General features: G+C 43.9%; 1 non-coding gene across 1 annotated transcript; it reads right to left on the bottom strand.

Annotated features, from left to right (window-relative positions):
* Positions 1-93,930: 93,930 nt before the first annotated feature.
* Positions 93,931-94,023, bottom strand: TRNAY-GUA (transfer RNA tyrosine (anticodon GUA)). Its single transcript has 2 exons — positions 93,987-94,023; positions 93,931-93,966 (listed from the first exon to the last, which is right to left on the bottom strand). It is a non-coding gene; the product is annotated as a tRNA-Tyr (tRNA).
* Between the last annotated feature and the right edge of the window lie 50,156 nt (positions 94,024-144,179).

Raw genomic sequence — 144,179 nt, 5'->3', positions numbered from 1 at the left:
ACTGGCTGGAATATGTCCCTGAACTCTGTTAATGCCCTTTGCTTGCTTGGATGGGGGATATAGAGGGGTTTGTTGATGCGTATAGAAATTAGCCTTTAGAAGTACCATTTTAATTTGTTGCTTGGCCCATTTTTGCCTCTGGCCTCACAAACCACTGGGGTGTGGCTCCCAGAAGGTTGCCCAGCAGATATATAGTATGTCGATAGGTTGGTCCTCTATGAAAGGGAACCTCTCTGGAGGAGGAGTGAGGACCAGGAGCTGCCTGTGACCTCCTTGAACTAGACCTGTAATTAAAAAGGAAGCATGAACCCACTTTTGTGCAAAATACTACATCCTGTAATACTGTAGGACACACTGCTATAAGCATGGTACCATTGCTGTGGGCCATGAAGAAGGCAAGTTGCATGAATTAACAGTGACTTTAAGCCCCTCTCATTTCCCACTCCCTACTTTGGTAATTCTAATTTGAGTCCAATTTATTAAATCCAAAAATGTACCTAGAGAGTAAATCCACACTTTTGGAAAACCTGCCGAGATTTTAAGATCTAATGAACTGGTTCCTTGGTAATTTGTGCCAGTGTTTCTATACTGGAAGGCTGTTTAATCAAACGGTGTTGCCTTGTGTGGTATAATAGGAATATATAATGAAAACATATGAAGTATGTGTTTCATAATTACCTCAGACAGCTCATTTCGATGTGCTTCCTGCTTAAATCCCCAAATTCCTATCTTCTTGCATTGTAAACATTTTCCTTCCTATCTCATCAATCTGGGTTATGTAAATTAGGTTGGTCAAGGGGCACAATTCCCCCACAAAACACCAACACACACACACAAAACTCTTTTCCGCCTTCCTGCATGTAAAATCAAGGCTCTCTTCTCAGATGCACACAAACAAACACAGAGTGGATATATACTTGGCTGAAAAGTCATAATTTAATATAACATTGCCTAGAGCCCAGGTAGGACTGCTGGGGCATTTATATTGCACTAATAAGTGTTTAGTTATTTTGGAAACATAGGCTCTGTGCAAAACCCTCTCTGGTGCTTCACATCAGCAGGTGAATAGGAGAGATGCTCATGCACCTTGCAGCTTGTTTTGGAAGCGTATCTGCAAGCATTTGGAAGTAACTCCTTTCCAATAGCGTTTAACTAGCATACTTCAGATTGCAGAAACATGCATGTTTGTTGGTGTGTGCATGTTAACACATGTGCATTCATTGCTTGTGCCTGGTTCACATGTGTATGTCATAATTTCTCAACACTTCATTACCATTTCCTTGATGACATATGGATGAATGGATGAACTAGATGTGCTGCAAAAAATCCCACCCCAGGCACACTCTTCTATTGTCTCTCAAGACAGATGGATGCCAACTAATCAGATTCACCAGCCTGTTCACTGGTGGCAAAAATGATGGGGCTACCTGTGCGGTTTTTCAAGGTGGCATTTTTAAAAACACTTTTGGGGTGATGCTTGCCATTGGCAGGAACAAGGGAAGCAGTTTCTCACCCCCTTTTTGCCCCCTCCCCAATTCAGGATGCCATTTACCCTGAAACACTGCATCAGAACAACGTGAGGTATTTCTTGACATAGTGCCATTGTGGGGGGGTGGGGGGGAGGTTGCGGGTGGCACTGTGGTCTGAACCACTGAGCCTCTTGGGCTTGCCGATCAGAAAGTCAGTGGTTCGAATCCCCGTGACAAGGTGAGCTCCCGTTGCTCTGTCCCAGTTCCTGCCAGCCTAGCAGTTCAAAAGCCCACCAGTGCAAGTAGATAAATAGGTACCGCTCCCTTGAGAAGATATACAGCATTTCCGTGCGCTCTGGTTTCTGTCACGGTGCCCCGTTGCACCAGAAGCGGTTTAGTCATGCTGGCCACATGGCCCAGAAAGCTATCTGTGGACAAACACCAGCTCCCTCAGCCTGAAAGTGTGATGGGAGCTGTGCACCATAGTTGCCATTGACTGGACTTAACTGTCCAGGGGTCCTTTACCTTTTACCATTGCAGGGGCACAGCTGCTATTGCCACAAGCAGGAAAAAGCCTTATTTTTAAAAATGAGCATATTACCCAGCTACTCACTAATGGTAAAGTGTGCTGTCACTGACAGGGTTCATTTAAAAACACACACACACCCCAAAAAACCCCACCCCCTGCCTTGCCTTGTTTCAGCCTCTCCATTGGAGCAAAACATTCCTAAACCTCAGACTTTCAGTTGACACCTAGTATGAATTTAATTGAAAAACCATTGGACTGGACACAGATTATGCAAGATGCCCCCACCCAACTCCCACCAGTTGCCCCTGCCATACAGCCCCCTCCCAGGTTGGTTCACAACAGGAAGATAAAAAATAAGAATGCAAAATACATAATAAAACAAAATGGGAAAAGACACCAATAATTTCCCCCCTGAGTTGCTGCTGAAGTCGCACTCCAAATGTACAGGGAGAAAGAGATGAGAGAAACTCTTTCACTTCCTCCCTCCCACAGTTACTGCCAGATCAGTAGTCAGAAAAGCACGAGAGTGGGGAGGGATTTGGAAGCTCACAAGGGATTGGAGGAGGGATTTATCCCCATCCATGCATAAAAAGACTATGGGACACACTTAACCATTTCCTTGTTTATCTTGGAAAATAGCACCATTTGCCAAACCTAGTTAGGAATCAAACCAGCAAGGATAGGGGTTCACCCATGGCTAATGTTAGTGGAAAATGTGATAGCGCTGGCAAGCATGCTTTTGAAGAGAGAAGCGGGGAAAGAGAAAGCCCACAAGTCATGCAGAGCATGTAATTCAAGTGAAGTTGCCTCATTAAAGTAACAATATTGACTTGATTATCACTGCCTGGCTGCAAGAAGGAAGCTATTTTTAAGTCTAAGGTTATTCTGGTAAATGGTACTCTGACAGGCAGATTGAACTGAAACAGGTATGCGAAGTATCTCTTGGTAATTTAGAAAGTGCAGGTTATGATATACAGCAAGAGCTATTCCCATAAATCAGCCACAGATGAGGTCATTGTGTTTCTCAAGGGTCGACTGAAACCCACCAGCCCAGCTTTGTAGATCTGATAATTCCCTGAAAGGGATAGCCAGTAATTATCTCATTGGGCTTCCCAGATGCATGGCTCAATCACTGGGGTTAGGAACAGCCCACCAGCGAGCTCCTGACAGCTCAGAGGGTCTGGGTTATGTTGGCCATACAACACAGTACCTATCAGACATGCATTTTCAAGTGATTTATAAGATGGTCTTAAGACCTTTATCATTACTGAAGCATAAATAGAGCAGCGTAGCTCTCTTTGAGCTGAATAATAGTTAGCGAGGCTAAGACCAAAAATATTTCTAATTATATCATATTTAATCTGTGAATGTGGAAGAAGATACACAGTGCTAGAGGAGATGGTAAAATATTTGAGGACATTCTTATTGAATATGTGCATCTGTGTGCACACCAGTGATATCTAAAATCTCAAATTAGAGAACTGCACATTCTCCTCTCATGCATATTCACACCAATACCAGTGTGACATTTTTATGTTGAACTGAATGTCTCAAATATTAACATTCACATGTAAATACTGACCATTGCAGAAGAATTTTGTAGATGCCCCCTCAAAAAAAGTGTGTGTGTGTGTCCCTGTGTGTGTTATGTGTATATGTGTTGCATATATACCATATATCTATATATAAACTTCAGGCCAGCGGATTTTGGACATTTCCTGTAACACAATATTGCATTGGTCACTTGTCTAAATGTGCAGTTCATTTACTTTGAGAATGTTTAGCTGCAGGAATAAAAGCCAGACCCAGAAATAACTTCTGTATTCAATGTCATTTTTAAAATGTATGGCACTCACAGAAAAATGTTATCCTCAGATACAATGGATTTGGAGAATGTGTGCATGTATGGCGAGGAAAATCAAGAGAGAATGTTGCAGGGAGAAACAGGAGTCCTGAAAACAACAGATAGGAATGAGTTGTCTAAAGATGCCTTCATGTTTCATGACAATCATATCTAATTAGGTTAAGTGTTCTATTTAATAATTCACTGTGTAATGAGCTAGAGTAATGGGATTTGTCAAAGATGAAGCTACTGTAGTATATAATACATGGTAGCTGTTTTAAGCACATTTACGAATTACAAGATCAATAGATTTAAAAGCCGCGGATAGTGTTGCATTGCTGTTTATTGCCCTATCCTTTGGGCTTTTTCGAGAGAAGGTTATTTCAGTGACCTTTCTGAACTTGGGCAGCAGGTTGGTATGTGTTTGCAATCATCTTCACCTATATGCCATGTCAGGGGGGAGAACCTTGTATGCTTCCATTTTGCCTAGCCAGAAAGAAATAGCCAGCACATAATCTCAGAAGTTCATTATAGCCTTGAGCATACTGTTTTGCATCCCAGATTAAAGGATTTTCAAAACTAACTGTGATTGTCTTGTCACGGTTGAACTACGTATTAGTTGGCTGAGCTGAGTATCAAATATGGGAAATTAGTTGCCATTAAAAGCTCGCTTCAGGCAGTTCATTTCTCATCAGCCAAGCTGTGAGAGCCTCCTGCTGCGGACAGTGAACATTAGCTTACTAAATACTTTTGCTAATCAGATGCTGCTTTGCTAACGGATGTTCCCGAATTTAAGGAGGAAGGGAGAAAAAGGCAACAAAGTCTGCAGGGGGTGAGATTAATATGCTTCCGGTTATCCAAAAGGTTAATGCAATCTCTTCTCTTGATACCTATTGAAAAAGAAGCATTTATCTTTCAGCTGCTAAAGGTGCTTCCCTCCTCCATTGACTTAAAAAAAAAAGGAAGACTAAAAAAGGAAAAGCATCCCATACTTATTTAATTGGAAATAAATGTTCTTGGGAGTGGGCTATGCACAGGGAGCAAATAAAATTACTTATTTCTGCATTTGCCACTGTGCATAGGAACCACCTTCTGGGGGGCATGGGGCCTTCTCCCCCCCTAAAATATTTGAGGGGGAGCTCCTCCTCCCCAAGTTGATGGACACTGCCATTCAAATGGTGGGTGTGCACTGCATCATGTGATCAGTTATGTGGGGTGGGTTCAAGCCCCCACAGTTGATTTTTGAGTGTCATGAAATGGCTATTGAAATATTTTTTTATTGTATTCTTGCTGCCAAGGGTGGGAGAGAGCCATTTGTGATGTTCTGCCTACGGTACCAAAATAACATGGCAGCCTTGGATATTATGGACCATTTGCTGTTCCACATCAGGCACAGAACATCTTGGGCCAACCCTGTCTTTCAGGAATCCCCATTTCCTGGCTTGTCTCTGCTGCTGCCTGAGTCCCCAGCAAGGGCACTCCTTGACCTGGACTAAATGATCAGAATGCTGCCCACACTGTAGCCTGCCCTCTGGTGCCATAAGGGCAGAGTGGCATTGAGAAGAATAGAATAGAATTTATTATTTATACCCTGACCATATGGCTGGGTTTCCCCAGCCACTCTGCGCGGCTTCCAACAAAGTATTAAAATACAGTAGTCTGTTAAACATTAAAAGCTTCCCTAAAAAGGGATGTCTTCTAAAAATCTGGTAGTTGTTCTTCTCTTTGACATCTGGTGGGAGGGATTTCCACAGGGCGGGTGCCACTACCGAGAAGGCCCTCTGCCTAGTTCCCTGTAACTTGGCTTCTCGCAGTTTGCCTAGCACATTTGTGTTCCTGAAGGGCTTATTCCCTTATTATGGAGGCATAGCCTGGAGATGCAGTAAGAGATATATGTCCCAAACAACTTTGTTAACACTATGGAGCAGAGTTAGACAAGGCAATGAAGGGTCAGTTCCCCCTCCCTCACAAACACACTCATTATTTTCTGTGAAAACAATTCACCTACCCAACATTGCTATATATGTGATTGAAGCAAACCCATGTTTACACACAGTAAATCTTGAGTTTTGCTCCTAAACTATGCCATATACCAGGTCAGATTTATCAAGAGAGAGTGGAATGGCACAACTAGAAATTCCAGCATGCACTAAGAGCAGGATACTAGCTCAGTATTGTCTACACAAACTCACAGTGCCTCTCCAGGGTTCCAGACAAGAGAAATTCAATTCAGTTAACATTTAAAGGTGAATCTATCTAATTAGCACTTTCAAAAACAATACGCAAACCTAAACACAGCCATCCTTCAAAATTCATACTTCTCTGAATTTCGCAGTGCTGGTCTTCATCCAAGTGTACAAATGTGCACATACTAGGGTAAAGTGTGCATAAAAGTGCATATATTGGTGGAAGTACAAAAACTGCATTATATTAGGGAACATTGCTAGTAGGCATAATTGCATGCAAGCTTGTATATATTAGGAGAAATTTGCACTAACATGCAAATTTTCACAAGCACCTTTTTTTAATAAAAAAAATCACACTGGTATGAAAAGGTAGAGAACTGAACTTAAGTTTGGAAACACGAGGAACTGAGAGGAACTGAAATACACTGTTTTGACCACCCATAACTCTCCCCTACCCAGAGATGCCAGGTAGGGACTGAACCTCCATGCAGATCCTTTGTTACTGGGCTGTGGCTCTTTGCTCTAAGCAGGGATTGTGAAGACCATGCACCACGTGACATCCACAATACAAGGTCTCATTCCACTTAGCAAGGGGCTGACAAGGGTACTCTTCCACTGGTACATATGGCGACTTCCATTTTTATCAAAAAAAAACCTTGCATTAACTTCAAGCTAGACAAACAGTGTCATATGTAGCCTGGAAAGGGAATCTTTTGGCTGTTTGTCTTCTGATCACATTTCTGTTTTCAGGAGCCTCAAAGACAATTGCTTCCTTGCAAACACAAGACAGATTAAATAAACCACATTTCGGTCCTCTTTGCCATCTGCCCTCTGCTTACTTTATTTTAAGCCGCATGACTAAGCTTGACTATCTGACATGATGTGAAGGTGGGTTCGGCTGATTTTCCGCTCGGCTCCGTGAGGCTTGTAATGAACCTCAAGACGGAGAAACGAACAGCAAAATGGAAGGAAACCAGAGTCAGAAAATCAGTAACTGTATAATAAATTGCTTGCCGTGCCAAAGAGCAGGATTTAGACACCGAGAGAACAAAACGTCCTCAAAGAAAGTTTCATGAATTAAGGAAAAGGCATCCACATTACGTCGTTTTCGATGCCTGCTGAAAACTACCCAGACATATATTTTAGTTCTGTATTTTAGTTTTAACATTTTTGCTGATTTTACTTGTGTTTCATTGATGGTTATTTTATGTATATTTGGAGGGGGGTGTTTCGTTTCATTTTAAAATGCTTTGCTGATGTTATCTTGTTTTATTGATAAATTATTTTATGATGTGCACCACTGATTAAGCCGCCTATGTTATTTTCTAAATTAAGTAAGTTAAATAAGGAAAAGTATGGTGGGGATGGCATGGTAGATGATTTGTAACAACCACCCGCAATAGGAGTATAACTAAGATTGAGCCGAAATGGCCCTCAAAATGGTTTCAGGCAAGGGACACTCCTAGCCCTTCTTGAAGTTGCTCCGGATTGAATCTGTGGTGCTTTATCACTGAGCTATGGCCTTTCCTCATTTAGTAGACATGTATAAGAAGATATATATATGGAATTGAACTGTTAGGCTACAACACACTAGGAAGTAAGAATGTGTATGTCCCAGTCCACTTTGGGGCCTGATCCAGTGCTTTGAAGCAGCCCCAATGTCATCATGATCCAGGTACAATCCAATTCAGGGGCCTTGCAGAGTATTTATTCGGGAATTAAAATTCCAATTAAACATGTGGTCACGGATGGGGTTAAGCCCTAGTTAACCATTCATTCAGGAAAGGGAAAGAAGAAGATGTATGCAGACTGCCTCTACACGTCTCTCTCCCTGCCTCTTGACAGCCCTGAGTAACTCCAGGTGGACCCAATCCAAGCTGGAACTGCCTCAACCCATTCTGGCTAAACCCCAGGCTGACCTGAATCTGACCCAGCCTGACCACAGCCCTACTTGGGAGTAAGCCCGACTGAACACAGCGAGAATTTGTCCTGAATCAGCATGCACAGGATTCCACAGTCAGCGCCCCTCACAGCATTCATTCACATCTGAGGTAGTTACGGGTTGACTCATGCTGTCCATAGGGGAAAGTGGTATTTAGAATAAATGCTAGAAGGACAAACTAGAGATAGTAGGTATTATGGATTAATCGATTCCCAAGTGGAAAGGTACATTCCTCTCTATACATAATATAAGGGATTCAGATGGGCTTTCTGAGTCACCTGAGTCATTGTGAGTATAGAATGAGTGGGCCAGATAAGCGATTATTCTGTAAGTAAATAATTATTTATTTCAAAGTTGGGAAAGTAAAATAAAACAGTCTGAAAAGGGAAGGGGTGTGCAGGACAGGTTGTGCATGATCTGTCTCCAGTACCTTGCCGTCCATACCTGACACCTTTCACGTTGTTGAGTAGCCAGGTGAAACCAGCATGGTAATTCATTCTTGTCCTGTATGTCTGGCAATCAGAGGTATGCAGCTTCTGACCATGAATGTTGGATTCAAAAAAGAGCTAACAACTACTGATAGATCCCCCTCCCATGACTGGTTTTGCCTAATCCTTAAAAAAAAAAAAGCAAACCTAAACTAGCTAGTGACTGTTACCATACCCTGTGGCAATCATGTCTGTAAGTAATTATGTGCTGCTTGAAGAAATACTTCAATTTGTCCCAAACCTACTACCAGCCAATTTAATTTCCTTTATATGACAGGGACATTTTACTGCCTGGAGCTATGATAGAGGACATGCCAAATGGGTAAACCAGTTTCAGAAAGTTAGTGGCATTCCTCCGGCAAATAATTTCTGCAAAATATTCTTTAAAACATACCTTCTCCTAAAATCCAGGCAGTACATTCTACTATGGCACATCACATCACTTTAGAATTTGTTTTAGGACTTTAGTTTTAGAACGTTTTAGAATTTGAGGGCTGAGGTGGCGTAAACCATGGCTTCCCCTAAATAAACACACACTTGAGACACAACAATTACCAGGATTCACAGGGAGAAGCCGTGACTCATCAAAGCAGTATGATACTACTTTAAATGTATCATGCAGAGAGAACCTAAGTTTTGAGGTGTTTAACCTCATGTTTTTAATTACTTGTGTATTATTTTAAATTGTGCTTATTTTATGTGACCATTCACAGGGGTAGGCTATTTGCATAAGCACTATATTCACACGGAATTTGTAAGTACGGTATATACTTAAGCAGATCTTAGGTGTGTCCCTAAGAAAGAAGAATGCGTAAAAGAACATTCCATATTCAGGCTGAATACATACAAACATACATACATAATATGCATGCATTTCAAGCATAGTTAAAGCTCATTTCTCCCTCCAAGAATCCTTGGAACTTCACTTTGTTAATGGTGCCAAGAGTTGTAGCTTTGTAAGGAGTAAACTACAGTTCTTAGGATTGTCGGGGAGGCTTTAAATGTGCTTGCAATGTATACTGTGCCTGCAGCCACAGTAGAGATGTGTGTACCTTAACTAAATGGTCCCCAATGAGCTCAATAAATATCCCTTTCTTTTCTGTGCCTTCTGTTGCTCTCTTTCGCCTGGCGAGCAGATTGTGGCTCCACGTCAAATGTGAACTCTGCAAGCAATCACTTTGGTCCTTCATGTCTTCTTTATTTTTATTAGCTTTTAACCCCATCAGATTTGTTTATATCTCGTGAGGTATGCCGGGGCGAAGAGAGCTGCTGCTCCCCACTTGCGTTGACTCTGTGAGGTCTGACGTTTAACACCCCCCTGAACTAAGGTAGATAAGAGCAATCTTGAGCCTGTCTCAGTGTCATACATGCAACCTAAAATAACAAATTCCAGGCGGAGAAAACACAGAGTTTCTGCTTTTTGTTTGAAGTGGTGAAGAAGTGCAGGTCAGAGCCATAAACAAAGAAGGGAGGAAGCAGGAGACCGTGGCTGTCAGGCCTTCAAAAGTTTACACAGTTCAGATAAGCTTGACTCATTTGAAATGTTTGAGCTGGGGTTCAGCACCACCTCGGAACCAGATGGACTTGGGCTGTGTACAAATTACCAGCTTAAAACACCACTAGGTCATTCTTTTTCTCAGTTCAGATTGAAGCCAGCTTGGGGAGTGGGATACAGTGGTACCTCAGGTTAAGTACTTAATTCGTTCTGGAGGTCCGTACTTAACCTGAAACTGTTCTTAACCTGAAGCACCACTTTAGCTAATGGGGCCTCCTGCTGCTGCCACACCGCCGGAGCATGATTTCTCTTCTCATCCTGAAGCAAAGTTCTTAACCTGAAGCACTATTTCTGGGTTAGCAGAGTCTGTAACCTGAAGCGTATGTAACCAAAGGTACCACTGTACAGTATTTGCTTTTTTAAAAAAAAGGCAGGATATATATGGATTGTGACAACCATTGTGTGTACCCCATTTTCCAAGCCAGCAGTGGGAAGAGCACACTGGATGTGGAGGGAATGGGAGTGTGTACATAGCCTCATAACACCCAAGTCCATCTTTATTCTGAAGCATTCCACTCTTTTCTTGAGGGAAAAAATGGACAGAAATGAAACAGAGCTCCTGAGATGAACAGCTAAGGTGGCCTTGGACTCTCTTGGGTTGCAACTGCTAATGTATTCTGAAGCAAAAGAAATGATTTTGAAATCTGAAATAATGGCTTTTATGTTTCACTTCTTTCTTTTTCTTTCTTTTCATAGAACAAGCATAGCCATAATGGAGGTTTAACAACCGATTACATGCTAAGGCCCAATCTGCACTATACATTTAAAGCAGTATCATAACACCTTAAACAGTCCTGGCTTCCCCTAAAGAATCCTGAGGACGTTAGAAATTATCACGCTCAATGTGGCAAGTGAATGGGCAAAGCTGTCCTCATTCATCCAGTTCTACATCCTTGACAGGTGTATTCAGCAGCTTTACCTGTCTGTTGCTTCTTCATTCCATCCTTGTGGGAGCCTTCCTAAGTAAGCACAGTATGTCCACATCTGTACCATACGTTTAAAACACTCTTACACCACTTTAAGAGCCATGACTTCCGCCAAAGAATCCCGGGAACTGTAGTTTGTTAAGGGTTCTGAGAGTTGTTAGGAGACCCCTTATTCCACGGAAACGCTTCTCAGAGTGGTTTAACAATCAATCCCTCTTACCAGAGAACTCTGAGAATTGTAGCTCTATGAAGAGAGCCGAGGTCTCTTAACAACCCTTAACAAGCTGCACTTCCCAGAATTTTTTTGAGAAAACATGAACCAGTCAGTGTAGAATGCTGCAGCTAGACAGCTGATGGGAGCCGATGATTGACAGCATGTGACACCTCTGCTCAAACCTCTGTGCTGGCTATCTATATGCTACCAAGCCAACAATCTTTTTTAATAGACAAAGCTTTGAACAACTCGAGTCTAGAATACCTTAAGGGCCACCTGAGCTCTTATTTCCCAGCTCTGCCCCTGAAATCATCTGAACGAGTGCTATTAATTGTTCCCCATGTTTCAGAAGCCCAACTAATTTCATCCAGAGGTTGGGCATTTAATGTCACTGGTCCCGTGCTGCACAATACTGTGAGATTGAGAAACTCTGAAATTGAGAAACAAAGGAACAATACAGATAGTGTGTGCCTCAAACTCAGCCTTGAGACACAGACACATACCCGAGATAACACAGTCAAGCCCACAAAGATAATGCAGCCACATGCGCGAAGTGAGACAAGCCTAGGGCGATGCCCACACTTGGTAATCAGTACTATGGACAGAGTAGATTGGACAATGTATTAGAAATATGTAAGAATTCCTATAGGTAGATTGTAAGCCAAGCCTCTAACGAGGGGCGGCAGCTATAGGGATATATACTCCTGCTAACACGTAGTTCGGGGCTCTTCGTGCCATCACGGACCGAGGGGCCCGCCTTTGCAAACGCGTTACAATAAACAGGGAAACTCGAACTCCTAACTTGGTGTCTCTTTGTCTCATTGGACTTCCACGTAAATAACTTACCACAATTCTTGGCGCCCGAACGTGGGGCTCTCGACGATCTGCATCGAAGGGGGTCTTGGAAGGGGATCGGCCGGCACTCCGGTTTTCCGGAGAGATCCGCCGTCCAAGCCCTGCGGTGACAGATTCCGAGAGCTAAAAGACGGAGCACCGACTTGGGACTGTTAGGACAACGGCTCGGTCAGGGACCGCTGCGGTCAGGGACCGCCTCACCCTGTAGGGACGCCTGCCAGTTCACCAGCTACCGGGAAGGAGGCACTGGACTGAAGGGGGTGAGTATTTGGAAATACAGGAAAATACCGCGGGTGGGGTTGTGATCGGTCTCTGTACGAAAGAGAGGTTCCAAAAATGGACGCGTGAGTGTGGACTGGGGACCAGGACCCAGCGGGAGGATTAGCTTGCGGTTCCGTTCTCCCGCGAGGGAAACGGCCAGGCGATTCTGTGCGACTGTGTGAGTGAGAGAAGAAAGAGACATTGTGACATTGGGAATGGGAAAGGGTCAGAGCAAGTGTAGAAGGGGTGCCGCCGTCAATGAATTAAAGGACCCCATAGATCCCAATAGTCCTTTGGGACAGGTATTATTGGAATGGGATGAGAAAGACATCAGACCATATAGTCAGGGTCTGTCCAAAAGGACAATGATAAAATTGTGTAGAGTAATATGGCCAGAATACCCCATAGGACCTGACGGGGCACACCGTTGGGATCCTGATGGAGAAGTGAGTTCGTATTGGATTAAACAACTAAGATTCTATTTAATAAAAACCAAGAAAGAGGAAGAGAAACTATATATAGAACTCTGGTCTCACATAACATTCTTTGGACCAGACCCCCCGCCTTTAAAGCAATTCCCAATGAAAACAAAAAGGGTAGAATCAGATGAAGATGAGGTCCCCCCACCCCCTACAGCGCCGCCAAGGGCCCCTAGCCCGGCTAACCCATCGGGCGACGGGTCCTTGTCTGGTTGAGACAAGGAACCCCAGGATCAGCCCCCGGACTATAGTCTCGTGACAACTTCAACCATGGGTTCGAGTGTTACAGCTACGGCGCCTCCTTACGAGGCACCCTCGTCCCCCATGGCAACAAACGGAACAGGACCGGTGGCCGATAGCTCACAGGAAAAATCTGATAAACAATATTCTAGACTACGTAAAGAATTAGACCAGTGTCAGAAGGATTTGAAAAGCTTCCCTTTTATAGAATACCCTTTACCGGACAATAGCAGTCCTTATTTATTTAGAAAGAATCCGCGTATAGTACAGAACTACCCCTTGCGGGAAGCACCTGGCGGAATTAATGCAGACGGTGAGGCCGTAATGGTATACATAGAAAGTCCCATTAAGCCATCTGAATTGAGAGAACTAAAACAAACCTTGCCGAAATTACATGAGAATAGTCAAGAGGTAGCAAATCTGTTACAAATGTGGATGGGACCACATATTTATACACACACGGAACTAATGTATATCTTGGGGCACTTATTCACGCCAGAGGAAAGAACCCTGATTAGAACAGCTGCTATGAATTATTGGGAAACCAAACACCAAAATGACGCCAATCCGGTTGCAGGGGATATTAAATATCCTCTCCGCGACCCGGGTTGGAATCCCAACGTATTAGACCACAGGGATCAAATGAAGGATTTAAAGGAAATCATAATAGAAGGAATCAAGAGGGCTGTACCTCAGAGTACGAATTTGACAAAAGCCTTCGAGGTTAACCAAACCAAAGAAGAATCCCCTGGGGATTTTGTCCAGAGGATCAGGGAACATTTAACAAAATACTCAGGAGTGGGTCCAGATACACCGGCGTTCGACCAATTGTTAAAGATGCAATTTGTGACAAAAGCCTGGCCTGACATACAAAAGAAATTACAAAAAATGAATTGGCAAGAGGCAACCACCAGCGATTTAGTTAGGATTGCTCAACAAGTATTTGTAAACCGAGATGCAGTTAAGCAAAAGCAGAAATGCCAGATGATGGCAGCAGCAATTCAAAAGGCAAAGGAGGAGGAAAAGAAATCGGAACCACAGGTTGAGATTAAAAACAATAGAGGTGTGGGAGGATATCGCGGAAGAGGAGGATATCGGGGTCGAGGTTTCTACAATGGTGACAGAACCCTAGGACCCAGGTCCAGAACAATAACATGCTACCGATGCCAGCAACAGGGCCACTATGCCCGGGAATGTAAAACCCCCCGGGAACAAATTCCTGAAGTAGTACCGAGGCAGAGGCAGAAGGAGAATCGGAACCATGGGGAAGGGACAGAATTATATAGTCTCTATGAGGAATAGGGATCCTCCGGCTCATCCACAGGGACCCGGAATGAGCCTTTGGTGAACCTATTGGTGGGTCCCTCCCGGAGGCCGGTCGTGTTCCTGGTGGATTCTGGGGCAGCCCGATCCTCTATAGGGATTAATGTGCCGGGGTTAAAGAAAACGGGAAGAACAATTAAAATTATAGGGGTAAGTGGGAAACCTACGGAGGTACCAGAATTAGAGACAACAAAAATTGTACGGGGAAATTGGGAAGTTGAAGGGTCCCTTTTGTTCATACCAGAGTCCGGAGTAAACCTATTGGGAAGGGACCTCATGGTTCCTTTGGGATTTAAATTATTAGACGAGGAACGGGGATCACCAATGTATGCACTCAAAACGGAGGAAGAAGAACAGATAAACCCAAAGGTGTGGGTGGATGGGAAAACAATGGGAAGGATCGAAATGGAGCCAATAAAAATTACTGTCAAACCAGGGATAACTCATTTATGGACCCCCCAATATCCTATGAAAAGGGCAGGAAGGGTAGGACTACAACCAGTAGTAAATACCCTGTTACAACAGGGACTTTTGGAGCCCACAATGTCACCCTTTAATTCACCAATATTGGCAGTACAAAAGAAGGACGGCAACTATAGAATGGTGGAAGATTTGAGGAATATCAATGGTATAGTTATACCTCGGTTCCCCACGGTGCCAGATCCTTATACCTTACTGAGCCGAATACCTCCCTCCACCCGATGGTACACTGTCATAGACTTAAAAGATGCTTTTTGGGCATGTCCTCTGGACAAAGATAGCCGAGACTTGTTTGCTTTCGAGTGGGAGGATGTAGAAACCGGCCAGAAAAGGCAGTATAGATGGACAGTGTTGCCCCAGGGGTATACGGAGAGTCCATTATTATTTGGGCAAGCATTGGGAGAAAGATTAAAAGAATTCAAGCCCATGGGGCCGAATAAGATCTTGCAATATGTAGATGATTTGTTACTGATTGGGGAAAAGGAAAAAGAAGTCAAAAAGGACTCCATCCGACTTCTAAACTGGCTAGGGGACCTGGGGGTTAAGGTATCACGAGAAAAATTGCAATTTGCCGAGAGGAGGGTAAAGTATCTGGGACACATACTAGATGGGGGAACCAGACAGTTAGACCCCGACAGGGTTAAAGGTATCATGGAACTACATCCACCTAGAGACAAAACTGATGTAAGAAGGATGCTGGGTTTGCTGGGGTACTGTAGATTGTGGATAGACCAATATTCAAAGTTGACTCAATTCCTGAATAAGAAATTAACAGGGAAGGAAGAAAGGGTGGAATGGAGTGAGGAGGATAAGACAAAGTGGGAAGAGATCAAAAGGACTCTGATCGCCAGCCCGGCATTGGCTCTACCGAATTTACAGCAACCTTTCCATTTGTACGTGACCGTGGCCGCCCAAACGGCAGTGGGAGTCTTAACCCAGAAGAGAGGGGGGCGATACCAGCCAGTGGCATATTTAAGTACATCTTTAGAGCCAGTGGTCAGGGGTTGGCCAGCATGCATTCAGGCTGTGGCGGCGGCCGCAGAGCTAGTATTAGAAAGTCGAAAATTAACGTTTGGGGGCGCGTTAATAGTACATAGTCCTCACCAGATAGGTGCAGTGATGACAGGGGTCGCGTCCACCTGGATGACAGACAGACGCCTAGTACAATATGAAGGCATACTCAGAACCGGGAATGACATAACCATAGGAACAGACAGAAACTTGAATCCGGCGGAATTCTTAAGGGGTGAGAGACAGGAATGGGAATCTGAGGAACATGACTGTTTGAAGGATATAGAATTGATGGCTAAAGTCAGGGAGGATTTGAGTGAAACACCACTAACGGAAGGGGAGAGATGGTTTGTGGATGGGTCAAGTCATGTCAAAGAAGGTAAAAGGCGATCAGGATACGCCGTGGTAAAAGAGGATGGGGAGACTATAGAGAGTGGGGCCCTCCCCTGCACTTGGTCAGCCCAGAAATGCGAAATAATGGCTCTGACCCGGGCACTGGAGCTGGCCGCCGGACTAGAAGTAACTATTTGGACAGACTCAAGATATGCCTGGGGAGTGGTGCACACCTTTGGAAGGACATGGAGGGAGAGAGGATTTATAAAAGCGGATGGGAAACAGATTGAACACATGAAGTTGCTAGAACGGTTGTTAGAATCTCTAATGGGGCCCCGCAAGATAGGCATTGTACATATCTTGGCACATACCAAGGGACACAGCCCGGAGGAGCAGGGAAACGCCTGGGCTGACCTCCGAGCACGAGAAGCAGCAGAGGGCGAATTAAAACAGGAAATAATTAGGCAATGTGCTCTACAAATACCCGTGGTGGACCAACAGAATCTCAAATGCTTGGTGTTTAGTCAAAAGGAAAAGGAATATATAGAGAAAGAGGGTTGGGAAAGAAAAGAGAATGGATGGGAAACTCCGGAGGGACAGATGGTCCTCCCCAAATCAGTTATGTTGAATCTATTGGAAAAAGTGCATGAAGGGAGTCATTTGGGTACAGAGGGAATGATAAACTTAGTAAAACCTTTGTATTGGAGTAAGGACATGTGGCCAATGGCGCATGCCATTTCATGGAAATGCTTGATATGCCAAAAAGTGAATAAAGCCCGAGCAAAGAAAACAGAAAGAGGAGGGCGACCTCTAGCGGTGTGGCCCTTCCAAAGAGTACAGGTGGATTTTACAGAATTACCAGAAAGAGGGGGATTGAAATATTTGCTGTTATTTAAGGACCATTTTTCTGGGTGGGTGGAGGCTTTTCCTAGCCGTAGAGCCACCGCCCAGGTGGTCAGTAGAACAATCTTGGAGCACCTTCTTCCTCGCTATGGGATAATAGAAGCAATAGATTCCGATAGAGGAACCCATTTTACCCAGAAAGTTATGCAAGAGGTAATGAGAGCAGTGGGGATTAAATGGGACTTCCATACACCCTGGCACCCCGCAAGCAGTGGAAAAGTAGAACGAGCAAATGGGGAAATAAAGAAACATTTAACTAAATTGCATCTAGAAAATGGATTACCTTGGACAAAGAACCTCCCCCTAGCCTTATTAAGAATAAGGATAGCCCCACGAAAAGACACCGGCCTATCCCCTTTTGAAATGATAATGGGTCACCCTTACCTTGCAGTTTTAGGGAACCCCCAGGTCGAGTTTAGGGACCAGTTTATTAGGAAATATCTACAATCACTGTCCCAGTCTCTGTTATCTTTCCACAGACAAGGCGTGCTAGCACAGCGACCCCCACTCTTGGAGCAACAGCATACCTTCCAACCTGGAGATCTGGTCTTGATAAAGGCTTGGCGGACGGAGAAACTCAGCCCGAGTTGGGAGGGCCCATACCAGGTCCTGCTCACAACTGAATCAGCAGTGAGAACCAGAGAATATGGATGGACCCATTACCACCGGGTGAAGAGAGCTCCACCAGAGAATTGGACGGCGAACACCAGTCCTGACAACCCGCTGAAAGTCACATTGACCAGATCACGACCCAGGCTTCAGTAGGACACCTGAGTGATGTGCCTGTTCTGCACCTGTCGGTGTCTTTTTGAGTGCTGTTGCTGCCAGCATTGTGAGGGGTGTGTGTTGTGTGTGCATTGTACCAGGGAGTGCAATATAATTTTTATAGAAGATAAAATATTAGAATACTGTGAGGTAAAACTATTACAAGGAGAGATAAAGTGTCAACTAAAGGAAACCCCCACTGTAAAACAAGCACTAGAGTATTTGAGGCCAAAACATGGGGAGTAATTGGAAATTATTCAGCATACTAGTATTAGGGGGAGGCGGCGTTCTATGGGCATCCCAGGTGGAGCCCCGGTGCGCAGAGTGCATTCAGACTACCCGCACCGGGACGAAAGTAACCCAAACGTTAATGTATTACAACATTGCCCCAGAATGCAAGGAGATATTAGAACCCTGTGTCCATAACCAGACCCAGTATTATAGATGTAGAACCGGGGAAAATAAAACAGAATGTTATGAACCCTTAGCCATAGGACCCACTACCTCCACCATTTACGCGTACGGATACAAAGGGGGAGCGGTAGGAAGGCAACAAAGATCGGCCACGTTCGCATTGGCTCAGCAGAGACAGGGGTACATAGCTCACAATGTGACCAGAGGGAATGCAACACTCCACGTATGTTTTGATGCTTGTACAGCTATAGCCAAAGGACAGGGACCAAACAACCAGGACGGGGTGACCTGTGGATCCCATGGTTGGGAACAATCCTATCTAACAGAGAGTAAATATCTATTTCAGCGAATAAGGGGAGGCAACATAGGGGCAGGAGGAGGAATCGTGAACTATTGGCACACAGAAGGAGTAAGTTCCAACCCCACACATAGAGGTCCAGAAGGAATAAACATAACAAGGGAGGGAGCGTCCACTGACTGCAGCACAGGAAAATGCAACCCCATATGTTTATGGGCTAGGGAGCTGCCTTCTACCACCCCCAAGTATTTTTATTTTGGATTAGGGATAGATGGGACTGGAAGAGACCCCTATGGATATTTGATTATCAAAATACATACCACTAAAGTCACTAAGCAGCCAATCTCAGTGTATGAGAGCTTTGAGGAAGAAATACAACATTTAAATAGTTTGATCCTTCCCCCAAAAGCTCATAACATGTTCTTGAGTCTGGCCGAGACCATCGCCAAAGAACTTACTGTGAAGAATTGTTTTGTGTGTGGAGGGACGAATATGGGAGATCAATGGCCCTGGGTTGCTCACGAAGTAAACTACACTGAGGTTTGGAAAAATGAAAAGAATTACACGTACCACCACCCAGGTAACGAAATTTGGCAAATCTCAAATAGTCTTGTGGGGGTGGAATGTTTTGTTAGAAATAAATCAGACGCAGGAAGCGGTACGGAAGTAGGGGACACCCCCTGTCTAGGGCAGTGGAACAATAAGCAGTGGTGGAGTTCGAGTAATATAACCAAGACCTGGCCATCGGCATTGGCCAACATGACTAATATGACTTTCCTTCAGGACCCACAGAACATAATAAGGGAATGGACGACCCCGGATGGATTTTATTGGGCATGTGGGGGATATGCATATAACCGACTACCCCCAAATTGGGTGGGATCTTGTGTATTGGCTACTCTCCGACCTAGCTTCTTTTTACTTCCTCTAGAGACAAAGGCTATGTTGGGAGTGCCAGTATACGAAGAAATTGGGCCTAGAAAAAGGAGGGCGATTCGCATAGGGACATGGCAGGATAATGAGTGGCCCCCCGAGAGAATAATTCAATATTATGGTCCAGCGACTTGGGCAAATGATGGGACAGCAGGATCTTTTGGAAGGGATCCAAGCTATCTATTAAACCGTATCATTCGGTTACAAGCTGTAATAGAGATAATAACTAATGAAACTGCTGCAGCACTAACAAAATTAGCTAGAGAAAGTGCAAAAAGCCGTACTTATATTATGCAAAACAGACTTGCTTTAGATTATTTATTAGCAAAGGAGGGCGGGGTTTGTGGGAAATTTAACCTGACCAATTGTTGTATTGAGATCGATGAGAGTGGTAAAGTAGTTAAAGACATAGCTGATAGAATGATAAAATTGGCGCATGTACCTGTGCAAACGTGGGATGGACTAAATTTTAAAGATCTGTTTGGATCTTGGTTTCCAAAACTACCAGGGCTACAAGCTATTATGGCTCTAATTGGACTAATAGCTGCAGGATGTATATTAATTCCATGTGTATTACCTATCTTTGTCCGGACCATCAATAACTCTCTCTCTCTGTTGGCCCAGCGACATGTAACCACCCAGTTAATGGCCATGAGATATACACCAGTGCCTACGGATGAGGAAGGGAGAGACTATTGGGAGCTATTGTGTGAGTTTGAGGCAAAGTATAAAAAGAAAAGGGGGGATTGTGAGATTGAGAAACTCTGAAATTGAGAAACAAAGGAACAATACAGATAGTGTGTGCCTCAAACTCAGCCTTGAGACACAGACACATACCCGAGATAACACAGTCAAGCCCACAAAGATAATGCAGCCACATGCGCGAAGTGAGACAAGCCTAGGGCGATGCCCACACTTGGTAATCAGTACTATGGACAGAGTAGATTGGACAATGTATTAGAAATATGTAAGAATTCCTATAGGTAGATTGTAAGCCAAGCCTCTAACGAGGGGCGGCAGCTATAGGGATATATACTCCTGCTAACACGTAGTTCGGGGCTCTTCGTGCCATCACGGACCGAGGGGCCCGCCTTTGCAAACGCGTTACAATAAACAGGGAAACTCGAACTCCTAACTTGGTGTCTCTTTGTCTCATTGGACTTCCACGTAAATAACTTACCACAATACTCTTCCACCAGAAATTCTGCCAGCCAAAACCCTCACTACTAACTTTCAGGCATCAACAGGCCTATTCAGTTGTTTACATTTTCTTAAGATGGGCCTGTCATTTTTATGATTGTATAGTTTTTTAGCGTATTTTGTGATTTATTGCATTTGTGTACATTGCTGTATACCACCTTGGTATTTTATATGCATGGGTGATTTGTACATAGATTTTTTAAAAAGTAAAATAAAACATATCTGTCAAATGTATCTCTATAAGATTAGTGAATTTCTAGGAGTAGGGTGGAGTGGGGAACATGAATTAGACTCAGATTTGTCCATTTCAGAAGAGATAATATGGGAATGGGTGAAAGCACTTTAATACGGCTGTTGTGGCCAATGCTGGTCGAAGCATTATGCAGTCCACAGTGAAGGGCAAGATGTCATCCCTTTCCCCATTCCATATACACAAGCTGACAGGAATAGCCATGGCTGAATCTAACTTCAACACTGTTGATGGGCCAGCATCCGTCAACACATATCAGGGCAGCAGGGTAGGAAAAAATACACAGGACAGCTTGTGTGACATGCCCAGCTCTCTCCTGAAAAACCATTGCCATTACTCCCTCTTCAAAACCGGCTCTGGGGAGCCAGAGTGGTGTAGTGGTTAGAGCACTGAACTACGACCTGGGAGAGCTAGATTTGAATCCCCACTCAGCCCCTCGCTGCGTCTCAGCCTAAGATGAGCCTAAACAACCTCACAGAGTTGTTGTGTGGATAAAATGGGGTGGGGAAATCCATCTTGAGCTCCTTGGAAAATGAGAAAAAGGCGGTATATATAAATGAAATAAACAAACATTTCCCACAAAATGAGACAGGGAAAACTGAAGGGATATGGAATGGTGCAGCCATTGAACCAGGGGAAGATCACTGCGACCATTACAGAAGGTAATAATTAAGGGATTTGGCTTAGAGAAGCCCGGAGTGGATTCAGCTGCAGAAAGTGGAGTGGCTCACATCCATTACCTATGGAAGTAGCTTGAGGAGGCTGAAGTGGCTTGGAGCACCAGGGTTATGCAGTGAAGGAGGTCACCAAAGAGGCATTTCAATTAATAGGTTAAAAGGGATCAAAGAGGAACAGGAAGGCAACAATTTTTTTTCTTCAGACTTGTCTTATGTTCTTATTCTCTAGCTTGCGGCCTCTTTGCAAACCTGCACTGTATATACAAAGTAGAACAACCCGAAATTTCTCCTAAGACATTTTTTTTTTCCTGAGAAAAGTTCTGAGTGTTTTCTTTTTCTCCCCCAGCCCCACTTCAAAAGAGGCTGCTTCACAGAACCAATGATCAATATTTTCTACCATTATTATGTTTTAGGTGGGCACTCTCTTATCCCCATGATGCTCTGGAATGACACTACTTCTGAAGCACTGAGGAGAATACAAAATGGCAGCTAATGAGCCAATGCAGTTGCTGCTATTTTTTGTAGAAGTAGCAAAGCAAAGAAAAAAACAACCCACTTAAGATAGGGGTAGCCAACAAGGTGGCCTCCAGATATTATGAGCTACATTTCCCATAATAGAAGAGGGGAGGAAAGGCCCATTGAACTAGCAGGAGGCCTTCTGCTAATTTAATGGGGCAGTTGAATTCAGTCCATTGACTTCAGTGTTACTTACTCCCAGGTATGTGCATATAGGACTGCAGTCTAAGTTAGTTGCATATTGTTGTTGTTGTTTAGTCATTTAGTCGTGTCCGACTCTTCGTGACCCCATGGACCAGAGCACGCCAGGCACTCCTGTCTTCCACTGCCTCCCACAGTTTGGTCAAACTCATGCTGGTAGCTTCGAGAACACTGTCCTCTCGTCCTCTGCCGTCCCCTTCTCCTTGTGCCCTCCATCTTTCCCAACATCAGGGTCTTTTCCAGGGAGTCTTCTCTTTTCATGAGGTGGCCAAAGTATTGGAGCCTCAGCTTCAGGATCTGTCTTTCCAGTGAGGACACAGGGCTGATTTCCTTAAGAATGGATAGGTTTGATCTTCTTGCAGTTCATGGGACTCTCAAGAGTCTCCTCCAGCACCATAATTCAAAAGCATCAATTCTTCGGCGATCAGCCTTTTTTATGGTCCAGCTCTCACTTCCATACATCACTACTGGGAAAACTAGCCATTACTTGGGGCGCAATCCTGTGCAATCCGTTTTCACATTGATTCAATGAGACCTGCATGCGATTAAATTTCGTTTAGACCCAACCCAGTGCCTCTAGTTGGGGAGAGTATTGAAAAAGATTTTTGGCACTTTTCATACATTCATACTGCAAGCATACAAAGGCTCCATACTGTGGCTGAGGGAACTTTAGACAGCAGATAGCTTCAGATAACTAATGCACACCTTACATTACAAGGAAAATTAAGCACACCCCAATTAAGCACACCCCTATTCCTAAGAATTCACATTTGTGCAAGGAAGGCTCTACAGCTAATATCTCTTCCCTTACGATACAGGAGTGGTTGACCTGCTGCACCAGAGCGTACAACTCTAATAGCACTTGTTGCAGCACAAAGAAAAAATAAGAAATAATGGCTAGTCGTAATGGCCTTTTATTTTTATTTTTTTATATATAATTCGTGCATTAGCAGCATGGAATGGACATGTGCTCTGCATGGAAGTTATTATTTGCTAATTTGCAGCTTAAAAAAAGAATATACACACACAGCACACACTATCTATTATGTATCACGCATTACAATTACAACAACAGTTTGATTAATCACTAGCAGTCGGTTTTGTTGCTGCTCTGCTGTGGAATTCTGGGTAATGGCGTTGTTTACCATTTAGTAAGTAGCAACATTTCACTCTGTTTCACTACATTAAACTGCTCAAATAAAGCAAATGGATATTGAAAAGAGTTGGCCATCTGCCTTTATTTTCTCTTACTTTTGTTAAGAAGGGGGGGCAGGCGGGTGGGTGTGGAAATCCCAACCTCCTCTGAAAGGGCCAAGACCACAGCCATGAAACAGATAGTGACAAAAAACACCCTTTTTATTTTTTTTAATCAGGTCAAAATCTCATCTAGATGCAGTTCTGATGAATGGTAAAAAGCTTGCTTTGTGGATTTGGAGTGGGTCTCAAGACCAGCAATGAAGTCTAATGATTATTTAATGGTGCCGCGCTTGACGCCGGATTATGTGAGACTTCTCATACCCCCGTTAAGAGTTTGATGAATAGGTTTTGTGACAGCCATTTAGGAATAAACAAGAATTCATCAGTCTGTATAAGAAGGAGCCAGTTTATAGATGAAGTTTCGGGAGGCAATTCATGAGGTCAGTCCCATTTAGATGTAGACTATTAGGGCACTGCTTTTGAGACCAGCCATACAAGGGACTTACTCCAAACGGACCCCTGAAACACAAAGCCTTCTTTCAGAAGAAAGCCTGAAATTTTTATGACCCTGCTGCTAGGAAGCACATCAACTTGTCACTGTGAAGATCTGCTAGGCCAGGACCTCATCACTCTATTAAAGAGCTCTGTGACCCTATTGATTTGAAGTATTTAAAGCAGGGGTGAAGTTCAAAGCAATTTCTTTTCTCTACTATTACTCAGCCTCTCTGTGTCCTGGCTCTAAAACATCTGCTGTCAGTTCCCCTCTGGTGTTTGACTCTGGAATCTGTCACCAAAGAACAGAGTAGTTTTATTTGGAATAAATTGGATTCTTTTTCTTCTTTTTTTCTCTTCTTCGGTTTTCAGCATTTTGTACTGAGATCAATGGTTTACACTTCTTCATGTGCCAAAAGACATAACTGCAAGTGTTTTCCTTTGTGTCTTTTTAGGGCGGGAGGACGGAGACGGCTGAAGCAGACTTAGCTCCCCAAGATCTCTGATTGGATCCATCCTCTTCGCAAGTTAAGAGGCACCACCAGTGACTCTAATTGGTGGATCAACACAAACTAAACCATAACCTTTCTTTTCTTTTTTTTTCCAGGAGGAGATCAATGGGGAAAGGCCAAAGCTTTTAATCCTGACGCATTTGCATTTTTAAGAGCAAAGAAATCAGCCTCTCATTTGCACCCACATTCTTGCAGTTTGGCATCATTAGAAATCAGTCGAGCTCCATGCACAAGCAGGGTGGAGGGTCCGTGGCTAACCATCAGAGCCCTCTGGCCCTCCTAACTCTTTTTCTGGCTGTTGATACTTGTTTGCCTGCTTTCTGAGCAGGCGGGCGAGCAAGCGGTGGCAGGATCAAGGAGAAGAAATAACAACCTGCTTTGCTTATCTTGCCTTCTCCCTCTGGTCTGCTGGGAAGATTGGGCCCAGAGGAAAAGAGCAAGCAAATTGGCAGCAGAAACATCCCTGTGGGGGACTTTTGGTCACATGGGAAAGGCCCACTCAGAGCTGGCATTGACCTCCCCGACTCCCTATATTGTCATAATGTGTTGCTCAACCATCATCCTCCCTCCTCTCTCTTCCCTCCCACCCCATCTTTTCTCAGGCTTTGGATTCAACAAAGATGTTCTTTACATTGGGTAGCTTCACATTTTAAACTCTGGATCAGTTTTGGGTGAGCTGGCTTGAACCGCACAATGGCTCCTGAGTTGTTCTGACAACAGTGGACACTCTAGAGACAGGCCAGAGAGTCTTCATCATCAGGGAAATTATGAATAGCTATAACGTAACTGTCATACACTCATGACAGCATGATCCTAACCATCCTTACTCAGATAAACATCCGACGGAGCTTAAAAGAACCTACTATTTATTATTTACTAAATAATTTAGTAATAATACTAGATTAGTAGTAGTAGTAGTAGTAGTAGTAGTAGTAGTAGTATAGTGTATTTGAAACTGCAGCCTCCATTTCTTAATTAATGTCATATTTGCATTTATATCCTGTCTTTCCTCCAAAGAGGTTAAGGTGTCCTGCATGGTTCCACCATCTCATGCTCACATGAACCCTGAAATGTAGGTTAGACTGAGTGATAGCGACCTCTTCTCTATCTGTTTTACCACACTGACTTTTAATTTGAAAGAAAAGCTCTTGAATGTAGTCTCTTTAACATAATTTAGTATCTGTTTGATATTTGTTCTCATCACTTGGATATGAACCATTTTAACCACAGAATTGTTCGTTTTGGTTTAGACTACTTATTGAGCAAAGTCCCTTTACTCATTTAGCATCATTACACCCAGTAATATTTTTCTAGAAAAGGAGGTGCCAGAGCTCACTATGAACATCCTTGTTCTCTTATAATGGCAATGGTGCCCACCTGAGAGGTGTTGGAACTGAGATCCAGCGAGTCCTACCTCACGGGGAAAACCCTGATTACACCACTCTTTTCTGAATTTAATGCAAGATTTAATTGTGATCCACAGGACAGTTATTTTGTCATAAAATCAGTTTCTGGAGGCTGTAACTGTTGCTTCTGCAGCCAGCCTTCTCTCTTTTCATTTCACTCAGATGTGCAACCTGTATGCTTTGAAATATTGGCAAAGCCTCTCCTCCTCCACGAGGGGAGGTGTTGTGGGCGGGACGCGATTTCTGCATCACGCAGGGGGCGTTACGCCCCCTGCCCCACTCACCTGGCTGGCGCACCATGCCCACAGGTAAGTGCCCAACCGGGCGGCTTGGAGGGAGCGTGGTTTGCAGTTTAACTTACTGCTGCGCCAGCCATTCCACCTCATTTTCCGCCTTCTCGTCGCGAGTCGGCTTGGAGTCAGCTAGGAGTCATCGTCGCGGTTAGCAGAAGCCAGGGAAGAGCTCGGCCACAAGCATTTTATATGGGTCTGATTTGTCACTCGGAGCATGCTGAGATAGCAGCTAGGCTCCAAAGTGGGAACATATGTGACAGCCTAAAATGGGAAAGATCATGGGTTGTCTTCTCCCATATAGGCCTACTCATTGATTCAGGGCATCTGTAGAGGCTCTCCTGTACCAAGGGGCTCCATCACTGGAAGAGTAGGTGGTGGTGCAGGAAAGGATCTTTTTCATTCCATCAAGCTACAAAACTCCTTTCCCAGCAACAAAACAGTTAATAATAATGTAACATTAAGCAACAGTGGGAAAACAGCATCCCAGAACATGGCTCTGCAACTAAATCACAAATGGAGTCTTTTAGTTACTTGCATGGATTGCATGTCAAAGGTAAAAGAAAAAAATCTTGGGTAAACAACTCAGTTGTTTTTAAATGTCAGCAAGCAAACCTTGCAGCTAGTTTGGAAAGAATTTTATTTCTTTTTTCCCAAACAATTTGAGATCCCATATTTTCTTGCAAAAACTGCAGGCAGTCAAGCACCTTCTGAGCAGTTAATAATAGATTAAGCATTGCATGCGCATTATAGATTTTTTTCTGTGACACTGGGCAAGTTGTGGTAATAAGCTTGCGGAGTAAGGAGATTAGCATGCCATTTGGATGATATCAGGCATTTCAAAATTAACAAACAAAAAGTGTCAGGCTGGATATGCAAATGAAATTCCTTTAAAATAATTTAGAACAGCCATGCATTGACAGAAATAAAATAAACAACAAACATAAACATATGTATATGTATATGTTTCCAGAGGGGAACCACATTAGTTTGTTGATGCAAAAAAGCACAGAGTCTTATGGTGCCTTAAAGACTAACAAATTTTGGATGGCATATAAGCTTTCATGACCTGCTGTCCACTTCGTCCGATGTGTCTATATGTTGTTGGCATCCATCTGTCTTGAGAGACAATGGAGTGTGCCACCAGGGGTGAAGTTAAACCACTGTGTTAGCAGCACCAAAGTGACTTCCTTGGGACACAATCCTGGGTGGTGTGTATGGAGGTTCTGGGCTGCCCAGATGACAAGACCCTCTTGGCCTCACTGATGTGGTCCAAAGGAAAGCAGAGCAGGACATTTGGCAACAGCTTGGCTACAGGAGTTGCTGGAAAGAGGCGTACAAAGCACCATCGAACCGTCTTAGGGATTCCACTCCAGATTTGTGTAGAGTTTACTCCATAGCCTTGTGTTTACCCAAAGACATCAGCATTTCTCCTAGCTGGGATATCTTCCCAGGTTGATGAGGGAAGTCACTTAAGGGAGGAGCACTCAGTGTCCGGGCCAGGAGGAAAGGAGGACCAAATAGGGCACATATACGTACATGTGGTCTATATGTGGTCTATACCACACCAACTACTGACCTGTGGCCCTCAGAGGGATGGAGCTCAACTCCATTATTTTTCTTAGGTTAGAAATCCCAGCTGGTGGCCACTAACAGGAGCTTCACTGTATTCAGCTTAAGTTCATCCCCAAAATTTCAGGGCAGACAAAAAAAAAGTGCTCCCTCACACAGCGCATATTGAGGTAACTTTTGTACAGTAGACTACACTCCAAGCACACACAATCCCCAACACACGCAGCCATCTCTTCACCGCTCAGTCAGACAAATAAGAGGCATTGTCGCCATTCAATGACACATTCCAGCCAGACTTGGGGGAGAGCGTGGAGGGCCAGTGGGAAGGAGGTGCCCTGGGGAGAGGAAATGAGGCCTGAGTCTGGGTCAAACGGGCCATAGAGAGATGCTGGGGAGGGTGGCACATCTGGTCCCTGGGACCAAGACTGCCTGCCTCTAGTTTAAACATTATAATATTTAAACCGTTTGATTTTACTGACTGCATTGGAAACCCCTTTGCGGCCTCTTCATGATGAAAAGTGCTATACAACTGTTGAACATAAATACATGAGCGCTATGGAATTCTAGCTGCACAACATGTGTTCCTCTCAATGGGACATAAAGAGGAATTCAACCAAAGGTCCATTGGTGAATGTGGAAAAATCAGATCCAGTGGGCAGAATTGGATAAACTAACTGGAAGAATTCGAAACCTGCGGGACCAGAGATTCACAGAAAGGTACCCCTGCCCGTACGGGCCAGTCTTGACAGACTCTAGGGTTGTGCGCCCATCTCACTTAAGAGGCCGGGGGCCAGCGCTGTCCGGAGACACTTCCGGGTCACGTGGCCAGCGTGACAAAGCTGCATCTGGCAAGCCAGCGCAGCACACGGAAACGCCGTTTACCTTCCCGCCAGTAAGCAGTCCCTATTTATCTACTTGCACCCGGGGGTGCTTTCGAACTGCTAGGTTGGCAGGCGCTGGGACCGAGCAACGGGAGCGCACCCCGCCGCGGGGATTTGAACCGCCGACCTTTCGATCGGCAAGCCCTAGGTGCTGAGGCTTTTACCCACAGCGCCACCCGCGTCCCCAGAGATTCACAGAAGACTGGTGTAAATTTACGGACTATTTGAAAAGTAATTGTGATGACCAGACTACGTTTGTAGGTTTGCAAGAAGTTTTGTGAGGTAAACTATTTGAATTATTGCAAAAATGGTTAAAGAGGTGGCTTGTGAGTTAAGATAAAGGCAATAGGAATTTAAGAAATGCAGAAGAAATTATAAAAATGGTGGATCATCAGAGGTGCTGATGGAAGTCCAAAAAGATTGTATAAGATGTGAAGTTCTGTGGAATGTATAATAATTGGTATGTTGAAATTATATATTTATATATATATATATATATATATATATATATATATATATATATATATATCAGATCCTGGGGGCTAGGAACCCTCTGGAGCAGATTTTGAGGGTTCATAAAAGGGACCAGACCAGAGAAGAGAAACCAGAATTGCTGTTGCGCAAGTAGATTTCCGTTGCACAAGCTGGTGGACATCAGTGGGTGTTGCACCATTTCTCTGGAGGTTGCATGGCCAAATCAATTTATCAGGTTGACTTTACCTGTGTTAGTCAAACAAATCCACTGTTGTTGTTTTATAAATTGCGGAGCTTTTAACTGATTGCCACATATAGTGAAAGATTATCTGGTTCCCCTTTGATGCATATCAATCAACATATCCCTATTGATGCTGACTTGCGCTGGTGAAGTAAATTGTCTCGCAGAGCGTTTAGTTGTCACGTACAATGCTTCCCTCCCCTTTTTCTTTTACACATAACTGCTTATCAGGCTAAATGTGCACTCAATAATGAATTGTGTTTATAGAGAGATAACCGTCACACTGTTTGTTCAAGGGGTATCATCAAGGATCTGGCTAGGTTTTGCCGACAGATGCACCTCTCGCTTGTCAGTCATAACAAGTATCCTTTGCAGCTTTGCATTTTTATCTAGTCAGCAAAAGAAATCATGTTGCTGCAGCTCCGGATCAATATTAAATACACCAACAGAATCTCTAGCTGAGTATCTCTTGGTGGGGAAAGTCTGGAAGATTAGAGTAGGAGATAACAATTTTGCATTGAGCTCTCAGCAGAAAGACGGGATTAAAAAAAGAATTTAACAAAAAAAAATTGATACTATTTCTCCTCTCTCTCTCTCTCACTCACTTTTTTTTTTTTAAAGTGGCAACAATAACAGTACAAATGAAACACCATTAGAAGCCACAACAGTTTTGAATTCATGTTGCTGAATATATTGACTTTTACAGCCTATTCTCCTGGGATACGCTGCAAAATGAAACTGAAACTTGATGGGCCAACTGTACTCCATTAAAAGATGTTTTTTTAAAAAAATATATATTTTAGAGGATCACATTCCCCTCCCCCAATGGATCTGGTACAAACGAATAGTTCCAAAAACCACAGTTCTACCCCCCCCAACCATCCCACCATGCACACATTAAACCTTAATGCTTAAGGTCAATCCAAAGTCATCATTTTAAAAAAAAAAATTCCTTGCCCAAGATTATGAATGATGCAAAAATTTATGGAGCATACAATTTATTACCATGCTAATGGAGGCCTTTGTTTATATCCTGCAACATATGCTCAGAATCGCTAGGAAATGGCTATGTTTTTAAAGAATAGAGTGAGAAGCAATTAGAGGCATTAGGTTTAATTATTGTGGAAAACCTTTGCAATGCATGCACACACGTGTGTGATAGAGAGAGAAAGAGAGAGAGAGAGAGAGAGAAAGAGAGGATGCTGCTTGTGTGTTCACGCATGTGTGTCTTGTTTAAGATGCTCAGTTTAGCCTTAAGACGTCAGGATTTCTCATGAGGAAAAGAAAAATCACACTACTTCTGTAGCTGCAGCTATTAGCAATGCTTTATATTTATTACATGGCATAGCACCCAAAATTAATCTCCAGCCTGCCATGCTTCTTGTTACATTTGCTTTCTCCCTAACCGGAACTTGTGTGTTTTACTTAAGGCATAAGACAGATCTATGTCAGTAACAGTCAAGCTTTATGTTTTCAGAAATAGCAGTCAGACACTGCATCTTCATCCCAGAATCCTGGGGCAAAAACATGATACTTACAAGTATCTAGTAGAGACGACTCTAGCCAGCATTTAGACTGTCTAAATACTGATCTCAAGGCTTCGGCATCCGGCCTATAAGTCCTGATTCACGCCCCCTCCAAGCCATCAGACTCTGAAGTTAGTGGCACAGGTTAATCTCACAGAGGGGGGAAAAGGTAAAGGACCCCGGATGGTTAAGTCCCGTCAAAGGCAACTGTGGGGTGTGCACTCATCTTGCTTTTCAGGCCAAGGGAGCTGGTGTTTGTCCACAGACAGCTTTCCAGGTCATGTGGCCAGCATGACTAAGCTGCTTCTGGCACAATGGGACACCCAGAGCACATGGAAATGTCGTTTACCTTCCTGCCGCAGTGGTATCTATTTATCTACTTGCACTGGTGTGCTTTTGAACTGCAAGGTTGGCAGAAGATGGGGCAGAGCAATGGGAGCTCACCCCGTTGCGCAGATTTGAACCACCAACCTGCCGATCAGGAAGCCCAAGAGGCTCAGTGGTTAAGACAAACAATACGAACAAATTCTTGTCATAGCTTTATTTTTCTAAACATTGTTAAGTTGGCTTCCCCATCTGATTTTCATTTTACTTCATCTTTATCAGTTTACATATATCATAATTTCTAACCATCTTTTTTTAAATCATACATAAAATAACTTCACATTTTATTACTTACAAATAATACTATTTTAAAATACCCTATCTTCTACTTCTAATCCTACAGCCTATATCCACTTCCAAAGCTATTCTAAGGTTTAAATATTAACATATTTTTTCAAATATTCCTTAAACTTCTTCCAGTCTTCTTCCACCGTCTCTTCTCTCTGGTCTCTCTGCCTGTGTTTTCTATTTGTGTTATAAAATGAATAAAAAAATTGGGGGGGGGGAGGCTCAGTGTTTATACCACAGCACCCCCCACGTCCCTAACTTCAGTAGTGATCCATACCCTTCTTATGAGTTACAGAACCCTGTGCACAAGTCTCTGGAATCACTAATCATTTGAAAAGCATCTCAGAGTACCCACCCTTTTCTGTCCCCTTCTCTCCTTTCTCAAACATGCACCTGCCACAGGAGGACAGTCTTATTGCCCACCTATTGTAGGAGTGAATTGCAGTTTCACTGCACTGTGAGAAGAATTCTGTACTTCCTTTTGTCTGTTCTGAATCTGCCAGCACTTGGCATCATTGAAGGGCCCTGGGCCCTAGTACTGTATTAGGAGAGAGGGAGAAAACCTCCATACACTTTCTGTGCACCATGCATAATGCTATTAAGCTCCATCATGTCTCCCTTACTCACCTTTTCTCTGAAGTAAGAGGGCCCCTATGTTGTAACCTTTGCCCAGAGGAGAGTTGCAGCCTCTTCTTATGTGGGAAGGCAGGCCAGTTGCCTGTTCAGATACGTGCATCGCCTTTTCCTCCATAGGCAAAACCTAAACCATTCAGGGTTTGGCCTGGAAACAAATGTTTTGAAAAACTGCAACAACCTGCAGAATGCGCCATTTGCTTTGGGAGTACACCAAGCTGTAGAAAGCTATATATGAGCCTGAGAGCCCTACGGGGTACTGAAAGGCCCTCCCAGCATGTGGAGCGTGCAAGCAGATGGGTATGCCATGAAATTATGAAGGAGCTGATGACCAGTCTGGACATTCCTGCAAAGGTATGATCAAACCATCTGTTCTGTATTCATGAGCTTGTTTATTGCTCGTAATTTCGAGAACTATTTTGAAAACTGGATAGATGAAAACAAGCAAAGGAGTGAATCAGCTAACATATTGCTGTAGACATCACAGGGCCAATTCTATTGTCTTTGGTTTGGGTGTGTGTGTGTGTGTGTGTGAGAGAGAGAGAGAGAGAGAGAGAGAGAGAGAGAGAGAGAGAGACTTTGAAAGGATCACAGGGCTACTTGCGTCTGTCGTTGCCATGTAGTGATTGTTTTATTATGAATACTGTACAGTACAGTGGTACCTCAGGTTACAGACGCTTCAGGTTACAGACTCCGCTAACCCAGAAATAGTACCTCGGGCTAAGAACTTTGCTTCAGGATGAGAACAGGAATCACACAGTGGTGGTGCGGCAGCGGCAGCGGCAGCAGGAGGCCCCATTAGCTGAAGTGGTACCTCAGGTTAAGAACAGTTTCAGGTTAAGAACGGACCTGCAGACGCAGTTGATGGACTACATGGAATTAGCTGAAATGACCGGCAGAATCCGAGACTTGGATGAAGAATCAGTTGAGGGTGATTGGAAAAAATTTAAAGACTATTTGCAAAAATATTATAAGTTGTATGAATCTTAAGATAGTGCATGTTATTGGAAATGTTACGCTTTAGCAAATTTGATTAAGCAAATGGTAAAATAAGTCACAAATGAGAAAAGATGACAAGTGAACCAAACATATTATGTTTATTTTAAAGGTATTATAATTGAGATACAACATATTGAATACGGAGACATAATAACTGAAAGTTGCAACAAGGTTTGAAACAAGGTAACAAATTGCTGATATTGTTATTACAAAGAACGCAGATTTGGAAGGTGCGGGGAAGTCCAATGGGGATTTTTTTTTTTTCTTTTGTTAAAAAAATCAAAAAAAATGTTTCTTGTATTTGGTTTCTTTTGTACTATTTGGAATGTATAAAACTATGAAAAGAAACACAATAAAAAATATTTAAAAAAAAAAAAGAACGGACCTCCAGAACGAATTAAGTTCTTCACCCAAGGTACCATTGTACTACCATTTGGTTAAACCTGGTGCTATTTACTTAGGAAAGGGATAGGGAACCTAACTCAGCTCAAGGGCCACATTGTCTCAGGATGGAGCATTCGGGGGCCACTTGATGGGCCAGATACAAAAGCTGCTGTGGCCGTGCATTTGAGAGCTGACTACATTTCAACAGTGCAAAATCTCTATTCCTACATACACAAACACACACCTCCATCCAGGAAAGCAAGAGCAATTATTAAAGTTGAAGCAGACATCCTAAGCACTTGAGCAGGGCCAGGGCCAGAGCAGACTTTGGTAATATTTTGTTATATAGCTTCCTGCGCAAGGGCAAAATTTGGTCCCCCAAATGAATCTTCTGTTATGGATCTTCTCAGTTTTGATCTCCCTCGGCTCAGCACCCTGTGCAGAGGAACAGCCCTGAAACCTAAACCCGGTGGTGGCCTGAGGAGAACTTTGAGGGCTATATAAATATGCCTGGAGGGCTACATTTAGCCCCTGGGCTTGTGGCTTCTCACCCCTGACCAGCTCCAGAAGAAGACAGGCCTCCTGCCCATTTTAATGGCTGTGTAGAAGGAAGAATCCAATCAGGTGTAACTTGCCATGCAGATTCCCTCTTTTGCCCAACAATTAAAACATGCAGGAGCCCCGTTTTCTCTTTTGCAGCTGGCCACCCTATAAAATTTACCACATGTCACTGGAAGGACGATTGAAAACTAAAGCTCTCTGAGGGGTGATTCGTATATTGTTCTGGAAGCACAGCATGAATTATTCAAAAGCTCCAACCTGACAGTGTGAGCTTTTCTCCTTTTTTTATGACTGGGTACCAGCTACGTGGCTGTAACATTCCTGAGGAGTAGTACAGTGAGGTACTCAAAGCCCCTCCAGTGGATAAGAAAGGGGTGCATAGACTTCACATACACTTTAGGTATCCCTATTTCGGTTGTAAATCAGCCCTGAGTGCTCACTGGAAGGACAGATCGTGAAGCTGAGGCTCCAATACTTTGGCCACCTCATGAGAAGAGAAGACTCCCTGGAGAAGACACTGATGCTGGGAAAGATGGAGGGCACAAGGAGAAGGCGACAGAGGACGAGATGGTTGGATAGTGTTTTCGAGGTTACCAGCATGAGTTTGACCAAACTGCAGGAAGTAGTGGAGGACAGAGGTGCCTGGCGTGCTCTGGTCCATGGGGTCACGAAGAGTCAGACACGACTAAACGACTAAACAACAACAACAAATTTCGGTTGTTAAACAGGCATCTTTAGGACCAGTTTGGATGTAAATATGTGGTAGGGTGGAGGCAGTTCCTGAGGGTTTTAAGCACTCCATTGAAACTTGAGTAGATCAGGGTTTGCCCAATTTCCCCCCTGACCATTTCTCATCAATCAACAAGAAAAGAAATGTCATGTGAAAATTATCAAAGGGGAGAACAAATTCTGAAAACATTCAGCTGAGTTGGGTGCAGGGTTGTGTTGTTTTTTTCATGATCACCTCACATTTTCAAATTGGCTCACCCATGCTCTGCACTCCACAGCTTCCCAGGTGCCCATCACGAAGGCATTGTGAAATAACTCTTTTTTTTTCAGACCAAGAAGTGTGGGCAGCCAGGGAGGCTGCAGAGAGCTGGAGAAATGGTTACTGGAAAGAAACACAAGCAACACTCTTGGATACTTAGCGACAATAAAGTAAACTCAGAACCCTGCAGCCAAACAAAATTCTAAAGAAATGACAGGTAAAGGTAAAGGGACCCCTGACCATTAGGTCCAGTTGTGGCCAACTCTGGGGTTGCGGCGCTCATCTAGCTTTATTGGCCGATGAAGCTGGCGTACAGCTGCCGGGTCATGTGGCCAGCATGACTAAGCCACTTCTGGCGAACCAAAGCAGCACACAGAAACGCCGTTTACCTTCCCGCCGGAGCAGTACCTATTTATCTACTTGCACTTTGACGTGCTTTCGAACTGCTAGGTTGGCAGGAGCTGGGACCAAGCAGCGGGAGCTCACATGGTTGCGGGGATTCGAACCGCCAACCTTCTGATCGGCAAGTCCTAGGCTCTGTGGTTTATCCCAAAGAAATGATAGGGTGCCCTAAAAATGGGAGCCTCTTTCACTGACTCTTCTGCACATACTTTTTTTAAAAAAAGAATGATACATGTGGAAGGGCAGCGCCATGCAGCCTAGCCCCACACATTGCCATCAATTCCAGTCTCTCCTGACATTGGCATGTTCAATGAATGGTGGAATTAGTTATCTGCATGTGCAGATGTATGCAGGTAGAGACTACCCAATCCTGTTTGTGGATAGAGAATCTACCCAATCAGGTCCTGGTGCGGGCTACCCATGCAGTGGTGGTAGGCAGGACTAGACTGAATGGCTCTGCAATCCCTCCACTCTACATGTTTTCAGCATGGGGAGGTATTCATGAGAATTCTCTAGTGCACTGCACGAACTCTGCTCCTAGTCCAGGACTTTGACCTGTACAACTGTGCTAGCTCTTAATGCCCACAAACAGCTGCTCCCTCCCACTGTAGTTAATGGGAAAGCCCACTGAGCTCTGTGCAGCCAAGGTGATGAAACAGAGCCATGGTCTGGTAGAAAATCACATATTGCTAATTCATGCACAACACACGGGGGGGGGGTGCGGAGACCCAGTCTGAGTCCCTTTCTGAGGGCAAATCTTTCTCTTGCCTGAACATTTCTCAGGTATGCACACCCATGTTTCTCACTGGTTGTTTTCTGCACTCAGCATTCTGTCCTAGAGACTCTGAGTTTATTAGACATCCATTACAATTGACACATTGTTGCAGCGAGGGGTGAATAGATGCATTAGACAGATGATCTTAATTGGCTTTCATCCAAGAGAAATTAAAAAAGAAGAGAGAGAAAGGGAGACAGCTGAATTTGATTCACATTTTCAATTAGTAAAACTTTCTTTCATTATTATAATGCCTGCTCAAATAGCAGCCACATCATGGTGACAAATCCCGTTATCATGCTTTCTTTAATTGTCTTCCAAAAAGGCTTCTATTGAGAGCTTTGTCTGGACTTGTGTATAATGCTGACAATCAAGTTCCGTTCAAAGAGATGGGGAGGGGGAGTGTAGCGGCTCTGACTGAGGCACGTTATAATAACACATTTTTCCCCTTGCTGGTGGTTCTTCAGTGTGTGATTCTTGTTTTAGGTCACCATGCTATGATGACAGACGATGTGTGCTAACAAGATCAGTCACCAAGCATTAGTGGGATTCTGATGCTTCCCACTTATTTCAAGCTTTTGGAGTTTTTTATTTTTTTAAAAAATTGATCCTCTGCAGGTGTTGTTTGCTTGCAACATTATTACACAGCAAACGTGGCTCCTTTTTTTTCCCTTTAAGCAGCTAAAATTCATGCAGCAGGCAACCAGTTCATCTAAAGATGAATTATAAAAGGAATATAACTAGATAGAAAGACAGACACAGAGATTTCCCTTTCCGGGCTTAAATGGACAAGTAAATTGTTTTCTTGTACTAGGAAAAGGAAACACAGGACAGAGACTCTACATCATGACCAGGGAGTGATGTTTCACTGATGGCTTCAGCCCCATCATTGGGCACATCACTGTCTTCTCCCCCCGGATTGTCCATGTATTGATGGGGATGTCCATATGAGCAGTTGGTCATACACAGATGTCCTTCCTGTAGACTTTCACACCAGTTCACAGGCATCCAGGGGCTAGAGCCCAATGGGCTAGAGTTTGATGCTGAAAGTGGTCCAGCAGCACATCTCCACTCCCCAGTCATCTCATGGGAAGACCCCTTCGTGCACATAACACATGAAGGGGATCATGTCAGATGTCACTGTTCATTGGTTCTTTTCCACCTACCTCTTGGCAAGGCATAAGTGCAGGATCTTGCAGCCTAATCATATGACTTCCACAGAGGAGAACATGTGTCAGACTTCGAGGAAGCGGCTTCCTCCCTCCCTTTGGTTTCCCCCCCCCAAAAAAAAATTATTCATTTTATAACACAAATAAAAAACACAAACAGAAAAGACAAACAATACAAATTCTTGTCATATCCTTATTTTTATAAACATTGTAAAGTGGGCTTCCCCAAGTCCCACCTATCTGATTTTCATTTTACTTCATCTTTAGCAGTTTACATATATCATAATTTCTAACCATCTTTTTTTTTAATCGCACTTAAAATAACTTCACATTTTATCACTTACAAATAACTATTTTAAAATACCCAGCAAGTTCCATATAGTCCATCATCTTCATCTGCCATTCTTTGATAGTTGGTAAATCTTGTTTCTTCCAATTCTTCGCCCCTCCGTCCCTTTGGTTGTGGCTAAGCAGAACAAAGCAAAAAATAGTCTCTTACCATTTAAAGAGATTTTAATGATCACAGAGAAAGAACAAAGAATCCATTCTCGGAGTAAAGGTGCTCCCAATTAAGGTTCCACCCACTTCTCTCCTGAGTCACCCAAGTCACTTCCTCGTCTTGCAACCTGGTCTTGCAACCACTGTGCCTTCTGTGCAGCTACCTTATCTAATCTCCCTGACCTTATCTAATCTCTGTGACCTTGGACTGATCGCCTGGACACTTTCCAGCAAACCAGAGTCTGTTAACTCTCTCCTGGTTCTTCTTCTCCTAGCTGTTCACCACCCAGTTCTTCCCAACTTTTGTCTTCTGAACTATGTCCCTCTGCGAACCACTGTTCCAAATCTATACTGTTCCACTGCTCCTGGGAAGATTCAGGATCCTGATCAGGAGCAAAGGGAGGGGGAGCCTCCCACCATTCCTCATCTATGCAGCCCTCCTCAGCATGGTCCCTGACATCATGCTACTGTGGTGCAACTCCACAAAACAGGGTGTCATGCTGGCCTGCATGGAAAGCAGGTATAGTGGTGTTGGATGTGTGGGATTGTTTCCCTAGCATTACTTTGCTTGCAGTAGTTGGGTTGGTTGCTGTAGAGGGGTGGAGCTATCATGATGCAAAACGAGTCATCTTAGGAAGCTGAACAAGAGATGGAACAAAACAGTAGTGCTGGGATGGTGCCGATCACTGTACCTCCTTTTTTTGGGGGGGGGGAGACTATCTACAAAGAATTTGAAAATAGAAATTCTCACTTCAGAAATGATGCCCATGTTCATTCCTATTTTCTGTTTCTTCATAGGCTTCACATTTCATTTTAATTTCTCTTCTTCCTCTCACATGCATTTCCAAATGTCAGACACACCACTGTCCTCTGGGCAAGCTGAGTGCTAGCTCCCCATGCCCCCAAACACCACCTGTTTACTTCTGCACCTTTCTGCCCATCTGTCTCATAAGGATTAATTAAAACATTTTTTTACAAAAGCTGATGATGTCTTGGCTCCAGAAAAGCTAGACAACATGACTTTTGGTCATGTTGGAAAGATGTTTTTTCCCCCTATTTGGAAAACAATATAGAACATGAAAGAAAGAGGAAGAGTCATCTTTACAGTGCTACACATAAAGCACACAATCGTGCAGAAGTCAGCCATAAATTAAGATCCATTGAAAATAGTGGAGCAGAAATGAGCAGCCTGATCCTTTGCATGCTCACTCAGAAGTGAGTGCCTTGGGACATACTCCCAAGTAAGTGTACATAACAGAAGCCTGAAATCTCAGGCATACTTACTAGGAAGTAGCAATGCAATAATATACACGTCTACTCAAAAGTAAGTCCCATTGAGTTTAACAGGTCTTGCTCCCAGGTAAGGGGGAAACCCCACTTTCCTGGGAGTAAGCCCCATTGAATTCAATATGACTTACATCTGAGTAGATATGGTTAGGACTGCAGGCACAGCCATGTGTGACGTGAAGTCCCATATATTCCAAAGGGACTTAGTTGTGACTAACTTTTTGTGTTATTGTTCCTGTTTTCTTTAACAGACCCAGAGTGCTGCTATAATCAAAAGAACCAATGGCTTCAAGTTACAAGAAAGGAGAGTCCAACTAAACATCAGCAATACCTTTAAGTTTTTCAACAGTGGAACAGACGCCCTCGGAAGCTGGTGTATTCTCCTTCCTTGGAGGTTTTTAAGCAGAGGTTGGTTGGTCATCTGTCATGGATGCTTCAGTTGAGATTCCTGCATTGCAGGAGGTTGAACTAGATAACCCTCAGGGTCCCTTCTAACTCTACAGTTCTATGATTCTATGGAGGTGAGACACACACAGGAGCCCTGAGAGATCAAAATGTTGGCAACTCGAGAAGATAGAGTGAACCTAGCTTCTGTGTCTCCAATTGGTGCTGCCTGCCCCAACTTCCCCTGAAGTCCCTCCTTCAGCTGCTCCCTCCCTCCCTCTCCCCCCCCCCACCAATAACTGCCTCATTCCCCTCAGCCACCATGTCTGTTTATGACATCACAAGGAGTCCATAGCCAGGGGCAACAGCTGGGGAATCATCTGCACAGCTTCCATTATCTATCCTGGGATGGGTGGAAGGTGCAGCCAAACACTGCTTAGCTTTATTTAGAAAGGCATTTATTTAGAAATAAAAAGAAGCTTGCTTAAGCCCTGCAATTATCTTCATGACCTTCAGAAGTGGTCTTGGGAAAGATCTCGCTGGCTTCAGACATCCCTGAAAGGCAAATCCAGGAATGCTAAAGGAGATGGCTACCATCCGACATCATCACACAGGCACCTCCACTGGCTTCTGTCTGGCAACTTGATCCCTGACATCAGCTTCAACCCATGAATATCCATTCACGAGTTCATCCATTCCCCCTGTGACTGGAGGGCGACTTCCACCACAACCTTAAAGCATAATTCCCAGGCACACTGTCTCTGGAGGGTGATCTGTGCATCCAGACACAACATTTGCATCAACCGCATTTGAAACCTCCTGTGGCGATCACACAGGGTCCCCGGACGTTTAACGGTCTATTGATCCCTGTGTCACCACTGTGCTCGCTTCCCCGCTGCCACCAACCTGTTACTCTCTGGTAAAACGCTGAGTCCAGACAATTATTAAAAGTGAACCAAAAAAAAAAAGTTTATTTTACAAACATTAACAATTTATGGTTTCTCGGATAATATTCCTGTCAGTATCTTAACTTTAGTTTCTTTACTGGCCTATACCTTCCTAATAAGGGACGCGGGTGGTGCAAGGGACGCGGTTGGCATAAGGGACACGGGTGGAGCTGTGGGTTAAACCACTGAGCCAAGGGCTTGCCGATAAGAAGGTCGGCAGTTCGAATTTCCGTGACGGGGTGAGCTCCCGTTGCTTGGTCCCTGCTCCTGCCAACCTAGCAGTTCGAAAGCACATTAAAGTGCAAGGAGATAAATAGGTACCGCTCCGGCGGGAAGGTAAACGGCGTTTCCATGCGCTGTTCTGGTTCACCAGAAGCGGCTTAGTCATGCTGGCCACATGACCCGGAAGCTGTACGCCGGTTCCCTCAGCCAATAAAGCGAGATGAGCGCCGCAACCCCAGAGTCAGCCATGACTGGACCTAATGGTCAGGGGTCCCTTTACCTTTACCTTCCTAATACCTTCTGACTGATTATCTCAACTGTTTGACTGACTCCTCTTAACAAATTCTCTCACACACACCAGACTAGCCCAACCCACAGACTTATCTTCTCTGTCTCTTCTAACTCCAGACTGTCTTCTCAACCACCCTAACTCTAATTCTAACTCCAACTCCTCCAAAAAACCCTCTGTGCTTAAACCTTATACACAGTTAACTCTGCCCCTTGGGTTCCCATTGGTTAGTCATTTTATAATTTGTTAACCCTTTCCTTATGAACCCAGTATGATGTCACACACCTAGGAGGGCAAACGTCACACCTCCCATTCAGACACACCCACTTATCAGCCAATCTCCACTCACGCAAATGCAACACACAAGCTTCAATCCACAAATATGCATGCAGCTTCTGTAGAGTGGGCTTACCTGTATATAAAGGTGAATTTCAACCAGCTTACCTCCATCACGACCCTGAGATTAAAAGAGTCCCATGCTGTACCGACTTGGAATGCTTTCAGCCTTTCAGCATCCAAATGCAAACTCCACTGGCTTCCACTTGCCAACATCAGCCAGCTTCCACCAGGTCCATCACCTAACACCAGCCAGGTTCCAACTGTGGATAACATCTGCCTTCAAGCTGTGATCCTAGTCAGCAAGCAAACTTGCCTTCTCATTACTCCACAGCATCTCGCAGCCAAATGATCACCTCATTCCATATGCCAACTCACCCTCCATGTGGAAGAAGACCACCCAGTACTGAATGCCACAGCTGTTGACCTCTGGGAAGGAAAAGGTCTTTTGCCCTGACTTCCCCCTTTGCCCGCCTTTATATCCACTCAGCAGCCAAGTGCTTTTGTGACATCACAGACAGTCTACAGCCAATGGCAGCAGCTTGGGGGAGGGTGTGTATCATCATAATCTCCTTAGACCTCACAATGCTGAGTTCAGCTCAGAAGTGATTTGCTCCTTTGCTTCTTTCTTATTAAAAGCATGTATAGCCCAACCCTAATAAACACTGGTACCAGGCAATGGCCCTTCATTAACCCAGGGGATGGGAGGACATTTTTCAGCCTAATGGCTGCATTCCCTTACAGGCAATACTCTGAAGACCATGTGTCAGTGGTCAGAGGATGGCAGAGGTAAAACAGGAGCAGTGCAGTAAATATGACTCATGTCTTTGTACTGGAGGCCCATTCCAGAGGTTTCTACACCACCACCTGGTCTCTCCGTCCAGCTAAAAAAAAAAAATCCCAGTTGAAGGTAACATCCCAACCAGGCAAAAGTGCTTGAAGATGGCGGAGAACATGGCTGGAGATGGGCTTAGCCTGGGGAAAGTCCTCAAAGCCAGACAGAGTGGCTTGGGGAGCTGCTTTTGGCCCACAGGCCAGAGATTCCCCACTCCAGTCATAAATGATTAAAAAGAGTGTTTCCAACATTAGTCATACTCAGAGTAGAGCCATGGATTGAGACAGAGGGGAAGATAGCTAACAGGCCGTGCCAACCCCCTGGACCAGTTGGAAGAAGAAGAAGAAGAAGAAGAAGAAGAAGAAGAAGAAGAAGAAGAAGAAGAAGAAGAAGAAGAGGAGGAGGAGGAGTAGTTTGGATTTGATATCCCGCCTTTCACTCCCTTTAAGGAGTCTCAAAGCGGCTCACATTCTCCTTTCCCTTCCTCCCCCACAACAAACACTCTGTGAGGTGAGTGGGGCTGAGAGACTTCAGAGAAGTGTGACTGGCCCAAGGTCACCCAGCAGCTGCATGTGGAGGAGCGGGGAATCAAACCCGGTTCCCCAGATTGCAAGACTACTGCTCTTAACCACTACACCACCACAAGGCAAACAGATGAGGGACTGGCTAAGTAAAAACTGAGTTTGGTGGAGTAGAGCCCCCATTTACTCTACTACACCAGCCTCCACTGAATTGGATAAATGGCTTTTCACAAGTGAATAATAGCAGGTGTAAGAGCCTGGTGGATCAGGACCTTGGCAGTGGCGTAGCATGGGGGTGCAGGGGGGGCGGCCGCACCGGGCGCAACATCTGGGGGGGCACTCACACTCGCAGCTCTCTGCCCCCTGCTAAAATCCACGGGTTAGGGGGCGCAAATTACTTGCCTTGCCCCAGGTGCTAACAACCCACACTATGCCACTGGACCTTGGTGAGGAATAGGGAGCCTTGGATTGGAGCCCTTGTATACCAGCTATTCCATTGAGAGAGAAAAACTTCCATTGGTGCAACTGGGAGCTTTTCTTCTAATACAAATGACAGGCACGAGAGTCCACAATCTGGGTCAACACCCTAGCAAGGAGTAGGGAACCACACACCCTCCCCTGCTATATGCAGCAGAAGAAAAGCTTCCATTGGCAAAACTTTGAGCTTTTCAGGGAGGTTTGTCTGGCACCTTCATTACTGTATATATTTTTAGGTGCCAAGCGAAAAATGTTCCTCTTCAACCAGGACTTGGGCTGATTAACATTCTACAGCCTTTTAGATGTGTTTGTGGGAGGGCAGGTGTTTGTTTTGTTGTTTCTATTTATTTGAGCTTTTTTTGTTGTATTTTCGTCTTGTGAACCACTCTAAGATAAGGTCACCAGATATTTTTCAGTGAATCCTGGGACACTTTTCAACTTCCTACTAAATAGATGGATTTTGACAGGGGACTAATCTGTAAATCCAGGGACTGTCCCCGGGAAATGGGGACGTCTAGTAACCTTTTGATGAAGAGTGGTATATAAATCTAATAAATAAGTAATAGAATAACTTCCTTCAAATACAGAAAACAGGCACCGGACCTCCGATCCAGATCAGGACTGGATCGTGTGTGTGTGTGTGTGTGCTCACACACACACACACCAGGGGACCAGTTGAGATAAAGATCCCCACATTTACTCATTACTTTTTACAGGTCATTTGTCTAATTTCAAGTGGTATGTTATCTAATTTGACCTTTGGCCCATCAGTCCTTGGTCCATTGGTTTCTCCAACCTGCTTTTTTGTAGCTGAAAAAGATGCTATGTAGCTTTTCAAACTTAGATCACATTTCCATTACTAACAGTACAATCTGTTTATGACATGGTTCGGGTTTTTCCATATGCCCCGTGGGGATAAATCCCTCTGCAGTATTCCCAACCCAGTTCTAGAGAAATTAATCTTTCCAGCAATATTTCTCATTTGAAATATTCTCATTTTAAATATAGAGGCATTTCCTCGGGCCCGTTAATCATGCTTGCGGAATATAATGCACTAGGGGTCTCCGTTTTACTGCCATGTTTGAGTAAAGAGACAATAACCATGAACATAATTTTGGTTATTAGTTCCAATAAACCAATAATCTTCACTGTTCATTAAAAGTAAGAGAGATGTGAGCCAAGATGAAGTGAAATTGCTCAGTATCTGCTAGCAGGAATTGTTTTGCATTCAGGGCGCTTTCTCATATGCATTTCACAGAGGAGCTGATTTGAGTTGATGTGCTTTAAATACGTTACCAGAAATAGGAGCTTCCAATGTGCGTTTGGGTCCATTTTGAGAAACAACATGTACCCCAAGAAATTGTAAAGTTTGGTGTGGCAAGAGAATGGACAATGCTGCCCTTTTTCATTCAGTTCTACATTCTTGACAGGTGGGAATTGGAGCACTTGGAATGCAATTTATTCAGTGGCCTCACCTGTCTGTTTGCTCTTCATTCCATCCCTGTAGGAGTCTTCATAAGTACAGATATCTCCCCGCATACACTGGGGTCACATTCCCGGGTACCGTGTGTATATGTGAAATTGCATACAGTGGGGAGCGCCATCTAAGAATCCTGTAAGCACCCTCTAAACTTTTGGAAACCCTTGAAAAACCCTTTTAAAAACCAGCAGCACTTACAAGACTCCACCACAATCACTCCCTCCAAACCTCCTTTCTCAAACTCCAACTCTCCACAGGCCTCAAGGGTCGGTGCAAAGGCTCCTAGAATTGCAGTTGCAAAGGCTTCTGGGATTGCTAGCCATTTCCCCACTCTTTTCATGCCATTTTTGCTGTTTTCCTGCTCTTTGGGGGCCATTGTTTGCCCTTTTTACTCCTTTTTGCAGATTAAATCGATTTATTTAATCCTTTTCCGCTGCCGCAAATAGACTCGGTCACACACAAGTGAAATGCACTTAACTGGGGAGGCACCGGTAGTTGCAGGATGTCCAAACATGCACCATACATTTTAAAACATTCTTACACTACTTTAATGGTCATGGCTTCCTTCAAAGAATCTGGGGAAACAGAGTTTGTTAATGGTGCTGAGCGTTGTTAGGAGACCCCATTCCTCTCAGAGAGCTACAATTCCCAATGTGGTTTAACAATCACTCCTTCTTTGCAAGGAACTCTGGGAATGGTAGCTCTGTGAGGGGGATCAGTACTTTTTACCCTTTTCTCATACTCCGAGGACTCCGCTACATTAGTCAAAAAACAGTGTTTTGAATGCGTTATAAACATGCAAAACCAGACGGCGCTGGAGGGGAAAAAATTCTATGCAATTTTCCATAGCGTTTTCCCCCCTCCTTTCGCAATAACGATTTAATTTTTGACTTATTTATAGCATTTTTCCACCTGTGTGTAGATCTACCCTAAGCCAGCCTCCCACTTCCTGGTGCCCTCCAGATCTTTTGGACTACAAATTTCACCATCCCTGAATATTAGATATGGCTGCTAGAGTTGATGGAATTTGTAGGCCAAAACCTCTGAAGGGCACCAGGTTGTGGGAAGGCTGTTATTGTTCATTATTCATCTTTATCCTCTTAGCAAGCTAAAAGGGACCCTGTGAGATTGACGAAAGAGGGGATCTACAGGTACCGTAGTCATTTTATTGAAGCAGAGATGAAAAGATGATGGTCTACAGATTTTTGTATTAGTCTGGCTATGGGGGTGATAGAGCTTTAAATCAAAGGATTAGGGCCGATAATATTGTTGGGACTGTCTGGCCTTCCAGCCTTGTAGCTCTATGGTTAGTCAGCTTCCACCACTGCAGCCAGACACATCTATCCACAACATGATTGCTTTCTTGACACTTTGTACAGAATGCACATTGCATGAAATTCCTCCTGGATAGTGCTGGCTTAGGACTCTCTTCAGAGATGTAAAAGTAACCAAAGAGATAATTCTGTAGTCTTGCCTTAAAGGCACAGAGAAAAATCGTCAGAAGAACCATCATAGCATTTCAGCTTCCTGGGCTCTCTGGCCATTATGCCCAAGGCAATAAATTTCTCTTCTACCTTATAAAATAGGAAAGGTGGCTTTTAGAAAGTAATGTGTCATGCTGTATATTATGTGAAATAAAATATCCTTGCCCAGCGCACAGGGAGCATTCAGCAGATGCGATAAAATACATCTGCAAGCCTGTTGGGATAAACATATAAGCAACATTGCTTTATTTATGTCTCAGCTCAAAAAGTCAGTTTTCTGCTTCATTTGTGGGAGGTGCTAGAAATCAAAATGAAAAATAAAAGCTTTAGACCTCTCTTCTACACATATGTATGTCACAGGGACTTGCTTCTGAGTAGAGAGGTACAGGGTTGCAGTTAAGAAGTCACTTCAAAGCACATGTAGAAGACAACATAGCATTTTTCTTTTTCTCATCTTCAAAGGAATCTCCTTTTCAGTTTAAACTTGCTGGCATAGAATCATATTATGGTAGAGTTGAAAGGGACCCAGAGGGTCATCTAGTCCAACTCCCTGCGATTCAGGAATCTCAGTTAAAGCACCCATGGCAGGTGGCCATCCAATCTCTGCTGAAAAACCTCCAAGGAAGGAGGGTCCACAATCTCCCAAGGGATTCCATTCCACCATCGAATAGCTCTTATCATCAGAAACTTCTTCCTTATGCTTTGCAAACTGCTTAGATCTCTATCCTGGTATTCGATGATAAACCTATAAATAAAACAGCAGCTACTGATGAATAATACGAGCCACTTTTCAGAAGGCTAGTTAAAGTGGGGCAGCCGTTCCTTATTCTCAGTTCATAAACCTTATTGAATGGCACTTTCAGCCTTTGTTAAGGGCAGCTTTGACAAAAGCAAAGAGGTGAAGGAAAGATCTTCGTTCAGGCCCCGAGGCACCCTGGCTGTCCCATCCCTCTGCCTCTTTCCCCACAATGCTCCTTCCCGTCTCCGCAAATGGCTCTCCTTTTGGCTTCAGGGAGGATTCTGATGTCTACATAGTGGAGTAGGGAGCTGAAAATAATGCCAATATATTTCATATCTGGCAACCAATGATCCCCTTTGGTTTCAGATAGTACATGGGTTGTTGTTGTTTAGTCGTCTGAGTCATGTTCAACTCTCCGTGACCCCGGGAACCAGAGCATGCCTTGGAAACTCTCACTTTCTTCTCAAAGCTTCTCCTTTTTTTTATGTCCATGGAGTTTTCTTGGCAAAATACTGGAGTGGTTTGCCAGTTCCTTCTCCAGGTTGATCACATTTAGTCTAAACTCTTGGGTATGACTTGTCCGTCTTGGGTGGCCCTGCACGGCATAGCTCATAGATTCTTGGAGTTATCCAAGCCCCTTCGCCATGACAAGCCAGTGATCCCTGAAGGGGAGTACATGGGTAGACAATTCCAAAAAGCCTGGGACACAAATTTTTAGTGGACATATTGACTCATTTACCAGAAGTAATGTATGGAAGTATATACTCGAATCTGTCCAAACTAAGCCTCCTATAATCTTTCCGCCAATATCAATATAAGTAGTTTATAGTCACTATGCAGCAAGGAGATAGGTTCATATTTGTTTACTAGAGTCACATCTGGTGCAATCCTAACCATGTCTACTCAGAAGCAAGTCCTATTTAATTTCTCAGGTAGATGTAAATAGGATTACAGCCTCAGTTCTTCCTTGATTTTTCATCACTAGACATCTCGCTTGGCTTCTAGATAATTCTATTAAGTTTTCCACCAGTCAAGATGCAGTTTTGCTGCATTTCAAGCCAAGGAAAACAGTTGGGCTTATAAATATTAACTAGGACTGCCTTACTGAAGCAAACGTTGTTCTCAAAATAGAGGACATAATTTTGGCCACAGGGTCTCCCTCTCTTACTGTGTCCAAGAGCAAAGTGTGTTCAGTTGCTTGTGATGCTGTATATTTGAAATCTCTAAGGAGATCACTGACTGACAGATGTTTTTATTTCTTATTGATTTTTTTCTATTCTGTTAACTGCTGGTAAAATTCCCATGAAGAGCCTGATACAAAACCTGCTGCTATCAGCATAAATTCTTTAATTTTCTTGGATCAGCTCATAAGCTGATGGCTGAGACTTGCACCTCAATGAATGTTTTCAGCAAGAATGGTGTATTTCATAGCCCTCACTTATTGACCCACCAAGCTCAGAAGGAAACAGTGTCTGTGTACACTCTCTATATCTAAAACACATTTCACCCCAAAGAATCATGGGAACTGTAGTTTGTTAAGGGTGCTGGGTATTGTAACTGTGAGGAGTAAATGACAATTCCCAGGATTCTTGGAGGTGGGGACGGTGCTTTAGACAGTGTACAGTGTACCCAGAAATTAGAACAATACATTTGTAAAGATGGAGGTAGTTGCTGAGGGAGGGGAATTAGGAAGAGAATCTAATCTATAGCTACTTCCACACTGGGCATTTAGTGTGGAATAGCCACATTTCGTTCACTTATTTTTTACAGGGCAACCGTGAATAAAACTTCTATATTTCCCCCATTCAGCTTTCTCCCCGCTCACTCAAAAAATCCATCTTTTTAAAACAGAAAGGAGCAGCTGTGCAACATCCCCAGACCTCCTTCCATAACAGCCTTGTACATAACCCCATCCTTGTTGTAGAACTAAATCAAGCAGTCACTCTCGGGGCCAACCAATGAAGCAGATTGCAAACGGAGATTTCCAGCAGCTTCACAAGAAAGTGTAAGAAAATGCTCTCAGACCCTCCAAGTGTCTCTGTTTTTAAGGGACAGTCCCGGATTTACAGAAGTCATTCCAGTTTCTGATTTGATCCCAGAACATCCCACTTTTCATTAGGACGTACCAATTTCATCAGAGAAATGTTGGAGGGTATGGAGTTGTGCAACCCTTGAGCCAAGGAGTTAAGTAACTATACAACCTTTAGAAGACATCTGAAGGTAGCCCTGTATAGGGAAGGTTTTTTTTAATGTTTAATATTTTATTATGTTTTTATATATGTTGGAAGCTGCCCAGAATGGCTGGGGCAACCCAGTTAGATGGGTGGGATATTATTATTATTATTATTATTATTATTATTATTATTATTATCATCATCATCATCATTAAATAGGATGTCCCTATTTTCATTGGAGAAATGTTGGGGGGTATGTACTCTGGGACAATATTGCTGGTGAAAGGTGAGGTGGGAGATTCAAAATGGGGAAACTGAGGCAGCCTTCTAGATGTCTGCGAAAATTGCCTCGTGATCATCCTATTTAACACTTCTCCAGATACCCTTTGTGCAGTTTCATTGAGATTCTCGAGGTGGATAGTTTTGATCCCATCTTGAACTTTCCAGAAGAACATATTCCTAGTTTTATGGGGGAATGCCTGTGAGGCACAGTTAAACCTCTGCCTTCACAATCTGCATTCTCAAGAGATGCATTTAGTGTAACTCCGATACCTTCAAAAGCACCAGAGAATGTGGGAAATAAAAGGGGGGAAAGCTGCATCGTAGTCGCAATAAAGAGAACAGCATATGTGGTTTTAACTGAATTTGTCTGGAGTCCAATTAAGCGATAAGACACTATAGGGTGTGTCGTATTACTAAGCCATTAATGCAAGCCTCTGGAGAACTGTGAGCATAAGGCCAAAAAGAGGAGCCTTAATGGCCCAGAAATGCATGCCTTGTCATGTCCCATTGTTATTACAACAGGAACTACTCACCCTTTAAAAAAAGTCAATAGGAAAGTCTGTAAACTAACTTACGAGGACTTCAAACACATCGCTATGTGGGTGATTAACTTGTTCCTTCTCCCGTCCCCCCAAGTAGGGTCCCTAACCAGCTGGACAAGGGAAGGAAATCATCATTGCTGGAGTAATCCCTTAAATAAGAATAAACTAGGTGCCGAAAGCCACCGCTGCAGCTGATTGAGAGCGCTGCCACTGGCTCACTGAGAACCCAGAAGCCTCTGAGCTTCGGGAAACAATGTCAACAGCAGGCAAATGGACCTTGTACTGCTATCTGCAGGGAGATGTGCGCGCAATGAAAATCACCGTCGCTGCCAGCTGCCTGGGACCCTGGAGCCCAGAGGGCATGTAGCAGGCAGGGCCGTCAGCAGCTGCTAGCGGAGCGGCTCAGGATGGGGAGGAGGGGGCAATTCATGTAACACATTGCTGCATCTTCCCAGCCTGTGCACGTTTAACATCTTGCCAACACTAGGCAAATTCTATCTATCATCTATCATCTATCTATCTATCTATCTATCTATCTATCTATCTATCTATCTCTATCTATCTATATCTATCTATATCTATCTATCTATCTACAGTATCTATCTATCTATCTACAGTATCTATCTATCATCTATATCTATCTACCTATCTATCATCTATCTATCTAATCTTCTCCAAGGACTCTTAAGATAATTCAATAGTTTAACTATTGTGTGAAGAAGAGCTTTCCTTTCTCTCTCTTGACTCCAGCATTAAGCTTCAATGGATGTTCATGTGTTCTAGTCTTACGAGAGAGGAAGGAAAAATTTTCACTATCCGCTTTCTCAATGCCATGCATCATTTTATGAACTTTTATCGTGTCCCCTCTTACTTGCATTTTCTCTGAACTAACAAGTGCCTGGAAAATCTATATTATGACATCTATGAGTTGGACTAATAAATGTCAATACGTAATCAGTTTCAGGCAACAGAACGTCTTGGGTCAGCCCAGCAATTAGATTGAAAACTATTTAAGGCATCCTGAAAAGATGAAGGCAGTGACAAATATCATCAGTGATATCACTAGGGACAGGTACCAGAGAACACCAGGGAAGGGATGCAGCTCAGTGGTACAGCATCTGCTTTGCATGCAGAAGGTCCCCAGTCAGGTCCCTGGCATCTTCAGAAGGGGCTACAAGAGAACCCTGCTTGAAAAACTGGAGCCACTCAGTGCGGACAGTGTGGAGCTATATGGCCCAATGGTCTGATTCATGACTCATGCAGCTTCTTCATGTTGCCTCTTTGTTTGTATTTGCAAGTCTGTCTGTCTGTCTGTCTGTCTGTCTGTCTATGATTTCTGTATGAGAGCAGGGTGAATGCAGAGGCTAGCCTCTTTGGAAACCACTATAGTTGAAAAGGAACATACAAATATTGTGAACAAAACAACCCCGACCCCAAAATAAATACTGCCGAAGGGATGATTCTCTCTCCCTCTCTTGGTCTCTCCCTCTCTCCCTCTCTTTTTTTTCTTTCTTTCTTTCTTTCTTTCTTTCTTTCTTTCTTTCTTTCTTTCTTTCTTTCCAGGCCATGGTTTTCTTCAGTTCGTCACCGCCTACTGTATTGGGCATGTGTGATAGATTTCAGTTGCACACCTGAAGAAACTTGATGTAAAATATTAAAATTCAAAACTGTTTTCCTGGGAATATTAAGACCTGTACATCACCAAGAAGAAACATCTGCCTCGATCTGGGATCTCGCCACTGTTCCTTTGCTTTCCTTGTTTAAATCTGGTTGGGATTTTACAGTCAAAAGCCTTCAGGCAAATTAAACTCGTCATGTTCACCCTAAGGGAAAGGAGACTTGAGTTACAGAGGTCTCATATCAGTTGGTGCCTACCAGACGAACTCTAGGAGATTAATGAGTCTCCATAATTAAAGAGCAGCTAATTGAAATGTAGCAACTGGGCTATTGGAAATCTCACAGTTAATCTTCTGAATCTGGCTTCCTAATGCACCATCGTTTACTTAAGAACTTATAGCGCAGTCCTGTACATCAATACTCAGAATTAAGTCTTGTTGAGTTTAATAGGGCTTATTGCCAGGTAACTGGATATATGATTAGTGTACGTCTATAGGAGTGTGCCACCAGTTCATTATCAACTATGACTTACAAGTTCAAAAACTTGTAATTGTGCCAAAAACACTAGTCAGTTTGTAGCAGTAGCTTCATCAGATCACTTATTCATGCAATACATGTTGAAATGCAGGCAGAGTGGGCACACGTTCTGATGTGGGGTGAAAGATTTTCCATTAAATATTTGCCATAGCTATATTTTTCTGCAGGAAAAAATGCCTACTTATAGATATGCATTGCATCACAAAAAATATTAATTAACATAAGGAATGAACACAATACAAGTCAATCTGGTCAACTGGGGTAGATACAATACCAGTCGAATCTAAAATCAAAGTTGTAATTAACTTTTTTCAGGAGGTTATCCCTAGAAATCAAATACTGTACATTTTATGTACACAGCCCTTCAGCCATGCTAAAATGAGTACATTAGTCGTTTTCAATGCCATTTCTCCCCTTAAAATCTGTGGGTGACATCTATGACACCATCAGAAGGGGAAAGCCCTTCCATTCCTTTCCTCCATCTTGAAAACCTTCCCCTCCCCAGCCTGGCCCAGAGGGTCCTCCATAGCAGATTTTGGGGCATTTGGAAAGGATGCAGGGAAGAAGAGAAGGAGTCCCATTTGAGCCAGTGTAAGTTTGTTGTGCATGTGGGACACCAGAATTGGATATCCACCTAGATCAGCCTTCCTCCAGATGTTTTGAACTACAACTTCCACCAGCCCCAGTCAGCACTGATCCAGAGCATCTGGAAGTCACCAGCTGGCAAAGCTTGTCCTAAATAGTGCAAGGGAAATGCAAGCTATTGGGTTCTCATATATTTAAAAGTATTCCAGTAGAATTCCACATTAAATTATTTGAAAATATATTACATTTAAATCACATTAATTAAATGGAGTGTTAGGGGAAGGGGTAGTACCTCTGGCGGGAGACACATTATGTTCCTTCTGGGATAGTTTGTCCACCTTTGGTCCCCATCCTGTTCAGGGAAACATATCAAGTACAGTGGTACCTTGGGTTACATATGCTTCAGGTTACATACGCTTCAGGTTACAGACTCCGCTAACCCAGAAATAGTGCTTCAGGTTAATAACTTTGCTTCAGGATGAGAACAGAAATCGTGCTCCGGCGGTGCAGCAGCAGCAGGAGGCTCCATTAGCTAAAGTGGTGCTTCAGGTTAAGAACACTTTCAGGTTAAGTACGGACATCCGGAAATAATTAAGTACTTAACCTGAGGTACCATTGTAACAGGTATCGGGTGAAAATGTCCTACCTCTTCAGTGGTGTGTACAGCAATGTAAAAAGGCAACTGGAAACAACCACACTGTGTTTTAAGCTGCCTATGGATGTGTAATTTTACTCACACGAGAACAGCCTTTTGCCTAACATAACTATGGAAAGCAGCTAGAGAACATATGAGTGTTTGGATCAAGTACATCCATTTGCTACAGCTGCATTATACAATGATAGCGTTGTAGATGCCAAAGTGTTTTGAAGGTCATCACTTCCAGCCTTCTGAGTGAGACAAGTCCTCTTATAATTGGCAGATTAGCCCACTGTAAGGTTTCCCACACTCTTTAGGCGAATTTCAGTTCTGAGAAAATATGTGCACGAAAATTCAGGTGTGGGATTTCAGAGCTTAACACAATTGCCTTTGCTAGACTGAAGCATGAATTGTACTCACTCATGCTCTCTCTTCACATGGTGATAGATCAGTGCATTAGCTTACCTGGATAGCTCAGTCGGTTAACGGTATGGTGCTGATAACGCTAAGGTTGCAGGTTCGATTCCTGTAAGGGACAGCTGCAGATTCATGCATTGCAAGGGGCTGGACTAGATGATCCTCAGGGACCCTTCCAACTCACAATTCTGAGTCTAAGATTCTAGGATTGAGTGGCTATGGATTTCCTGGCAGAGGCGTACATGTGTACAAAGGGTGGCAACATGTCCAATGACATCCGCTATCACACCACGCCCACTGATATGAACGAAATTTAGCATGACGTGGCAGTGGTGCTGATGAAAAAGCCACAGTTCCATAACACAGTGGGCAATGCATTGTAATAGGAACATTAGAAACCGGGACAGAGGTGCCAGCATTATAACCAGGAAAACTAACACAATAATCCCCACTTCTGAATGCATTCTCTCTCTCTTTTTTCTCTAAGATACCAATTTCTTTTCCGACTTGCGCAGATGCGGTAGTAATGTTTCTAGCAGATAAATATGCAGAAGTATATCTCAGTAGTCCTGCAACATGCAGAGCCAGCTGCCTGCTTCGTACATCCTCTCCAGTGAAACTGAACCAACAGGACTGTGACAGAGTAGGAGGACCCAGAAATTGTAGTCACATGAGGAATGGGCACTGAAATAGGATTTGCATCCTATTTAGGTTCTAGAGAAGCCTGGACCAATTCAAGTCCTATTTGACAGACTCAGAATAGACCCACCTTTTCAGTGTGCGCATCTGCACCACATGATTATTATCTCTTACTTTAGCCTACTGATTTGATTTAAAAGCATGCATTACACATGACCATCCAGTCAATAGTACCTTCCACAATCTTACAATCAGACATTAACTGATATATTTCTAGATGCCATGGATTTCCTTTCTAGATCTAGATATTTATTAATCTGTCACATCACAAGAAAGCATCAACCCGCTTGTATAAGCACACACACACCCAGTCCCTAGTATCGCATACATAACTGAGGTTGCACGATTATCTCACTTTTTCTAAGGCCTCTGGTTGTTAGGTCAGGAACATCTCACCCTGTATCAGCATACATTCCCCTTTCCAAAGCCTCTGGTTAATGGGTTAGTTACTCTCTTACTGGATAGCTCAGTTGGACAGAGCATGGTGCTGATAATGCTAAGGTTGCAGGTTTGATCCCCGTATGAGACAGCTGCATATTCCTGTGTTGCAGTGATCCTCAGGGAACCTTCCAACTCTATGATTCTATGCCCATAGCACAACTGGCTTTCTTGATGGCTAGCATTTTTTATTTCTCTTTCCCTTCACAACTACATCTCCAGTGCATATGCCAATCCAGTTTTAGTCTGGCATCGCAGTGTAATGGTCTCTGCGCAAGCTCTCTATAAAAGGCAGTTCCTTAGATCCTTCCATAAAATGAAATCAGCCATTTTGAGCACGTTAACATTGTGCTTTCAGTCTGTTGTCATTTTCTTTTAGGCCTAGTAGGACCAAATCATCCAGTCGCTTTTACGTGTATCGCATCCGCTCTGGGGCATGTTTAATTATGTGGTGTGTGTCTGTGTATCAGATTCACCTAGGTTACTTGAGAATTGCTTTGCAGAAGTGTTAAAATTACAGCTTTTACAGAATCATTAGAGAAGGGCAAAGGAGATCTTGCCTACCTGCTGTTTCACACCCCAAATCACTTGTTCCATGTGCCAATCAAATTGAAGACTGTTGTATGTTTCTCATTCCAGGCATTTTTTGCCAAAACTAGATTTGAAACTAGTGTTTTCAGCAAAAGGCGATGGGTCTCCAGGAAAGGTAGCTGAACCAAATATTCCAGAACTGATTTATTTATATTAAAGTTAGCACTCATTGGTATTTATAAACTATCTATAAAAACATATCCCCTCATAGCGATTTGTTACTCGAGTCTCAGATAAATGCACTCCATGGTCCTGAATCAAATACACATATATGCATGTTTTCACACCACCTGCTCTTATGATTCCCAACCCAATGTTAGGAACAGCTATCCAGTCCTAAATGTGAGATGTGGAAATTCATCTCCGGAAGCCTAGTCTGTTTCAATCTTTTATGCATGGCTTCCTATACAGCAGAAAATATGTGTGTGGAGCCCTGTCCCCCTTGGTGCTGGGGACATTAAGAGGACAAAAACACAAAAATATGAGTTGAAATCATTTTGATTCCTGCTGACTTTTCCACCACCTTCAGTTCATCTCGGCCAGGTATGAGGAACCTGTGAGCCTCTTGTTGCTGCAGGACCAACATCTGCCATGGTAAAGGTAAAGGTAAAGGACCCCTTTGACTGGTTAAAACCAGTCAAAGGTGACTATGGGATTGCAGCGCTCATCTCACTTTCAGGCTGAAGGAGCTGATGTTTGTCCACAGACAGCTTTCCGGGTCATGTGGCCAGCATGACTAAACTGCTTCTGGCACAATGGAACACCGTGATGGAAGCCAGAGCACACGGAAATGCCGTTTACCTTCCTGCCACAGCGGTACCTATTTATCTACTTGCACTGGTGTGCTAGATTGGCAGGAGCTGGGACAGAGCAACGGGAGCTCAACTCATTGCAGGGAATCGAACCACTGAGCTTCCGATCAGCAAGCCCAAGAGGCTCAGTGGTTTAGACCACAGCACCACCCACGTCCTATCTGCCGTGGATGGCCATCTGTCATGGATGCTTTAGTTGAGATTCTTGCGTTGCAGAGGTTTGAACTAAGTGAACCTTGGAGACTCTTCCAGCTCTACAATTCTAACTACATTCACTGTCAGAAGCAGTCCCCAAAGACTCCTAGGAACTGAGGTTTGTTAAGGGTGCTAGGAACTGTAGCTTTGTGAGGGCGAAGTTACCTTTCCCATGATTCTTTGGGGGAAGCCATTACTTTTAAAGTGGTATGAATATGCTTAAAAGTATGGTGTGAGTGTGACCTACGGGAGTCATTCCAGAGCAGTTTGGAAGATGATAAAAGGCAGCTAGTGGAAACAAAGGGCCACCACCAATGTCTTCTCCTGCCACTGCTTCCCACCCTTCTTCTGACGGGAAGCCAGAGGAATGTATTGTTGTATTCGTGACCCCATGGACCAGAGCACGCCAGGCACTCCTGTCTTCAGAGGAATGTATACATGGACCTAACTTAACTGTATCCACGAAGCCCAGGATCACAAGAGGAAGAGCAAGCTAAGCTGCAGCAATGAGAGAAAAAGGCATGAGCCTTAGTAAACCACCCAGAGTAAAAGTAAACGTATCGCCTAATAATTAAAAAAATTCTCTAAGTGGCCTACATAAAATAATACAAAACATTTTTGGGGAAATATCATTAAAATCAACAGACACAATAAAATCATTAAAATATACATAAAATCTACAGTTTTTAAAATAAAGAATAATCCTAATGGAATTACATATTTGGGTAGGATTGCCTACACAAAAAGTTTTTTTTTAGCAGACATTGAAAGCGGTAAAAAAAGGACACCTGCCTAATACGAATAGAAAAGGTGTCCCTGCTAAAAAGAACACCGAATGAACATGATATGCCATTTGTAAAATAAAGACACGACAGCTTTTATTTTAGTCGCACCAGTGAGGGTGGGCAAAATCAACTCCATTGTTTTATGAGTCTGGAGCAAAGATGAAATGACAAGGGTGGGGTTCCTGTTCTCTTCACACTTGCACAGAATCAGGAATGTTGGCTCCTTGCCACATCACGGTGTACCAAGGTTGAACAAAGCTGCCTCTGCCCCCGGTCTCTCTTGTGTGCAGCTATTGAAGGTACACGAGGCTCCTTGTTTCCCTGCATATGGTCACCCTCCCTTCAGGCGGACGTGGGCCCTGGCGTATCTGCGGGGACTCGAGGCAGCGAGGCGAGGCCATGCAGAGGCGCTCGCCGCCGAGCTGCCACGAGGCGCCTTCCTTGTTATCCCCTGCACTTAGTATGCAAAATTCCTCCCAACCATCATTTTGCATTTCCATCTTTTGACAGAGCGCTCGGCAAATAGAAAAAAATTAAAAAGTAATGAGGAGAGTTCCCAACTGCTTTTTTGAGAAGATTCCACATATGTGCTAATTAGCGATTCTGTCTGAAAATATTCCCTGGAAGCTGTATGGGTAGCGCAGCCTGGGATAAATAATGCAAATGCCCCATGGCACTGTCACAAACACCACAATCAGTGCTTCTGCGATTTTGGTGAGACTCTCCGAGTGCTGCACCTGAGACTAAAATATTAATGAAGTAAAACTGTAGTAAACAAACCTTCATTCCTCCCTCCCCTCCTTCAAACCATCACACAGAGACACATTTACACCTCTTTCTCCCTCATTCCTTCTCTGCCTTCCCATTTCTTAGAGCAGGTTGAATACCAGGCTATTAAGATGGAAACAGATCTGAAACTATTTCCTTTCTACATCCAGCTATTGCTCCTTGCCCACAAGGGGTGCGGGAGAAACACGGTTCCATTGGCATTCTTATAAGAAACTACCTAATTTGCACGCCTCAAATTGAAACAGAGTTAGCCTTCAAAATTCAAATGCCTCCAAAATTTGGCAATAATAATAATAATAATAATAATAATAAATAATAATAATAATAATAATAATAATAATAATAATAATAATAATTCATATGCCACCCATCTTTCAAGAAGTGAAAATCAGGACAATAAAGTGTTATCTTTTTTGCGAAGTTGTTGAGCTTTCTTTAGATTCGCCAAAAATGACACTGCCGACATAGGTTGCTATACATCCAGATTTTCCCGGATATTTTCACAATTCTGCCTATGTCTGGGAAGTTCCAGACATATGGCAGCCCTGCCCCAGAGTAGTTCTCCAACAAGTTTGCATTTAAAAATGCATTATGCTAGTGCTTTGCAAAAATGTGTATGCTGTTTAAAACTGAATTCAGTAATGCATATATACAGGGTAATTCTCAAATAAATGCTGGTGGGTTTTCATAAGATTTAAAAATAAATGAAATTCCAATTGCTGCAACAACTGAATTTGACTGGGGGGGTGAACCTGCAAAAAAAGGGCTATATGGTGGCATTCTGTAAGATCACATTGTCTTCCTGTGGATCAGCTGCCTCGTGTCCAGATTTTTTAAACACACACACACACACACACACACACGAGCAGTTGCACATGTATCACAAATGGTTCCCAAATTGTTGTTGTTATTACTGTTATTTCATCTATATACAAAGCACTTCATAACAATATAAATATGATATAAATATACCATTTATATACCACTTCATGCCATGACAATTAAAAAGAAGAAGAAGCAAACAGCATGGGCAGTATCTAAGTAACTCATTCCATCAGCACAAGGATTTCCACTTGAGGAATGGGATTTTCCCTTCTCTCCATATGTGCTTTGCACTATTATTGTTAACATTTATTTATATAGCAGCATGAATGTGCATGGTGCTGTCGTTGGCATTTGTCTGTCTCGAGAGAGAATGGAGTGCGCCTCTGGTAGTGAAGCCAAATTGTTGCATTAGCAGCACTTCCAGGGGTTGCAAGTCTGGGCAGTGTGTATGGAGGTCCTGGGCTACCCAGAGGACAAAATTTCCCTCTTGACCTAACTGATGTGGTCCAATGGAAAGCTGGGGGCATTGTTATGCAGTGGTTCCGCTCCTTCCTCCTGGGCCGTGTTCAGAAAGTAGTGTTGGGGGATGAGTGTTCAGACCCCTGGGCTCTCACTTGTGGGGTGCCTCAGGGTTCTGTCCTCTCCCCCATGCTTTTTAACATCTACATGCAGCTGCTGGGAGAGATCATCAGGGGGTTTGGGCTGGGTGTTCATCAGTATGCGGATGATACCCAGCTCTACCTCTCTTTCAAATCAGAACCAGTGAAGGTGGTGAAGGTCCTGTGTGAGTGGCTGGAGGAGGTTGGAGGATGGATGGCAGCTAACAGACTGAGGTTGAATTCTGACAAGACAGAAGTACTGTTTTGGGGGGACAGGAGGTGGGCAGGTGTGGAGGACTCCCTGGTCCTAAATGGGGTAACTGTGCCCCTGAAGGACTAGGTACACAGCCTTGGAGTCATTTTGTACTTGCAGCTGTCCATGGAGGGGCAGGTCAATTCTGTGTCCAGGGCAGCTGTCTACCAGCTCCATCTGGTATGCAGGCTGAGACCCTATTTGCCCATAGACTGTCTCGCCAGAGTGGTGCATGCTCTAGTTATCTCCCGCTTGGACTACTGCAATGCTCTCTATGTGGGGCTACCTTTGAAGGTGACCCGGAAACTACAACTAATCCAGAATGCGGCAGCTAGACTGGTGACTGGGAGCGGCCACCGAGACCATATAACTTTAAAGACCTACATTGGCTCCCAGTACGTTTCCGGGCACAATTCAAAGTGTTGGTGCTGACCTTTAAAGCCCTAAATGGCCTCGGTCCGGTATACCTGAAGGAGCGCCTTCACCCCCATCGTTCTGCCCAGACACTGAGGTCCAGCACTGAGGGCTTTCTGGCGATTCCCTCACTGTGAGAAGCCAAGTTATAGGGAACCAGGCAGAGGGCCTTCTTGGTAGTGGAACGCCCTCCCACCAGATGTCAACAAGAAAAACAACCACCAGACTTTAGAAGACATCTGAAGGCAGCCCTGTTTAGGGAAGCTTTTAATGTTTGATGGACTATTGTATTTTAATATTTTGTTGGAGTGGCTGGGGCAACCCAGCCAGATGGGCAGGGTATAAATAATAATAAATTATTATTATTATTATTATTATTATTATTATTATTGCAAAACAATATGTCTGGCACCAGCTTAGCTGTGGGAGTTGCTCAATTGGAACAAGTGTCAATCAAGGTTCCTGCAAATTGATGTTTCAGCACTAAACAGAGGGTTTTCCCAGGGAGAGCAGAGGGGCAAAAGTATAGGAACCAACTCCTAGGGACCTGGGACCATTGCCCCTCCCCAATAAAATATTTGTGTCCCCCCCCCAATGTTGACAACCCGGGCGTTAGCTTGACAACCTCTGAGCAGCTTCTGGCTGGGTCAGGCAGAGGGGGGAGGCAGCAGGGAGCTGGTGGGTGGGGCTGCTCTGCTTAGCCCCAGCCCAGCTTGTGATTCAAGGCATTTGTTGTTGGAGTCCAACAACACTAGAGAACCACAAGTTCCCTGTGTCTGCTGAACACCAATATAGGAAATGGTAATATCCATGATCGCGGCATAGGTTTGTTTTCTCCCCCCACCAGCTGCTACGATAGCAGGGATTTCAGCATATGTATCTGTGTACAACACAGTTCACACTCACATCTCCACATCTGAACTGTGTAGTTCAGGACTAATGTTCTGGGAGAAGTGACTGTATAATGAATCAGCTCTTAAACCTGGGGACTGGGAATATGACTTTGATATGGAAAATGACAGTGAGCCTCTGAAGAGACTTACAGAGTAGGGTGATATATAATCCATAGTGATAGAAGTGGAAATTGTTTCCAGAGGAGGCATTTAGCACTAACTTAATGGGAGGAATAGGGCTAGACAGGAAGAGTGGAGGCTGTTAGACAAAAGATGAACTGAATTTTGTGTGAGATGTGCTGAATGAAAAGGTGCTGGAAATGCTGGAAATGAAGAAACAAGGGGGAGCCATGAAGACTTTTGAAATTAAGATTTCAAGGGTACTTCTTCGAAATAAAGCAATTTATTTCTGGGCTGGGCCCAAAGGTCTCAGAAAATAATTTTCTGACAAATTTTGGGAAATGTTCTGTTGGAGAAGGTCCTTCATGGGAAACGTTCAGCAAAATGCCTCTTCCTCCTCTGCCTGCCTGGAAATTCACCATTCATAAATTTTGGGTTCCACGATGGCCCCAGTTTTAATCCTGCTGAATGTTGTTTTAATATTGTTGAAGGGAATAATAGGTTTGCCTCCTCCTTCTTACAAACAACCCTCCTCTCTTGGACTAACGACAGAAATACATTCAATGTCATCTAAGCCAAAATGTCCCAGAAGAGAATTTTCCAAGAAAAACTGTCAGAGCATTTCACTTCTCTCTGCCCTGCTCCCCACTCACCTCAAGAATATTCAGCAAAACCTCTTCCCAATGTTACCATGTGCAAATAGCATGGTGAAATTTCAGAAGCCATATTCACTTAGACCTGGGTTAAACTTATATGAGGCTCCATTTTTCACTATACTTCTAAAGGGGTATCATACCACTTTAAACAGTCATGGCTTCCCCCAAAAGAATTATGGGAATTGTAGTTTGTTGAGGGTACTGAGAGTGCTTAGGAGATTCCTGCTCCCCTCGCCACTAGCAAATATGGCAGGGTTTGGAAGTGTTTTGAGTATCTCAAAAAGGGATAGGCGAATGTGTCCATTTTGGTTTCTCCACATTTCCACATCAGTTTGTCCATTAAAAAACAACAACATTATCATGAAAATCCCCCTACTATTTCTCATATCATACACATTTTTATATGCAATTTTGCCTAATATATACATTTTCTGCAGTTCCTCTACCTTATGGAATGCTCTCCCCAGGAAGGCTCTCCTGCCACCTTCATTGCATATATTTAGACACCAGGTAAAAACATTCCTCATCTCACAGGTCATTGGCTAATTAAACAATCTATGACCTTTTAAACTGTGGGGGTGTTATAGGTGTTGTTTGTTATTATGGTACATATTTTTGTGCTTTTAGATTGCAAACTGCCCTGTGATCCTCAGATGAAAGGCAATACAGAAATTTTAATAATAATAATAATAACAATAATAATAATTAAAGCAATTCCCCAAACAATGCTTTTTAGTGTCATTTTCACTAACATATCAATATTTATGCACAAATTTTTATATGCAATTTTGTACACCTTATTTGGCTGAAGAACTGCATTCAAAAATCCAGATAAGTGTGAATTTCTGTGTTTCACAGAAATGCAAACAGAATCCAATTTCTCCCTCGCTCTTACCAGTCAGTGGTTGCTCTCCAGCAGCTGCCTGATAAAACTGACCTGTAATGCCAGCCGTATATACAATGCCTGTGCAATACCACTTAACTCTGCCACGTCTCCCCACACCCTTTTGCAGAATTTTGACATTTTGGGCCAGCTCTCAAACTTTGCAAGTGTCCCTACATTTTTTAAAAAAAGGCTTTTGCTGCTCCCCACCCAAAGGCAACAAATATATCACAGTTGAACTCAAACTCTTACGCTTATGCTGCCTGACATTTACTGCCTCCTAGCTATTGCATTGCGGCTGCTCCACCCCATTCCTGATTTAACTGAGAGCAGAATCCGTCTAATGACTATTCACAAACCATTGCCCAAGTTACGGATAAGCATTAACCTGTGCACTTGTATGTTAGCCTACAGCTTCAAACTGCAAATCATTTACTCCTAGATTACAGGGAGTGCAGGCTCTGGAAGCTCTCTTTTTATGAAATAACAGCCCTGCTGTTTTAGCCCTCTGTTACAATACATGTCCACATTCCCTAACACAATTCAGCACTGCAAAGTGGACTATAAATGTCAGCAGTTGAATAGCATCCAGTAAAGCCAGTGGGGAAAAAATAGTGCAAGCTAGTTTGATAAATGAGGGGTAAATAACACCATTAAGATAATTTCTAGCTTTAAAGCTCTTTGCTCAGAATGTTAAAATTTGAAGAAGGCTTTAGGTTACAAGTGTGTATCTAGCAACTCCAGCATGGCTTAGAAGTTTTAAATGATGGCTGTAAGAGGGGAAAGTAGGGGGAATCTAAAGGCAAGGGTGAGTATATTTCTTTCTCTGCTTTGATCAAGGCTTCCAAGAAATTTCATCTGGCTATTATATTATTATTATAATTTCCCACCTTTTCCCCAAACTGGGACTGCTACCTGAAGTGTGTTTAGATATGAAATCCAGTGAAATGTATTAAAACACATACACAATCATGCATAAGCTATCTGACTAAACATTTGCAACTAGTGCCATGTTTTGTACAGTGGTGCCTCGCAAGATGAAATTAATTCGTTCCGCGAGTTTTGTCGTCTTGCGATTTTTTTCGTCTTGCGAAGCACGGTGTCGGACAAGTTTTGGAAAAGCTTCAAAAATCACCAAAGTCTTCAAAAACCTCAAAAAAGGCTACCACACCGCGTTCTATGAGTTTCTCCTCGAAGTCAAGTCGCAACTGTATTAACGGTGTTAAGAAAAAGGAAACAAACTTGCAGGACGTTTCCGTCTTGCGAAGCAAGCCCATAGGGAAAATCGTCTTGCGAAGCAGCTCAAAAAACAAAAAACCCTTTCGTCTAGCGAGTTTTTTGTCTTGCGAGGCATTCGTCTTGCGAGGTACCACTGTATCTATTTCCCTGATAGACTTTTGAGGGGATTTTTTAAGGGTGAGAAAGCAAACTATTTCTGGCCCCAAATAGGTTTTATTCAGAACATAGAACTAGATACGGTGTGAGTCATCTGATTCATCCTTATAAATAATAATTAAAAATTCCCCTAACCCAAATACAACTGATATTATTGGGGTGTGTCTTCTTTTCTACCTACCGTATTGACCTAAATATAAGCCACCCACAAATAAGCCACACCTTTAAAATGGGGGGGGGGGAGAGACAATACCTGGGCTGCTCTCGGGGGGGGGGGGCAGAGCCACACCGCTTTGACAGCGGCATAAGGTTCTGAATATAAGCCAAACTTTAACTTTTCACAGTCAGAATTTGGGGGGGCAGGGAGTGTGGCTTATATTCAGGCCAATATGGTATAGATTTTGACATTGTAGTTTTCAAGTACAATCAAATGAAAATAAAGCTTTCTATGAAGCACTAGGTCAGGTGTGGGGGACTTGCAATTTCTGTCAGCCTCAGCCAGCGGCCAGGGATGATGGGAGATGTTGTCCTGCAGCCTCTGGAGAGTCACAGGTTCTCCACCTTTGCGCAAGGTCTTCCCTGTCCTTTCCCTTCCTACAATGTTCCAACAATACTGTCTGCACTTCAGATCCCTGCCTGGCTCCTACAAACACCCCTGTGCCACTTTTAATATCCCTCCCTCCATCCCCTGTTTGTTCGAACCACAGCAGTTGGGAAATTGCAATACTGCTCATCCCTTTCTCCAGCCATGTGAAATCTTTGAGCCTTATGAGCCTTATTGGCATTATGATTGATGGGAAATTTGGCCACCCCTTTATTCGGAGTTCTGTTGGGAACTACCACGAAACGGAAATCTCATTGTATATCTCCAGTTTCAAAAACAGCTTGTCCTGGGCCCTGTCTTGTTTATATTCATTTGTTATTGAGAACAGACACACACCCACACCCGAATTTCACCTCTATATAAGTAAGAAACATGGCTAGAGAGACTGGAAACGTCCTTGGTGCAAATTTATAATTCATTGTGATTCTGTTTTCCAAGCTGCCCACACAGAAATGAATTCATCCTGGCTGGGAAACAGGTGATTTATACATAGCAATTCAGCATTCATACAAAGAATTTTATATTATATTTTTTTGAAAAACCTACGTGATTCTGTCCTACACATGTCAAGAACAGCTCTATCATATCCCCTGAGCATATTGTATTTTGAATTGGGAGGGAGGTGTCTACTCCTTGGATAATTTAATTCTAGTTATTATCAGACAGGCACTAAAGTTTTCATCCCTCAAGACTCTCACTTCTTGGTATAACAAAGGTCAGTTCATCCAGCAAGCAGAATTGATCTGTGCTGTCAGCACTTTGCATCAGTGCTTTAACTTTCAAATACTCAAGGGTCCAGCCATAAAGACAATTCTAAACAGGACTCAACTAGTGGCATTTCCCTCCTCTGACGGCAATACAAAACAATACAAAAAAAATTACTATCACATGTTCAAAATCAAATGTTTGAAAACAAAAGTGAGTCTTTAAAGAAGCACATTTTTAATGGTGCTCCAACACACTGCAGTATACTTCACAGGTGGAGAGGGCGGCTCTTTAATAAAAATTAACCTTGTTAATCTGGAGTCTTGTTGTGGGTCTTGTTCACTTGAGGGATATGAGATGATCCATTGGAGAGGGCTGAGGAACTCCTGTGCTTATTGATTGTGGTCCTTTGCTTTTCTAGAACACTCTTGAGAAAGCAAAGCCATAAGATTGATATGGCCTACACATAGCGTCGGGATGCGGGTGGCGCTGTGGGTAAAACCTCAGCGCCTAGGACTTGCCGATCGCATGGTCGGCGGTTCGAATCCCCGTGGTGGGGTGCGCTCCCGTTGCTCGGTCCCAGCGCCTGCCAACCTAGCAGTTCGAAAGCACCCCCGGGTGCAAGTAGATAAATAGGGACCGCTTACTAGCGGGAAGGTAAACGGCGTTTCCATGTGTGCTGCGCTGGCTCACCAGAGCAGCTTTGTCACGCTGGCCACGTGACCTGGAAGTGTCTGCGGACAGCGCTGGCTCCCGGCCTCTAGAGTGAGATGAGCGCACAACCCTAGAGTCTGTCAAGACTGGCCCGTACGGGCAGGGGTACCTTTACCTTTACCTTTTACACATAGCGTCTCATCTCTTCTCTGGGTAGGAATAGCTCAAGGCACATTACATAGAAAAAAGAACGAGAGAGGTAACATTAAAGTACATAATCTCCCCCACACATCCACTTAATATTTCCCCTACAGGTGAAAGTATGGCAAGGTTTTTGCCCAACTATGAGTTTAAAATTAGTATAGTTAAGGTCAAACTAAAATATAGACTTGATAGGACCAAAGATTCTCATTCTCTCTCTCTCTCTCTCTCTCTCTCTCTCTCTCTCACACACACACACACACACACACACACACACACACTTTCTCTCTCACATAAATCATTGGTTTTAATTCTGGTGTTCTAAGCATTCTGACAGACACAATCAAAAAGTTCAAAAACCAACTTCTGGAATGTTTTGGGGTTTTTTTTAATTATTATTAGTACTGTTAGGAGAAGATGCTATATCCTGAACTCTTAGCAGAAGTGACATCTGTCAGGCAGGTAATTATTCATCCTTCTTAATGCTTCTTTCTAAAATTACTCAAAAAATGTCAGCTACTTCCCCCTGCCCCAGTCAGAACCTTGATGAAATCAATAACCATTGTGCCTCTCAGGTCACACACAAGTAGATAATTCTCCGCCTTTCTAACAAGACAATGGCTATTAAATTCCCAGTTTGTAAACTAGACTAATTAGAGGTCATGAGGTCTCGTCGCATTATGTAATTAATCAATGTCTTTTCTTCAGAATCTATGATAGGGATGGAACCTGACTGGAATATTTGCAAGTCCCCATGTATAAAAAATATAGCAGCCTTCTCCACAACGTATTAGCATTGAAGGGGACACTTTCCAACATACAGTGTGTCTGTGTTCATCTGAAGTCACACTGACTCATCACAGAGTTGAACCATGCACCTTTGGATCAGCTGTAAGACAATACACAGGGCAATGGGGGTTTTCACACATGTTTAAATTGCCTTTGAACCTCTCTCTTCTGCTGTTTATAGTAGTTCATGCAAAAGAGAATTTGCATTTAAAACCCTGAATGTCTTAGGCCTCAAATTTTTGAAATACTGCCTCCTTCCCTACAGACCCTCTGAGGTACTAAGATTAGCAGAGGGGGCTCTTTTTGTAGTTCCACCTCAGTTTCATGCTGACTTCTCCCTTTGAAGTTCATTTGTTTGTAATTGGATAGTTTGGTCGGTAGAGCATGTGACGCTTAATCTCAGGGTGGTGTGTTTGAGCCCAACATTGGACAAAAAGATTCCTGCATTGCAGGGGGTTGGACTAGATGACCCACACGGTCCCTTCCAACTCTACTATTCTATGAGTCTATGACCACTTTAAGATCAATTCCGGAGTGCCCTGGGAGTTGGAAGCACTTTCTGTGAATTCTGAATATCAGTAATGGACTAGGGGAAAGAATACATACACTTTCCCATACAGTGGTACCTCGGGTTAAGTACTTAATTCGTTCCGGAGGTCCGTTCTTAACCTGAAACTGTTCTTAACCTGAAGCACCACTTTAGCTAATGGGGCCTCCTGCTGCTGCCGCGCCACCGGAACACGATTTCTGTTCTCATCCTGAAGCAAAGTTCTTAACCTGAGGTACTATTTCTGGGTTAGCGGTGTCTGTAACCTGAAGTATATGTAACCTGAAGCGTATGTAGCCCGAGGTACCACTGCATTTCATTGGGATTCTGTAGGAAGAGAAGGATCTGCCAGTTTTGATCCCCTCTCTTTCTTGTTTTTCTTAAATTTGCTTCTCCAAATTTTTGGAGCAATTTGCAAATTTTATTTGTAAAAATCACCACAGAAATTTCCCCGTCATAATAAGCACATTTTATATTTTGACCAGCGTACACATTTTTGCAAGCAATTTCTCCCAATACAATGCATTTTTGTAATTTTCACTAACATATTCATTTGTGCACACTTGTACCTAACATATGCCTTTTGTAATGCATGTATTGGTTGTTGTATGCATACATCCATTGGCTGGAGAACTGTGTTGCAAAGTTCAGGTAAGTGCAAATTTCAAAGAGTGGCTACGTTTCGGTACTCATATTGTTTCGGAAAGCGTGAATGTGAATAACTTGGCTTCAAATATGAACTGAATCAAATTCCTCCCTCATCCCAACTCCATTTTCAACCAAGATATCCAGCAGTAGTAGTGGAAAGGATCTTTGGTCTTCTGCTGGAAGTATCTATGCCTCTTTTGAATAGCTTGTCTGTCACTTTGAATGTTGTTGTTTAGTCGTTTAGTCATGTCCGACTCTTCGTGACCCCATGGACCAGAGCATGCCAGGCACTCCTGTCCTCCACTGCCTCCTGCAGCTTGGTCAAACTTTGAATACCACTGCTCTATTCTAATTCATTCACATTCAGACTGTTGATGTTCCAGCAAGGACAAAGTATTATTCCTGTGGCGTCATCCTTTAGCACTATATTTCTGCCCTTTTTGTAAAAAAAAAAAAAAAAAAAACCATTTACTCATAGTTCTGCTCAAGTAAATGAATGAATAAATAAAAAGCCCAGGACATCCACATAGTAACACCACATTCCCTGAGGGAGTGCTGAGAGTTTGCCGAGAGATCTTCATGGAAAGATGACGGGAGAGGAGAGGAGAGGGCAATAGGGAAAAGATCTCATTGTGACAGATACTTAGAAGGGGGACTGCTGAAAGGCAGTGGATGTATCTAGTGTAAATTTGGATCTGTTCCAGAAAGAAATTTCACTGGGTGAATTAAGAGAAGGAAAGTCAATTTTCCAAAAGAGAATCTGCTTCTCACTTGTAGTCCCCCTCCTTTATTTTTCTTGATCCGTATTGCTAAGACTTACTTGCTGCTGTGCCTTATTAATTTTTCACTTGAAGCCACACTTTAAAAAAAAAAAGTTAATTATTGAAAATGCATCTCATGCCTGATGGTGAAAGGCTGTCTCTTTCAAACAGGTGACTCGTTCAGATAACCCCGGAAGGCACTTCTGGGTCTTCTAAAGCCTTGATCAAAAATTTCTTTTTTAATTTGATAAGAACAGAGGTGATTAAAAGTGGAGATGATGGCAAGCCTAATGAAAGCTTCCTTCTTATGTCCCCCAAGAGCCAAAATAATTGTTTTATTCCATTTCCCCCCTCCCCCAAAAAAACCTTCTTCTTCTTCTTCTTTATGAATATCTTCAATGCCTGCCTCCTGCTAGCTCTCTATGACCATCTAGATCACTGTAGCAGTCGAGTGTGCGGATAATATTACTCCCTGCATTGTGGTAGTTCAAAGACTGGAATGTCCAGACTAAATACACAGCGAAGAGATCAGCTCTTTAACATTTCAATAAGACAGGAACATGAAACAACAGACCAGTGACTTCAGAGCTCAAAAATTAAACAACCAGGCTGAGAGACTACACAGAGCAGGCACTGAAATTAATTATGCCTTTGTCATTAAAAAAAAGAAGTCCAGATCACATCTCTGGGCAATGGCCTAGTTTCCTCTTCTAGTGGCACTGTAAACTATCCAGTCTATCAACAAACTTGTTACTTATGGCCACTGGGGATCCAGTCTGAAGGCCTTTCCCCCAAGGTTTGTTGTTCCCGTTCAGAGCAAAAGCTACACTGCAATGGTCTGCCTCAGGCAACGGGGGGGGGGGGGGCAGCAAGAGAATCCTTCGTAGTCTTTTCTACAGTTTTGTTTTGCTGCATAGAAAGAAGATTGGTTATTCTCTACAAACAAGAGTCTAACGATTCATCTCAAAAACAAAAATCCCTGTACCCACACCCCACAAAATACTATAACTCACATTTATTTGGAATACATTTTATCTCATGTGCATGTTTTGTTCCCAATCACAGGTATATGGGAGGTTGGCAACTAGCAAATACAGTGGTACCTCGGGTTACATACGCTTCAGGTTATAGACTCCGCTAACCCAGAAATAGTACCTTGGGTTAAGAACTTTGCTTCAGGATGAGAACAGAAATCGTGCTCTGGCGGTGCGGCAGCAGCGGGAGGCCCCATTAGCTATAGTGGTGCTTCAGGTTAAGAACAGTTTCAGGTTAAGAACAGACCTCCGGAACGAATTAAGTACTTAACCCGAGGTACCACTGTACTGGTGGTCAACAGTTGTTTCTTTCCAGCCAGAACTCACAGGAACTCAGTTCTAGCACCTCTCAGGTGGGCGCCATTGCCATTATAAGAGAACAAGGGAGGGATTCATGTTGAGTTCTGGCACCTCTTTTTCTAGAAAAATAGCGCTGGTGGCCTGTCTCCACACTTACAAACATGGAGTGTTGGAGTCTGCTGTTTCCACATCACCTTCCAGCGATAAGGAAGATTGAGAGCCCCTGTTCATGCCAGTCTGGTAAGTGCTGCTGGTTTTTTTTAAAGGGGCTTCTAGAGCTCTAGAGCTTTTAGATGGCAATCCTCACTATAAGCATACAGCGTATTTCACATATATGTGCGGTACCCAGGAATGTAACCCCCGTGTAAGGGGGGAGACACCTGCAATAGCCCTGAATTCCATCCACAGTGTTCCTTTGTGAAACTACAGAGAATTCATTGGAGCTTCTGAGCACATTAGAAAAAACTAGTGTCATTCTGATGTCCAGGATATACCTTTCAGAAGTGAAAGTTTGTGCAGTATTTCAGCTCCATTTCATAAACTGAAATGGATATATTTGCAACCACAGACAAAGCATTAGAGATCCTAGAGGAAATATTTATGGCCGAGGGTATTCACACAGACACATAGTCTAAGAATTTCTTTCATGTGGGAACAGGGGAATTGGGTTTGAGAGACAAATAATAAGATAAGAAAGCGAATAGTCTCATTGTTCTGGGCTATGTACTGAGCTGGATTAATCAGCTTGCGAAGGAAAGAAAGTGAACAGATAATATTGTCAGTTTGTCCGTGGTGGTGTTTGCAAGTTGTTCAGGAACCTGCCTCCCCTCCCAGAGTGGAGTTATATATTCTTATGCCATATTCGACTTAGATTGCATGCAGGATATTTACATCCATAGGGCTGGAATGCTACTTCACAATATTTGTTTCCTTCATTGGGGCTCTTTCTCATGCATAACATCTAGGTATCGGACCGCAGCTGTCTGAGAACAAATGGGTAGCCTTCCATTGTCTATGTGTTTGTGTGTACAGTGGTACCTCAGGTTAAGTACTTAATTCGTTCCGGAGGTCCGTTCTTAACCTGAAACTGTTCTTAACCTGAAGCACCACTTTAGCTAATGGGGCCTCCTGCCGCCTCCTGCCGCCGCCGGAGCACGATTTCTGTTCTCATCCTGAAGCAAAGTTCTTCACCTGAGGTACTATTTCTGGGTTAGCGGAGTTTGTAACCTGAAGCGTCTGTAACCTGAAGCGTCTGTAACCTGAAGCGTATGTAACCCGAGGTACCACTGTATATGTAGAATACACTAAAGTCAGAAAGAGACTGGGTTGTAGCCAATGTTAGCACTAAAGAACTTGTTCTGTCACTGCAAAGATTCGTGCTTGCACAGTGAACTGCCCACCCCCCTGCTCCCCCTGGGTGACTCCTAAATCTGTTCCGAGAACATTCCCCAATTCTCTAGAACAGATCTGGGAGATGTGTTGCAAAAGCATAAATCTTTACGCAAATTGAATGAGTGCTGCAGTGCTAACACTACTTACCTGTGAGCAGACTACACTGAATGCAGTAGAACATGGGTAGGCAAACTAAGACCCGTGGTCCAGATCCAGCCCAATCGCCTTCTAAATCCGGCCCACAGACAGTCTGGGAATCAGCGTGTTTTTATATGAGGAGAAGGTGTCCTTTTATTTAAAATGCATCTCTGGGTTATTTGTGGGGCATAGGAATTCATTCTTCTTTTTTTCAAAATCTAATCCGGCCCCCCGCAAAGTCTGAGGGACAGTGGACCGGCCCCCTGCTGAAAAAGTTTGCTGACCCCTGCAGTAGGGTGTGCTCAGTAGACATTGTTAGGATTGTGCTGTCAGTCTAGTTTAAGGGAGATCCAATGGGAAATAAGTTAGTCATGTCTAGTTTAAGAAAATAAAAAGAATGTGCTGGATCAGGCCAATGGCCCACCTAGTCCAGCATTCTGTTCTCACAGTGGCCAACCAGATGCCTGTGGGAAGCCCACAAGCAGGATTCGTGCCCAAGAGCCCTCTTCCCTCCTGTAATTTCTGGCAACTGGTATTCAGAAGCATTACTTCTGAATGCTTCTGAGAGCCAGTGTGGTGTAGTGGTTAAGAGCAGTAGTCTCGTAATCTGGTGAACCGGGTTCGCGTCCCCGCTCCTCCACATACAGCTGCTGGGTGACCTTGGGCTAGTCACACTTCTTTGAAGTCTCTCAGCCCCACTCACCTCACAGAATGTTTGTTGTGGGGGAGGAAGGGAAAAGAGATTGTTAGCCGCTTTGAGACTCCATAAAGGGAGTGAAAGGCGGGATATCAAATCCAAACTACTCTTCTTCTTCTTCTTCTTCTTCTTCTTCTTCTTCTTCTTCTGCCCCCAACTGTGGAGGCAAAACATAGGAAGCCTGGTAGTCACTGATAGCCTTTCCCTTCATGAACTTGTCTAACCCCATCCAAATTGGGAGCCATCACTGCCTCTTGAGGGAGTGAATTCAATAATTTAACTATACACCATGTGAAGAAGTGCTTTCTTTTCTCTCTCTTGATTTTAACATTAAGCTTCATGGGATGTCCATGTGTTCTAGAGTTATGAAAGAGGAAGAAAAACTTTCTCCATCCACTTTCTCTATGCCATGCATAATTTTATAAACTTCTATCATGTTGCCCCTTGCAGTTTCTTTCCTAATGAACCCTAGCATGGAACCTTCCCTTTTCACAGCTGCTACACACTGGGCCAACATTTTCATTGAGATCTCCACAATGACCCCAAAGTCTTGCTTCCGGTCGGTCACTGCCAGTTCAGAGCATATATGTAAAATTAAGATGGTGATTATTTTGCCCCGTTATTCATCACTTTACATTTATGCACAATGAGTTGCATTTGGCAAAAGGTAAAGGTAAAAGACCCCTGGACAGTTAAGTCCAGTCAAAGGCCACTATGGGGTACAGCACTCATCTTGCTTTTCAGGCCAAGGGAGTCGGCGTTTGTCCACAGACAGCTTTCCAGGTCATGTGGCCAGCATGACTGAACTGCTTCTGGCACAATGGGGCACCATGACGAGTTCCAGATAGCACGGTAATGCCGTTTACCTTCCCACTGCAGTGGTACCTATTTATCTACTTGCACTGGTGTGCTTTCGAACTACTAGGTTGGCAGAAGCTGGAACAGAGCAATGGGAGCTCACACATTGTGTGGATTCAAACCGCTGACCTTTTTTATTTTTTTTATTTGCTCAACATATAACAACAACAACAAAAAGACAAATTACATCATAATAAGAATATCATCCGTCACGCATTACATAAAGAATTAACATAAATTTCATAATCCATAAACTGTAATGGTCTCTTCCTTTTAAATCCGACTTCCCATCTACTCCATAAATCTAATTACCATTCTTTGCTGCCAATACATGTTATTGCTATCATCTCAAATCACTTCAGAATATGTTATATCATATAACTAGTGAACGATATTGCTGGCATTATTCAAAAAACAGATTTTAAGTCAGTATTATTAATTTTCAGATACATTTTAAATGCTTCCCATTTTGAAATAAATTCTTTCCTTGGTTTATTCTTTAATTTTTCGGATAGGCTGTCTAATTCAGCATAGTCAATCATTTTTGGACCCACTCTTGTCTTGAGAGAGCTTTTTCACTTTTCCACATTGTGGCTATAAGAACCCTCGCTGCCACCGTTGCATAGAGAAAAATATCCTTAAATTTATTAGGAAAGTCCGTATCAATAATACTCAGTAAGTAATCCTCTCGTTTGAAGGTAAAGGAGATTCTTAACATGTTTTCAAGTTCTAAATGGATATCCTCCCAGATCATTTTAATTTTATTGCATTGCCACCATACATGATAAAAGGATCCTGGTTGTACTCCACAACCACCTACCTTCAGATCAGCAAGCCCAAGAGGCTCAGTGGTTTAGACCACAGTGCCACCAGCGTCCACCCATTTACTCACTTGGAGAGCTTAGTTTGGAGCTTTTCGGAATCCCTTTTTGTGTTAATGACCTTGAACCATTTAATAGCATCTGCAAACCAAGGGAAAGGGTTAAGAAGCACAGTTCCCAATACTGATCCTTAGGGTATTCCACTTCCTACATCCTTCCATTAGGAAAATTTAAGTCCCATTTATTTCAGTGGGTATACTCTAGGTGTGTCTGGATCCAACCATATGTCTCACTGCCCCTACCTATACAAGGGATTTTCTGTTGGACTTAAGGAGAAAGGCAGGCTTAAGGACCTGGTGTCAAAGACTAGTCCAGTGCTACAGGTCTGGGAAAATGTAAGTGAGAATAGGCATTAAAGTGTTATCTTTTCAACTTGATTCCATGAGATGCTCACCACAATCTGAGGGGAAGATGCGCCGAAGCGAGATGAATTTGAGCTGGCTGTCAGGCCTTTGCTGCAGACAAAAGTGCCAACTTGATAGTAATAATTAATAATCTTCTACTGCCACTGGGATAAACAAGGAAGGAAGAAAAAAGGAGAGAGTGAGATGAAACGAAAAATGTACAAAAAGTTCAAAGGGGGCACAAAGGAGAATGTATGGAGTGACAGGCCTTTCAACAAGGGACAGGCAGGCAGCAAGTAAGCAAGCCTACCGCCAGACAATTTAACCCAGAGGGGACACAAGGTACCTGAAAGGAGGATGAACAAACAAAATACAAGACCTAGACAAAGGCGAGGTCAAAATTACGGAGGCTGTAAAATTAGAGCAAGACATCAGACAAATATAAATACATAAACTGAATAAACAAATAAATAATAAGATTCAGCTGGTGAAGCCAATGGCTCATCTAGTCCAGCATCCTGTTCTTACAGTGGTCAGCCAGCTGCCTATGGTGTCTCCTGACATCGCACTGGCCAGTGCAGCTTTTCAATAAGCCACACCAGTCCCTGCGGAGTCTCCTGATGCTGTGTAGGCCAGTGTAGCTTTCTGGTAGGCCACGCCCGGTGAAATATACTCGGAGTCGAGAGTGGATTTCATGCTCTTTATTCAGCTCATAGTGGTGAGGAGGAATGCAAGCTCCCCCAGGATGTCTGCTTTATATACATTATTTACACGATAGGCCCCATGTGATTGGCTAATTCCGGGATTCACCTATAGGCCAATCAGGTTACGGATTCACTTCTACCTGGAGCTGGATTGGGTGGCTCCTGTGGACCAATCAGACTGCTGCATTTTGGCTCCTATTCAACTCAGTACATAACACCCGGCCTCCTCAACATTGAGGAGGCGGGCCCCCTTCAAATAAATATTGAGAGGGCCAAAGACACCTTAGCCTCCTAAAATTGTTACACCTGTTCAGTAGGATGCTGCCTCCAACCGTGGAGACAGAGCTTAGCCATCCTGGCTATTAAGCACTAATGGTGCCTGAATTGAGAAATGTTCTTTGGTTGTAGTTACACTCTGTATGTAATCTCATGGTCCTCCAGTCAGTAAATGTCAGAGTTATGAGCAGGTGCACAGAGACAGCAGTTTAATGGCGCTTTTTTGCTTTCCTCCCTTGTATTTAATGTCTAAAATTCTGGCATTCTGATCTTGTAAGAGTACAGCTGATTAGAAAAGGAACTTGGCATCTGCCTGTGCTGTGGCAAACTTGGTTATTGTGATGAAATTTTGTCTGCGGCTAATGAATGTTGTTGTGGGCAGTACTTTGACTCAGTACCATCGCCTATAGTCCAGGGGTCAGCAAACTTTTTCAACAGGGGGCTGGTCCACTGTCCATCAGACCTTGTGGGGGGGGGGGCGGACTCTATTTTTTTGGGGGGGGGGAGAACGAATTCCTATGCCCCACAAATAACCCAGAGATGCATTTTAAATAAAAGCACACATTCTACTCATGTAAAAACACGCTGATTCCCGGACCGTCCGCGGGCCGGATTTAGAAGGCAATTGAGCCGGATCCGGCCCCCGGGCCTTAGTTTGCCTACCCATGGCCTATACCTTCCATATCTCTCTTCTGTACCAAGCTGACAAAACGACAGCTTGCACCAGTCAGATGGAAGTGAGATGGAACACATGCCCCATTAAAACCACACCCACTGACCCGCCACAGAGGAACCAGGTATGCTGCCTGTACGTACCCCACACAAATTAAAATATTGAGGATCTGTTCCTGATCTTTCACAAAAGTTGGAATTTGGGGGAAAGAAGAAAAAGAGGTTTCTCAAGTAGATTATTCCAGAATATCAACTGAATGGTGATATGGCATGGCAGCATGCCAAAAAATCTACAAAAAAATCTCCAGCAACTATACCACTCTAAATGTTAAGAGCAGGAGGGCCCTGGCTCTCTGTATAGTCTCCTGGCCTTCCCAGCTACTGAAGTTAATTGCAGGAGGAATTGAAAATCTCACATTCAGAACTACCATTTGGAGTTTGTGCAGCTGAGAATCAGTCCCCACCTCCCCAAAGCTATCTATTCTGACAACACTTCAGTGAGAAAAACAATGTAAGCTTACATACCTGTTTTTAGAGGCATGTAAATTTAACTGTGTCCAATCACCCCTGCTTTCTTCCACAAACACTGGTAATTTTCTCAGACCTCCTGCATGGTTTGGACACTTCCCCACAAAAGCAAACGTACGGTGTTCACGTTGGGAACGTGTGAATTGTGGGTATTTACAGCGTCCCTGAGAACATAATCCATCTTCCAAGTCCCAAATGGAATATCGAACCGTCACTAAAGTGGTGTGTAGACAGACACAGCAGGAACTGAAGGACCTAAATCAGAGAGTCGTCATCATCCCTCCAGGTAAGTTTTTAAACAACAGACTCTTCTGTCACACCGTAATAAAAGCATAAGGCAGCACTTCTAGGCCAAAGCTTTTTATTTCAAACACACGGCTCGAAACTAATTTGAGGACCCGAGTGAAATGATTCCAAATATCCTGCACATTGTAAGCCACCTCACAACCTCTAACAGCCCCAATTCCTCACAGTTAGTATTCGATTAAGCAAGGCCAGAGATTAAGACATCATGGAGACGGTATGATCCCACCCCAGCAGGAATGAGGTTGTTTCATCTCTTCAGTTGTGTAGGCGATGGAGCGACAAATGGCAACGAACTTGGAAGAGCGTATCCGGTTTGCTTTCTAAGGCCATGGAGCCAACAGTCCCCATTTATGCCAGAAAAGTTGCATTGATTTTTGAAAGAATTATTCTGGAACAGAACACACTGCAGTTTGCTTCTGAAGAAAGATTGCATTTCGGTGTGTCTTTTCCTCCAAAAGAAAAAGTGAATTGCTAGCCGTTTTCTAGGTGAAATATGCAGAGAGGCCAAACTACGTACTTCTTTTGAGAGAAATATGTGCAAATATTACTTGCAAAGAGACAAAGATCTCCACAGTGTATCAGTCTCTGTCATCTTTCAAAGGCTGAAGATAAACATAGCATTCACATCTATTGCTTAGCCTGTTGAACTACTCACATGAATCTCCCTGTGTGTATTTTATTCTTCTCTCCACCCTGCCCCCAGGAAAATCAGCTTCTTAATTCTTTGTCATCTGCTTAGTATACTTTGTTCCATATTTCAGATGCACCCTCAGTTGAGTTTGTTTGTTTTTAAATAAATAACCCTTAAACTTCTTGGTTGTTATTTTCTCTTAACAGCATCCCATTTATTTTCTTTACATTGATGTATCCAGGTTAAAAGGACCCTGGAGGTAGAGAATTCATTTCAAGGGGCTCCCAGAGAGATGGCAGCAGAAAATTTACAGGTTCTTGCCAGACGCAAGGTGTAGAATTAGCAAAATCAGAAAACTGGTGCAATATATATATATATATATATATATATATATATATATATGCTTTCGTAGATTTTCACGGGTACAGGAATGCAGGTTTTGGTGTCCTCGGGTGTCTTCCCGTGTAAAAGTTGGGGTGTCTAGGCGACGTTTCGACGAGGTCTCACTCGTCATCTTCAGGCTGGTGCTTTCGGCTTCTTGTTACTGGAACAGAGCAGGATCTCAGTGTTTGAGTTCCTATAAATACTGTTGAGGAGGTGTGGCCTCTAATGTTCTTGGGCAGAGAGGAAGTTCCCAGGCTAGTGTGCCTTTTCTTCTTTTGTTTCTTAATTACTTGAGGGATATCTTGAGTGATTTCTTGAGTTGTATCCTGAGTACCACTTAGGTGGGTCATTAGGTGTGGATTAGTTGCTAAAGCCTTTGTGTCTTGACCTCTTGAACTTTGTGAAGAGTTTTTCTGGGAAGATGGTTGTACTGCATTTTGTTGTGCTCTGGCTTGGCTTCGTGTATAGGGGCGAGCTGTGGTTTTGTGGTCTGTGCCAGCCAGATCTGTGTAGGGATTGCAGGGGGGTGCTATCTACCGGAAAAAAACACACACCAACCGCTACTTACATGCACAATCACACCACCACCCTGCACAAATAAACTCCGTAGCCAAGACTCTCATCTCCAGAACCAAACGCCTGGCTGACAAAAACCACTTGACAACTGAGTTACAGAATCTCTCTAATGTGTTAATTGCCAATGGATACCAGCAAAACAGGGTTACGAAGCTAATCCAAAAAGAAACACCCCCCAAAAACCAAGACACAGAAGAAAACAATGGCATGGCCCTCCTTCCTTATATCAAGGGCACTACAGATAAAATTAGCAAAATCCTCCATAAACACAATATCAAAACAGCCTTTTGCACCAACCAAAAAATAGCCAATATCCTCAGAAACCCCAAGGATAAAATCCAGTTGGAAAACCAAGGGGTCTATGAAATACCCTGCAAAGTCTGCCCAGCCACGTACATTGGACAAACTAACAGACGAATAAATGCACGTATCGCAGAACACAAGAATGCCGTCAAAAAAGAAGAAAAAACTTCCTCTCTTTTCCAACACATGAAAGAAACAGGACACGAAATTAATTTTGCAGATTCCAAATTGCTCTTTAACATGGAACATCACCACAAGAGAATAATCATGGAAGCCATCGAGATAGAGAAACACCCTCACAACATGAACAAGCGTGACGACACATCCCGCTTGCCAGACATCTGGAAATTAGCCCTCCCCACAAAAACTGACACCAGAGCCAGAGGCACACAGAACGCCATCACCAATCAACCACACCAGACCCAAACCCAGACCCTCTCCACAGATGAATTACAGATACCATCCAGTAGCCAAACCATGGTGGCACCTCCGGATGCTGCACCCCCCTGCAATCCCTACACAGATCTGGCTGGCACAGACCACAAAACCACAGCTCGCCCCTATACACGAAGCCAAGCCAGAGCACAACAAAATGCAGTACAACCATCTTCCCAGAAAAACTCTTCACAAAGTTCAAGAGGTCAAGACACAAAGGCTTTAGCAACTAATCCACACCTAATGACCCACCTAAGTGGTACTCAGGATACAACTCAAGAAATCACTCAAGATATCCCTCAAGTAATTAAGAAACAAAAGAAGAAAAGGCACACTAGCCTGGGAACTTCCTCTCTGCCCAAGAACATTAGAGGCCACACCTCCTCAACAGTATTTATAGGAACTCAAACACTGAGATCCTGCTCTGTTCCAGTAACAAGAAGCCGAAAGCACCAGCCTGAAGATGACGAGTGAGACCTCGTCGAAACGTCGCCTAGACACCCCAACTTTTACACGGGAAGACACCCGAGGACACCAAAACCTGCATATATATATATATATATATACACACACACACACACACACACACACACACATATATATATATATATACACACACACACACACACACACACACACATACACACACACATATTATATATATAATATAAATACACACACACACACATATATATAATTAAAACAATACCAGCTGTAGTCCAAAATTCTGAATCTGACCACTGTTGCTGCATATTATTAATAGGAGTATGACAAACATACGGTGCAAGACTGGAACAACTGGTAATGAGGGCTGTGGATCCTTAGGGGCACAAGTATTGGACTGGTTATTTGTCTTGAGTGGGGGGGAGAGAAATTTGATTCAGTTTGAATTTAATGGCCAACCTGTTAAATTTGTAAGTTTCTGAAACAGTATGCAAACTGAGGCATTGCCATTCTTCAAAATTCTCACTTTTCTGAATTTTGCAGTGCGGTCCTGCAGGCAAGTAATGAGTACAAAAATCCATACACCAGGGTAAAGTGTGCATATAAATGTAGATATTAGTGAAAATAGCATATAGAAATGTCTTTGTGATGGCCTGGGATTCCGATTCGGAGGATGAAACAGAGGAATCCCAGCCTGCACAGGAGTCCCCGCCTCCAGGGCCGGCTGAACTGGGGCAAGGCCTAGATGCTGAAGAGCCTGCACCTGTGGCAGTGCATCAGGAGCTGGCCCCAGGTGAAGCCCTTCTGGCCCCAGAGAGGCTTGACGACTCAGTGGCCACAGGTGAGCCTCCTCCAGGGCCCAGTAACCCTTCGGCCTCTCCTGATCTGCAGAGGCTTAGAGCAGAGAGGCGAAGGGAACTGGTTGCCCCCAGGAGGAGTGCTCGCCTTAAGGCCAGAGGAGGCGGGGCTCCTGGGGGCCGGGACCGCCCCTGGCCTTAGAAGAGGATAAAAGCCCAGTCAGCCCGGCCCCAGGTTGCGGGAGCAACGTCGTTGTTGGCTTCGGACCTTCCTGTGTTCCTGATCCCTGCTCGGCCTCCTGTTCCTGATTATCCGGTACTCCTGTTCCCTGCTCGGCTTCCTGTTCCTGACTATCTGGTACTCCTGTTCCCTGCTCGGCCTCCTGTTCCCTGCACAGCCTCCTGTTCCAGCGTTCCTGTTCCCCGCCCGGCTCTCTGCCTCGGACCTCGCCCCTCTTCGTGTGGACTCTGCTACACCCAAGGTACCTTACCCCCGGGACCAGCACAGTTTGCTCCCGCCACACCCGCACTCCCCCTTCGTAGGGGTGCGTTCGGGAAGAGCCAGAGGCCATGGCTGAACAGGCGGCTGCACTGGTGGCTTTGGCCCAGGAGAACCAGGCCTTGACTCACACCGTGCAGCAGCTCAGTGACGCGGTTGTGGCACTTCAGCAACGCTTGGAAGCCCTACCGGCTCCTGGGGCCGACGCCCCGGCTTCAGGCAAGTACCCAGTGGCTTTGCCTGAGAAATTTGATGGAGCCCCGGCCAGCTTCCCCATGTTCCTGGCCCAGGCCAAGCTGTATATTCAGGGGCGAGCCCGGAACTTTCCTGACGACCGCACCAAGGTGCACTTTTTGATTAGTTTGTTAAAGGACCAGGCGGCCAAGTGGGCGTTGCCGCTACTCAGGCAAGACTCCCCCTTGCTGGCAGACTATACGGGGTTTTGCAATCGTTTGGAGGCCGCGTTCGGCAACCCCCAGAAAGGGAGTCAAGCCAACCGGGCGATTCGGCGTTTGAAACAGGGCAAGTCCACGGTGGCCGCATATACCACGGAGTTTCGGCTGTTGGCACAGGACTTGACCTGGAATGACTCGGCACTGCGGGACCAGTATCTCGAAGGGCTTTCGGACGAGGTACTGGACCAGTTGGCCACAATGGAACGCCCCACCACGCTGGACACTCTCATTCAACGGAGTCTACAAATAGACGACCGGTTGGAGGATCGTCGTCAAGCCCGGGGTCGCCAACACTTCCAGTTCACGGCACCAGCTTTTTCCGGCAGCCCCACGGTCACAACTGATTTAACGGAGGAGCCTATGCAGCTCGGGGCAGTGCGGCCACGCCTTTCCCCCGCAGAGAAGGCGCGGCGTCGGGAGAGAAATCTCTGTCTTTACTGTGGCGGAAGTGGACACTTCGCTCGGTCCTGCCCTGAGAAACGCCAGCCGCAGGGAAACCGCCAACCCCAGTAGCTGATGGCCCTAGCTACCGGGGGTCCCAAACCGTACAGAATGGGCCCGCACCAATGGACTTGCAACATCTTATGGTTTCGGTACGTTTATACCCTCCAGGTGGGCCCTGGATCCTCACCCATGCTTTGGTAGATTCAGGGGCAACCCGCTCCTATATGGACGCTGCTTTTGCCGCCCATCATCAGGTGCCACTTCGGAACAAGCCAGTACCGATCCAGGTGGAAGCGATTGACGGACGACTTCTGCGTTCAGGTGCCGTTACTCAGGAGACCCAGCCCCTGGTCCTGTGTCTCCAGCAGCACCGGGAGTTGCGAACTTTGGACATTGCCTCTATGCCCCGCTTCCCCCTGGTGCTCGGGATGGACTGGCTGGAAGCCCACAACGTTCAGATTGACTGGGTCAAACGGACCGTGCACTTCCCAGACCCATGTTCCCATGCTCAATCCGGAACGCTGGCGGCCGCGCCCTCAGAGGAGGCAGCACCCACGCTCCCAGCCGTGTACCAGGACTACCAGGACGTGTTCGAGGAACGGGGGGCAGACCAGCTGCCGCCGCATCGGCCTTTTGACTGCGGCATAGACCTCCAACCCGGAGCGCCTTTACCAGTGAGTCGCTTATATTCCCTAACAGAGCCAGAGCGCGAGGCTTTGCAGGACTTCTTGCGCAAGAACCTGGAGCGCGGGTTCATTAGGCCTTCCACCTCGCCTACCGCGGCACCAGTGCTTTTCGTTAAGAAGAAATGTGGGGAACTCCGCCCTTGCCATGATTACCGAGCCCTGAACAAAATTACCGTCCCAGACCGGTACCCCTTGCCCCTTATCTCGGAGCTGCTGGAGCGGGTGCAAGGGGCACAGGTGTTCACCAAGCTGGACCTCCGGGGGGCCTACAACTTGATTCGGATCCGAGCCGGGGATGAGTGGAAGACAGCGTTTGGGACCCGGTACGGGCAGTTCGAATATTTGGTTATGCCTTTCGGTTTGTGCAACGCGCCTGCTGTGTTTCAACGCTACATCAACCACGTGTTTCAGGACTTGTTAGACAAGTACGTGGTGGTGTATTTGGATGACATACTGATTTACTCCCGTGACCCGGCTCGCCATGAGGGACATGTTCGGACCGTGCTGCAGCGCTTGCGTGAGCACCGTTTGTACGCAAAGCTCAGCAAGTGCGAGTTCCATCAGCGGACTGTGGACTTCCTTGGTCACCGGCTCTCTCCAGATGGGGTGCAAATGGACCCGGGGAAGGTGACAGCGGTTCGAGAATGGGCGGCACCCCGGAACCGCAAGGACCTACAGCGTTTCCTGGGGTTCGCCAATTACTACCGGACCTTCATCGCTGATTATGCTCATCGCACCATCCCGTTGACCCGGCTACTGCGCCCAAAGACGCCGTTTTCCTGGGACAAGGAGGCAGAGGAGGCGTTTCAGGGGTTGAAGGCCTGTTTCCAGAGGGCACCAATCTTACAACATCCTGACCCCTCTCGACCCTTTGTGGTGGAGACCGACGCTTCCAGTACGGCTCTCGGTGCCGTCTTGTCTCAACAGATTGGTCCTGAAGCGCCACTCTTACCCTGTGCCTTCTATTCCCGCCAGCTCCTACCAGCGGAGCGTAACTATACTGTGTGGGAGCGGGAACTACTGGCCATCAAGGTAGCCTTCGAGGTCTGGCGCCACCATCTTGAGGGGGCACGACATCCGGTGGAGGTGAGAACCGACCACCGGAACCTGGAGTACCTCCAGACCACCCGCAGGCTGAACCAAAGACAGATCCGGTGGGCGTTGTTCTTTTCCCGGTTCCAGTTCCGGATCCGCTACATCCCTAGCTCTCAGAATCAGAAGGCGGATGCCCTGTCCCGGAAACCTGAAGACAACGCAGACACGGTACAGCAAGCAGAGCCCACCACGATCCTACCTCCGGCTGCATTCCTGGCCACCCAGGAGGCGCAGCCACTGCAGGTTCGGGTGCGGGAACAGCAGCGGGTCGACGCTTGGGCCCAGGAACGACTCCGGGAGCTGGCTGAAGGGTCCAGCCCACAGTATCCGGGGCTGGTCCTGCATCAGGGCCTTCTGCTGCACCACGGTAGTCTGTACATCCCGCCAGGGCCACTACGGCTGGAGGTTCTCCGGATGGCCCATGATGCCCCAGCAGCGGGGCACTTTGGACGGTATCGGACCACCCATCTGGTCAGTCGAGAGTTTTGGTGGCCCCGCCTGAAGGCTGACGTGGCTCGCTACGTTGCTGGTTGTGATGTCTGCCGGCGCGCCAAGGGACCTACCGGGCGACCCCCCGGCCTACTTCAGCCATTGCCAGTGCCACCGCGCCCTTGGCACACGGTTTCGTTGGACTTTGTAGTGGACTTACCCTCGTCTCGTGGCTGTACCTGCCTTCTGGTTTTCTCCGACCATTTCACCAAGATGGTGCACTGCGCTCCCTGTCCATCTGTACCCACAGCCAAGGAAACTGCTCAGCTGTACCTTCAGCATGTCTTCCGCCTGCATGGCCTACCTGAGCGCGTGGTGTCCGACCGGGGCGTTCAGTTCACATCCCGGTTCTGGCGAGCACTACACCAGACCCTCGGGACGGAGGTCTGCCTCTCGTCAGCCTACCACCCACAGACCGATGGCCAGACGGAACGGGCGAACGCGGTGCTGGAGCAGTACCTCCGGTGTTACTGCAGCTACCAGCAGGATGACTGGGTCGACCACCTGGCATTGGCGGAGTTCGCCTACAATAACGCGGTGAATGCGTCCACCCAGCAGACCCCGTTCCAGGCCAGTTATGGTTATCATCCACGGCTGTTTCCAGAGGTGCTGCCGACATCCGCAGTCCCGGCGGTGACGGAGTGGCTTCAAGAGCTCCAGTCCCAGCAACAGCTTTTGGTGGAGCAACTGCACCAGGCCAAGGAAGCGTACAAAGCCCAGGCCGACCGCCATCGCCAGGTGGGGCCGGAACTTCGCGTCGGTGACCTGGTTTGGCTCTCCACTCGCCACCTCCACCCCTCTCGACCTTCACGGAAGTTGGACGCCCGCTTCACCGGCCCGTTCCCTATCGTAGACCAAGTCTCTCCTGTGGCATTTCGTCTCCGGTTACCCGCAACCCTGAAGGTTCACCCGGTCTTCCACAGGTCCCTTTTGAGTCCGGTGGCCCCACCCGACGAGTTCCACCCGAACCGTCCCCGACCGCAGCCAGTGTTGGTTCGGGGAGAGCCTGAGTACGAGGTGGAACGCATCCTGGACTCCCGATACCGCAGGGGAAAGCTGCAGTATCTCATTGACTGGAAGGGGTACGGACCGGAGGACCGTTCCTGGGAACCAGCGGCCAACGTCCACGCACCTGCCTGCCTCCGAGAGTTCCATGCGACGTACCCCGGCAAGCCGGGTCCGGACCCTCGGTTGAGGGGGGGGCCTGGGAGGGGGGATGGTGTGATGGCCTGGGATTCCGATTCGGAGGATGAAACAGAGGAATCCCAGCCTGCACAGGAGTCCCCGCCTCCAGGGCCGGCTGAACTGGGGCAAGGCCTAGATGCTGAAGAGCCTGCACCTGTGGCAGTGCATCAGGAGCTGGCCCCAGGTGAAGCCCTTCTGGCCCCAGAGAGGCTTGACGACTCAGTGGCCACAGGTGAGCCTCCTCCAGGGCCCAGTAACCCTTCGGCCTCTCCTGATCTGCAGAGGCTTAGAGCAGAGAGGCGAAGGGAACTGGTTGCCCCCAGGAGGAGTGCTCGCCTTAAGGCCAGAGGAGGCGGGGCTCCTGGGGGCCGGGACCGCCCCTGGCCTTAGAAGAGGATAAAAGCCCAGTCAGCCCGGCCCCAGGTTGCGGGAGCAACGTCGTTGTTGGCTTCGGACCTTCCTGTGTTCCTGATCCCTGCTCGGCCTCCTGTTCCTGATTATCCGGTACTCCTGTTCCCTGCTCGGCTTCCTGTTCCTGACTATCTGGTACTCCTGTTCCCTGCTCGGCCTCCTGTTCCCTGCACAGCCTCCTGTTCCAGCGTTCCTGTTCCCCGCCCGGCTCTCTGCCTCGGACCTCGCCCCTCTTCGTGTGGACTCTGCTACACCCAAGGTACCTTACCCCCGGGACCAGCACAGTCTTATATTGGGGAAAGAATGTATACAAAAATGTGTATATTAGGAGAAATTTACACAAAAATGCTGATGCGTTTTCATGATGCACTTTTTTTAGAGCAATTCACAAACTGATGTAGAAATGTGGATAACCAAGCTTAAGGCTGGAAAAAAAGAGAAACCAAGAGAAACCCAAACCAAGATACTTACCCATCCCTAATCTTCAGCAGTGGCCCTGAATGATGCACTAGCTGATCGGACCCCACAGCCTTCTCTTCCTCCCTGGTTTCCCTCTTCTTTCACAGCCGTTTTTGTCCATTTCATTGTGAGTAGCAGAAACTCCATCCTTGGGAGGAGCACTGGCCTGAGTTCAGTCTCCTTCTTTCGCCTTCTTCGTCTTCTCATTTAGCATTCATTTTCCTACAATCTCAGTCCTAATGAGATGGCGATCAATGCTTCCTAAATTGCCCCCTGTCTACGTGTCTTCAATCATAACTCCTTCTAATCTACTCCATTCTCCTTTCTGTCAACCAATTCATGTTTGCTTAAGAAAACTGAAAAGCAATCTTTTCCAGATCCACCTATATGTCTCGAGCTTCATTAGTTTTTCTCTCCAACTTATTATAATCCAGCTCACTCCAGCAATTAACTCTCTCCTTATGGATAGCCCACACTGCTTGTACAAGTTTTGCATATTTATTTTCCCAGGCTCCAAACCTATCTTATTTTAATACCTGTTTTTACTGCATTTTATCATTGCAGTTTATGCATTAAAAAAGAGAAAAAACATAAGGGTGCAGATAGATAGAGGATAGATAGATAGATAGATGATAGATGATAGATAGATAGATAGATAGATAGATAGATGATAGATAGATAGATAGATAGATAGATAGATAGATAGATAGATGATAGATCGATAGATGATAGATAGATAGATGATAGATAGATAGATGATAGATAGATAGATAGATAGATAGATAGATAGATGATAGATCGATAGATGATAGATAGATAGATAGATTAGATAGATTAGATAGATAAATAGATAGATAGATAGATAGATGATAGATAGATAGATAGATAATAGATAGATAGATAGATAGATAGATAGATAGATAGATAGATGATAGATAGATGATAGATAGATAGATAGATGATAGATAGATAGATAGATAGATGATAGATGATAGATGATAGATAGATAGATAGATGATAGATAGATAGATAGATGATAGATAGATAGATAGATAGATAGATGATAGATAGATAGATAGATAGATAGATAGATAGATAGATAGATGATAGATAGATGATAGCTATAGATAGATAGATAGATAGATAGATAGATAGATAGATAGATGATAGATAGATAGATAGATGATAGATAGATAGATAGATAGATAGATAGATAGATAGATGATAGATAGATAGATAGATATAGATGATAGATAGATAGATAGATAGATAGATAGATAGATAATAATGATGATGATAGATAGATAGATAGATAGATAGATAGATATAGATGATATAGATAGATAGATAGATAGATAGATAGATAGATAGATAGATGATAGATATAGATAGATAGATAGATGATAGATAGATAGATAGATGATAGATAGATAGATAGATAGATGATAGATAGATGATAGATAGATGATAGATAGATAGATAGATAGATAGATAGATAGATAGATAGATAGATATAGATAGATAGATGATAGATAGATAGATGATAGATTAGATAGATAGATAGATAGATAGATAGATAGATAGATAGATAGATGATATAGATGAGATAGATAGATAGATAGATAGAGATGATAGATAGATAGATAGATAGATAGATAGATAGATAGATAGATAGATGATAGATGATAGATAGATAGATAGATAGATAGATAGATAGATAGATAGATAGATGATAGATAGATGATAGATAGATGATAGATAGATAGATAGATAGATAGATGATAGATAGATAGATAGATAGATAGATAGATAGATAGATAGATGATAGATAGATAGATAGATGATAGATAGATAGATAGATAGATAGATAGATGATAGATAGATGTGTATATACACACACGTGTGTATGGGGATATGTGGTGGGAGGGGTTAGAGAAAAGGTAGTATTTCTGGTAACTATTCCGAACTTAAAAATGGAAAGCGTTATGCCAGTGGTTAACAAAAGAGGTTTAAAGACTCTCTCAAGGCAAATCTTTAAAAATGTAGTATAAACACTAACAACCGGGAAACACTGGCCTGCGCGTGCTCCAGTTGGAGAACAGCCTTTACCAAAGGTGTCATGGGCTTTGAAGTCGCTTGAACACAGGACAAAAGGGAGAAAGGTGTTAAGAGGAAGGCACACTTGGCAAACCCTGACCATGATCAACTCCCTCCAGGAAACCTATGTCCCCACTGTGGAAGGACGTGTGGATCCAGAATTGGCCTCCACAGTCACTTACGGACCCACTGTTAAAACTGTGTTTATGGAAGACAATCTTACTCGGCTATGAGTGATCGCCAAGGAAGAGTACCTCTGGTAGGGGTGGCCCATCTAGGAGAAGGAAAACTCTGGTCCTAAACCTCCACTGTCTTGTGGGATATCTTCAGGAGAATAAAAGGCTATGGACCACATCAACAAAGCCAAGAGGGGGATCTTGCCATCTTGCTACCTTCCTGCAAAGGGTACTTGGCCTGTAACAGAAAGGCAGTAATCTGCTTCTATATGTTTGATTTCCATTGCATTCTTGGATTATAACTGCCATCAGTCCCAGGCGGCATGGCCTATAGCCGTGGATGTTGGAAGTCATAGTGCAACAAGATCTGGAGTGCCTCAGGTTGCCCATCCCTGGTATATAGGATTGCAGCCTAAGGCACCCTGTCACATACATCCACTTCTCCATGCCCTTTAGAGGAGGGCAGCCCCTTCAGCAGCATCCCTCATTTCTTGGCCAATAGGCAGTGACACCACCAGGAAAGGAACTCACAATACAGCAGGATTTCCTTGCACAGCCTTTGTTGGAGTAGACACATGTTGGGAAACCCAAGAAGCACCACCATCGTTCAGTAAGCTTCCTGAACCCTGAGTCACTGGGGAGGTAGGAGGCTGGAAGGCAACATGAACAGATCTGTGGTGAAGTTGCATTGACTGCTGCTCTGGGCATTGATAAAGAAACATCTATCTTCTGTCTCTTTTTGACTATGAAATGAAATTTGCATTTGATTTCAACCCATGCACCAGAGGTTTAGGCTGTGTTACTCTAGGCCCTAGGGCTTTTTAAGGTGCCGTGTATATGCTGAGTTAACTGAGAACACCAGTGACCACCTTGGAGATGGAAACTTGCTTGGATATAGGGGGAAAGAGAAGGGAACCCCAGGAATGGGAACAGTAGCTTTCATTGGGAGGGAAAGATATTTTTAATCCAGATATCTGGATCATTCTAATGCAATGCATACACTTGTACTCCTAACCTTAGAAGCTTCTCAGATACAGGGAAACAAGCATGTGACATTTTATTTATTTATTTAGCTCTTTCTTGATTATCTTTTTCTTTTTCTTTCTTTCTTTCTTTCTTTCTTTCTTTCTTTCTTTCTTTCTTTCTTTCTTTTCTTTTCTTTTCTTTCTTTCTTTCTCTCTCTCCCTCCCTGCCTCCCTTTCTACCCCCTCCTCCATCCTTTTCTCTCAGACACAGAGGTTTTAATTACGAAGAAGCTAGTTCCTGACACAATGGTAATGACCTCATTTCTATTTCAGTTAAAATGAGCTTATTGCTATTGACTTTTGCCTTCTCTAAATGGTTCACCAATCACCCATCAATATCTAGGGAAAGCTGCTCTTAAGAACATCTGCTGGAAGCCTCTCAACAGAGTCCCAGTCAAAGATCTACTTCTTTGGCTGCAATCTGGGGGACAATGACTGGGAATGAGCTCCATGGAAGTCAACAGGACTTTGACCGTACTATTCATAAAAAAGAAAAAAATATATCATGTTCCAGTCAGTTTCATCTGCTGTGAACCTCATGCTCTTTTCTGGGTGTCCTTGCATGTGATTCTGCCACCGTTGCCCTTGTCACGTAGTGTAATCTCAACTGAAATGTGCGAGAAACATTGGGAAAGTCATCAATGAGCACGCCCAGGAACTTTCTGCAAATGTGGCAGATATACCGTAATGCAAAGAACAACTTGTTCCTGCGCCACTGATGAATTCTTGCTATCAGCAATCAGTTGAATTATTTTAGCCTCCCCATGTAAAAAAAAATAAATGCAAAATAAATGAAAGCCCATTCCATTCCATTCCCTGGGGTTTAATCCACCGTTCGCTCTTAGAATCAACCAATGCTCATTGTGATCAGAAAGGGACGTCTTGAGCTATCGTGCGTCGTTCATTTATTTATTTATCTACCTATCTATCTGTGCTTATTATTCTGTTTGATGCATTTAAAGCTTGGAGGTCAACGTGGAACATATTCGGCCGGGCTGGCGCAAACTGTGCAGGAATCTAATAGAAAGCAATATTGTTGAAAATGGATATCAATTGAAAACAGAGAGCAGTGTCAACTATTCCCCACTGGGAGCAGACAACAATAAAACCAGCCAAGCATTACACAGTTGAGCCTGCCAAATGTCATTAGAGTGTAGGGCGGGCGGGGAGGTGCGCGGGGGGAGTAAAAGCCCCTACTATGGCTGAGCAAGGAGAAGAGGGGGCTGAGGGAGGGGGAGCTCACACACTCCTCTATTTCTTTTCCCTACCAAAGCTGGAAACGGAGATTATAAAATTAGATAGCCAAAACTACCTGGGACAGTGCAGCCTTGTGAGGGTTTGGTAGGTGGTGTTGCTGAACTGTCCCATTGTGGACGAGAGAGAGAGAGAGAGAGAGAGAGAGAGAGAGAGAACTGAAATGAAAAGCAATAAAGCTGAAAATGTTTGAGATTGGGATTTTTTAATATAAAAAAACCAGCAATGCAAAGACAGCCTCTTAAAAAAAAATTAAAAATGCAACATTAGAAATTATTAGAGGCTGGTGAAGAATTGTTGGCTGATGAATCTATATAGAATACAGATATATGCATATATATATATATATATATATATATATATATATATATATATATACTTTCGTAGATTTTCACGGGTACAGGAATGCAGGTTTTGGTGTCCTCGGGTGTCTTCCCGTGTAAAAGTTGGGGTGTCTAGGCGACGTTTCGACGAGGTCTCACTCGTCATCTTCAGGCTGGTGTTTTCGGCTTCTTGTTACTGGAACAGAGCATTTCCCTAGAAAGGGAATACGGGGCTGTATGTGTAATATATATATATATATATATATTACACATACAGCCCCGTATTCCCTTTCTAGGGAAATACTTTTTTTTCCTGCTTCTAGCAGAGTGGAGTGGGGGCGGAATCCATATTTAATCCAACCCCTGATTAAGAAGAGAATGATTTGCAGTTTAACACAGCCAAGTCTGGTGGCAACTGTAGCACTGGAAGGGAGTGTATCATTTAACACACAAATGATCAAATTATTGCTATCTAGGAAAGTAATTGGCAGGATGGAGAATGGGAAAAACATGGGTGCTCACACAATTGGCAATCTGCAAGCAGGTTCCATGTGCCAGTGCTTTGCTAATGCCCTCAACTTCTCCCATTGTCATTTTCACTGATGATTTGTAAATTGTCAAACAAAGGAAATTTGTCTCTCAGACAATGGGGGGGAAGCAGCTGATTCTGGTGCTTCAAACAGCCATCCTAGAGCTCCACCTAGTGAAGACACAGATATGTCCGCAGAAGCGGTTGCTTGACAGAATGAGGAGGCCGAGTCTGATAAACAACATGTTGGAGTGTCTTGTGTTTGCTGTTGTTTTCCTGGGGTCCACCTTCTTCTGGCTTGGAAAACATGGAAACTCCTAATGCCCCTGCTTGATTTACTGCTATATCTGCCTAATGTTGAAAGCAGTGAGACAGAGATCACGCCCATGGTAAAACATAGGTGATCTGGGATCCATTTTAGCGCACAGATTATAGGGGAGAAATTCTACTCAGTTTGCATTTAAAGGCGAACCTGCATAGTTTGCCCTTTTTTTGAAACAATGCACGAACCGAAACGCAGCCCTCCTTCAAAACTTGAGCATCTGTGAATTCCACAAGGCAGTTCTCCAGCGGAGTAATGTGTACAAAAATGCACATATTCATGAAAGCAACATACGAAAATGCATTATATCAGAGAAAAGTGCTTTGCAAAAATGTTGTATGTTAGGCAGGCTAAAAAATGTGCACACTGTATTAGGAGAAATTCGCATGAAAACGCTGGTCGCTTTTCATGAGGACCAACTAAAAAGAACAATTTGCAGAAATATGGGCAGCTGAACATTAGACTGGGAAATTCAGAAAGAGAAACTGAAATTGACTGAGTCACCCATTCCTAACATTTTGACCACTGTTATTTTAACTAAACTCTGGACCCGCATTTTGTGATATGGGGTTTTTTGTTACCATATGGGCCATTTTGATTCTTTCCCCAATTCTGGTTCTGAGGAAGTGAAGTGGTAGGTCTAAATGTGATGCTTACCTGGGCCAAAGACCCTGTTCCCATTGCGCATGGGGAGGACGTGCCTCCCATCTCTCCCTCCACAATGTTCGTATGAACTCCTGATAATTCAGTTATTATTCACTTATTATTTCAGAATAATTCACTTATTATTTCAGTTTCTATTCCACTTTTATACAGATAGCACCAAAGAGCACTGACATTATTACCACTAGCAACAGTTTTTTCCCCCAAACCCACCATTTAAAAAAAAGAAGAAGTTATAATTGTAGCATTAAAAAAGAAAGAGCAGTTAAAAACTTATTCTGGCCCAAATATCCTCCCACATTCACTTTTGCAGGCTCATTTGCCTTCAACCCCACCCTCAAAATAGTCAGGAATTTCAGGAGCAAATTTTAAGCTCTGAGGAGGTCTTGTTTTGAGATGCAAAGTAACCAATGGGTTTTTTCCTTCTTCTTTTTTACAAGCCCCCCCCCCTTTTTTTTTTTTACTAGCTCCTTTTCCAAAAAAAAAAAAAGGTCTGGCCTCTGCTTGAAGGGCTGGCATGGTTCCTTGTATGCATTCTTGAGACAATACAAGCCTAGGAGCAATACAGTGTTCTCACTTTTTCATTTTCATGCTCCGATATAGGTTGTAATTGTTATTGTTGTTTCGGATAAGATGTTGGAAAAGGCTTTCTTTCTTTTCAAGGTAAGGAGGGAACCCAGCCTCCTCATCACATTTGAAGGTAACACCTGCCACCACCCCAGAAATATTAAAGGTAAAGGTAAAGGTACCGCTGCCCGTACGGGCCAGTCTTGACAGACTCTAGGGTTGTGCGCCCATCTCACTCAAGAGGCCGGGTGCCAGCGCTGTCCGGAGACACTTCCGGGTCACGTGGCCAGCGTGACAAAGCTGCATCTGGCGAGCCAGCGCAGCACACGGAACGCTGTTTACCTTCCCGCCAGTAAGCGGTCCCTATTTATCTACTTGCACCCGGGGGTGCTTTCGAACTGCTAGGTTGGCAGGCGCTGGGACCGAGCAACGGGAGCGCACCCCGCCACGGGGATTCGAACCTCCGACCTTTCGATCGGCAAGCCCTAGGCGCTGAGGCTTTTACCCACAGCGCCACCCGCGTCCCTCAAAAGCAAGGTCTCCTTCGAGCCGGAATCGAACCAGCGACCTAAGGATCTCCGTGTGGAGCAGTGCCTCTACAGTCCTCCGCTCTACCAGCTGAGCTATCGAAGGGAAATATTACCCACCCCAAAACCCAAGGCGATATGTTTACACTGACCTAAAACTTCCCAAAAAAATCTCTGTATTGAATTCATAAACCATGATTAGATTGTTCTGAGCCAGATCTTTAGCCAAACTCCATTTATTTCCCAAACAGATCAAGCATCTCATCAGCACTGATGAGCTTAAGTCATGCCAGCAAGGTGTTCAATGTGTGAGAGAAACATGCAGCATTATCACCACATCCAACAAGTGCTGGCTCTCCTAACCCAGTCAACCAGATAATCCATTTAATGTTAGATGGACTGGAGTTATTCAGTATGAAACTGAGGGCGGATGCAGATGATCCCCTCAGCCCATCAGGTAGTACGTTGGAGTGATCCATCTTGTTGATAAAGTGGGCACTGAAGCTCTCCGATGCAAAAAGAAATCTTCAGTGAACTTGATTTCCTAGCTCATGTAAGGTTATTTAGATGCCATGAGGAGCAGACAGTCATTTTGACCATTAGACCTGAAAGTCAGGAAACCAAAGACAGGCAGGAGGAAACTGTTGTCCTCCTGAACTTCACCTGTTGCCATTCTGGACTCCAGCTGTTGGACTCCAACCCACATCAACCCCAGCCAGCAAGACCAATGGTCAGAGGTGATGGGAGTTATAGTAGTCCAACAACATCATCTGCAGGGCCACTGATGCAAAGGCACCTGACATCCCAAAAGAAGAGGAAAAGACCTGATCACTTTTATCAGAGATGGATTTAGGACAGTACAGCCATCTCTGCTGCACTGGGTGCTGAGCCGAGGGGGCACTGCAGGGTGCCACAACTATGACATAGTGAATTGAGCAGAACAGAAGGCAGTAGGTGGGGGCACCAAATTTTGGGCTCACACAGGGCGCCATTGAAATGTGAAAGACCCCAGTCCATCCCTGCTTCCATTGATTTATACATGATACATAAAAGAATACTATTTGCTCACAAAGCTGAAAACTATTTGAGGCTGAAAACTCAGCTGGCAGATTTCCATTTTTCCTATTTCTTTCAGTCACTTTTGGAACCAAGTTTACGTTTCACTGACTGCACAATGAATTTAAATAAAAGCCCAGGATGGCTAGAACAGAACATTGTTCTTTATTGCATTTCATCTTTTCTTACTACCATGTGTGTCAGGCATTACACAGTCTATCCCCCTGATAGACCAACCAGCTCCTGTTGGGTATGTCTAATCTCTTTTTATAAATAATTGCTGGCAATGACTAAGAAATATTTGTGGCAAAAGCTGTATTCTGTGGCTCTTTTCCTCTTGGCTTACGGCTTTGAAACAAACCTAATAGATGAGAGACGGCCCCTCAAATCTGTGCTGGCCACAGGCAATCATTTTTAAGAGAGATGAAAGCCACTTATGAGAGGCATTGCTTCTCATAGGGAGGGACCCTATTTTTTCATGCAGAAGGTCCCAGGACTAGGGGTTTGTTCCTCAGCATCTCCGGATGCAATGAGTGTAAACGACCTCTGCCAAAGACCATAGAGAAGAAGCAGGAAGGAAGTAAAGTCTGAATGGAAGTAATCTACTGGACCAGCGTGTACTGTATTTTTCCATCTATAAGACACCCCCATGTATAAGACGCCCCCTATTTTGGGGGACTCCAATTTAAGAAAATGGGGGGGAGATCTCTCCATGTATAAGACACCCCCAAATTTTGGACATTATTTTTTAGGGGGGGACTAGTCTTATACATGGAAAAATACGGTACAGTGGTACCTCAGGTTATAGACGCTTCAGGTTACAGACATTTCAAGTTACAGACTATGCTAACCCAGAAATAGTACCTCGGGTTAAGAACTTTACTTCAGAAATCGTGCACCAGGGACACGGTGGCAGCAGGAGGCCCCATTAGCTAAAGTGGTACCTCAGGTTAAGAACAGTTTCAGGTTAAGAACGGACCACCAGAACGAATTAAGGTCTTAACCTGAGGTACCACTGTAGTTACTAAAAGAGAAAGGATCTGTGAGGAGGAGGAGCAAGCTGTGTTTCTGTCTATCAGCCTGTACTGGTTCAGGTACCTTATTGCAAGCACTGTTGTAATAACATCCCAACCATTTTTGCAGTTCAGAAAGTGACAGGAAAATGCACTGAGAAGTGTGGCACGAATGATCAACAGGAAAAAATATATGTAAGCACCCTGCAAGCAAACATGGATGAATGTGCACCATCGCATGAGTGAGTCAAAACTCAATGCTCAACCAAACATTGCCACAAGAACCACGCAAATTTTGGCCAGCAAACCAACATGAATGCTGAAGAAGCAGGTTGCAGGAAGCAGCACTCATCTACTGTGACCCTCTAAAAGCTTTCTCCATTCTCCACTGTTGTCTCCCATACCTGCAATTCCCTCCCTAAAAATTTCCTCTCTCTTCCTTCCTTCAGATCCTTCCTTAAAACCTACCTTTTTCATGATGCCATTGGCTAAATGGACTAGTTTCCATTCCTAACAGGAATTGATTTAGTTTTTTTCTATTTATTAAAATGTATGTACCACTTGGTTGTAAAAAGAAAAATCCTCAAAGCGGTTTACAAAAAGAAGACAATCATGTAATTATCAGTTTTAAAAAACCAGTTAAAAACAACTGCTTAAAACATTCAAAAAAATTAATTGAAATCAATGAAAAGCTAAAAACCAGATGAAAACACATGTCAACATTCTCTGTATCTGGGTAGACTTGCCTAAACAAAAATGTTTTTGGCAGTGCTGAACAGAGTACAGGGAAGGCATCTGTTGTTGTTGTTGTTTAGTCGTTTAGTCGTGTCCGACTCTTCGTGACCCCATGGACCAGAGCACGCCAGGCACCTCTGTCCTCCACTACTTCCCGCAGTTTGGTCAAACTCATGCTGGTAACCTCGAAAACACTATCCAACCATCTTGTCCTCTGTCGCCCCCTTCTCCTTGTGCCCTCCATCTTTCCCAGCATCAGTGTCTTCTCCAGGGAGTCTTCTCTTCTCATGAGGTGGCCAAAGTACTGGAGCCTCAGCTTCACAATCTGTCCTTCCAGTGAGCACTCAGGGCTGATTTCCTTAAGAATGGATGCGTTTGATCTTCTTGCAGTCCATGGGACTCTCAAGAGTCTCCTGCAGCACCATAATTCAAAAGCATCAATTCTTCGGCGATCAGCCTTCTTTATGGTCCAGCTCTCACTTCCATACATCACTACTGGGAAAACCATGGCTTTAACTATACGGAAGGCATCTACCTGAGGTCAATAGACAAAAGATATGTGGCATCACACTAAAGGATTGAGTATTATGTGGTACATGCAGTGCCAGTTCTGCAGATTGAAGTGGTTGAGAGGGCATGAAGCCCACATGTGTGAAAAAGAATCGACTCACATTCATCTCTTGTTATTCTTGCCCCCCCCCCTCCATCTCCTCCTCTTCTTTAGCATCTCTCCCACTGTCAAAATTTGATTTGGAAGGTCCTTGGGGCAGAGAACTGTCCTTTTAAAAAAACTTACTTTGTAAAGCAAAATAAATGTACATTGAAAATGATGTTTCTAAACTCCATGAAACGGCCCACTTTGCCCTGTGGAAAAACTGGCTTCGAAGGAGGAGCCGTTGTTAAAATGCAGGAAGAAGTTCAGGGGTGCTCCTTTCCTGGCTGCCAACATCAGTTTTATAGATGCTGCTGCTGCCGCCACTGCTGCCTCAACCTTTCACAGCGCCTGGCGACAGCAACATGCTGTGCAAAGCAGCAGTAGATTCCGTGAAATGTCATCAGCACCAGAAAGAGATCATTACAGCCTACTCTGCTCAAAACCTCTACTAAGCATTCAGTTGAAAGCCTCAACTATGACCTGGCTTTTTGTTTTACTATTTGTGTGTTAGGGTGTGTGCCTCTTTGTGAGTGTGTGTCTTTCCCCATAGCCCATTTCCATGGTAAAATATTTAACAACGGAGCGAGCCACAATTTGGAGATGCTTTGATCTACTCCTGGCCTTTGAGGCAGAAGAAAACAAACAGAACGGACTGCAGTACACGGATAATTCAAACTATGACTTACTAGCTGACAGCCCCTGGCATTGCTTGGGAATTCTAAGAAACCACAAAAGCCCTGAAATTCAGACTATAATTTGTGGTCAGGGAGAACCTGACCAGAATCTGTCCCCAAATCAATTTGGGGTGGGACTAAGGGTGATGTGGGAAGAAGGTCTCCCCTTCTCCCCACCTTCCTGACCACACTACAGAGAGCAGTGGGGTTCAGTTCTGCTGGGGGCTGCTTTGCGTGGACAGGCGGAGTCCCCAGATCCCGCGGGGTCCCCCCGTCATGTGGAATAACGACTCAAGACAACGTGCTATGGGATTAAATTGGCCACAACTTTATTAAATTTCAAATGTGGGTAGACCTTGGCTCAGGCATTGGGCGTTCTCCCTCCCCAGTCCCCAGCCGGGGACCTAGGGAGCATCAGGGTTATCCAGTGGGGGGGGGATGAGCCGGCTCTGGAGAACATATGTTCAAGCAGAGATAGCCGCCCCTGTAACGCCGCCGCCGCAGGGGAGAGCAATGACGACCTTTTGGCGTACGGTCAAAGCCTCCCTTCAGAAAACCCCTTTAAGGGGAACCCTGGTATCGCCGCCGCAAAGAGGAAGATGGACAAAAGGATTCCGCCCAAGGCCTGGTACCGCCAAAGTTGTGATGTTTTGCTACGGGAAAGGCGAAACCTGCCAATGCAGGGAAATTCCTTTCCGGCCCTTTAACAGCGACCTTAACGTAGCACCGCCCGCATACCTGTGAAGAAAAGTTAACCTGCAAAACCTGTGAAGAAAAGTTAACCTGCAAAATAAGACATTAACTGAGGGTGGGTAGGGTGGGAGAAGCTCTGGAGCCAAGTGAGGATTCCCAGGTAAGATCCTCCCTCTATTGTGTGGGCAGGTAATCCCTCCCCTACCTGGCCTGGTCTCCTTGGCAACGCTTCCCCCAGGTGGGATTGGACAACTGACTGAGGTAGGCGGAGACCTCCAGGTATCCCACCTGAGGGAAGGGAAAGCCAAGCCTATGCTGTTGGAGCCGCTCCAGATCTAGGGGCTGCACGCGTCCACGCAAAGGGCGCCCCCCGTTTTAAGTGGGGAGCGGTCATTACCACCGAATAGGGGTGCATAATAATGCTACCCCCCCATTCTGAAGAGAAACTATAGGATACCGTCCAAGGCCTAAAACTGCCAAAGTTGTGACAATTGCTGTGGGGAAGGCAAAACCTGCAGAGCAGGGGAAATTCCTTCCCGGCTCTGGGAAACATCAACCATTGTGTGACCGTAGCAACACCCGCAGACCTAGGAAGGAAAGGTTAGCCTGCAAGTAAACCACGTTAAACGAGAGGGGCAGGTGGATGGGTGACGCTCCAAAGACCGACAGGAGATGGACAACTGGAGCCTGTCCTACCAGGCCCTTGCTCCGCCCGCCCCCCCCCCAGCCAGCTGCCGATTGGCCAGCCGAGTAGGGGGGTGGAGCGACAGCCAGCCAGAGATGGAGGTATCACCCAGGCTTAGGAAATCTGTGTCAGGTCACAAACCCCGCCCACCGCTTGACTGGTGAATGGTAATTGCTGCAATTTGGAGCTGTCACACTAAACTGGGCAAAGCCATACCTAAGTTACTTTTCAGTGCACCATCTTGACTCAAAATGACATCCAGCAGCCAAACATAGACAATGAATGGCTCCTCCAACTCAGAAGCCACCACACCAAACTGGTTTCTGAATGCATAGGGAGAAGACAGACAAAGCAGTTTCCAAAATATATATCAGATAAGATAAGAAGAACCATGCTGGATCCAGACCCACTAACCGTCCTATTTTTACTGGGAAATCCCAGATCACAGATGCCAATCCTGGCTTTTGTCTTGATCCCCAAATGTCCCTTTTTCAGTCTGGTGCTCTGGCACGAGTGCCGGGCCCAAAGAAGCTCGCATGGGTGATTGTCAGCAGCGTCGCATCAAAGCACCTTCCTGCCCAGTGCTGCTGCGCGACTTTGCTGATCTCCAGCAGAGCTCCAGCAGGCAATAGCGGGTGAGTGGCACAAGTGAGCAATAAGAGTGGGTAGGGCGGCGAGAGCAGGTGGAGGTGCAGCGTGGAGCAGTTTGGAAAAATTGGGGCGTATGTGAATCAAACCAAAGGACTATTTACTCTGGCATCCTGTGTCCTTCAGTAGCCCACCAGATGCCTCCAGGAAGCCCACAAGTAGGACACAAGTGTAATAGTCCTCTCTCACTCACTCTCCAGCAACTAGTACAGTAGTACCTCAGGTTAAGAACTTAATTCATTCTGGAGGTCCGTTCTTAACCTGAAACTGTTCTCAAACTGAGGTACCACTTTAGCTAATGGGGCCTCCTGCTGCCGCCACACAATTTCTGTTCTCATCCTGAAGTAAAGTTCTTAACCTGAGGTACTATTTCTGGGTTCGTGGAGCCTGTAACCTGAAGCGTCTGTAACCTGAAGCTTCTGTAACCCAAGGTACCACTGTACTCGGAGAAGAAGACTGCCTCTCCTACTGGAGGAAGCATACAGCCATCATGACTAGTAGTCATTGGTGACCTTACCCTCCACAAATTGATATGATCCCCTCCTAAAGACATCTAAGTTGGTGGTAGCCATCAAATCTATCATCTTTCATTTTATTTTAAGGAAGTTTGGGGTGAGGTTAACCAGGCAAAACATGGAAACGAGTAAATAAAAATAAAAGAATGTCTCAATATTATTATTTTTAATAGACATGTTGCTAGATTTTTTTTAATTATTTGGGTTTGAACTCCTTGTGCTTGATCTGAAAAATGCCGTGTTTTTGACAAATTGACTTAAAAGGCATTGTGTGTTTTCTTGTTAGCCTGTGTGCTTGTATTGCTTCAGTCTTTTATGCCCAAACCATCTGCAATCTCTAGATATTTTAATCTCTTTCTTTCTTTCTTTCTTTCTTTCTTTCTTTCTTTCTTTCTTTCTTTCTCTCTCTCTCTCTCTCTCTCTCTCACCCAAACATCACCACCCCCACAGTTGGAACATCAATACATGAGAACAGTTGTTTACCACGATATAATAAGTGACAACAGTCTCAGTCTTGGGGAGGCTTTCTTACTTCTAAATCATATTCCTTCCCCCAACTGCAGCCCTCCCCTGTTAGAAGGTGATCTCTATCCCCCTCTTTGCGCCCCAGTCCCTCCCTTTCTTTTTGCAAAAAGGAAAAAGAAAGCAGAGAAATTTATAGGCCAAACCCCTGTTCGGATAACATTACAGGGTACATCTTTTCTAAAGCATTGCATGGGTTTTAGCCACACATCTCCCACTGACTTTAATGGGATTTGCATGGCTAAAAGTCTGTGCAGCACTTTGAAAATGTACCCCTAAGGGTCTGACATGAATTCATAAAACCCTACAATTTCTGAGTTAATACCAAAACACACTACTGGATGGATTTAGATGCTCATTAGTTAGCACTTTTCTAATTAAAACACAGCTTACTGAGCATTAGATCTTTTTTGGAGGGAGCTGGTGGGGTTACGCACATGTATGTGTAATCTAAAGAGCTGAGTTATTTATGACAAGAAGCATGGTTGCCGAGAGCACGCTAGCTAATTTTCATAACACTTTTATTACACCCTATGCATTAAGCCCGAGACAATGGGAAGGAAACTGCACATATTTCTTCCTTAGAGACTCCGAATATTTCTAAGAAATAAACTCACGGTTAATGGCGAGTTGCTTATTATTAGTATATGTGCACAATACTTATTCATCTCTCTGTGTGTGTTTATTTCAAGATGAAGAAAGCCAGATAGCTGGAAGAAAGCTAAATGTCTGGCAGTCTTACAAAATCAAGGTTGATCTGGTGAGAGGGACTCTTCTGTTTGATCAGCACGCCTCTCGTGACAAGAGACCTCCAGATGAGTAAAAGAATAAGATTCATAAATCAGCTGAATGGAAAGGCCAGTCCTCAACTGCTTCCTTTCATAATGCCTCAAGGAATTTCAGATATATTCAGACTCACATACCAAAAATACTTACACCCTTTTTCTCTTTCAGAGGAAATCCTACACATAAATTATAATATTACATACAAGCATGAAGAGTCTCCTAAATGCAGCTATCTGTTGCTCCACGAAAATATATGAGAATCCTGTCTGCAACCATATTCCTGGGTCCTGGACTTCTGTCTATACCCTGACACAAGTGACGACCGAGACAATCACGTGTAATCCGCATTGTAGATACATAAATAGGCCAGAGTCTTTCTCTTGCCCTGCTTACCTCCAATACAATGTAGTACAAGGATGGAGAAGTTTTGGCCCTGCAGAAATTGTTAAACTACTAATCCCATCATCCCTGACCGTTGGCCATGATGGCTTGGCCTGATGAGAGTTGGGAATCCAAGAACCTCTGAACAACCACAGGTTCCTCATCCCCGGTTCAGTAGATATGAGTGTTTGACCAAGATTGGGTTCAAATCTCCACTAAGTCATGAAGCTCAGTAGGTAACCTTTTGACCAGCCACTTTCTCTCAGCCTAACCTAACTCACAAGGTTTCTTCTTCTGATATCATTATATTCTGATATAATAACCACAGAGTTTGGGGGTGTTGTAAGTCATCCAGACCAATAGACAGCTTTCTAGCTTGTACTTGAAGGCCTGCAATACGGGAAACACAGACCTAGTAAAATGGTTCATGGCTTGAGGGTACTCCTGAGTGAAATGTTGTCATTGGAGATTCAGGGAGCCTCAATGCCTAGGAGTGGCTATGTCCAGCTCTGGTTGGTTTGCCAGCTATGCTCTAATCATTTCCAGATTGGATTACTGCAATGTGTTCTACATGGGGCTGCCTTTGAAGTACACCTTCAGGTAACTGAGTCCTAAGTTATTTAGAGCTACCATCTTGAAGCAGGCTCCTTGGCATACAGTGCGGCTATTCCATACTGACTTTATATGTGCTCAACAAGAAAAGCCAGGCTAGTACTCTCGGGACAACATTCTGCTGCAGCTACAGCTCCCATACTGTTTTCAAGGGCAGCTCCATGTCTAATGCATTGCAGCAATTTTATTTGAAGCTTTGCCCACTGGAGTCAAGCTATCCCCGTCCTGGAACAGTCATAGGAGGCAATTTGGGCTCTGAGCCATGATGCCACTTGGGCTTCCAATGACAAAGATGAATCCAAAATGAGTCTGAGCTCCTGGTACAATAAAACAATAATGATCTTCTGACCATACTGCAAGATATGGGGAGCATAAGGGCAATTAAATCAAATCGTACAATATACAGTACTCAGTCATTACCAGAACACAGGAATTAAGGTGGTCTCTTTGCTACCAGTTCAGAATGCTGGGGTCCAGTGTCACATGCTCCTCCAGAATCCAAACTAGCAAACAATTGTTACCCCCCCAAACCTCTTTGGGAGAGACTTACAAGACCATCTTTTAGATGTTTATTGAGCAGTAAGGCTGGAATTCTAAATACATTTACAGTGGTACCTTTGGTTACGAACTTAATTCGTTCCAGAGGTCCATTCTTAACCTGAAACTGTTCTTAACCTGAGGTACCACTTTAGCTAATGGGGCCTCCCACTGCCACCGCATGATTTCTGTTCTCATCCTGAGGTAAAGTTCTTAACCCGAGGTACTACTTTTCCGGGTTAGCAGAGTCTGTAACCCGAAGTGTTTGTAACCCGAGGTACCACTGTACTAGAGAGTAAGCAGTGGGTCTTATGTCTGAGTAAACATGCATAGGATTGTGTCCCAAGTCCCACTATCTACAGTGGAGCTTACTCCCAAGTTACTATCTAGGACTGTGGTCTTTAGGTCAGGTTCTGAATACCATACAACTCCAAACCCCCAGGAAAGTTCACAATTCATTCTAGGTACTGATGTCAACAATCTAAAAATAAAAGGAGGGCCAGACATTATAATTTTTTTAAAAAGCCATAGTAATGGACCACCGTAAAGAAATCAAATGAGATTTATATGGATGCCAGAAATGACTCCATGGGAATCAAGTTTTTAACCATAAACTCTAGCAAAGTGTGGAAGTCTTTCACTTTTGCTTTGTGTTTTCTTTTTATGTATATACACTAAGCAGGAAAAAAAACATTAAACCAGAATGTCCTCTGACCACTGTTTCCATTTTATCCAATCTTCTGGATACGCTTATAAAATAAAGATAAAACTTTTTCAAATACTTTTATCTGCTTTGAAGTCTGCAGAATAGCTTTCCGCCGTCTCCCCACTCCGCCATTCACGAAATGCTATTTTCATCTGAGTGAATTTCTCTCGTAATGTCTTTCACTTAGCAATATGGAATGAACAGACGACGAGGCAGCTAAGAGATGTGTGTGCCTTTATATAAATCTGCTCTCAACAACACACAATCATTCTCACCACTTAGGCTGGCTCAAAGAAAAGGAAAGGAGGCCTGTCATCTAATACCATTCCTTGGCTGGCCAGCTCAGATCCACAGCTCTGCTTTCTTTCCTAAATATTCCAAGTCAAACCCACAGTGTTCTAACATTTGGACATGGACATGCATTGTTAAATGTTGGGAGATGCTACTTAATTGCTCTCCTTTCGTTCCACAATTGGTAAATTACACCTCGAGGAATTATTTTATTTTATTGTGATATTTCTGACTTGCCCTTCAGCATAAGGTCTCACAGCAGATTGCAACAATTATTTATGTTTTTATTGCATTTATTTCCCACCTTTATCTTTAAGGAGCTCAAGGTGGTGTACATGGTTCTTGACTTCCTCATTTAATCCACACAACAACCCTGTGAAGTAGGTTAGGCCGAGAGCCTGTGACTGTCCCAGAGTCACTGAGTAAGTCAGTGTGTGGGGTATTGAACCCTGGTCTCCCCTATCTTAGGCTGAAACTCTAACCACAATGCCACACTGGCTCTCATAGAATATCCCATTATAAAAGAGATCAAATTATAATACAAGTGTGCTGGTCCCGTGGGTTACTCGAGAGGCAAGGTCCAAGTCCGGACCGTGGTCAAAGGGGCAACATGGAGGCAGTCTGTAGTAGCTGAAGCTGGGTGTAGGGCAGGGAGTCGGGTGAAGTCAGGAACAGACATGCAAGCAAGAAGCTAGGGCGGGTCAGGAGCTCAGGCAGGAAAGCAGGACAGGGTACGGGGAGGAACTAGCAATCAACAATATTGCTCCTGCAACTTGGGACTGGGGCTGGCCGGCTTTTATCTGCCCCGAGGCATAGGACGGCCCCGATCCTCTGGTGACTCGCCTCTCCTGGCCTAGAGGTGAGCACTCCTCCTGCAGGAACTTAGTTCCCTCCGCCTCTCTGCCCTGAGCCTCTGCAGCTCAGGAGAGGCTGGAGGGTTATTGGACCCAGAGGCAACCTCAGCTTCCTCTGACGGGGCTGAGAGTGGAGCACCTGCAGGCAATGGGTCCTCCATCACCTCAGGGGCCAGAGCAGACTAAGCTGATGTCTGCACCTGAGGATCCAGCACAGGTGAGGACCCTTCAGGCTCATGTCCCAGCCCCGGCCCAGCTGGTTCTGGAGGTGGGGAATCCTGTGCAGGCTGGGATCCCTCAGGTTCAGCATCCGAGTCCGAATCCCATGCCATCACAACAAGTAAAACCATTCCAAATGGAACAGAACAACATACATTCAGCAAAAGAGGTGGGTCCTGCAGAACAATATACCTTAACTGTCAAGGCCAGGATAAAGATGAGTTCTTCAGCATATTGGTTGGCATCCATCTGTGTCAGGAAACATGGAAGAGTGCACCTTCAGGGGTGAAGTCAAACCGTGGTAGAGTTACAACGCCTGTTGTAGCTGTAGAGACCGATACAGGACAGACATGCTTTGTTGCAGCTGGGGCAGATGAATGTGTCTGGTTGTGCTGATGCAGATGCACCATGACATTTTTTCTCTCCGCACTCCTCCCAGTGGTTACAACTATAGATACACGACCTGGCTGGCTGTCTCAGTATATGATGAAAGCCATACAGTTAAGGTGCTGGAGTGGGTTCCAGAACTGAACCCAACAGAAATGATAGCTCATTAGTCATCGGTGACCATTGGCCATGTTGTCCGGGGCTGATGGGAACTGGAGTCCATCAACCACTGGAGGCCACCATATTGGCTGTCCCTGGTCTACAATGACCAGCAACAGCTCTCCAGAGTTGCAAACTATTTCCCTGACCTACCTAGAAATTTAACCTGAGAATTCCTGCACACCAAGCCTGTGTTCTGCCACTGAGCTACAGCTGTGCTGGTCCAGATGGATGTGACATAGTCCAAAAGCTCTCGAAAGAACCAGACTGAGGAGGTTGAGCTAGATGTCCCAATAACTTGTTTCTACATGTTTCATATTCCTATTTTCTGCAGTGAAGTGTAATTTGAACCATCCATTTGGCTTCTCTACATGTTACAGTGAAAGACAGCATCAACTGCAAGCACTGGCTGCAGAGAGCAATTGCGTTCATCATCATCAAACATCTCCACATCGATAAATTTATTTCTGAGCTTCTTGCAAAGGATAGACTTTGTCAAGGATGGGGTGGGAAGGAACGCATGCTTTGCACCTGAGATCTCTTACATTTGAGCTACGTTACTGCCTTACTGGTGTGTGTTGGGGGCGATGGAGAGTTTTTCCTATTATATTGAGAGATACTGATTCTTGTGTGGATGCTTATACAGCCATTTCTCCCTTGTAGAGAGGGAGTCATCTGCTCACAACAATAAGGCCGCATTTTGATCAAGCATATTAGATGTGAACGTTTTGCATTGTGGCAAGGTTTCCCTAAGACCCCATTGAAGGGGTCCCATCCGCCATAATCAAGTTTGCAGAGACATGGCTCAGTTCTCACTGTTGTCTCCGATCAGCACAAGTGTCAGTCACTGGACAATGCATTGCCCACAGCCCTCTGTCCTCATTTTTTCATGGCGGGATGCATGTTGTCCTTTCAGGACAATTTCCTTTCGCCTGCCTTCCCCGCATGCCTGGCCCTGACAGGTCTGCCCTGGTTATGGCATTCACCATATGGCTAGCTTTGGCTCCACCCCATCTCTTAGTAATACTGTCCAAGACGCAGGACTTTCACTGGAGGGATTTCCGAATCTAGAATAGAACCATTGATTTGCACTAGCTTGCCCATATCAAATCAAAGTTTCTTCGCGTCTTTTGCCCACGTGATGATAGACCTCAATGTGACCTTTTTGGATTTATGCCTCATCTCATCTTCTTTACGTAGAGTTGATTACGGAATAGGAGAGCGTGGACAATACAGATTGAATTTATTGCCATATAGCAAGATGTTCTTATGATTAACTGCCACGACAACACAATTCCAAAAGACAGTTAGTATGTTGTCAGAGGCATACCTAGGGGTTGGCGAAACTGACCACCGCGGGGGGCACAGGAGAAAAACAAAAAGTGGGCTTTCTATCCAAGGTCTGGGCAGCATCTCAAGTGGAATGGCTGGATATGTGTGGAAAAGAGAAAGATTGTGGGGCAGTGAGGATCTTAATTTCAGATCATCACCACCCCACATGATGTTGTGTTCTCTTAAATGCATCGCCATCCAACACTGTCTCGAGTTAGCCTGCATTCCTGTGCTCCCTCCCCTGGGAGTGAGCTCTGTTGAGCACAGTGAGACTAATTTGGGAGTAAAAAATGCATAGGATTGTACTGCTAACATTGCAAAGCATGTAAATCCAAATCAGTTTTGCACAGATTTATACAGTTTTATACAGATTTCTATGCTTTTTCAACCCTGTTATACGGGCAATGGAAAGTCCACTGGGAGTGAATTAGAGAATATTTTAAAATAATAATAATAATGGTGGTGGTGTCTGCCTAAGAAAGAGAGCGACCTTGGTAAAATATGCCATGAAGTAAGAAAAATCCAGATAGAAATATAATAGTTGCCACCAAGAGAAAGCTGTTGATGCCAAGCTGTTGATGTTCATTGACACAATGAATATTAATAAATCTCATAGTCTCCCTAGGGCAGCAGCATCCCAAACAGCAAAGTGGTGGGCCTAGCTCCAGTAATGAGAATGACAACAACAGAACACTTTCTACGTTTGTTGACAAATTATTTTATTTAGTGGACAAGTTGTTGTTCTTCATACTTTTTCTTTCGGTTGTGGTTTTATACGTGCATTTGTTCCATGGAATCTTCTAATGTACTTCAGATGGGCAAGGTATAAGTAATAAGTTGTTGTTGTTGTTGTTGTACTGCTCTGAGAATTTTCTCTCAGGGAGAGGAGTAGGGTCTCCTAACCATTCTCAGCACCCTTAACAAACTACACTTCCCAGAATTCGTGGGGAGAAGCCATGACTGTTCGTGGTCATATCGTAACGCCTTTAAATGCATGGTGTGAATGTGGTCTTAAGCAGTCAGGACTGCTAAATAGAATCTCCATATTCAGCCTCAGAGGCAGAATACCTCAGAATACAAGAAACTGGGGGTAAATTGGGAGAGGGCTATTGCAGGCTTCTCATTGGCACCTGATTAGAGACAGGATACAGGACTGGTTGGGTCACCCACCTCATGTCCTACTTGTAAGCTTTCCTGCAGCATCTAACTAGCCACTGTTGGGGAGGGAATGTCGGAAGAGAAGGTTCTTTCTTCTGCTCTTCTTGTGTTACTGGCACCACCCCGTTAGAACAAAGCATTGTTGAGTATACAGTTAACCCAATTAGAGACTTTTAATTGTTGTTGCATCTAGTTTGGTTGGGGGGGGTTCATTCTGTATATAATCATCTCTGGTTTACTTTATGCAGCACAATGATTTCATTACAGAATATAATGATATTATTGTACGTTTTTTAATTTGTTAAAGTTTGCCTTCATTCATCTTAATTTACACGCAAATTATTGGCTTCTAATTTGTCAAACACATCCTGTCTTTGAGACTCTTGAAATCAGATACAGAGCTTAGTACTTCCAGATGGGGACAAACATACAAATTAATAATACAGAAGAACAGAACCCACTTTTGACTCACTGGCACATTTCACAGAGGAGAATTTATAAACACTTCTGGGTTTCAGTTTCATCTGAGTCTGAGGTCCAGTCCTATGGACGCTTACAAGGATGTAAATCCCACTGAAGTCAGTGACTTGCTTCTGGATTAGGGATGGATGAATCCATTTCAAATCTTCATCACTTTTGTGCGCTTTTACTCATAATTCCTTCCACTCCACATTAGTCTGCAACTTTAAAAAAAATCCACTCAAAATATGTATTTAAATGCATATCTTGATACTTAAACTGTTTGGAACTGTGTCACAACATTCAAAGAATAGTGAAATCCAGTGGATACAGAACACACATTAGTCCAATGGTGCAGGTTGTTGGGACTTGGTTTCCAGCAACATCTGGAGGGCCATAGATTCCTTATCCCTGCTATAAAGGAATTCCCAAAGATCAAATTATTCAAACATCCCTACTCTGAGTAAACATGCATAGAATTGCACTGTGTGGCATGATTCTAAGTAGAGACAAAGGCTTCTGGCCTATGCCAGAGTATACTCAAACTTAATCGAATGAAGTAAGTGGATTGACCCCAGGGCAAAAAAAGAGAGCATTTTTGGCCTACATTGCTATCATCACTAAATTACATGTGCAACAATTAATTTCAACAACCGTATTCATTTATCAAGCTTTAATGTTACCAACAGACACAGGCTGTTACAATGAAGAATTAATTGACATATTCATTACATTAGCTGTTATGTTAATTTCACCGGGCTTGGACAGCTACAGTCAATTCTGCCCAATCTGTAATTACATTTATTATCATTGCCCAGACTGGGAGAAAAATTATGAATGCACACAAAAATACTGACCACAATCTCTAAAACGGAGCAAATGGAAGGGCACTTGAGCTGTTCTCTCCCCGCTGCAGATTCCATTTCACCATGCTGTGATCACTAAATATAATTGGTTTCTCCTCATGTCATGTTTAAAGTCAAAACTTATAGCTAACAAGTTAGCCTAGCATTTCGATTCCATGCGACCAATAAAATGTGAGTCTGGTTTCATCTTCCACACAATGCCTTTTCACACAGCTTCTTTCTTTCACATGCCTAGATTTGCTTGCCTTGCTCTTAAGGAGTTGTTTTTTTTAAAGCCATTGACATTTTAAAATATCTGCAGGTGTTAATGCCATTACCTACCTAGCCCAATGGTGCGTACTTAACATCATTCCAGTCGGTCTAGAAAATGCATGACTAAGTGCGGTGATCTGCACTGAGAGTAAGCAGGACCGGAGTGTGGGACTCTCCCCACTAGCAATTCCCAGCAGCATACTGTCTCCAACAGGATGAGAATGGCACTGTGGTCTAAACCACTGAGCCTCTTGAGCTTGGCAACAGGAAGGTCAACAGTTCAAGTCCACATAATGGGGTGAGCTCCCATTGCTCTGTCCCAGCTTCTGACAAGCAAAATGAGCACCGCACCCCATAGTCACCTTTGACTGAACTGTCCAGGGATCCTTTACCTTACCTGTACTGCCTCCAACACTGAAAACAAAACATAGCCATTCTGACACAGCCATTGATAGTCTTGTCTAACCCTCTTTTAAAGCTATCCAAGTTGGTGTTCGTCTGTCATGCGGAGGAAAAACGCATTGCAGGATTCCCAAAAAATAGACCAGGTGCAATTAATATTTCATCCAGCAGAGTTTTACTGCTACTGAAGGCAAATGAGCATAATGGTCACAAATCCAATACATTCAGGATTGGCACTGTCCATAAGAAATCCACTTGCAGCAGACTTAACTTAAAATTACAATAACTTATAATACTAAACTTTAACGCTAAGCATACAGAACACCACACCAGAAGGAAAAGAGATAGAAAAAGAAAGTGAGCTCAGACTCCTTCTGGACTTACTATTATAGTCAGCATGACCTTGACAGAAGAGATAACAGAACCATTTTAAACCAGCTATACTCTGTTTCTCTAAATCAGGCATGGCCAAACTGGGCCCTCCAGATGTTTTGGGACTACAACTCCCATCATCCCTAGCTAACAGGACCAGTGGTCAGGGGTGATGGGAATTGTAGTCCCAAAACATCTGGAGGGCCAAGTTTGGCCATGCCTGCTCTAAAGGAGTAACCCAAACATCATGAATCTTCTTTCACACAGAGAAGCTTCTTGAAGCTTCCAGAACCCTCTTGAATGAAGCAGAGCACATCAGATCAATGTTTTCTGTACTAAGGAATGCAAACTGACATTGTCCCTGCCTGTTATGGGAACAAATTCTGAAGTTTAATTACGTGCTATGTAAAGAATTGCTTTCTTTTGCCTGTCCTGAATCATCCAACATTCAGCTTCACTGGGTACCCCCAATATTAGGTTCATCCACTTTTTCCACACCTGCCCCACTCTGGAGCCTGAGAAGGGTGAGGGCTCTCCTTGGACTGACCTCACATTGACTTTGAAAAGGCCCAGAAAGCAACAGTACATCTCACTATTCTTCAAAGCTCACTATAACAGGATTGAATACACACACCATCCTTCTTGGAGTTGGTCAACATGGGAACATGCCCCCTGTGGTCACTCAAAGACTTGCAGCCTCTTAGTAGGCCTCCAAGTCTCAGTGTGTGACAAGATCTCAACCCATCCCCTCTAAAAGGGGGGGATTAATGGACCTTTCTCCATACAACCTTTTCAAGACACATACAAATAAACAAACAACTAATGACAGTTGAATGGGGGAAATATACAGTCTGTTTCAGGTTTGCAGCCAATGCAAGTTGCTCTTTATATATAACACCATGTATATATGTGGTGAGTCATTAAGATAAAACCACAAAGATTGTGCATTTCAGGCTTGGATTTTGAATTTGTGGCATTTGGAGGATAAATGAGAATACCTGAGTGCTGCTTGATGGTGTCAGTAAGTCATTGTCTTTTAAAATGCACGCTTCCCCTTCTGTTTAATTGAATAATGTCAGAGGCAATATAGGAAGGCGGGTACACAAAGGCAACCCAATATATTTTTCTCTCTCTCCCTGGTTGTTCTGAGATAGAATCCGTCCCCTTAACTACAACTACGGCTGCCTCACCTGAGCTCCGCTTTACCAGAACAGGTAATTGCAATAAATCATTTATGGTCCCACTCCTGGCATTGTAAAGAAGATTAATGTTACCAAACACTAGAACTGCCTGCTGGGAAGATTTCTATGGTGGTTTAAGGGACGTGTGATAAAACGCTACACACGGGGAGTATAATAAAGTGTTTGGAGAGAAGCAGAGGTCCTCTTCCATAACTGCCCCGCTCCTCACCAACAGATCAGGGTATGTTTAGCCTGGGGGTCAGAAGGCTGATCAAGAATATGCTAGCACTCTTCAAACACCTGAGCACAGTGCTCTTCCGGAGTGTTGCTATTTTCAGGGAGGATTCAGTTACATCTCAGCAAAATTGGGTCATGCAATTGAAGTTGATTTGGCACTCTTGCACAATAAACCCACTTCATTTTAAAAAATGGAATCTTTGCAATAAGGTAAGTAATGAGGAGGACGCTGGTAGCGCTGTGGGTTAAACCACAGAGCCTAGGACTTGCTGATCAGAAGGTTGGCGGTTCGAATCCCCGTGACAGGGTGAGCTCCCATTGCTTGGTCCCTCCTCCTGCCAACCTAGCAGTTCGAAAGCATGTCAAAGTGCAAGTAGATAAATAGGTACCGGCGGGAAGGTAAATGGTGTTTCCATGCACTGCTCTGGTTTGCCAGAAGCGGCTTAGTCATGCTGGCCACATGACCCAAAAGCTGTACGCCGGCTCCCTTGGCCAATAAAGTGAGATGAGCACCGCAACCCCAGAGTCGGTCACGACTGGACCTAATGGTCAGGGTTCCCTTTACCCTTACCTTAAGTGATGAGAAAACCCCCTGGAAAGTGTGAGATAACAGTTGTTTGGCGCAACTCCACACCATACATTTAAAGCACTCTTTAACAGTCATAGAGAATCTCATTAAGGGTGCTGGGAATTGTATCTCTGTGAAGCCAGCACCTTTAACCAACTACAGTTCCCAGGATTCTCCCTCATAGCTGAAATCGTAGAAGAGTGTGATGTCATGCGCATGGGACATGTGAGGCATCACATCATCGTGAAGAGGTTGAGCATGGAGCCCAGCACTGTGTGCCTTCAGTGCCCAGCAGCTCCTCCTCTCTTGTGCTCAGGAGGAGCCAGCCATTGAAGACACACCACAATTGGCCTCCTCTGCCCCCTCAAGACTGAGGGAGCCCCACATACACACACAAATATTGAGGGGGGACCAAAGACACCTTGGCCCCATAGAGTTGGCATGCCTGGTGTCTACACAGTATTACTTAGAACCACAGAACCTATAGCAGGGTGATGGCTCCTCAGATAGACTGTTCCCCCATGGTGGGCAGAGGGAGAATCCTGATCTTCTTTCTGACATCTCATTTCCTATGTGCAGGGCTATTCTTTCATTTTCTGGTATGAAGGAGCACTCAGTTATATATGTCCCCATCTTACACAGGGTTACCGCCTCCTGCGTTGTTTGTGAGAATGATGCTGTTGAGACGCACCAGACTGTGGTAGTATTAGGCGGAACATCACATGGGGAGGGGTAGGAAATAGCAACCATAGGGTAATGTCAAGATATCATGCTGGCGTGTCACATGCCATGGGTAATGAATAATTGGGCAATGGCCACTTTCTGATAAGGAGGAAGGCAAGGGAAGTGATATTGCACCAGACTAAGAATAATTGGCCACACTTGATTTGTAGGCTCCAAAGGCCCTGCTGTCAGTCTCTTTGACTGAGAGACAGAGATCGGTGTCAGAAGCAACTCTCCCAGAAGGAAATTTATTGCTGCAATTCATCTGAGTTTGCTTTGTTTCGAAGGGGGATGTTGTTAGGGGAAAGTGATGAAAGAGGCCCTGTTTGCAATGGATTGCAGTGCAGAGCATAACAGGACGGGATATTTTAATGTTACTGATATTTCTGCTATTGTTTGCTCTTTAACGGGGCTACTGTAATAATCCTGGTGGCTGGAATACCTGAATTCACCTACCCATCTGTTTGTTCAACTCCCTGTCCATAAAAACCAAGATGCTCATGGCCTTCTTCAAAGGGGTGTTGTGAGAAATGAAAAATAAGCAACAGCACAATCCTAATTCAGGATAAGTTCCATTGAGTCCAAGTGGACACAGAACTGCAACCAAGGTATCTGGTTGGCCCCCTGTGAAAACAGGATGTTGGATTAGATGAGCTTTGGACCTGATCCAGAGACCCCTCTTACGTTATTAAGAATTATAAATCCTTTTGAGGAACACAAGTACTAAAGTTTGTTCAAAATGGTCTTCATGAGTGTAGAAGAAATTTTGTTGGAGGAAACGTTTTCAACCCAAGGGCCACAATATTTTCTGGACCGCATACCAGTGGTGGACAGGACCAGTGGCAAAAGTTGGCAGATGAGGTTAAATGTGTAATTATTGCAGGTTTATGGTTATAGAATCATAGAATTGCATGTCATCTATTCCAGGCCCCCTGCTATACAGGAATCTTTTGGTTATCTCCTCCTTTTGGCACATTACAAGTACAGTCGTTTGGATGTACTTTTTTAATATAATCACAAAAACTCCGGTCCAGCTGTAAGGAATTAGCCATGTAAAAACTGGGGGCCCAGATAGTGCCAGTTCAGCAAAGCTCAGCTCAAGTGAGCAGTTGGATTCAGATGGGTATTTTGTTTTTATGTGGGGTTCTGGGGGGGTTTTAAGTAGCTGCCTTTCTGTGAATTGAGATTGCTTACAAGAGGTATCAAATCAGATAAAATTAATAGTCAGAATCTCCAAGAAAAAGAAAATGAAAAAGAAAATGCCAGCCTTTTCTTAGCTTAAAAAAGAATCAAGGCAAAGTCTTTTTGGATCTCTACTGCAAACCATTAAGGAGGGGAAAACATACAACTCGGAGGGGCAAGATCATTCTCACAGCCTTGAAGCGAGTGAGGTAAAGGCCTTGTTTTATAACCCAGAACCAATCTTTCTGGACTTATTTTTAATAATAATAATTTATTATTTATACCCTGTCCATCTGGCTGGGTTTCCCCAGCCACTCTGGGCAGTTTCCAACTGAATATTAAAAACAATACAGCATTTTTGTTGGTTTGCTAGTTTGTTTTATTTGTATCCCACCCTTTTTTTCTCCCAAAGTATTTTTATTACACTCTGGTAATGAAATAGACTTAAAAATAAAATAATATTTAAAACATTTAGGGTGGGATTCATCTGATGAGCCCTGTCAAAGAAAGCCACACAACGCAAGGAGTTCTGCTTGAGCAACAAGACTTTGCCCTCTCTGTCTTTTGCAGAGAAGTCTATCTGTGGCCCCTGAAATCGACTTGTGGGGGTGGGAGAACCTGAAGGACAGCATGCAGCGGGAGGAAGGGGGAGGTTGCACCACCTGGGAAGCTGAAACGCTTACACTGATGGAACGTTCAAAACAGTGTGGCGTTGAATTCCTCCCTTAAAAACTGCTGGGGGGGAATTAAACACACAACAACATCTGAAGCACATCAAGAAGAGATATCACCAAATCATGTGTTTGGATAGGCCTGCCAAAGCAGACGTCTCGAGGAGTACAGTGGTGGTGCTTGCCTAATGTCAATAGACAAGGAATTTGAAAGCACAGGCACTGCCATACTAAAGAAAAGACTCCTTACAAAGAGAACAGACAGTGTGTGATGCTTGCAGAAGGGCAAATTCTGCAGACTGAAGTGACTGAGTCAGCCCTTATGGGACTTTGGGGACATCTTGGTTGCTTCCATTGGTACATCTCTTGCTCATGCACCTTGCAATCACAACTTCTGGACCCAATGCTTGCTGCTGAGCCTGTACCCTTACTAGTCTGAATAAGGAACTTCTCCTTACTCTCAAGTAAGAGCCACTGTCGTTCTGTTTTGAAACAGGAGCATGACACCAAGAACATTTTAAAAATACCTGGCAAAGTTCCATGGGAGCCGTTGTAATTTTAAAGGACATTTGCAGCTAGCTAACAAGTGAGTGAAATTAGCTCTCAATTTCCTCATAACATTTCACTCGATCACTAGACCCGGCCACGTGGAAGTGGCTCCCACACCACTCCAAGAACATAAACATTGGGCCTAGGATAATAAACCATTTGCGTTCCCTGTAAAGTCCTCTGCCCAGTGATTAATAATGATGATTTTGAGAAACAAAGGAAGCAGAACAGAAATGCGCCTCATGTCATTACCCGAGACTGGGGATGCTTTCAGCGCCGCCTCTTGCCGATCTCTGCTGAGAAATTGCTCGATGGCTCCTCCACGGCTCAGTGCAATGGATCCAAATGCATCTTGTCTGTCCAAAGGGGGGCCAAGTGGCTCGCAACAGCTGTTGTGCTGCTTTGTAAACAAGTGTGGGACATCGTTCTTTAACCTAGAATCATGCCTCAGAAAATATGTTTGCCTCTCCAAGGAGTTGGCTGGAAATGCTTCAAAGGATTTTGTTTCCCCCCAGAAAAGTGGCTTCACAATATGACACGGTTTCCCTCGCTCTCTGCCTGGTGCTCTTTGAGCTTTGGTGCTGTGTTTTACTTCTTCAGGAGAAAAGTCCTTTGCAGCTTGATAGAAAGCCTGTATGCGGCAGGATTCAGAAGCTGTGCTTAACTGGCCTGGTGTCTGTCATGGGAAGATATTTCTCGTGGTAGAGGAATGAAGTGTGTGATGGTTCTGAAGTCAATGCTATGAAATACACCTTTGATGACTGCCAGCAAATGCGTCTTCAGACTTGGCTTGCGTTTCTTGACCAGAGTGAGGAGCATTGCAGCCCTGCTGAGGAATTCTGCACAATTTCACAGATCAGCATCCATGTTGATGTGCAGATAAGAAGATCTTACATGGACCTTTTCAAAAAAGGACAACATACTTTCAAATACCCGGCAAATGAACTTGTAACTTATTGATCAGTTTACTCTGATTTCCTTTGGTATTTGAACTTCCCACAAGGATATATGTTTCTTGCTGGCATCTGTTCCTTGTCTTCTGGAAAGAATAAGGTATATCAGAAATGCAGAATTTTTACAATTACGCTTACAGCACACCCCTATGCTTGCTTATTAACAGCTTGATGGTGACCGTTACCTTTGTACAGTAAGCTACTTTGCAGCCTTTGCAAATGTCAGAGGTTTCAATGCATACAAACCCATCTCTCCATCCAGGCAAGGAAGAGGCAGTCTCATCATTCAAAGACACATTCTTTGAGCCAGGTGAAAACAGTCAAATAAGACATGGAGAAGAGCCATTGATGGAAGTAGCCTTGTAAAAGAGGTTGGAGCCTGGGCAGAAGTATGACCTGGGGAGAGGCCCAAGAACCAGATAGAGAGGCCAGTTTTAGGGTGGCATGGCTGGTGTAGCAGGGCACTGCTGAAATTTGAGAGCCCAAAGTCCTCTACTTCCCAGAGGGTTGCATTTGGCTCCTGTGCCTGTGGTTCCCAACCCTTGATGAGGATAGAAATGTCATTAAATTCTACTCAATACTGATCCAGAGCAGATTCCAATGTATAGTTAGCAGAGTAAAAACTTAAACAAGTTGCAGGATTCCGCAAAAAATAGACCAGAGGCAATTGTATTTCATCCAGCAGAGCTTTACTGCTACTGAAGGCAAATGAGCATAATGGTCACAGATCCAATACATTCAGGATTGGCACTGTCCATAAGAAATCCACTTGCAGCAGACTTAACTTAAACTTACAGTAATTTATAAGTCTAAACCTCAACACTAAGCATACTATGTACAGAACACCACACCAGAAGGAAAAGAGATAGAAGGAGAAAGTGAAACCCAGGCTCCTTCTAGCCCTACTTTTATAGTCAGCATGACCTTGACAGAAAGAGATAAGAGACCCAGTTTAGGCCAGCTGTACTCAGCTTCTCTGAAGGAATAACCCACACATCATGAACCTTCTGCTTGTTTCTGTCACACAGAGAAGCTTCCAGAACCCTCTTGAAATATTTAGAATAGGAAAGATCTTTACACATTGGATCCAATACTTTCTGCACTAAGAAATGCAAACTGACAAGAAGAACTGGGTTGCTCAGAACTCGTGCCGGTTTCCTCACAGGGCACCACATACACATCCTCAGCCCAGATGTATCAGGGGTGGACCACTTAGTCAGCATCCCTTCGGATGCAGAGTTTCACATCCAGCTATGGTTATGTGGAAGCCTGCTCCACACATGCTACCTGGATCGCATCTCTCCTCTCCATTCTCTATTTCTCTTCCCCTCCCTTGATCCGTCTCCAATTTCTCCTTCTCCTTCTTTTTTTTTTTCAAAAAGAGGAGGTGGCGTGCAGAACGCTCAAAACAAAATATACAGTAATAAGTCTAGCTGACATTAAACATTGAAAGCATGCGGAACTGCTGTGCACTGGGGAACAAATGTAATCTGAACTTTATAGCTTTTATATTCAATTTTTATTATTAATTTTTTTCCTTGTAGTGCTCAATATGTTTCATTTGCATTCAGAGGGAAAAGCCGTGGAATCCTCCAGTGGCTGGCTTTACCCTCAGTAAACTCCCCTTGTGGCAATCAAGGGCTGCATAGCGGTTAAAGTGTCCCCTTCTTATTTCAAAAGGTAATGAAAAATCTAGTTAGCTAAGGTAGTATAGGTCTCTTTAATTTCTTCAGTGCAATTATAGCTGCACTTTAACCAGTTTTCTAATGGAAATATAATCAAAGCTGATGTATTTCACTTCTTAAATTGCTATACTGAGGAAAGTGTAGCACATGTGAAAAGATAAGGAACAAGAACAAATAAATTGGTTGTGGGCGGTGAATGCATTTTAGAGATCACACACTTTTATTCTGGTATTAAAAAAAAAACTTTGCTGCTTCTTTCTCGCAGCAGCTAACAGTTTTTTACATCACGGTTTAGGAAAAGGTGTCCATGATCTCTCAATGCAGATTAGTTAACAGGCCGTTTTAATCACATTATAAAAGGTAAGCAAGGCTCAGTACAGACTTCTTCTTTTAACGTTCTTTCTATTAATATTTATGGGTGTGTTTCAGAAGCCCATATCAATCTAGGTTCTTTACTCCCATTTAATGGGCCGGGAGTGTCCTCACAATCACACCATCAATCAGAATAATCACTTAAGTGCTCTTTGGCTATACTTTATGCAGCTCAATGTTATGAACAAAGGGATACAAAGGGTATGTGTATGTGAATCTGTATAAAACCCTCTCTGGCTTTGAGAATTTTGAAAATTTCCTTCCCTGTAACAAAGCTGACAAACTCATTCCCCGCTCCCTAAATGTAGCAGTCAAAGTACTCCACCTTATTCTTTTAAATGATCTGTGCATAATTTTACAAAAAGAGTGGGGATTTTTTTACACACCAATGATTAAGTTAGTTAATGGTTCTAAAATTTGCACCAGACAACAAAAGTTATTAAAAACCATTTTGGAAAAGTCTGGTGGGCCTCCTTTGACAGAGAGTCCAAAAATATTGTGGCTGCCATAAATAATCCCCCATAGGTGCACTAACAAATTGAACACTATGGATTGATAAGTGGCACATTCTCTGCTTGTTTTGGTAGGCAAGGAAGGGGCACTCAATAAAATATGCTGAAGTGCCTTAGGCCTTGCAGATCAAACAACACCTGTAAGATAACAGAGTACCAGTGCAGTTACTGAATACAGGTTAGATTTGTTTCTACCGCTGAAACTTCAGGATGCTCTTTGAGGATGGACACATGTGAAGCATATTACAATAACTTCTGAAGTCACCAGACACCACCACTATGTCTATGTGAGGCCCCAGCAGTACTTCGCATTTGAGAATACGTTCAGATAAGGAAGCACTAACCAAATCAATGATGGGATACCACCACCACCACCACCACCGCCTCTGCTAACACTTGGGGAACATATTTGGGATCACTTTCATTCTGGCTTCTGCATTCTGATCAATGCAGGCAGTCACCATGATTGCTCCTCCGGGACGAGAAAAAGACAGGTGTCATCACTATAACACTACATTCCAAATCATTGGATGCTGGGTTTGATCCACAGTTAAGCATCCATAAAGGGCTGGCAAATGATCTGCCAGTGGCTCTCAAATTTCCCTGTGCCCTGTGTGACGCTAAAATCCAGCACCTCTTGCACTCCATTCTACAGCATGGTCATGGCCCTCCCTACAGCTCGTCACCCAATGAGGCTACACCGGTCACATTACGCTAAAACCACCTCTGGCTTTGCTCATGGAAATTGACCCATCTAGTCATCAGGGACCCTACCATCTTCCCCCTCAGCTTCCTGTGCCAAAACCCATCCCATTCAGCAGTAAGGATGTCAGCCTCCAACAGCCCCATTATATATACAGAACTCTGGATTCAACCCAACTGCTTGGGATTGGTGTTTTGCAGACAGCCTCAGCACTCATGCTGAAATGCCTATTTGTTAAGATCTGCTTCTGAAGCTCAACTGAGATTCTTGGCCATAAAGAAAGTCCCCACAATTCTGCAATGTGCTTTCATGGGTTTTTTAATGGTCCTTAAATACCTGTCCCTTTATGTAGCCTTTATCAACAAATCTGATTTACAGAACTAGTATTTTTGATGTGTTATGCTAGATTAGGGTTGGTCCTCTTTGTATTTAGTAATGTTTTGAAATATTATTTTGAGAATTTTGTGGTGTTTCATATGATTTTCAGTATGTATGTAAATTGCCTTGGGGAGATTTTTTTTCTTGGAAAACAGTATACAAATTTATTAAATAAATGTATATATTTTAACAATAATAACAGCAGCCTTGTATACATATCTGGGGGATTTTAACTTGTGTGATACTATCTGACCGAGATCTTATAGCACAATCCTATCTATACATGTTTACTTGGCATCACCTACCACTATGTTTAATGGGGTTTGCTTCCAAGAAAGCATGCATAGCATTGCTGCTTGAGTTCAAACTCAGCAAATGAGGAACTTGCCATTTCAGCACCCTGGACAGACACACAGCTGCACACCGAATACTTCCTGAATTGCAAGTGTTCTAAAACATCATTTAAAATAAAAACCACCCTCCTGGCACTGCAGCAAGGGTGCTATGAGAATTCATCGTTATTGAGCCACTCCTGATCTACAATTCTACAATTCTAATTTTCTATGCAGAATTTGGTCTGCATCAGTCAAACACATTTTTACATTTTTGTTGTTGTTTTGTTATTTTTGTTCAGTCGTGTCCGACTCTTCGTGACCCCATGACCGGAGCACGCCAGGCACTCCTGTCTTCCACTGCCTCCCACAGTTTGGTCAGACTAATGTTCATAGCTTCGAGAACACTGTCCAACCATTTCATCCTCTGTCGTCCCCTTCTCCTTGTGCCCTCCATCTTTCCCAACATCAGGGTCTTTTCCAGGGAGTCTTCTCTTCTCATGAGGTGGCCAAAGTATTGGAGCCTCAGCTTCAGGATCTGTCCTTCCAGTGAGCACTCAGGGCTGATTTCCTTCAGAATGGATAGGTTTGATCTTCTTGCAGTCCATGGGACTATCAAGAGTCTCCTCCAGCACTATAATTCAAAAGCACCAATTCTTCAGCAATCAGCCTGCTTTATGGTCCAGCTCTCATTTCCATACATAACTGCTGGGAAAACCATAGCTTTAACTATACGGACCTTTGTTGGCAAGGTGATGTCTCTGTTTTTTAAGATGCTGTCTAGATTTGTCATTGCTTTTCTCCCAAGAAGCAGGCGTATTTTAATTTCATGACTGCTGTCACCATCTGCAGTGATCATGGAGCCCAAGAAAGTAAAATCTCTCACTGCCTTCATTTCTTCCCCCTCTATTTGCCAGGAGAAGTGATGGAGGCAGTGAGAGATTTTACTTTCTCGGGTTCCATGATCACTGTAGATGGTTTTACATTTTTACATTTACAAACACACTACTCCCCACCCACTGCCAATAAGTCAGAGAGAAACCCAAAAGAAAGTACGAAGATCCTCAAAAATAGAAACAAAGGTGGTTTAATGAGTAAGAGGGCAGCATGTACTTATTCTTTATTGCTTATAATGCAAAGTATTGTTTATCTAAGACAGTGGTACCTCTGGTTACGTACTTAATTCGTTCCGGAGGTCTGTTCTTAACCTGAAACTGTTCTTAACCTGAAGCACCACTTTAGCTAATGGGGCCTCCTGCTGCTGCCACGCCGCCGCCACGCGATTTCTGTTCTCATCCTGAAGCAAAGTTCTTAACCCAACGTACTATTTCTGGGTTAGCAGAGACTGTAACCTGAAGCATATGTAACCCGAGGTACCACTGTACAGAAAAAATATAGGACCATTTCTTCCCCTGGAGGTATTACTCTGTTGAGTTGACCTCTAGAGAAACAGCTGCCATGGACAAAAGAAAGACTAGAATGGTTCTACAACAGTGTTCTTCACCTTTGGGTCCCCAGATGTTGTTGGACTACAACTCCCAAGATCCCCTGCCAGCTTAGCCAATGGATGATGGGAGTTGTAGTCCAGCAACATCCATAGACCCAAGGCTGAGGAACACTGATCTGAGGAGATTTCACCCCTCCCATATCCAAGAATCTGCTGATGTTCTCTGCTGATTCTTCAGAGAGGAGGGGCGGTTTCTGCTCTCTACTTATTCTGCTCCAGCCTCACATCAAAGTGTCGGAGAGAGAGAGACTGAGTGTTAGAGAGAGATCGTGTGTATAGATAAGGTTGCTGCTAAGAGCAGCTGCAGACACTCAGTGCAGTTCAGCATTTTCGTTTAGACCTCATTTAGCTCTGTACATAGTTGTGTATTATAGTTGTAGATAGAATAAAAGAAGATATTCTACAGAGGTGCTCTCCGAGTCGTTTATGCTCTGCTATACTCTGCTATATTCTGCTGTGCGATGACTGTCTTCTTGTTGGAGTGAATCCAGTGCTCACAACTCTAAGCTGTGAGTCCACAGCACTTTGACCTGTTCCTATGCAGAAGGTGGTCTCTGGAAGTGCTACCCAGCTCGCCTAGCCCAGTCGGGGCTCAAGTGGATGAGTCCAGTTAGTGGCACTGGCTCAAGGGCAATATCAAGTGTTTCAATTTGAGATTTTTTAATGAATTTGTTTATTTCTACAGCAATTTTCAGTGCACATAGTGCAGTACAATTCTGATTCTGTTTCTCTTTGAAACAATTGAGTGAGAAAAGTGACTGTTGAATTGTATCAGCAAAGTACAAGGATTTTAACATTAGAAACATATTGCAATAGGAAGCAATGCAAGTCAATGGTTTACAAATTATAGAGCCCCTTTCAGAAGCTTCAATTAAACATTAATTTATCTTTAATAATTTATCTTTTATATTTATGGGATACTGTCCTGTTCTAGCCTTCTGAGCCAGATAAAGGAGCTGCTCATCAGAAGAATGAATGTGAAGCAGAAAAGCTGTTCAGAAGATTGCTAGACTAGGAGCCGGTCTATAGAGCCTGATCTATCAACAACTCCCAGGCAGCAGCTGAGGGTTTAAATACTCAAGTCAGCTGTCCCATCCTTCCTGGAGTCCTAGTGGGACAAAATCTAAACTTCACCTATAGTTTTCTTTCCTTCATCCAAATAGGACATGGACATGTGACATCTCATACTGCCAAGTAAACATTGTGCTTTTTGCCATCAAGGTAGGGCACATTAGGTTCCCAATTCTGGAGGTTTCCTGAACTGGATAGTTTGCATGGGATTTTGTCTCAGAGGTTCCCTTAGGTACCCTTTTACCTCCTGGTCCATGCTAGGGGCCATAAGACAATATTGTCCAATTCTGTTTTTGAGGTAAACATTAAATTCAAAAACCTTCCATGGTATTCAACTAAGTTCACTCAGACTAGACCCATTGAATTAATGAGCATGACTTGGTTAGGTCCATTAGTTTCAATGGGTTTACACTAAGTGAAACACAGTTGAATCCTACCCTTTACTTTGAAATTGTATTGTCATGTTTTCCTCAAAACCTTCTTTCATCTCTAACATGTGTTAACATTTCTGAATGTATAGTGTCCCCAAAAGGTATTTTAAATGTCCCCCTAACAAAGGTGTGTGTTTTAATTTTCTGTCACTTATTTCAAGTTGAATATATTTATGCTCACTTTAAACCCTGAAGAGGCTTTTTTTAATTGATTCTTTGAATATTTTAAGGTCTATTAATTCCCTCAATGTTGCACACACTGCAATTTCTGTATTCCAACTGTTCTTTTAATCATGTTCATTAAGAGGATTACTTTTACCTGCCAGTTAACATTTTACATTACATTAATAAATCTCAGGTTTGCTATCCAAACTGAAATAAAATGAATTACTTTCCTAGTTCCTGCACAGATCTAGCATGGCTTCATTATGTCACTAAGTCCAGAGATTCAGTTCAATGCAGTGACAAAATGACAGCATGATAAATAATGTGGGTATCTTACCAGTAGGCAAAGGAAGAAAGCACAAGGAGCGCAAGCTCCACGGTGAGGTATGGAAGATGCACCAGAGCAAACCCCATTCACGTCAATGGAGCATGTGCAGAAGCTTCCCCCTCAGTGCCATGGGCTAAAAGGGCATCTTTTGTTGATACTATTGGGAAAGTTTAAATTTGTCTTCATTAGAAATCAGCACCAATAACCTCTTGAAATTCTCTGCCCTATTTGTGGACAGAAAGATGGGGGGGGGAGGGAACCATTTCACCAAAATTCTCCAGGGGGAATGGATTATCAACTGGTTTACTGGGGGTGAAGCGAAGAAGAAGAAGAAGAAGAAGAAGAAGAAGAAGAAGAAGAAGAAGAAGAAGAGGAGGAGGAGGAGGAGGAGGAGGAGGAGAGTTTGGATTTGATATCCCGCCTTATTACTACCCTAAGGAGTCTCAAAGCGGCTAACATTCTCCTTTCCCTTCCTCCCCCACAACAAACATTCTGTGAGGTGAGGCAGAGAGACTTCAGAGAAGTGTGACTAGCCCAAGGTCACCCAGCAGCTGCGTGTGGAGAAGTGGGGGCAGAAACCCGGTTCACCAGATTACGAGTCCACCGCTCTTAACCACTACACCACACTGGCTCTCTAATAGTGAGCACACTGTTTTCCTGACCTCCAGTTGCCCATGGCACTGCTGCATACTAGAATTTAAAGGGGGAAAGGCAAGGTGGCAGTAAGGTTGGGGTGGAGCAAACACCCTGGCGGGTGTACTGAATTAGCTCCCCCAGTGTGTCTGCACTGCACTGACCTTGCTTCTGCCTCCTCCTCTCCATCCCAGTATACAACAGACCACCTCTGCCATGCCCCACCATCCCCTTATGATCATGTGTCAATATTCATAGGTGAAAGTGTGGTTGCATATGCTCAGCCTGCTTTTGTTGTCATGTTTCATGCCAGCCTCTCCCCCAATGTTCTGCATTGAGGCAGCCTGCCAGATGTACCTGGACTGTCCCCATAAGCTGGAACCCTGAACAATGAGGGTAGATCCATTTAAAGCACATTTGAAACACATGGCTTCCCCAAAATAATCCCAGGAACTGTAGTTTGTTGAGGTTGCTGGGAATTACAGCTTTACACTTCCCATTACAGTCATACCTCGGGTTACAGACGCTCCAGGTTGTGTTTTTTCGAGTTACAGATGCGCCAAAACCCGGAAGTACCAGAACAGGTTACTTCCAGGTTTCGGCGGTTGTGCATGCGCAGAAGTGCCAAATCACAACCCACGCGTGCGCAGACGTGGCGCTGTGGGTTGCAAACGTGCCTCCCGCATGGATCACGTTCGCAACCCGAGCATCCACTGTATTCTGTGGGGGAAGACATGTGATTTAAATGTGTGCTGAGTGTGCTTCAAATGCATAGTGCAGATCTGCCCTCAGTCACGTTTCTTCATTTGTGCTGCTACTAGGAAGGTATTCTGGAGTTTGCAGGAAAAGTGTAAAACTTGTAGCACTTGATCATATGGACTCTGAGAAAATTTCCCTTGCAGCTCAGCCTTAGTTAAAGATTAGTTAAGAATAGACACCACACAAATCTCGGCTGAGTGCTCTCTCCTGCTCTCTCTCTCTTGCAGCTGAGAATAATTAACTGTTCTTTTGTGACTGTCATTTGTTCTCAAGGAATTAAATGCCACCTTATTTCCCAGTACAAGAATTCAACTACCATCATTATAGCTTCATTTCAGGAGCAAGGGAAAAAATCATAATTTATTACAGATTGTTCAGCATGCGCAATAGGTTTAAATGCCACTGAAAGTAAATTGTGGCATGTCACAGAGGGCTTTTGCCATCGCTGTAATTGATTTATAATTTCACATTTCAAATTAACAACATTCATTCATTGTACCTTCCATTATGTAAGTCTCCATCAGGGACTTGAGAATTATGGGTTCGGTTCGACCACCGTCTTATAATCATCATAATAAAAAAATAATAAAGTTATAGTGGCTTGAAAGATATTTTTTTTCAAAAGTTAGTCATTTGAAAGAGAAAAGTGATAGTGTGAGAGACTATGAGACCGATATCAGCCTTAAAAATTATGAGTTGGAGGTTGAGAATAGTGTTTAAAAAGCTAATGCTTTGTGACTGTGACCCTGTTCACACCTTCAAAAAGAAAAGCTGGAGGCTAAATGTGTTGCTGCGAAAGGAAGATGAGGAACATGCAGGCTTCCTGATCATGTGAAAGCTGCCAAGGTGAGTAGAAATTGTACATGCCTAACCTCTATTCCGGGAAGCGGGTGGCGCTGTGGGTTAAACCACAGAGCCTAGGACTTGCCGATCAGAAGGTTGGCAGTTCGAATCCCCATGATGGGGTGAGCTCCCGTTGCTCGGTCCCTGCTCCTGCCAACCTAGCAGTTCGAAAACATGTCAAAGTGCAAGTAGATAAATAGGTACCGCTCCGGCGGGAAGGTAAACGGCGTTTCCGTGTGCTGCTCTGGTTCGCCAGAAGTGGCTTGGTCATGCTGGCCACATGACCCAGAGGCTGTGCGCCGGCTCCATCAGCCAGTAAAGCGAGATGAGCGCCGGAACCCCAGAGTCGGTCATGACTGGACCTAATGGTCAAGGGTCCCTTTACCTTTACCTTTAACCTCTATTCCAACCTTCTGTTCAATGTAGGGAGACCAGGAGTGTGGACAATGGGCATGATCCTGTTTCACTCTCCATGTGTTGAGTCCACACACTGTTTGAAGATGTAACTACTGGCAGATGTGGATTTAGGGTAGCACAACTGGTTCCCCTGCTATGGGCACCAATCCAAGAGGAGTGCCACAGGGCATCACAACTATGACATAGTGCGTGCACAGGATGGAAGGTGAGAGGTGGGGGGAGCGCAAATTTGGGGCTCGCGCAAGGCCGAAATCTGAAAGACCAACGTCTGCCCCTGCTACTGGGGCTCGAGAAAGCAGTTAAAAGGGAGGAACAAAAGTGAAGACTCGGAACAGCCATTTTCCTGAGAAAAGTAGAGTGCTTTCAAGAATTCCCTCAGAATATTCTCCCCTTTGGGAGAGTATAGGTTCCCTTCTGCAGGCACATGTTTCAAGTAGCAAGTCTCACCCAGTGCATAAACCATTATACAGTGGTACCTCAGGTTAAGTACTTAATTCGTTCCGGAGGTCTACTCTTAACCTGAAACTGTTCTTAACCTGAAGCACCACTTTAGCTAATGGGGCTAATGGGGCAGCAGCAGCACCACTGGAGCACGATTTCTGTTCTCATCCTGAAGCAAAGTTCTTAACCTGAGGTAATATTTCTGGGTTAGCAGAGTCTGTAACCTGAAGCGCATTTAACCTGAAGCATATGTAACCCGAGGTACCACTGTAAAAGCTAGGTATGGCCACAGATACCCAACCTCTTAACATTCAACGGGTCCCAAGTTGCAGAGGGCTTCCTTTTGTCTAGGGACGCAGGTGGCGCTGTGGTCTAAACCACTGAGCCTCTTCGGCTTGCTGATCAGAATGTCTGCGGTTTGAATCCCCACGAGGGGGTGAGCTCCCGTTTCTCGGTCCCTGCTCCTGCCAACCTACCAGTTCAAAGGCACGTCAAAGTGCAAGTAGATAAATAGGTACCGCTCTGGTGGGAAGGTAAACAGCGTTTCCGTACGCTGCTCTGGTTTCGGTGTTCCGTTGCACCAGAAGCGGCTTAGTCATGCTGGCCACATGACCCGGGAAAACTGTCTGTGGACAAACACCGGCTCCCGTGGCCAGTAAAGCGAGATGAGCATCACAACCCCAGAGTTGTCTGCGACTGGACTTAACTGTCAGGGGTCCTTTACCTTTACCTTTTTCCTTTTGTCTAGCAGGCATTGGGACTCTCTGGCCCTCGAGGTAATGTTGCACTACATGATGGGGAAGGGCCATAGTTCAGTGGTAGAGCACATGCTTTGCATGCAAAAGGTCCCAGGTTCAGTCCCCAGCATCTCTTGGTAGGACTGGAAGAGACCCCAGTCTGAAACCCTGGAGTGTTGCTGCCAGTCAGTGTAGACAATAGGGAGCTAGATGGGCCAATGGGCTGACTTAGTAAAAGGCAGCTTCCTGTGTTCCAGTGATTCAGCTGCAAGTCAAGAGTTGTGAGTTGTACAGTGGTACCTTGGGTTACATACGCTTCAGGTTACATACGCTTCAGGTTACAGACTCCGCTAACTCAGAAATAGTACCTCGGGTTAAGAACTTTGCTTCAGGATGAGAACAGAAATTGGGCGGTGGCAGCGTGGCAGCAGCAGAAAGCCCCATTAGCTAAAGTGGTGCTTCAGGTTAAGAACAGTTTCAGGTTAAGAACGGACCTCCAGAACGAATTAAGTACGTAACCAGAGTTACCACTGTATTAGTATTTTTTATTTTTATTTTTTAGCATTTCTCCCAGCCGGCTATATTTTAAACCATGTGCCAGCTCTGGGCAAGCTATAAGAGCTCGAATTTTTGTACTCTTCTAATTTTGTGTGATTAAATAAACAGGACTGTGTCTGGACTCAGTAATGCTTAGAGTCTGTCCAATTAAAATCAATGGGACTTAAGTTAGCTAAGTCCCACGGATTTCAGTGGCTCTACTCCAACTAAGTCTGGATACAGCCCCTGACTATTTATGCAAGATTTATCAGATATCCTGCCATATTGCAATTTGACGTAACCCAGTTATTAATATTAGCTACACTCTGTACTTACTTCATAGCTCATACTCAACCTTTTATTTCCCGCACCAAAATAAAATTGGAAATATGCCACTCCGTGATGAGATTTATCTCCATTATTCTCCTTGCCTCAGACAATGAAGAGAGCGTACTGTAATGGGACACTGGTTTTGCAGTGATCAGAAATCATCTTCCTTTTAGATATCCATAAAAAATTCATTTCTCTTTGATCAACCTCAGGCAAAGGTTATCACCTACTCCCATTTATGTCTTTTTTATGGTAACAAGTGCTCTTTTTTCTCTCTCCAGTACTATGGAATTACCATCATTTGAAAGAATTGTTTAGGTTCCTTGACCAGAAGAGGCATTTAACTGTGTCATGTGTGATGTATGGCACGTTTAATTGCTCTTTGCAGCTATTCAAAAAGCATTCAGAAGTAATCATTTAGCATTAATATCCTGGGGCAATCTGAGGTCACAGTACATTAAAAACTAATTCAGAGTGGTTCAAGAATGCATTTTTCATACACAGAGTAGCACAATCCTTTCATGGGCTAAAAAGTGATAGTGGCAATTCAGCACAATGGGAGACAGGTTATTCCACAGATCTGCCACTGGCTCTACAGTCACAGCTAGGAGTTATGCATTTCTGTCACCAAAGCTCAACACACCGTTAGATCCAATTGAACTCAAACAATCTTGTTAGCTTCTGATGAATAAAGTCTGTCATGCTGAAAACCAACTGTAGCTACTTGTTTTGCAGTGTGTAGTGAAGTAAGAGTTAGATGCTGCAATTATGCCTTGATCTTCCTATTCCCCCACCCCCTCCACACCGGCAAATCAAGAATCAGAGCTTTTAGTGTGGTGGGACCCACCCTCTGGAATACACCCAGCCCCCCCACCAGAAGACTTCTTTATTCAACCAGGCTGTTGAGTGGTATTGTTCATGGTGGTCTTAGAGGTGGGTTTAATGTATTTTATTGTTATAACTTTGTATTTTATTTTATTTTTGTTTTATTTCTTTTTTTGGTACACTGCCACCATGTTTTTGAACAGTGGGTTGCTTCTAAAATCTGTAAATAAACAGGAAGGCTCCATCCTGTGTTTACTTCATCCTAGTCATTTTTAGCAGGTACAAGAGCTCAGCAATCCTTCTATTTAAATAAAGGTGTCTATGAGGGCATGTGATAGAGATGTGTAAAAGGACAAATGATTATGGGCCCAAGGTCACCCCAACATTGGATCTTTGTCCATAACACTACCAACCAGTCAGGGTTGGCCGACCATTGTTGGAAACATAAGGGAGGATTCAATAAACCTTTGGACTGATCCATAAAGCTGTTGTTGTAGAATACAATGGTACCTCTGGTTCCAAACAGGGATCTGTTCCGGAGGCCCGTTTGCAACATGAAAGGAACACAACCTGCAGTGGCGCGTCTGTGCACGTGCGGGTTGCGATTTGCCACTTCTGCACATGCGTGTGAGGTCATTTTGCACATCTGCGCATGTGCGAGCGGCGAAACCCGGAAGTAACCGTTTCCAGTACTTCCGGGTCACCACGGGACATAACCTGAAAGAACGTAACATGAAGCGGATGTAACATGAGGTATGACTGTAGCTGTGTTAGCTGCCTGCTTGTATGTATGTATGTATGTGCCCATGCATTGAAATCCCTGAGAGAGGTCCTTCTCTGCATATCCAGATGAGATATGATAAGGGGCTACAAGAGAAAAGGCTTTCTCAGCCATGACCCCTTATCACTGAAATGCCTTCAGTAAAGACGTGGTGCCTTCTTTAATAGCTTTTTGACTGTGTATTCCTTCACAGGGAACCAGACAGAGGACAGAGGGCCTTCTTGGTAGTGGAACACCCTCCCTTCAGATGTGAAGGAAATAAGCAGCTATCCTATCTTTAAAAGACATCTGAAGGCAGCCCTTGGACTATGTGACTTATTTTCTGCCTTTGGGGGTGGGGCTTTTTTTACATTTACAATAGCTCAGTTGGTAAAGCATGAGGCTCTTAATCTCAGGGTCGTGGGTTTGAGCCCCACGGTGGACCAAAAGATTCCTGCGTCGCAGGAGGTTGGACTAGATGGCCCTCGTGGTCCCCTCCAACTGTGCAGTTCTAGGATTCTATTATTCTATTTGCTGTTGGGTGTATTAGCAAGTTTCATTTGTTAATAAATAGCAGAGAAAAGGAAAGAGCGTCATCAATGATGTTCTAGTCGCTTCTTCGTGACCTATGTGGATCTACACCTTTTGCACACAACCTCCCCCTGCAGTGTGAACACCAAGTATAGGTGCAGGGAAAAGAAAGGGTTAACAAGCCAGCTTGATTGTTCCCTCCTGATTTCGAGATGAAAAATTAATTTTAGCATCTTAATTTAATTAGTCGGCTTCTTATTAGTACCTCATGGCTCTGGAGGGAGAGGAGAGGGACCAAACTAAGCCAGGAATTGAGCCCAGGTGTCAGCAGGTGACAGATTCTACATTAATTCAGTACATTTTCTGCCCTTTCCCTCCGCACCACCATTAATGATCTTCATTTTTAAGTGCAAGGTTAGATAAAATCCTCCATGTTAAAAATAACCACCACCCCACCACGCAAGGAATTCTACCACAAAGGAGAGATTAGGACAGCCAATTTAATGACTTAATATTGTACAATATAAAATCATTCCAGTTGAATAACTTTTAATTTATTATAATGCATAGATGCCAATTATGCCTGATTTATTAAGAGAAGTTCAGCAGTACCAGGGCCTTGTGTTTTGAGTGGTTGTCATGGCACCAGGCTTTCACAAGGGCAGCTTAAGGATCATTAAAGTGTCAAGGTGATAAGTTTTGACACTTAGTGGATTTAATGATGGATGATAATGTTACCTCTTCACATTGCAAAACATCTAGGATTCAAGATAGGCTGTGTACATTCCTGATTTATATTAGCCATTTTAGAGAAAACCTGGTGAACCTAGTGTAGGTGCTACTGGTTTTGTAGCCATCACTCTCTTAATGCCAGTTATCGGTCGGTTGGTTTATTTGTTTGTTTGTGTGAAACATTTATACCACCTTTCAACCCAATTAGGGCCTCAAAGCAGCTTAACAGGTACATCAAATGCTGACATTGCTGTCATTCTGGTGTTTAGAAAAGACATACCTGCTTACTCAGGCTAATAAGACTTTTAATGAGTTATTGTTTTAGCCTTCACCTCTGTTTAGCTGTTTTTCATCCTTTTGTTTACTGATGCTCACAAGAACTCAGTTTTTGTTCTACTGGGTGTTTTTATTAAAATGATTGTACACCACCCTAGTATAAATACTAGTGAAAGACAGGTTGTAACTCTTTTAAATAATAATTTAAAGAAACATCAAGGGTTGGGGGGGAAATTCCTTGGGCGCAGTTTCTCTCATGGAATAGGGTGGTCTCAAATCTTAGCTTCCAGCAGATCCCTCGCCCCACAAAAATCTGTTCCAGAGGTTTGGACAACCTGCCCTGGAGCAGTATAGATAATGGTTAAGGGGATCACAAGAGATTGAAGAAATAAGTGAAAATTCTTCCCCCACCTTCGATTTGAATCCCTTCTGTTCATGGAATCCCTTCTGTTCATGGAATCCCTTCTGTTCATGGAATCCCTTCTGTTCATGGAAAGGGCACCTTTTGAACCAACCCAAGATGTACAATGATGAACACGAAGTCCACTCTTCCAGTGGCCTATACAGCATCTTCCTTGCAACTGCAGGATATTGAGTTAAAATAACAGTCTTCTAGGAACCTATCCACATTGACCAGTGCACTCTAGTGATGCTTCTGAGCAGTGCTTTTTTCCTATTTTGTGAATCTAATGGGGGAAGAAACAAAAAAAATAATTAAACAATTGTTTCTTCTCTACCATGGTCAATCGTCAATAATAATAATAATAATAATAATAATAATAATAATAATAATAATAATTTATTTATACCCTACCCATCTGGCTGGGTTTCCCGAGCCATTCTGGGTGGCTCCCAACAGAATATTAAAAACACGATAAAACATTAAACATTAAAAACTTCCTTAAACTTTCCGTTCCATTGCTACCCCCGATGTCCATTTACTGTATTTATTTTTCCCAATTTAAACTATAAAATGGTGATTTTCTTGAGTCAAAATGAGAGTACCCCTAAACATTTTTTTTGGGGGGGGGAGCACTGCTTCTGGGATTCCCTTGCATCTGTGAACTGCAATTCCCACTGAAAAATAGCCTTGGTGGGATGGAGTGGAGACAACTGCCAATAGATTTCTTTCCTTGAGATTGGTAGCACCTAGCCAATCAGGACACAGCTATCTGCGGCAATTTGCAAAAAGTGGTTTGGTCAACAGCAGCACCCATAACCGATCCACTACAGGCACTTCAAAATATCCCTGCCATTTAACTCTGATTGGGATTCCTGGCCCAATCCCATTGCTGCTTTTGCTGCAGTTCCGTTCTGAGAGAAAGAAGCTAAGAGAATCTTAGCCAATGCAACATCAGAGACTGGGTGGGAAGCAGCAGGTAGAGCAGTTGGAAAGTGTGTTTCTTACCTTTGTTTAAACGCAGGAGCTTTTAAAACCATGAATGGCTTCTATGAGTGCATCCAGCCTGCAAAATATTGTGTAAGTAATTAGAATGCTAGTGCTTCTGTCCCATTTTCTAATCTTTCTTTTGCATGACAGCACCTGTTGCATTATGGAACAGTGACTTTTTTATCAATATACCGGCACGCCATGCTAAATTCCATTCACACCAGTGGGCATGGTGTGACACAGCAATGAATGTCATCTCTACTCTACCACTTTTTCCACACATGTGGTTCTGTTCCACTGTGTTAAGATAAGATCCAAAGGGCAAAACAACACACTGGCACAGAATAAGTGAAGGTAAAAGGTAAAGAGACCCCTGATCATTAGGTCCAGTCGTGGATAACTCTGGGGTTGTGGCGCTCATCTCGCTTTATTGGCCGAGGGAGCCGGCATACAGCTTCCAGGTCATGTGGCCAGCATGACTGAGCTGCTTCTGGCAAACCAGAGCAGCGCATGGAAACGCCATTTACCTTCCTGCCAGAGCGGTACCTATTTATCTACTTGCTTTGATGTGCTTTCAAACTGTTAGGTTGGCAGGAGCAGGGACCGAGCAACGGAAGCTCACCCCATTGAGGGGATTCGAACTGCCGACCTTCTGATCAGCAAGTCCTAGGCTCTGTGGTTTAGACCACAGCGCCACCTGCATCCCTGTGAAGGTAGCAATGCTGTTTTTTTTTTTTTTTAACAGACCTGTTCCTTGGAAAACACATGATAAACTTCTGAGTGCCAGAGTTCTCTTCAAGATACAGGAGCAGGGGCAATGAAAAAAAAATGTCAGCCCTAGGTGAAATAATCTATATTCCAGCTTCTGGTCCAGACTTCCCATTGCTCTTAAAATCTATCACCCTTTTATCAGTTTAAGTGGGGGGGGGGATGAGAGCCAGTTTGTTTGTTCAGCTCTGAGGGCTCGTCCACAGCAGTGTTTGCCCCACTTCTTTTCCCCAGGAAAACCTTTAGCTTACTGCAGATCTGGACCAAACGGCAATTGATACCTGGGTGTGGAGCACCTTTCACATACTTGTGCAAAACCAGTTAAAAGTGCATAGTTAAAGCTAGATGGGACTAAACCGAGTGGACGTTACTTTTCCTGGAGGGTTCTCTGAAAGCACGGGAGAAGATGTTTTGATATGAATGACAGTTATTTAATACATAGCAGGTTTGGTCGTTACATTCTCCAAGTGCCCAGGGTTTTAAAATAATCCTCCAGGCAGCAGCTTTTGCCTTTGTTAGGCTTCAGGTCTGTGGCGAAAACTCAGTAGGAGAAAACTCCCTGGAAGACTTTAAACTCTATCAGACCTGGCTTGATTGCAATCACCTCTCCGAGGCTCCCCAGTCATTCACCCAGCCAATTAGTGTAGGCCTCGGTAGATCTCCCCCAGCTGTGAGCTGAGTGAGGGAGCAGGACTCCATTTTGTGCTCTGACACACCACCTGAGTCCCGCAACCAGCTAATAGAAGTCTTCCAAGGGCAAACGCATCACAATGCCATTCCATTCACTCCGCAATTCTCCTTTTCTTTCCGCCCTTCCCCCTCCCCGAAGAGAACTGATCTGCAGGCAGAAAAACCCATTTACTCAAAAATAAGAGTAAAATGTTTTTTCTCCTTTCGATAATGTTCCCGGTTCTTTCAGTAGGTATTATGCTCCGTAATGTGCTGCGCACACCCATTTTGTCATCGCTTTGGGTCATCCTTGCTCACAATTGGTTATTTACTCAGGGGCTTTTGAAATTATTGAGTTGACACATCTGTCAGACGGCAAAAGCAGAAATGCTAAAAGGTCACTTGGAGAGAAACCAGCTGCTTCAGACAAACCTTTCTGTCTTCAAATAGCACAGTCATTACTGCTTGGCAGATGGGGCCCCGGCTTTCATTTCTGTTTTTTCTCCTTCACTTCAGGTATTTAGATATATACTACCTCATTGCCAGGTAAGCATAGGCCTTGTAATTACCTACACAATAGGCAACGCGCTGCTTAAGGAAAACAGCTCCATTTCCCTCCAAACAGAGAGCCTGTATCCTCCACAGATACAAACTACAGAACAGCTCACCACAAACTTTCCAATTAACAGATTAATTTTGACAGGAATAAGTACATTTTTATTACTCCTGCTTTCATCATGATGCCATGAGACTGGCATTAAGTGCTGAGTATAATGCTCTGAAGCGCCTACAGAGACTTTCAGCAGCTATGGGATATGGCTGACCAAATAATTCTTAATCACAAATAGATCTGAGAAGTTTGGCCTCCCTTCTGGGTAGCCAAATATTCATGAACAGGATATTCAAGCACTACATCAAAGCTGGTTGTGATAGAGTATTTTGCACTGGCTGCATATGGCAAGATGGTAGAATTTAGAGAGGGGTTGCTTATGAGGCCACAGTCAGAAGGCAGTCTTGGAAATAAGTGAACAAAGCACAGCCATGTTGCCTCTACAGTCATGGAGCCTCGACTCCGGAGTGACAATTCTAAATCTGGAGTTTAGAAGATTCAAGGAACAGAATTAGAATGAGTTGGGCAAATTATAATTATCTGTACAATCTACCTTTAAATACTTTCTAGTGAATTGTTTATTTATCACATATCTCACCCTTCTCTCAAAGAGCTCCAATGGCCAAGGTGGAGGTTATCCAATTAGTGTTACAATATTCTATCAATGTAGGGCTTATCCAATTAGCATTATTCTATGTTGTATATTGTGCATATATATTAATGACTGGTAGGTGGCAAACTTTGTCTTTAACAGTTGCACAGCAAGGGCTCCTATGTCTTTAACAGCTGCATTGCAAGTAGAGTGCAACAGATGAAGTTTTTCTCATCTCTTTATTTAATGTTCACTCAGTGGGGTAAGTGTAAGTGTGTAACGGGATGCACTGTGTAAGAAAGACACAAATTACATCATTGCTAAACTTTTAGTTTTATCCATGTTTGTTTTGAATTTAGATGGTAAATAACAGGTGGGGTACAACATGCTGCCCTCCTAATCCTAACCTGGCCCTCGGCTTCTGGTGTTTACCATTTTAAAAACAGTTGCATAATGAGATTGTTGGAAACCCAGTTGTGCAAGAGCTTCATGGGGGCAGCAGAGCAGGTATGGCGCTCCAGTGCCATAAACCTTTCACCTCTGTGTCTATCGTTCTTCTTGATACTCAGTAAAGAATTCTGACTCTGAAAGCTTACGTAGAACCAAGCATTTCTCTGTGCTCTTGTCAACACACAGCCTTCCAAAGCGCATAAACCAGCTGAATCAGACTCTTGAGGCTTATACAGGACACAAAGAAGAAACAACTGTATAAATCTGATTGTACCCCAATCCCAAATCGGAGTGATTCAGAAAGCTTCTTGACAAAAGCTACAAGAGGCAGTGCATGCAGACTGTGAGAGTCACTTCACCCGGGCAATTATTAATAATCTTTTCAACCAAAAGCTACAGCTCACTTTCTTTTGTTTTTCCAACAAAAGCTGCGCTGCTCTGAGTTGAAAAGGACAAGTGACTATAAAAATGTAAGCAGGCAACCCCCAGCTGAGAAATTTTAAAAAAGGGGCCATTAGGTCCAAAAAAAAAAGGGAAAAGGCATCTATTTGTGTTCCTCTTCTAGATGTCTATGTAGGGGATGGGTGAACTGCTTTGCCTCCCTGAACAAAAGTATATTATGACATTACAACCCATCTGTTTTTCACCAGCACAGAGGTTTCTTATCCCTCAATTGCCTTCTGACACTGGCTTTTAAAAAGCATGGTGATAACACGGATACTCGGTCAGTGTTGACTGCCATCAGCATTCCGTTTGAATTGCTGGGGCTGAAAACAGTCTAAAGAGGCATATTAACAAAATGAGAGTACAGGGAGCAGAGTTTTGTTATAGCCTCAGCTCTTATCAAATTGGGTACTAGTATTCAGGCGTCTTCACACCGATGTACACTTTGAAGTACCTGCATAGAGGTGTCCTCAGATAATCATCTTTGGGGATTTTCGGGTGCTGATGCAGCACTGGAACTGGCACGTTCTGCTGTGTGCTTATATCTACACTCGTGTAATGAATGTTAAGTTGTTCTTCTGTAAATGAACAATTATTATGGTAGCTTAAATCTCCAGTGATCTTTCCTCCAGATGGATCTGTAGTCTGTAAATGTCTGCCTTACCACTCAGGGAAGTAAGAATGTGAAAACGATATATTCCTCTTGAACAAAGAACATATACAAGACTCATTATTTACACTGTAGAAGCACCCTCAAGTATGTTTTATAGTTCAGTGAGTTTATGTTATAAGCATTCCAACATATGTGTGAGTCTGAAGTTCATGCTACTTTGGGAAGATTTACTAAGGAGGCTCCTACCACAGCTACCACTAATTTCACAGCTGTTTAGTTCCAGCAGCATACCCTGTGTTGAACAGAAAGTAAGTGCCATTGCCCCTGTTCAGATGGATTCCAGGCAGGAATGGAAACGAGGCCCAAAAATGGCACAGGAGTGCTATGAACAGAAAGCAATCATTGTGACATGTAATCCTCATCATGCCAGAATCTCCCAAAAACAAACTTCAAGTGGATTCACCTTTCTCAAATATGTGAAACAGACCTGCGTTTTCCCTTCTTACTGCTTTCATCATTATGTCTGCGATTTGTCAACTGCATACCTATAGCTCCCACACCCAAGTGCTGCTTTTAATTTTTAAAGCAGGGATGGGGAAACTATGAACATCTGGATGTTACTGGATTCCGATTCCCATCAGCCTAGCCATAAAGGTTTCTCCAATATGTATGTACCCAAACTATAAAATCCTCTTTACTGGTCCCACCATATGAGGTCTGTAGGCACTGGAGAGAGTGCCTTTTCAGTAGTGGCACTCCAGTTGTGGAATAACCTTCCCAGAGGTGTTCACCTGGCACCATCTTTGTGGTCTTTTTATGACAGGTGAAGACAATTCTATTCATCCAGATCATTTATTTATGTATTTATTGCTTTCTGAACCAATGAAATCACTAGTGTTACATGGCTTCTATAGAAATGTGGTTAATACATAAGGCAGGCAGGCAGGCAGGCAGGCAGGCAGGCAGGCAGGCAGGCAGGAAGGAAGGAAGGAAGGAAGGAAGGAAGGAAGGAAGGAAGGAAGGAAGGAATATTGGGTTTTGTTTGTTGGGCATTCAGATAGTTGGGAATGGAAAAGAAACAATAGCTATTGCAGTGAGTGCCATCCTTTGTGAATCATGGCACAATCATTCTCACACAGTAAAGACAGACCACACCCCATTCCCCAAAGACCCTTGACATGTCTATTAGCTTTTCCTTTAGGTTTGCATACCTCTCTTGCCTTTGAGTTGGCAAACGTGTGGATTGCAACCTGCCTTCCATCTAGTTCCATCTAGCCCAGAATTCGGGTCTCATAGTGTCCAACTCATGGGAAGTTTGTCAGTCGGACATGAGAGTAACAGCACTCTGTCCACTTGTGCTCCCTAGCAATTGGTATTCCAAGGTTTATCACCTCTGATGCTGGAGGTAGTGCATGGTAGCTGGTAGCCATTCACAGCCTTGTCCTCTATGAATTTGTCTAAGCTCCTTCTAGTTGGAGTAATGCTCATTACTCTGCCTTGGAATACTAGTGAAGTAAAACATATTGTCACTTAAAAGGGAGTAGGTAAAACCATTCTGCCCAGAGTCTAACTGCACTACTGTCAGAAACCCAGATTTGGCCCTGGGATCTTCAGTTCCCAGCCCATACAGTGAAGTAAACGCTCCTGCCTCTGGTGCAATATCTCAGCAGTGTTGCCAAAGAGGGAATAATCTGTTTACCTGGCACATGTCCTGACTGCAAGCCAAGAAGCATCACTTTGGCATATTCCTTCATTAGGTACACATTTTTGTTTACAGTTTTCGGCAACAGTTGTAACATTTTAGTTCCCTCCTTGTAAACCTTTTTTTGGTGTGTGTTTTTGGATGCATAAATATAATATTAAATACTGTACTTGAAGAAAGCTGTAGTCTGAAAAATGGGCAGATGTTCCCTGCTGGGTAATGAGAAACATCTTTCTCCAGTTTTCCTGACAGACGTAAATGAAAATGAACACACAGCCACACATACATTACATTGCACTTGTCTCAGAAACATAATAAAACCTGGAGCTTCTTGCGAGAAGTAAACAAGCAAAGGCAGGTGAGCATCAGATGTGTTTTGAATGTTCTAGAAAGTTACGCTGAAATGTCACCCTTAATTCTATAACACCAAATAGTATCCGGAATCAATTGTACAAATTGGGAAGAGTTGCATCATTGTGATTTGCACATATTGCTTTAAGAATTGGGAACATTTTGATGCAGTGCTTGGGTTGAGGATATATATAAACTTGCACTACAGTTCTGTACAGTGGTACCTCGCAAGACGAATGCCTCGCAAGACAAAAAACCCACAAGACGAAAGGGTTTTTTGTTTTTTGAGCTGCTTCGCAAGATGATTTTCCCTATGGGCTTGCTTCGCAAGACGGAAACGTCTTGCAAGTTTGTTTCCTTTTTCTTAACACTGTTAATACAGTTGCGACTTGACTTCGAGGAGCAACTCAAAGCATGCGGTGTGGTAGCCTTTTTTGAGGTTTTTGAAGACTTTGGTGATTTTTGAAGCTTTTCCAAAACTTTTCCGACACCGTGCTTCGCAAGACGACAAAAATCGCAAGACGACAAAACTCGCAGAACAAATTAATTTCGTCTTGCGAGGCACCACTGTATTCGCCTCCTTAATGGGACTCATTCCTAGGTAACTGTATAGGATTGTAGCCTAACTCTTATTGCTTTTTTGTAAGCAGTGCTTTTTTATGGAGGGACACAGGGGTACGCATTCCCCTAAACATTTTTTTAATCTAAGTTTGGCCTCATTGAGGGGCAGTGTTTCAATATGAGTAGGAAAATGAGAGAAAAAGCTTGTAAGCATTAAGGAATTATTCACATTTGTATAAAAACCATGCATTTGCCATGGCAAGATTCCATGCTGCTAAAACATGCCAATGAATAGGGCACAAAAACGCCGTTTACCTTCCCGCTGGAGTGGTACCTATTTATCTACTTGCACTGTGTGCTTTCAAATTGCTAGGTAGGCAGGAGCTGGGACAGAACGATGAGAGTTCACCCTGTTGCAGGGCCTTGAACCGCCAACCGTTTGATCAGCAAGTCCAAGCGGCACAGTGGTTTAAACCACAGCGCCACCTGTGTCTCTTGCCAATGAATACTGGGGCCCTATAAGACTTTCCCACCTGATTAAGGAAGATGTGAGGTAGCAAATACTCATATGCTGGCTTCCTCCTAGCACAGAATGCTAGTGAATACTTTCTTCTGGGGAGCAAAAATGGAGCAGAGCTATTGCCTGCTGCTCTTTGTGGGGGAGTGGCTACCAGAAGTACCTGGTTGGCCACTATATGAAACAACAAGAATAAGGCAGTGAATAATTCACGATAAACATATCCAGGCATTACTTTAATAGCATGTCCACACTGCAGGATCCTAGCCATGTTCAGAGGCAGTGCTTGGTTTGTTTATTGGTTAGATTTATATTCCACCTTTGCTCCAGTTAACTCAAGCTGGTGTGTGTGGCCTCCCATCCCCACCACGTTATCCTCACAAAACATCTGAGAGGTTTAGAGTTGGTTACCAACCCAAGGTCACCCAGAGAGATTCATGGCCAAGTGGAAAGTCCCAGTGCTAGTACAACACTGTAACTGCCATACTACTAGATTAGGGCTGGATGTGGGTGGTGCTGTGGTCTAAACCACTGAGCTCCTGTTGCTCTGTCCCAGCTCCTGCCAACCTAGCAGTTCGAAAGCCCACCAGTGCAAGTAGATAAATAGGTACCGCTGTGGCGGGAAGGTAAACAGTGTTTCCGTGGGCTCTGGTTTCCGTCATGGTGTCCCGTTGTGCCAGAAGCAGTTTAGTCATGCTGGCCACATGACCTGGAAAGCTGAGGATAATAATAATAGTAGTAGTAATAATAATAATAATAATAATAATAATAATAATAATAATAATAATAATAATAATAATTTATTTATACCCCGCCCATCTGACTGGGTTTCCCCAGCCACTCTGGGCGGCTTCCGACAGAATATTAAAATACAATAGTCTATTAAACATTAAAAGCTTCCCTAAACAGGGCTGCCTCCAGATGTCTTCTAAAAGTCTGGTAGTTGTTTTTCTCTTTGACATCTGGTGGGAGGGCGTTCCACAGGGCGGGTGCCACTACCAAGAAGGCCCTCTGCCTGGTTTCCTGTAACTTGGCTTCTTGCAGCGAGGGAACCGCCAGAAGGCCCTCGGCACTGGACCTCAGTGTCTGGGTTGAATGATGGGGGTGGAAACGCTCCTTCAGGTATACTGGACAAATGCAGGCTTCCTTGGCCTGAAAGCGAGATGAGCACCACAACCCCAGCCTTTGACTGGACTTAACCGTCCAGGGATCCTTTACCGCTGAATTAGTTACTGAAGACAACACTGGGTAGGGTTTGCCATATTTCAAAAAGTGAAAATCCGGATGCAAAATTTGAGCTTTTTCATGCAAAGTTGTTGAGCTCCCCCCCCCCAAAAAAAAAAATATATCCAATGGGCAAATCACAGATATGTCCAGGGGAAACCAGACATATAGCAGCCCTAACACTAGGAGACTCATGTCCTGCTTGTGGGCTTGCCATAGGCATCTGGTTTACCACTGTGGAAAACAGGATGAGATGGGCCTTTGGTCTGATTCAGCAGGTTGCTTCTAATGTCCTTATGTTGGATGCTGCAGGAACAACCAGAAATAGTGCCCCTAATAAAAGGTATTTCCCTTTTCCCCAGGGTCAATACACCAACCTACCCTCCTCACAGATATATATTAAAAGTGGAAAGCCAGTACTGAAGGCTGGGCAGCCTGGTCTAGTTCTTGCAATTGCTCCCATCAGCAAAGTGTAGCCAACTGGTGCATGTGGACTTTGAAGAGACAGCGTATCAGAGCCCCGAAGGAAGCATTGTGCAGATGTGCAGATATGCACTAAATCCTACATAGCTGCAGCATTGTGATGCAATGGCTGGAATGATTCTCAGCACATGGTTCAGAGCTAGTTTTTGTTGACTCTCTAAGAGAAAACTAATGAGTTTCTTAGAAGAGCTTTGGGGCTTCCTGTGATTTAAAACTGGCAGTAAAAGAAAAAAAAGACAGAGAAGGTAGTTGGTTAATTGACCTTTATTGTGCCTTCTGGTTCATTTAGAAATGGAAATTAAATTAACATGATAATTCAGTCCTACTGAGTTAAGGCTGCTATAAACCCATTAAATTTTATGGCAATTGATTTAGCATTTTTTTCTATTAACTGGGTTTAATTTTCAATATTGTCATGCAGATTCAGAGAAGTGGTTCATTCACTTGGGTTCCTTCAAGTTACCAATCGTAGCTGTTTTATGAGGGTAACTTAATTATGGAAGAGCACAGGCCCTTGCCATCAAGAGCATGTATTAATCTTGAAAATGAGTCTGTGCAAAGAGCATGGAAAAACGAGGGAATCCAGAATATTGTGTGTTAAATGCCATGGGAAAGCTCCTTTCACCTATCACCAGTGACCCCCTTCCCTGAAATTCTCCAACAGCCAAAGATATGTTTAAGATTCACCTGCCGTTCACCATAATACAAACTCTTTCTATACCCCACATTTTGAAGTAACTTGTTTTTTAATTTCATTGCTAAATCCAGTATCTCTAGATCTTAGGCAACCTCAGGCTTCATTCTGTTCTGCTCACACCCATTTTATTGTGGCCGGTTTGTATTTTCCTTCTGCTAGGACTAATTTTGCTCTTTCGTTAGCATTGCAGAAGATGATAACAACTATATTTTATCTTATACAATGACCAAACTTCACTAAACAACCAGGATCCCACAAGGAAGTAATCACAAAACAAGGGTACAGACTAGAGTTGTAATGGTAAATTAAATTTTGAAGGGAAGGAGTTCATTGTGGCAATTCTCATAGCCACACCTGCAAGGACAGTCCAAAAAATGCAAGCGGTTGTGTCGATCTATTATTATATGTAGACACAATCCACAGAGCAGCAGTACATACATAAACGCCCAATGTATTAGAAACAACATGATCGGAATCCGATACATAATTTCCTGGGATGCACCTCCATTGAACTTTATTGAATGCAGTCATAATTCTAGCTGCCTAGGTTCAGCATGTAAAACATACTGGATAAAACATACTGCATGGGGGGGTATTTTATAGTAGGAGTGTTTTAATTTATTTTATTTATTTTTAAAATAATTTTATTTGTCCCTTTCTCTCTTCAGCCCCAACCACATTACAAACTAAAAGCACATTTATAACATTTTGTCATTAGGGATGGAGAGAAAAAATCTGATCTCACCTAATTCACACTTTCTGAAACTATATTTGAACCAAAACACAGCCATCCTTCGAAATTCACAAATCTCAGAACTTTGTAATGCAGTTCTCCAACCAAGTAGTGTGTACA

The sequence above is a fragment of the Podarcis muralis genome, chromosome 8 (genome assembly GCF_964188315.1).
Source record: "Podarcis muralis chromosome 8, rPodMur119.hap1.1, whole genome shotgun sequence".
Classification (NCBI taxonomy): domain Eukaryota; kingdom Metazoa; phylum Chordata; class Lepidosauria; order Squamata; family Lacertidae; genus Podarcis; species Podarcis muralis.
Note: the sequence above shows the minus strand (reverse complement) of the source record. Positions and strands in the feature narration are given on the sequence as shown.